This window comes from Leucoraja erinacea, chromosome 22 (genome assembly GCF_028641065.1).
Source record: "Leucoraja erinacea ecotype New England chromosome 22, Leri_hhj_1, whole genome shotgun sequence".
NCBI lineage: Eukaryota > Metazoa > Chordata > Chondrichthyes > Rajiformes > Rajidae > Leucoraja > Leucoraja erinaceus.
Genome location: NC_073398.1, coordinates 10,231,530 through 10,375,708, shown reverse-complemented (window position 1 = coordinate 10,375,708; position 144,179 = coordinate 10,231,530). Strand labels below are relative to the sequence as shown.

General features: G+C 43.9%; 3 protein-coding genes and 1 long non-coding RNA gene across 5 annotated transcripts in view; 2 read left to right on the top strand and 2 right to left on the bottom strand.

Annotated features, from left to right (window-relative positions):
- Positions 1-60,240: 60,240 nt before the first annotated feature.
- Positions 60,241-81,483, bottom strand: cwf19l1 (CWF19 like cell cycle control factor 1). 2 transcript variants are annotated; one of them, XM_055652937.1, is made up of 14 exons: positions 81,330-81,483; positions 78,870-78,954; positions 77,931-78,015; positions 76,365-76,466; positions 75,746-75,960; positions 74,075-74,193; positions 72,344-72,428; positions 71,365-71,505; positions 69,066-69,162; positions 67,065-67,144; positions 66,017-66,226; positions 65,365-65,484; positions 61,986-62,083; positions 60,241-60,849 (listed from the first exon to the last, which is right to left on the bottom strand). In XM_055652937.1, exons 1-14 carry the CDS (start codon positions 81,350-81,352, stop codon positions 60,705-60,707), a joined length of 1,605 nt encoding a protein of 534 aa, XP_055508912.1. In that variant the 5' UTR covers positions 81,353-81,483; the 3' UTR covers positions 60,241-60,704. The 2 variants fall into 2 exon arrangements, with proteins under 2 accessions (XP_055508912.1, XP_055508913.1); XM_055652938.1 differs by lacking the exons at positions 76,365-76,466; positions 77,931-78,015; positions 78,870-78,954; positions 81,330-81,483 and having other exon boundaries at positions 75,727-75,906.
- Positions 81,484-81,709: 226 nt separating this feature from the next.
- Positions 81,710-89,042, bottom strand: LOC129707710 (uncharacterized). Its single transcript, XR_008725220.1, has 3 exons — positions 87,749-89,042; positions 83,846-84,025; positions 81,710-82,199 (listed from the first exon to the last, which is right to left on the bottom strand). It is a non-coding gene; the product is annotated as an uncharacterized LOC129707710 (long non-coding RNA).
- An 8,185-nt stretch (positions 89,043-97,227) lies between these two features.
- LOC129707709 (troponin I, slow skeletal muscle-like) lies at positions 97,228-106,555 on the top strand. The gene is made up of 7 exons (XM_055652936.1): positions 97,228-97,434; positions 101,008-101,049; positions 101,154-101,285; positions 103,702-103,791; positions 103,888-104,064; positions 106,077-106,171; positions 106,278-106,555. Exons 1-7 carry the CDS (start codon positions 97,243-97,245, stop codon positions 106,279-106,281), a joined length of 732 nt encoding a protein of 243 aa, XP_055508911.1. The 5' UTR covers positions 97,228-97,242; the 3' UTR covers positions 106,282-106,555.
- Positions 106,556-131,237: 24,682 nt separating this feature from the next.
- The window catches only part of LOC129707708 (troponin I, slow skeletal muscle-like), an 18,590-nt gene continuing 5,648 nt past the window's right edge, over positions 131,238-144,179 (top strand). Inside the window, exons 1-2 of the mRNA XM_055652935.1 lie at positions 131,238-131,302; positions 144,115-144,179. The exon at positions 144,115-144,179 is cut by the window's right edge and continues 67 nt beyond it. Coding sequence (XP_055508910.1) covers positions 144,121-144,179 — 59 coding nt within the window. The 5' untranslated portion in view covers positions 131,238-131,302; positions 144,115-144,120. The remainder of the gene's footprint in view (positions 131,303-144,114) is intronic.

The window sequence follows — 144,179 nt, the reverse complement described above, 5'->3', positions numbered from 1 at the left end:
GGGGGTTAAGATGAGGGGCGGGGGAGAGGTGGGGGAGCGGGGGGGGGGGGTGGAGGGAAGGGGTTAAGGGGTGGGGGAGGGAGAGAGGGGTTTAGGGGAGGGGTGGGGAGGGGATGGAGGGGAGGAGGGGGAGAAAAAGAAGGGAGAGAGAGAGGGGGGGAGGGGAGGGGAGGGGTGGTGGAGAGAGGGGGAGGGGGAGAGGAGAGGAGGGGGGGGGGGGGGGGAGGAGGTGCCTTTTTACTTCAACCCAAACCAAAAACAACCATTTGCAGGCAGTGCTTTTTTACTTCTAACCATATTTTTTTTTTTTTTTTTTTTTTTTTTTTTTTTTTTTTTTTTTTTTTTTTTTTTTTTTTTTTTTTTTTGTTTATTTTATTAGAAGTTAATACAGCACAAAACAATACAGTGGAACCTAATTTTAGGTGCCAACTATGTAATACCGTAATCCATTCTATGTACAACCTCTAGTTTTTTATGTATAAGGAGGAGGCAGAACAAGAAAAAGAAAACAAAGAAAGGGGAAAAAGTGGAAAAATAGATGGTAGAGAGTAGAAAAGCGTGAAGTGTGTATATAAAAAATAAAAAAAGGAAGAGAGAAAGTGGAAAATAGAAATAGAAGAGAAGGCCCCTTAAAAGAGCATTTTTCAAATCTGTATTCGGAGATGTAACTCTATCCGCGTCATGAACTGAAATCGGCAATCCTTACGGCACCGCTGCATCACATGATTCCAAAAAGTCGATGAAAGGAGACCAACTCTAAGAATTGGTCATATTTATCTATTAGTCGGAGTCTCATTTCTTCAAGGCGTGCTATGTCCATCATATTCCTAATCCACATTTTAACAGTTGGTGTGGTTGTATTTTTCCAAAATTTAAGTATCAATTTCTTTCCAATTATTAACCCATAATTAAAAAAAACATTTTGATCTTTATTTAAATTGGTATCTTCTCCTATTATTCCAAATATAATCCATTCCGTTTTGGGTTCTATTCTTGACTTGAAAATCTTTGTAAATATATCAAATATATCACTCCAAAATTTATTCAACTTTGTACATCCAACAAATGAGTGTGTTATATTAGCGTTTTGAAACAAACATTTATCGCATCTGGGAGATACGTTTGGATAAAATTTATTCAACCTCGTTTTTGAATAATATAGTCTATGTAATAATTTGAATTGAATTAAATTATGTCTTCATATTTTCATTTTCAAACCAAATTAAGGGTACTAACAGTGCTGTAGACATTTGTCAGTGTCATTCAGAGCTCTGATTGAGGCACACCACTTGCAGAGACTGATTGAGGCACACCACTTCCTGGTTTTATAGTCCCTCCCCCTCCCTCCAGCAGGGGCAGCAGAGAGAATGGGGAATTTTGTAAAAACATGAATATCTCTGTCAATTTTTCATCTACGGGAAAAATCCGTGGCACACAAGCGGCGGAGGGGGGCTCTGAGCGAGGTGGCCGAAAATGACGGCCGTAGGTGGCGGCGTACTCTCGGAAATCGCAGCACAGAGAGCCAAAACAGATTTTTCGTAATATAGATAGATTGCACAATGCTACAAGAAGATTTTCAGGGAACTGATCAGATTTTTTCTACCCTTGGATATGGGACATTCAATTTTTTAAATATATTCCATGATATTCTTTTAGTCTGTTCGAAATAAATAATAAAATAAAATTTAAAAAATAAAATATGATAAGAAATGGTCCAGTGAACCCAGCAGGCCTGACAGTATGTAAACCTTTGGTAATTGTGCATAATCAGACAGGGATTATCAGAGTTTTGCTGTATATGGCCAGAACTCCAGTTGTCATTCTGCTGGTATCTTCAGGAGGAAACTATTCTGCTCAAAAACCATAAGGAACTACATGGAATCTCAGGAGAACACGGATAGGTGACGTTTTGTGTTGGGGCTCTTCTCCAAACTCCAGATAAATGAGTCTGGAGAAGGGTCCCGACACGAAACGCCACCACTCCATGGTTCTCCAGAGACATGCTAATTTACTCCAGCACTTTGTGTACTTTTGTGTAAACCAGCATCTGCAATACCTTGGTTCTACAATCTGAACATAATGAAATACCCTTCCATCAGCAAAGATATAGAATAAAAAAAAAGTGTGTGAATGTTGTCAATGTTATCGTATTAAGAATTCATACTGGGCTGAGCAGCAAGGACCCAGCTCTGGTTACTGTGAAGAGTGTGAGGGAACACAGAACTCAGAAGGCTTTAAAATTATATTATTATGATTGAGAAGTGCAGTTAAAAGAATATTTTGGAACGGCTAGGTTGTTTGGAGCAGCAGAGGTCAAGCATATTTCTATATTTACTGTATATACAATTAAAGGAAGAGATGGAGGGCTAAGGATCATGTGCAGGCAGTGGAGGCTAGTTTATTTTTAGTTTTTAGAGATACAGTGTGGAAACGGGCCATTCGGCCCATCGAGTCTAGGCTGACCAGCAATCCCCCAACTAACACTATCCTACACACACACAAGGAACAATTTACATTTATACCAAGCCAATGCATCTACAAACCTGTATGTCTTTGGAGTGTGGGAGGAATCTGGAGATCCCAGAGAAAACCTATATAGGTCAGGTGGAGAACGTAGAAACTCTATACAGACAGCATCCGTAGTCACGATCGATCCTAGGTCTGTGGCTCTTAAGCCATCTTGTCATTATGTTCGGCACGGCCATTATGAAAGGCCTGTGTTGTGCTTTTCTATGTCCTGAAAAAAGTGCCTAGTCAGACAGCATACTAAAGATCAACTCTCCCTATCAAAGGTCAATATTCAGGTTAGGAGTTAAGTAATTGGTAAAAATATGTTCCCCTAAAGGGGAGGTTGAGAAGGATTCTCTCTCTCTCTCCATTGAGGGGACCAGAATTCACTGATCATCAGAGATAGAAATCCTCACCCTGTCTTTAAAAGTACTTGGGCGTGCACATAAACATTGTGCTACAAGACTGCAGCCCATGGGTTGAGTGTTTTTAGGCTGGGTAACATTAGCCTGGCACACAGTGATGGAAAAAAATGTTTAAAATCTTTGTTTTTGCATATTTGGCAGTGGAGCAGTGGTGGTGGGGACAGTGTGGGTGTGTGGTTGGTTAGAGACATGCCAGCATAACGGTTAAAATAGCTTGCCGACTTCAGTGTCCTTGGATCTATATTCAGGGTTGTCACTGGTTCTGAAGTGCCCAATGCAGATGGTGCTCATGACATCCACTTCAACTGGTAGAGAACTGGTTCAGAAAGGTTGTCAAAAGCAGCAAAACATCCCAGTGAAGAAATACTCAGTTAAGATCAAATCTCTTTAAAACAAATTCCATTGCGCAAATCTATAATTCAGTTTAGTTTAGAGACACGGCATGGAAACAGGTCTGATGAGGGGTCTCGACCCAAAACATCGCCCATTCCGTATATCCCAAAGATGCTGCCTGGCCTGCTGAGTTATGCCAGTTTTTTGTGTCTATTAAGGAAAGAGGCCCTTTGGCCCATCGAATCCACGCCAACCTTCGATCACACATTCACACTAGTTTCACAGTGCCCTCCATAATGTTTGGGACAAAGACCCATCATTTATTTATTTGCCTCTGTACCCCACAATTTGAGATTTGTAATAGAAAAAAAATCACAGGTGGTTGAAGTGCACGTGGTCAGATTTTAATAAAGGCCATTTTTATACATTTTCGTTCCACCATGTAGAAATTACAGCCGTGTTTATACATAGTTTTCCCCCCCCCCCCCCCATTTCAGAGCACCATAATGTTTGTCATCTGTATGTTATCCCATCTTCTCATCCACTCTCTGCACACTGGGGACAATTTACATCCAATTAACCTACAATCCCCCAAGCATTTTGGGATGTGGATCCGGAGAAAACCCATGCGGTCACAGGGAGAATGTGTAAACTCCACATAGCACCCAAGGTTGGGATTGAACCGGTGTCTGGCGCTGTGAGGCAGCGGCTCTATCTGCTGCGCCACTGTGCTACTCCAGTTGGGTAATGCTGCATATTACTGCTCATTATTAATTGCGCTTGAGGGGAATAGAAACATAGAAAGTAGGTGCAGGAGTAGGCCATTCGGCCCTTCGAGCCTGCACCGCCATTCAATATGATCATGGCTGACCATCCAACTCAGTATCCCATCCCTGCCTTCTCTCCATACCCCTGATCCCTTTAGCCACAAGGCCACATCTAATTCCCTCTTAAATATAGCCAATGAACTGGCCTCAACTACCTTCTGTGGCAGAGAATTCCATAGATTCACCACTCTCGGTGTAAAAAATGATTTTCTCATCTCGGCCCTAAATAGTGGACTGTTCTCCTGAGCCCTGCAGTCTGTCTGAATGATCCCGCTGAGTCTGTTGGTGTACTAACCAGCATCTGCAGTTCGTTGTTGCTGCTGGGATCTGGGCGTGGTGTCTGACTGGTACGGGCCTGGTATGTGGCTGAAACTAAAGTTTATGGAAATGATATTTGAGCCAAATAAATGTTACCTCATGCAGAAAGTATGCTTTGATGCTGTGTGGTTTAGAAGGGCGAGCTACGTAAGGCTCCCGTTTGGTGTAGTTTCTTCCAATTTTAGGTACCTGTCCCCAGATGCTCATGGGAGGGTCATAGTCGTACAGCACGGAGACAGGCCCTTCGGCCCATCTCATGCATGCCGACCAAACTAGCCTAGTTCACCCCAGTGATCCATATCCCTCCAAACCTTGTCCTGTCTATGCAGCTATCCAAGTATCTTTTCAATGTTGTTATAGTACTGGCCTCCACTGCCTCTTGTGGCGAGGGGTTCAAGATGAATTTAGCTGACAGTGCTTTTCTTCTGAGTACAGGGTGGTTCATCCTGTCAGTGTAGCATTTTGATAGGCCTTGCTCAACCATCTCAGAAGAAGGTTGGCACGGTGGCGTAGCAGTAGAGCTACTGTCTTACGGCGCCAGAGACCCGGGTTCGATCCTGACTACGGGTGCTTGGAATTTGTACGTTCTCCCTGTGACCCCCATGGGTTTTCTCCGAGATCTTCAGATTACCCCCAAACTCCAGACCTGCATGTGTTGGCTTGGTGTAAATGTGATCCCTAGTATGTGTAGGATCACTGGTCGGTGCGGACTCGGTGGGCCAAAGGGTCTGTTTCCGCGCTGTATCTCTAAACAAAACTAAAAAGTTGACTACATGGCCTCGTGTTTGAAGTCACAATAAGGCCAGTAAAGGCAAGGATGCTGGGCTGCCATCCTGAATAGATATTAGTGACTTTAATGAATTTTAGCTTTTTTAATAAAATGTTAAGGTTACTTAACTGAATTTAGATTCTTTGGTTATTTTTCAAGTAGTAGTTGCTAATATGGTGTATAGTCTTTCCCCTATTTACTACTTCCTCTATCCTGGACTAGTCTGAGCTAGTTGAAACATGTTCGACGTTCCTATGTGTGGTGAATGTAGGCTGTAGCATCATTCATTACAGCATGAATCATGTTGTAAATCAGAGACACACACTCTAAAGAGTCCGTGACATTGTACCATAAACTTGCAAATTGAAGAATACTTTTACTAATCTCGCAGTTCCAAATGTGTGTGTGTGTGTGTGTGTGTGTGTAACTGTTTTTGTTTATTATATTGTTCACTGAATAAAATGTTAACATATTTTGTTGTGCTTCTGCAAGTAAGAATTGTATTGCTCGTTTGGGACATATGACAATAAAACACCTCATCCATAAAACGGCCGCCTCCAATGTCAGAGGGAGGCCCAGCACAAATGAGAGGAGCAGCATCTCATATTTCGCTTGGGCAGCTTACACCCCAGCGGTATGAACATTGACTTCTCTAACTTCAAGTAACCCTTGCTTTCCCCCTCTCTCCATTCCTCCCCCTTCCCAGTGCTCTGACCAGTCTCACTGTCTCTGACTACATTTTATCTCTGTTTGTTGTTGCCTTCTCCCAGCTAACAATGATCTATTCTATATTTTCCTTGATCGGCATTCCCTTTGTCCTGATTTCACACCTTACACTTCCTTATCTATGTATATCCCTCTCCCCTAACATCAGTCTAAAGAAGGGTCTCGACCCGAAATGTCACCCGTTCCTTCTCTCCAGGGATGCTGCCTGTCCTGCTGAGTTACTCCAACATTTTGTTTCTATTGTCAATAAAACACTCGTTATTCAGTTTCATTATCTGATTGGATCAATTTCTGCTGTATCAATTTTTTGCTGTATCTTTGCCCCTTCAAGGTCATGTCGACCATAGATCACCCATTCACACTAGTTCTATGTTATCCCACTTTTGCATAAACTTCCTGCACACTACGGGCAATTTACAGAGGACAATTAACGTACATTATGTGTGTAAGAACACTTAAACCAGCAACGCAACTGCTGCTGCTGTCAACTGAAGACCAAATTGGTCCAACATGCTCTCAATGGTCAGATTAATTTTCTTAGTAACACGGGAAATATCTTAACAATGCTGGAAATTAAACATTTAGACTTTGAGATACAATGTGGAATGAGCATCTTCGACCCACTGAAACCATGCCAACTAGCAATCACCCCGTACACTAGCGCTATCCTACACACTAGGGATAGTGTACAATTTTACATTAAGCCAATTAACCTACAAACCTGTACATCTTTAGAGTGTGGACGGAAACCGGAGCACTCGGCAGAAACTCACATGGTCAGAGGGAGAACGTGCAAACTCCACGCAGACAGCACCTGAGGTCAGCATCGAACCCGGGTGTCTGGTGCTGTAAGGCAGCAACTCTACCGCTGCGCCACCGCACCGCCCCAAATAATTTTGTATGCATCTGTTTGTTCGGATATGAGGCATCTCATGTGATCTCTCCAACGCAGTGAGAAGTCAGGGTTTCGGCCCGAAACGTTGCCTATTTCCTTCGCTCCATAGATGCTGCCTTACTCGTTGAGTTTCTCCAGCATTTTCGTCTACCTCCTGAAGGAACTTTTTGTTTTTCAGTGATGTCAATCCAGTCAGTTAGTTATTGACTGTTCACAGCTTGTTTATTTCACAGATCTGAGTAGCCCATAACTACATTCTCAGGTTTCAAGGACTCTGAGGAAGTGACCCAAACCGAAACGTCGACTGTCCATTCCCTCCACAGATCCTGCCTGACCCGCTGAGCTCCTCCAGCACTTTGTGTTGTGCTCAAGGAATATTTGCACCAGCTTTTAATTAACTTTATTTTATTAAAGTGATTTAGAAAAAGACAATGTTACCTACTCTGTTGTTGTGGAGAATGTTCTTGCGACTTCTTTTTAATAAGAGAGGTGTATAAATACTGAAGAGCTGCCTTTGATGGTTTTTCCAAAAACACATTAGAGAACATCCCTGACTATCTCTGTTTACTTTCTTGTCACCCTCTCCTAGCTAACAATGTTCGATTCTACATTTCCCTTGATCTACATCCCTTTTGATGCTTTGCTTTCACACCTTATCCTTCCTTATTTCTGTCTCCCTCTCCCCTGACTCTCAGTCTGAAGAAGGGTCTCGACCCGAAATGTCACCCATTCCTTCTATCCAGAGATGATTGATGCCTGTCCCGCTGAGTTACTCCAGCATTTTGTGGCTACCCCTGACTCTTAGTTTAGACAGGAGGTCCCCAGCAAGATAGCAACTTGCAATAGAAGGCAAGAAAACTCTGAGGGAAGAGCATCTTGCTGTCTCACACATGCGGCCAGAAGCACAGAGGGTTTGCAACACTTGAATTCTTTCCAGACAGGTAATTACTAATCGGCTTGAATCTGATCTTTACTCTGTCTCTGTATGTTCACGGTTAAATTATTCACTTCAACCCTTGCCCCAACATGTATTATCCCTTGGGGAATAAAGACGTACATGTACAATGATTGTATACTCTGGTGTCAAGAGAATACTCTGGTTCCTCCCTCGGGTCACCTTACTGTGTTTGTACAGACAGCCTGATTCACCTTCTTAAAAAAACAAGTTTACATTGTGCTGTCAAACCTGAAATGTCTTCAGTTTCGTTTAGTTTAGAGATACAGCGCCGAAACAGGCTCTTCGTTCTACCAAGTCCACAACAACCAGCGATCCCTGTACACTAAAGGGCCTGTCCCACGAGCATGCAACTCCATGCGGCAAGCGCGACCTCACGTGGTTGCTTGAGCCGTACGGCCTCGCGGGGCCGGTCTCACTTCGATCGCCGGTGTGCAGTTGTGCGGAGCTGGTCCCGACATCACGCAGGGCTCTGAAAAACTGACTGTTTCAAAATTCCGCACGGCAACGGCCTCACGGCCCGCAGCCGCCTCGACACCATACGCACTGCCTCGACGGGCGTGTGCAGCGTCTTGACGCCGTACGTTACGCACAAACTTCCCGCGGACTTTGCTCGAACTTCACGTCACTCACTCGACCGCCGTGCGGCCCCCGCTTCCGGTTTGGTCGCATTCGCCTCATGCAGGCGCATGTTGGTGGGACCGGCCCTGTACGGGGATCACTCGACCTCCGCGCGGCCCCCACTTCCGGTTTGGTCGCATTCGCCTCATGCAGGCGCATGTTGGTGGGACCGGCCCTGTATGGGGATCACTCGACCTCCGCGCGGCCCCCACTTCCGGTTTGGTCGCGCTTGCCGCATGCAGGTCGCATGCTGGTGGGACAGGCCCTTTACACTATCCTACACACACTAAGGACAATTCACATTTATACCAACTAATTATCCTAAAAACCTGCACGTCTTTGGAGTGTGGGAGGAAACCCACGTGGTTATGGGGGGAATGTACAGACAGCACCCGTAGTCAGGATCGAACCCAGGTCCCCGGGTCTGTGAGCACTGTAAGGCAGCAACTCTACCACTGCGCCATCGTGTCAGATTTCTGATGCAAATCAAATTCGAAACCTCAGATGTACACTTGAGTTTAATTTGATTCTATTTATGTATTTATCTGAAGAAGGGTCTTGACCCGAAACGTCACCTCTCCATGTTCTCCAGAGATGGTGCCTGACCCGCTGAGTTACTCCAGCACTTTGTGTCTTTTGGTGTATTAACCAGCATCTGCAGTTCTTTGTTTCTACGTATTATCTGATCTGATTGGATAGCATGCAAAACAAAGAGGTGAAAGGCCTGGTTAGAGTGAATGTGTAGATAGATAGATAGATAGATAGATAGATAGATAGATAGATAGCCTTTTATTGTCATTCAGACCGAAGTCTGAACGAAATTGCAGCAGTCATACATATAATACCATACAATAAAACAACAATAAACACATATTAACATCCACCACAGTGAGTCCACCCAGCATCTCCTCACTGTGATGGAGGCAAAAGTCTTAGGTCGCAGTCTCTTCCCTCCTCTTCTCCCTCTGCGCTGGGGCGATGTTAAGAACAGTCCCGCGGCTCAAACACCGCGGCCCGGGGTGGTTGAAGCTGCCGCCCACCAGTCCTGCAGAAGCAGCTGCTGGCCCGCGGCCGAACCCCGGACTCAGGCCACCGCCGCCAGAACACCGTCCCAGCCACCCTCACGTGAGTACTGTGCCGTCTTCAGCCTCGGGCTGGGCCGCCCCGACTTGGGCGCCGAACCTCCCCCGGACCGGGCCGCCCCGACTTGGGCTTTCTCCCCCGGACCGGGCCGCCCCGACTTGGGCGCCGAACCTCCCTCGGGCTGCCAGCGCCGCACCTTCCCGAGCTCGGCCGCTCCGACGGGAGCCTCGTTCCACCCTCGGGCTGGCCGTCCTCACGGGAGCGTCCCAACCTCTTCCAGCCCTGAGCCGGACCACCCTCACGGGAGCGAGCTCAGGGCGAGTCCTGACGGTGCTCTGCCTCCGGAGCCTCGAGGTCGTCAGCTCCATTAGGCCTCAGCACAGACGGAGGCAGAGAAGGGGAATACGACAAAAAGGTCGTATTAACCCCGTTTCAACCCCCCCCCCCCCCAAAAACACAAGCTAAAACCAAAAAACTAGACTAACCAAACAAAATAAACAACATACAAAACACAAAAACAACGGGACTGCCGGTGAGCCGCTGCAGCCAGAGCCGCGCCGCCACTCCGAAGGATGTTTCCACTTGTGGCAGGGTCCAGGACCAGAAGCCAATGCCTCAGAATTAAAGGATGTACCGTTAGGAGTTGAGGGGGAATTTCTTTTGTCAGAGGGTGGTGAATCTGTGGAATTCTTTATTAAAGACGGCAGTGGAGGCCAAGTCAATGGATATTTTTAAGATGAAGATTGGCAGATTCTTGTGTGGGTATCAGGGGTTATGAGAAGAAGGCAGAAGAATGGGGTTGAGAGGGAAAGATAGATCTGCCACGATTGAATGGTAGAATGGATATGATGGGCCGAAAGGCCTAATTCTGCTAGAACTTCTGAACTTATGAAAGCTTTTCACTGGACGTTAGTACGTGTGACAATAATAAAGCTAAATTTAATCCTCAACCTAAACAAGTAGTTAACATTTAATAACTAACTGACCAGATTGGTTTCCAGTCTTGTCAATGGACTTTATTGTTCTAAAGATGTAATCAGGGAGTTTACAGGCTTGGTTCCGGGTCACGTTGATTCTTCTGCCGCAGAAGTTTGTAGTTTCCATTTCCACATCAGAGATTTGACCCCAATAGTCCACATTCTCTTGCTCAGTGTGGGAGCAGTGCAATAACAGTCGCCCCTTGTATCAGATGGCAAAGCAAAGAAATGTTGGCTGCACAAAATAAACTGGTGGAAGAACTCTATGGACCATGCTGTACCGATAGAGACAGAGGGATGATCGATGTTTGGTTGGAGACCTTGCATCAGGACTGAGTGTGTGAAGGGAAGAATATCCTGACTTCGATGTAGAAGTGAGAGAGGGGAGGGGTGAGGCAGCTTAGTCTTTTTTTAGTTTTAGTTTATTGTCATTTATTTTATTGTTATATTACTGAGATACAGTAAAACGCTTTTACAATACGCGCTATCCAGTCAGCAGAAAGACAATTGGACAATGTCAAATGACAAATGATTACAATCGAGCTGTCCACAGTGTACAGATACAGGATAGAGGGAATAACATTTAGTGCCAGATAAAGTCCGGTAAAGTCAGATTAAAGATAGTCCGAGGGTTTCCCTTGAGGAAGTAGGGAGTGGTGGAAGTTGGAGGGGTTAGTGGGAGGTAGTGCTACACAGGGTAGGGGATGGGGATGGGGAAAGGTGAACAATGGTGCGGAGAATCCTAGGTAGAAGCAGGTGTGGGTGTTGGTCAGGAGGAGCGAGGTGGGATTAGGTGGGGGAGGGTGATGAGTCTGGATCGTGAGTTGGGGGCACGGATGGTAAAGGTGTAAAAGGGCAGAGACCCGGGATGGATTGATGGAAGTGGGAAAGAAAGAGGGATCTGTGAGTGGGAGGGATGCAGGAAGCAGGGAGTCACAGAGTGGGTGGTCCGTGTGGGAAGGTGAGGGGGGTTGTGGGGACAGTCGGGGGTGGTTTGGAGATGGATGGTCCAGATGAAGTGGTGGTGGATGCGGCGGCTGGTAGGGGTGAAAGTCGAGGACTGGGGGATCGCCGTCTCTGCTCTCTCTCTCTGGAGGGGGGGTGTCAGAGTAGACCTGCGGGGAATTGAGGAAGTGTTAGTGAGGACTCCATCACATGCAAGCAAGGGAAAGCCTCAGACTATGAAGAAGAAGAACTTCCAGATGAATGAAAACTGTTGCCCTACTGCAGCTTGTGAAGTGTACATAGAACGTGGAACATAGACAGAACAGCATCAGAACGGGCCTTTCAGCCCACAATGTCCGTGCCGAACATGATGCCAAGTTAAACTCATCTCATCTGCCTGCACTTGATCCATACCCTCCATTCCCTGCACATCCATGTGCCTGTGTAAAAGCCTCTTAAACACCACTATCAAATCTACCTTCTCCATTGGCAGCATGTTCCAGGCACCTTATTGTCTAAAACATATGCCCCACACATCTCATTTAAACTTTCCCCCTCTCACCTTAAAGCCATGCCTTCTACTGTTTGATATTTCCACCCTAGGACAAATATTTGGACTCTCTACCCTATCCATAATGTTATATACTTCTATTAGGTCTCGCCTCCGTCTCTGACGTTGCAGAGAAAACAATCCGTGTTTGTCCAACCTCCCCCTATAGCCAATCCCCTCTCATCTAGGCAGCGTCCAGGTACCAATGCTGTAATTCTGAGAAATGATTGCTGTAAACAAGTAATTCTTGACGTTATCATGTTGCATGCTGGAGGGTGTTTTTCACTGACAGCTTGTCGTGAAGATGGTCGAGGAGAGTGTGGATCCAAACGGGATCTGGAGCAGTGAGCAACAGCTTCCCAGCCAGCGGTGATGAGCAGAATGGGCTTCTCCGTGTAGTAAACAGCCGCGGCACAACTTTCTTCACCACCGCCTCATCCAGATGTTCCACAGAGTCACCTTGTACAGCTTGTTGGCTGTAACTTAGTCAGCGCCCGATACTCTTTGCATACTTTGTGGATGGTACACGAAACAAAGAATTCCACTGTGACGTGTCACACGTGATAATAACGTTTCACGCAAATGGGGAAGGAGGTTCAAAGGGATGTATATAAAGCACGAGGAAGAACTTTCTGTACAACTAATAGGTAAAAGTTGTTGGATGGCGATGTTGACGACTAAGCATATTATTTCCTAAAGCTGGAAGGGATTTGGACTGATAGGAAGAGACTCAATTTTCTAAAGTATACAATAGACAATAGACAATAGGTGCAGGAGTAGGCCATTCGGCCCTTCGAGCCAGCACCGCCATTCAATGTGATCGTGGCTGATCATCCACAATCAGTACCCCATTCCTGCCTTCTCCCTATGTCCCCTAACGCTGCTGTCTTTAAGAGCCCTATCTAGCTCTCTCTTGAAAGAATCCAGAGAACTTGCCTCCACCATCCTCTGAAGCAGAGAATTCCACAAACTCACAATTCTCTGTGTGAAAAGGTGTTTCCTCATCTCCGTTCTAAATGGCTTACATAACATTACACGGGAATGGTTTTAATTGGGAAGTGGGTCTGACAAAGGGTCTTGACCTAATCATAATCATACTTTATTTGCCATACAGTCATACCAATAAAAAACAAAACACACAAAATATATTTTAACATAAACATCCACCACAGTGACTCCTCTACATTCCTCACTGTGATGGAAGGCAAAAAAAGTTCAATCTCTTCCCTTCTCTGTCCTCGCTTCGAGCCTTCTGTTGATGGGATGATATTGGCCCTCCACGTCGGGGTGATCTAGCTCCCGCATCGGGGGGATCAGAGCTCCCAGCGCCAGCAGATGAGACCCCAGGTCGGGGCTGGTTGAACCTCTTGCGACTTTGAAGCTTCCCGACATCGTTCTCTACCTGAGACTGCTAGCTCCTCGATGTTGAAATCCGCAGGCCACGGTTGGAGCGTCGATCCCAGACAAGGGATCGCAGGTTCCGGTGGTAAGTCCACGGCCCCACGGTGGGGCTCAAAGTCAGTCTCGAGCAAGGCCGCCAGCTCCATGATGTTAGGCCGCAGAGCAACAGAAGATACGATCTGGAAAACAATCGCATCTTCGGCAAGGTAAGCGATTGAGAAAAAAGTTTCCCCCGACCCCCCTCCACTTAAAACACCAGAGAATATTAACACATACTTTTAAAACACACTAAAAATAACACAAAAGACCAAAAGACAGACTCGACCGTTGGCGAGGCTAATGTCACCTATTCCTTTTCTCCACAGATGCAGCCTGACTCGCTGAGTTACTGCAGGAATTGTGTTTGCCGGTGAAAGGCTGTGTGGGTTATCACATGATTTTGTTTAGCTTAATCTTGTGTGATTAACAAAGTGCCAACAGAACTTGCTCTGAAAGATCTCATGCAAGATTAAGAGGCACAATTCCTGGTGATGTTATCTGGTGATGTTGACTTCGGAGCTCCAACCATGGGATCCTGCAGACTTTAACATCATGGAGCTCGCGGTCCCTGGTTAGGGACCGACTTTTGGAGATTCAAGCCGCAGGAGCTTTGATCGTCCCAGCGCGGGGGCTTCGACCGCCGGCAGTGGGAGCTTCGATCGTTCCAATTGCGGATGGTTTGACTGCCCCGACCGCGGGAGAATAAAAGGCCTGTCCTACTTGTTGAATTTTTCGGCGACTGCCGACGTCATATCAGGGTCGCCAAAAGATTAAAAAATGTCAAAATCAGTGGCGACAAGAAAAATGTTGCAACACTTGAAAAATCATCGCTCGTCAATACGTCATCACGCTGCGTCGCACCGCATCACGTCGTATCACGCCCCAAATTTTTCGGTGACCTGATACGTTAGTCGATGATGCCGGCAGTCGCCGAAAAAATCGCTAAGTGGGACAGGCCCTTAAAGAGGGAAGAAGATTGGACTCTGTTGCCTTCCATCACAGTAAGGAATGTGGGGAATCCGCTGTGGTGGATGTTTGTGTTAACTTTTATGTAGTTGTGTCTTGTTGCTTTTTTTTGATGTGGCTATATGGTAATTCGAGTTTCACTGTATCTTAATTGGTACATGTGACAATAAAAGACTTTGAACCCTGAATCGTGAAACTTCATGTGAGGTTCGGGGACAAGTGAAGGTGTTTTTAGAAGGCATTGGCTGTACGGATAAGGTTGGGGAAGTGTTTAATCGGAATACTGCCTGGAGTAGAGGGTATTTGCAACAAGGAAAGTTGGGAGACGTTTTTTGTATCGGAATGCGGCCTGGATTAGAGGGTATTTGCTAATTAACCTACATACCTGCACGTCTTTGGAATGTGGGAGGAAACTGGGACACCTGGAGGAAACCCACTGCAGTCACAGGAAGAACATGCAAACTCCACACAGACAGCTACCGAAGTATGCATCAAACCGGGGTCTCTGGTGTTGTGAGGCAGCAGCTCTACCCACTGCACCACTGTGCTGCCCCAATAGGTCTAACTGTGTCCAATGAAGGAACCAGCCAAGTAATTAATGTCCATTTCAATGAGGTTGTTGAAGTATCTCAGTTGCTTTAATCCCGCAGCCCCAGAAAGCTTTTTGCACTATAAATTTGGCACACGCCACAAAAGGCCTGATAAAATGATCAGCAACTATGTGGTTGAGTCAAAGAAGTTGGAACAGCCCTTTAATTGTGGAATGTGCTTAAAGCAGGTGTTGAAGGATTGGCGTGTGTGTGTGTGGGCAGACAAACACACGTATTGAGGGGAAGCTTTTCCTTGTGTAGGATCTCACCTTTGATGAGGATTATAAGCACACGGTTGCTGTGGCAACTGGAAGCAGCAGCACTGTATGTAAATGCACATACAGTGTCTAAATCTATAGGAATGACAGCTGGTGCTTCAGGTTATATCTGTAGATGGCACAAAATGCTGGATTAACTCTGCGGGACAGGCAGCATCTCTGGACGGAAGGAATGGGTGACGTTTCGGGTCGAGACCCTTCTTCAAGACTGAGAGTCAGGGGAGATGGAGACACAGATATATGGACGGGTAAGGTCTCCCCTGACACTCAGCCTGAAGAAGGGTCTCGACCTGAACTGTTACCCATTCCTTCTGCCCAGAGATGCTGCCTGTCCCCACAGTTAAGGGCGTGTTCCACTTGGCCGCCATTTGCACGTCACGCAGATGGCGTGCGAGAATTTTGTACATCCCAAAATCCTGGGGAGCCGCGCGCGACAGCGCGTCACTACCTATGTCACCACGCACCGTGCGTGTGTAATGCACACCATGCCGCATCACGTGTGTGTCACGACACGGGCTTCGTGCATCATGACGCGTAAATGATGTCGCGTAAATTACGCGCAAATGACGGCAAGTAGGACAGGCCCTTTACTCCAACATTTTGTGTCTATCTTCAGTATAAAGCAGCATCTGCAGTTCCTTCCTGCATATTATATCTGTAGATAATTATCTTCATCAGTAAACTCTTATTCTCTTATCAGGCCAAATCATTCATCTCCACCGTATTCAGAAAGTTCAGCTCAGTGTTTTAACTGCAAGAGGATGGGACGTAGCATTAGCTACAGTGGGCAGCACGGTGGCGCAGCGGTGGAGATGCTGCCTTATAGCGCCAGAAACCCGGGTTCAATCCTGACTACGGGTGCTGTCTGAATGGAGTTTGTACATTCTCCCCGTGACTGCGTGAGTTTGCCCCAGATGCTCTGGTTTCCTCTCGCACTCCAAAACCGTGCAGGTTTGTAGGTTGAAGATAGACACAAAAAGCTAATTGTTAATTAAATACTTTGGGTCAGGCAGCATATCTGGAGAAAAGGAATAGGTGACGGTTCGGATCGAGACCCCCTTCAGACTTTCGGTCTGCAGTTCCTTCTTACAGGTTTGTAGGGGTTAATTGGCTTAGGCAAGAATGATAAATTGTCGCTAGTGTGTTGTGTGTGCTAATGTAACAGGGATCGCTGGTCGGCGCTGATTCGGTGGGCCGAAAGGCCTGTTTCCGCACTGTATCTCTAAACTAAACTAAACTAAAGTAATTAACCTTCAAAGACAGCCAAACTACACTGAGGCAGAGTGTGTGTTCAAGTCTCCTCTCTGGCCAAGAGGCTAAACGTTAGCAAAGCACAAGGTGCTGGAGTAACTCAGTAGGTCAGGCAGCATATGAGGAGGTCTGATGAAGGGTTTCGGCCCAAAATGTTGCCTATTTCCTTCGCTCCTTAGATGCTGCTGCACCCGCTGAGTTTCTCCAGCATTTTTGTGTACCATCTGAGGAGGGAATGGACAGGCGACTTGTCAGGTCAGGGCCCGTCTTCAGACTGTAGTGATCGTGGATTTTTCCCAGGCAACAAATCAGAAAGCAATTGCAAGCATGCACCCTACAGCTGCTTGGGGTGAACAGAGAAAACAAAGAATATACTTTAAATATGTACAGCAGACCGGAAGAGAATAGCAGAAGTGGTTTCCAGACAGTCACAACGGTGAATTTTGAAGTTAACATCAACATTTCTGCTGATTGTTCCTTTAATGGGAAAAGTGATTACAATCAGCAAAATCCCATTAAGGGGCGGTAGGGTAGTGCAGCGGGTAGAGCCGCTATCTCATAGCACTAGAGATCTATCCTATATAGGATTCTATCCTGACCTCAGGTGTTGTCTGTGTGGAGATCGCACTTTCCTCCGGGTGCTCAGGTTCCCTCCCGCATCCCACAGACGTGCGGGTTTGTAGGTTAATTGGCCCTCTGTAAATTTCCTCTAGTGTGTAGGGAGTGAATGAGAAAGTGGGATATCATAGAACTAGTGTGAACAGGTGATCGATGGTCAGCATTGACTCAGTGGGGCCGAAGGGCCTGTTTACGTGCTGTATCTTCAAACTAAACTAAATGAAACTCTCTCCATCCCCTCCCCCTTCCCAGTTCTCCCACTAGTCTGACTGTCTCCAACTACATTCTATCTTTGTCCCACCCACTCCCCTGACATTGGTCTGAAGAAGGGAAGGACCTGAAATGTCACCCATTCCTTCTCTCCTTCTCTCCAGAGATGCTGCCTGACCCGCTGAGTTACTCCAGTATTTTGTGTCTACCTTAAACTAAACTTAACATGATACTATGTATAAATACGCATGAGAAACGGAGGGCACTGAGACAGAGTGTGTGTCCAAGTCTCCACTCTGGCAAAGAGTTTTAACTACAGCAAAGCATAGAGTGCTGGAGTAACTCAGCGGGTCAGCCAGCATCTGCGGAGGGAGTGGACTGGAGACATTTCAGGTCGAGACCCTTCTTCAGGCTCTTGGACTCAGGGGGAGAAAGCTGGAAGAGAGAAGTGGAGGCGGGACAAAGCCCGGCAAGTGATAGGTGGATGCAGGTGAGGGGGTGATTGGCAGATGGATGGAGTATGTGACAAAGGCTGGAGGTGGAAAGGAGACAAAAGGGCGTTGGATGAGGAGAGAAGAGGAGGAGTGGAATGTAAAGCTAGAGGGATGGGTATATGTGGAGGAGGACAGGAGGGAGAGGAGAGGTGATAAAAGAGAAACAGAATATAGAAGAGTACAACACAAGAACAGGCCCTTCGGCCCACAACGTCTGTGCTGGACATGATACCAAGATTGTCTCTTATCTACCTGCACATAATCCATAGCCCTCCATTCCCTGTACATCCATGTGCCTATCCAAACGTCTTAAGCGTTAAGCCCCTGTCCAACTTTCACGACCGAATTGGCGACCTCTGCCGAGTTTGCCCTTGACTCGTCCTCGCAGCATGGTCGCCACGAGGTCGTAGGAGGTCATAGGTCACTCTTCCAATGCTTGTGAGTGGTCTCCGCGTACTCGTGGCCTCAAGTAGGTCGAGGCGTTTTTTCCAACCTGATAAAAAAGGTCCACAAATGCATGGACAAAATTGATACTTTTTACTCGTAGGTAGGTCGTAGTAGGTCGTGATGGTAGTCGTAGATAGTCATAGGTTGGTAACTGGCCCGAGAAAAAAAAAATCATTTTATTATGTGATCATTTCCACTCGTAGCTAGTCGTAGTTGGTCTTAGGTGTAGATGACTGAGGTCGAGGGGGGTTGTAGGAGGTTGCAGACATAGTCATAGGAGGTCGTAGACACAGTTGTAGGAGGTCGTAGACTGATCGTGGACAAGTAGGTCGTAGGAGGTCTTTTACTTTGGCGAGTCAACACGACCTTGACATATTTTTCAACTCGTCTAGGGTCTTCTAAATTGAGTCATCCAAGTGGGACAGCCCCTTTACTCTCGTATCTCCACTACCACTCTCAGCAGCACGTTCCAGACACCCTCTGTGTAAAAAAACCTTGCCCTGCACATCTCATTTAAACCTTGCCCCTCTCATCTTACAGCTGCGTCCTCTAGTATTAGATACAAGGGGAGGGGGATTGGAGTTGAACGTATAAAGATGAGGAAAGGAGCATGGTGACTGGGGGAAGGTGGGAGATGGGGAGAGAAATGATTTCAGGCTGGGATGGGGGAGGAAATGGGAAAGAGAAAGGGGGTAGGGGGTAAAAAGATATTTGTGGAGGGTCTCAAATGTAAGGTTTTACATGGTCATAGAGTATATAAAATTACCAGCAAATCAGAAAACATGGAGCTGCTTTTCTGACAATATGAAAAGGCTCGATTTAGCATCCCATATTCCAATGGGTAGTAAGGTTCAGCAGCATTTGGTGTGACAATGTAACATTTCCCCACCTCCCTTTACCCGAATTTGTTAAAAATATGCTGGGTGGAATACTGGGCATTTATAGCTGAGTGTGTTTCTCACTACTGATTCATATTAGAATCAGGGTTGTGTACTAAGAGATGGAAGTGGCTCGGTTCAATCATGAAATGTCACAGTCACATGAATGTTGGAACAAGAACAGCATTCTTAGATTGTTGCTGACAATTCAGTACAATTTAACTCATGCTTTTAATTCGTAATCGAATGGAACTGAGAACACACACCCCATTTAATAGACTTTTTGAACTTGTAACTGACTCCTGCAAGATGAATCAAGGAACAGAGACGAGAGGGATAGAGAGAGAGAAGGAGAGGGAGAGGAAGAGGGAGAGAAAGGGAGAGGAAGACAGAAAGAGGGAAAGAGAGAGACAGATAGAAACATAGAGAGAGAGAGGGGGGGGAGAGAGAGAGTGAGAGAGAGAGAGGAGAGAGAGAGGAGAGAGAGAGAGAGAGAGAAAGAGAGAGAGAAAGAGAGAAAGAGGGAGAGAGAGAAACAGAGAGAGAGAGAGAGAGAGAGAGAGAGAGAGATGTTGACATCAAAAGAGGAAAGCATTTGCGACATTGTTTAAAGACAAACATGAGCTAATGCACCGGATGTGGTTTAGGGTCTGAATATTTTATGATCCAAAAATAAATGTTCAAAATATCACTGAAGTCCTGTAATCTTGCACTTTTATCCGCTGAACTCCTTTTAGCTTTTATTTAAATAGTGTGTGAAATGCAGTCCGTGGATCAGCCTGAGGTATTTTTGCAAGATGTTTTCTGAAATCGGTCACCATTTTGTCTAGAAAACCCACAGCTCCGTGAATGTTGCCTCACGTACTTTGTGAGTGGAGTCAGTCTACCCCACGACAGAGGGGGAGGAGTTGTACTGTATTAGCAAATGGATGCTAGCTAAATAATCCATTTTGTAACTCTGGACGTGTAGTCCTTCTTACACTGAATTTTGTCAAATATTTAAAACAGAACCGAGGTACAAGAGACGGCAGATGCTGGGATTTGAGCAGCTGGAGAAACTCAATGGGACTGGAGGGAATGGACAGGAAATGTTTTGGGTCAGGACCCTTCTTCAGGCCGAAAACCTTTCATTTGATGGATTTTTAAACCTTCTGGCATTATAACTCAGCATTTTACACTTTATTCTTAGTTCTAATCTTTGGACCTTTGTGTCAATGTTGCCGTTGTATAATTTGGTGAAATATCTGGCCGTGTTTGATTTTCCATTGTCAATATGTACACATGACATGGATGTGTGGCTTCTGTGCCAGTCATCTTGTCAGACTGAGATGCAGGCAGCCAACATTGTTAAAGAGCTCCAGCCAGGGGGGCAGATTATTGCAGCGTGCAGCATTAAAGATCCTACAGAGTGTCGAGGAAACTGTAGGGGGCAAATAGTCACAGAGTCATGCGATACGGAGACAGGCCCTTCGGCCCAACTCGTCCATTCCGACCAAGATGCCCCAACTATTTCTGTCCCATTTGCCCACCTTCGGCCCAAATCCCTCGAAACCTTTCCTATCCACCTACCTGTTGAAGGGCCTTTTAAATGTAGTTCTTGTGCCTACCTCCACTACTTCCTCTGGCCTGGGTAAAACGCAGTGCTTTCACCTGATCTTCTCCCCCTTATCATAAGATCATAAGACACAGGAGCAGAATTAGGCCATTCAGCCCATCATTCGACCATGGCTGACCTATTTTTTTCCTTCTCAACTCTATTCTCCTCCCTTCATGATTTTATGCACCTCTATAGGATCATTCTTTTATGCTGGAATAAAATACTCCACCCATATTTTTTATGCTGGGAATTTTAAATAAAAATAGAAAATACTGGACAATCTCAGTAGGAGCTCAGGAGAGAGGAAAATGCAGTGAGCTGTGAGGTAAATGTCCTTTCATCAGAGGTGGTCTTGCATCCAGGGTGGTTCTTGAGGTGTTGGAGGCTCATGTTGATAACACAGAGGCTGTGAGTAACATGCTGCACCCTTGCTGATGAATCAGTGAACAGGGATTACAGTGGGTGGGACATTTGGTGGTTTTAATCAACTCCGTGTTTAGTTGGAGAAATGTATGGTTTAGTTTAGTTTAGAGATACAGTGTGGAAACAGGCCCTTCAGCGGCAGAGTCACACCCTCACAGTGCCATGACCCAAGTTTGATGCTGACTACGGGTGCTGTCTGTACGGTGTTTGCACGTTCCCCCTGTGACCGCGTGGGATTTCTCCGGGTGCTCCGGTTTCCTCCCACACACCAAAGACGTGCGGGTTTGCAGGTTAATTGGCTTTAGTAAGATAGACACTAAAGATAGACACACATGTGCTAGGGAAACTCAGCCGGACAGGCAGCATCTCTGGAGAGAAGGGATAGGTGACGTTTCGTGGCAGACCCTTCTTCGGACATAAAAAGTCGTGGGGGTTGTTTCACCAAGCTGATAGTTGGAGAAAAGTGGCTGTTTCTGCACCAGGTGGTGTGGGACTTCAGGCTTCGGTAGCTCCTGCCTGACAGTAGCAGTGAGCGGAGAAGCTGCTTCCTCCTGTAAGCTCACTCAGCCAGATCATTTCAGCCAGTGCTGGACCCGAGCCAGCTATCACCGCCTCACCTTGTAGCAACCAAGATAACAACTACTCTTTTACAACCAATAATGCTCATACAGCTCCCACTACTGTCTATCATTACAGTCCCAATGAAGTTTGAAAGTATAAATGTAATACATTTATAGCAAACTTGCACCTTTAGAACATAGAACAGAAAACATAGAACACTACAGCTCAAGAACAGGCCCTTCCGCCTACAATATCTGTGCCGAACATGACGCCAAGCCCAACATATTTGCCTGCAATTCGTAAATATTGCTCTATTTCCTAACCACGTGCCTGTCTAAAAACCTGTTAAACACCACCACCACTATCTAACTCCACCACCACCCCTGGCGTGTTTCAGGCATTCATCAGCCTCTGTGTAAAAACGTGCTCCACCCACACATCTTTAAACTTTACCCCTCTCACCTTAAAACCACGCCCTCTAGCGCGGCACGGTGATGCAGCGGTAGAGTTGCTGCCTCACAGCGCCAGGGATCCTGGTTCGATCCTGACCATGGACGCTGTCTGCACGGAGTTTGCACGTTCTCCCCTGTGACCACGTGGGTTTTCTCCGGGTGCTCCGGTTTCCTCCCATATTCCAAAGACGTGCAGGTTTGTAGGTTAATTGGCTTCGGTAAAAATTGTAAATTGTCCCTAGTGTGTAAGATAGTGTATGGGAATCCCTAGTCCGCAAGGACTCGGTGTGCTGAAGGATCTGCTTCCACACTGTATCTCTATACTAAACTAAACTAAACTAAAGTATTTGATACTTCCACCCTGGGGGAAAAAAGGTTCTGATGGTCTGTGTCTTATGTGTGAGTTTGCAGAGTACCAAGAGGAAGTTTGCTCCAAATACCATATCGATTTATGGCAGGCAGCTGCTTTGAAACAATGTATTGAATACTAGAGGCATCTTGACATCTGCAATAATACAGTTTGCAGATTGTGTGGAAGAACAATGAGCTCCTCGTTCACATTGGTGAAAAGGGTTTGCGTTGAAATTGACTGATGAATCATTTGTACTGAAAGACCATGAACAAGCGGGTGTTCAACCGTGCTTCTGCATACCTCCAGTGAATAGAAACACGATATTTACTTAGAAACAAAAATAAATATTGCCTTCTTTCGAAATCACTTCTCAATATTTAGTCATGATTTTGTCACCGCAGACGTTTTACATGCAATGTCAGGCAAATAACGGTCAATGACTCATCAAACATAACCAAGGACTAAAGGCGGAGGCTACATTCTAAACAGGGGGGAGGATTCAGAAATCGGAGGTGCAAAGTGAACTGGGAGTGCGGGTGCAGGATTGCCAAAAAGGATAATTTGCAGATTGAGTCAGGAGAAAGGAAGGCAAATGCAATGTTAGCATTCATTTTGAGGGGACAATAATATAAAAGCAAGGATGTAATGCTGAGGCTTTATAAGGCACTGGTGAGATCACATTTGGAATCATATTAGCAGTTTTGGGCACCAAAGATGTGCTTGTGTTGGAGAGGGTCCAGAATAGGTTTACCAGAATGATTGCATGGATGGTTGGGCTGTGGGCCTGTACTCGCTGGAGGTTAGATGGATCAGGGGGGAATCTAAATGATACCAACCAGATAATGAAAGACCTGGAAGAGTGGATGTGGAACGGATGTTTCCAGTGATGTGAGAGCCTTAAGGGCCTGTCCCACTGTACGAGGTAATTCAAGAGCTCTCCCGAGTTTAAAAAAAAATCAAACTCGTGGTAAGCACGTAGAATGTACGTAGCGGGTACGTCGGAGCTCGGGAGGTCTCTTAGCGGCTCGTAACGGTAACGGCAGGTACTCGGGAAATGGGGTAAGCTCGTGAAGACTTGTGAAGATTTTTCAACATGTTGAAAAATGTCCACGAGAGCACCGAGTACCTACGAGTGGTTAGTACCGTAAATCTCTGAGTTCAAATCAGGGGAAACTCGGGAGAACTCTTGAATTACCTCGTGCAATGGGATGGGAACCTTAAAGCAGCCTCAGAATAAAGGACGTACCTTCAAAATGGAGAAGAGGAGGAATCTCCTCAGCCAGATAGTGGTGAATCTGTGAAATTCATTGCCATCGATGGCGGTGGAGCCCGTCATTGGATAGTTTAAAAGCAGAGATTGGTAGGATCAGCCATGATTGAATGGCGGAATAGACCCGATGGGCTGAATGGCCTAATTCTGCTCCAGTCATTATATTATTTTATGGTAAACAGGGGCGGAAAACCCGGGGGGGGGGGGGTCAGAGGGACACGTCCCCCCCATGTTCTGAGAGGCGGGGGACATCCCCCCCAAATTTTTGTAATCCCGATTTTAAAATCTCCGCTTTTAGCGGTGGATTGAGCCTCCGAAGCCTCGTGCGTGTGTGTGAGTGTGCGCATGCGTGCTTGGCCGCCAAAAAATTGTGTCCCCCGTCCCCTCCATGTTTTGATAGCGAGTTCCGTTCTTGATGGTAAAGATACAATCAAAATAATCATCTGCACAGAGGCAGCAATCCATCTGCTTCAGCGGGTCAGGCTGCAGGTCTCTGGAGAACATTTACAGGTGACGATTACCGTAGTGACCCTTCTTCAGGCCTTCTTCTTCTTCCACCTACATTCCTTTCTCTTGCTTCACGTTTCACACAGCTTCTGTCCTTATCTCACACTTTTAGTCTTTTCATCTCTGGCCTTTGTCCACCCATCTGGTGAGGCCAATTCTGGAGTATGGTGTACAATTTTGGTCGCCTAATTATAGGAAGGATGTCAACAAAATAGAGAGAGTACAGAGGAGATTTACTAGAATGTTGCCTGGGTTTCAGCAACTAAGTTACAGAGAAAGGTTGAACAAGTTAGGGCTTTATTCTTTGGAGCGCAGAAGGTTACGGGGGGACTTGATAGAGGTTTTTAAAATGATGAGAGGGATAGACAGAGTTGACGTGGAAAAGCTTTTCCCACTGAGAGTAGGGAAGATTCAAACAAGGGGGCATGACATGAGAATTAAGGGACTGAAGTTTAGGGGTAACATGAGGGGGAACTTCTTTACTCACAGAGTGGTAGCTGTGTGGAATGAGCTTCCAGTGAAGGTGGTGGAGGCAGGTTCGTTTTTATCATTTAAAAATAAATTGGATAGTTATATGGATGGGAAGGGAATGGAGGGTTATGGTCTGAGCGCAGGTATATGGGACTAGGGGAGATTATGTGCTCGGCACGGACTAGAAGGGTCGAGATGGCCTGTTTCCGTGCTGTAATTGTTATATGGTTATATATGGTTATCTGCCTTTCCACCCCCCCACCTTGCGTTGTTTTAGTTTTGGAGATACAGCACAGAAACAGGACCTTCGGCCCACCGAGTCCACGCCGACCAATGATCCCCGCACATTAACACTATTCTACACACACACTAGGGACAATTTACACTTATACAAAGCCAATTAACCTACAAACCTGGATGTCTTTGGCACCTGTATCCACCTATCACTCACCAGGCTTTGTACTGTCTCTACCTCTCTTCTAGCTTTCGCCTTCACTACAACAATCATTCTGAACAAGGATCCTGACCCAAAACGTTACCTATCCATGTTCTCCATAGATGCTGCCTGACCCACTGAGTTACTCCAGCACTTGTCTCTATTTTGGTAAACCAGCATATGCAGCTCCTTGCGTCTGCTTCTTTTTCAGATCAGCAAAGCATTTCTTTTTGGCCAAATAGCACTGAATAACAGTTCCATGAGTATGTAATACTTTACAGTGGAATGCTGAAGACAACCTTTGTAAGACTTGCAAATTGAATTCATACAATCTCTCACTTTTTGATAGACACACGATTGAAATACATGTTAGAACCATGAACCAGCTGACAAATCAACAAGAGATCATAACGAGTCTTGCATCACAATGGCATTTTCCAGGATTAATCTCGTATCCCTTAATCCTATTAATATCTCTACATCCATTGTCCCATTCTCTGTATTGAGTTACAGCAGTATGTGTAGGAAGGAACTGCAGATGCTGGTTTAAACCGAAGATAGACACAAAAAGCTGGAGTAACTCATTGGGTCAGACAGCATTCGAGGGAAACGGTGACGTTTCAGGTTGAAACTCTATCTTTGGAGTAACTTAGCAGGTCAGGCAACATCTCTGGAGAACCTAGATCGGTCAGGACCCTTCTTCAGACCGATGGCGTGGGGGTGAGAATGCTGGAAAAGAGAGATGGGATGGGACAAAGATGGGCAAGTGATAGATGGAGAAATAACATACTGGATGCTGGAATCTTGTGCAGATTAGATACCTCTGGACAACACACATAAGTGACTCAAAGTGTTAACATTGTTTTCCCTCGGTGGATGCTGTCTAACCTGTTTCAGCATTTTCTGTTTGTGTGTTCCAGTGAGGACAGGCAGCTTGAAGCAGTGGAATGTAGACACAAGGAACTGCAAATACAGGAAACAATACAAAGTGCTGGAGGAACTCAGCAGCTCATGCAGTGGAGGGACTGGACAGATGTGTGTTGTTGTTCACAAATAAATGGTCTACTGCATCATCAATGACCAAACCACCCTGGCCACGCTCTCATTTCACTCCTACCATCAAGACGAAAGTACAGAAGTCTGAAAACCGTGACCTCCAGGTTCAGGAACAGCTTCTTCAGGCTCTTGAACATTACACAACACTAACAGCTATGAACTATGAACCACGTCTTTGGTTGCACGAAGGACTTCGGGCTTTTTTGTATGGGGATTATTAATTTATTGAATATTTTTGTTTATTATATGTTACCAATGTGTATTGTGTTTACAGACCAGTTATGCTGCTAGTTTAGAGATACAGTACGGAAAAAGGCCCTTCGGCCCACCGTCCGCAATGACCAGCGATCCCTGATGCGCGACCGTTACCGCTCCTTAGCATAAGGGGTCATACCATACTGCCATATACCATATTGCCATGTGTAAGAAAGAACTGCAGATGCTGGATTAAATCGAAGGTAGACACAAAATGCTGGAGTAACTCAGCAGGACAGCAGCATCTCTGGAGAGAAAGAATGGGTGACGTTTCAGTCGAGACCCTTCTTCAGAGTGATGTCAGGGGAGAGGGCGGGACAAAGATAGAATGTAGTCGGAGACAGTAAGGCTGGTGGGAGAACTGGCAATGGGGAGGGGATAGATTGCGAAAACAAGGGCTATTTGAAGTTATTTGAAGACCTTGCTTATCATGTATTTGGGTGGCACAATGGCGCAATGGTTGCTGCATTACAGCACCAGAGGCCCAGGTTTGATCCTGACTATGGGTGCTGTCTGTACCGAGTTTGACCTGCTTTGTGACCTGCGAGGGTTTTCACCAGGGGATCCAGTTTTCTCCCACACTCCAAAGACTCCAAAGGTTTATAGGTTAATTGGCTCTGGTAAATTGTAAATTTTACCCTAGTGTGTGTAGGGGTGATTGCTGGTCGGCACGACTCGATGGGCCGAAGGGCCTGTTTCCGCGCTAAAGTCTAGCGGCTCTTCATTGAGGAAATCCTCTGCCTTCACCCAATGTGGACAAAACATGTAGGCTTCACATCTATGTTGTTCACTCTTAATCCACCCTTGTAATGGACCAAAATGCCTCTGCGTTCAGGGATAGGCCCCCCAACTCTGGGGCGGTTGGCTGCACTCAAATCCCATGGACAAATGAGTAAAGTGAACAGGCCTTTCTGTGTCTTCATCTGGAGAGGCTGAATATAAGAGTCAGGAAGTCAGGATGCAGCTCCATAATTCTTTAGTCTGGCCACATTTGGAGTATTGTGTGGAGTTGTGGTCGTCACATTACAGGAAGGATATGGAGACCTTGGAGAGAAGGTTCACCAGAATGATGTCTGGGTTAGAAGGCATTAGCTAGAAGAGGTTGGACGGACTAGGATTGTTCTGTCTGGAGTGTCAGAGGTTGAGGAGTACTTTAACCTGACCTGACAGAAGTATATGAAATGATGAGGCGTAGATAGGTTTGACAGTCAGACCTGTCAAAAACTAGAGAGCACATCATATTTAATTGGAGTGTGGCACAGTTTAAAAAGGATTTGCGGCAGGAAGTTTTTTAAACAGAGTGGTGGGTAGCTGCTGGGGTAGTGGTGAAGGCAAATATTATAGTGGCATTTAAGTGGCTGTAGGATGCATTTGTAGGGAATGGAAGGATTTAGATCACGTGCAGGCAGAGGTGATTACGTTATCTTGGCCTCATGTTCAGCACAGACATTGTGGGCTGAAGGGCCTCTGCTGTACTGTTCTATGTTCAACGGGGGAGACCTTGTTATTACTATCTGCCCCTGCAGAACCTTTCAAGATTCCTTCCTGAATGATCGCATGCAACAAGGAATATAATCAGTTAAATGCAGAAAACTCCCAATGGAAATAACAGGCAAGCCCAATATGCTTTGAGACCCGGCCCTGAGGGCACAGCTCTGGAATTTTCAGATGATGCCACTCCACGAGGTTTAATTAATTCCTCGGGAAAGCAATGAATCTGTAAAGGAATGTGTGGGAATATAGAGTAATAAGCAGCAGATGGAATCAGATCAAAACGAGGAAAATGAGGGGAAACTATAGGCCGGATAGCCTGACATCGGTGGTTGGTAAGATTTTAGAGTCCATTGTAAAAGGATGAGGTGTCCAACTACTTTGAAGCACATGATATAATAGGCGGAAGTCAACGCGGTTTTGTGAAGGGGAGATCTTGCCTGACAAATCTGTTGGAATTCTTTGAGGAAGTAAATAGCGGGATAGATAAAGGAGGGTCAGTGGATGTTGAATACCTGGACTTTCAGGAGGCCTTTGATGAGATGCCACGCGAGCTTGCTAAACAAGACGAGAGCCCATGGTATTAGAGGGAAGATACTGGCATGGATAGAAGGTTGAAGAAGGAACTGCAGATGCTGGAAAATCAAAGGTAGACAAAATTGCTGGAGAAACTCAGCGGGTGCGGCAGCATCTATGGAGCGAAGGAAATAGGCAACGTTTCGTGCCGAAACGTTGCCTATTTCCTTCGCTCCATAGATGCTGCCGCACCCGCTGAGTTTCTCCAGCAATTTTGTCTACCTTGGATAAAAGGTTGGCTGAATGGCAGAAGGCAAAGAGCGGGAATAAAGGGGGATTTTTCTGGTTGGCGGCCAGTGACTAGTGGTGGTCTGCAGAGATCAATGTTGTGGCCGCTAGGATATGGTATGAGGGAATTGATGACTCTGTGGCCGGTAGTGTAGATGGAGCAGGGATTCTGCAGAAGGACTTGGACAGGTTGGGAAAGCAGACAAAGAAGTAGCGGATGGAATATAGTGTAGCAAAGTGTGCGGCCATGCACTTTGGTAGTAGAAAACCCGTCGACTATTTTCTAAATGGGGAGAGAATTCAGAAATCAGAGCTGCAGGGACTTGGGAGTGCTGGTGCAGGATTTCCAAAAAGTTAATATGCAAGTTGAATCGGAAGTAAAGAAGGCAAATGCAATGTCAGCTTTTATTTCCCGTGGACTCGAATGTAAAAACATGGGTTTAATGCTGAGGCTTTATAAGGCACGGGTCAAACCACATTTGGAACATTGTGAGCACTTTTGGGCCCCATATCTGAGGAAGGATATGCTGGCGTTGGAGAGGGTCCAGATTAGGCTTATGAGAATGATCCCAGGGATGATTGGGTTGGCATGCGATGAGCGTTTGATGGCACTGGGCCTGTACTCGCTGGAGTTTAGAAGGATGAGGGTGAATCTCATTGAAACTTACCGAATAGTGAAAGGCTTGGATAGAGTGAATGTGGGGAGGATGTTTCCACTAGTTGGGGGAGTCTAGGACCAGAGGGCAGAATAAAAGGATGTACCTTTAGAAAGGAGATGAGGAGGAATTTCTTTCGTCAGAGGGTGAATCTGTGGAATTCATTGCCACAGATGACGGTGGAGGCTAAGTCGTTTTATGCAGAGATTAACAGATACTTGATTAGCACAGGCGTCAAAGGTTACGGGGAGAAGGCAGGAGAATGAGGTTGAAAGGGAATGAAAGATCAGCCATGATTGAATGCTAGAGTAGACTCCATGGTCAGAATGGCCTAATTCTGCCCCTATGACATGAAAGGCTGTGAGGATACACATGTACATCTGAATGGAAGGAGATCTCCATCTCTTGATGGAAGAGCAAGGGATTTGATCTTTCCGTATTGTTGGACATCAAAACTATCATCTCAGGGCAATAGCACAATTAATAGGGGACAGAATGAAAGAAAAAAAGGCAAATAATAGCCAAGACACCCATTAAACATTGAGAGGGCTCTGTAAAATGAGTGAGGTTGTACTAGAGTGAGGTAGGACATCTCTGTCTGAAGAAGGGTCTCAACCCGAAACGTCATCCATTCTTTCTCTCGAGAGATGCTGCCGGTTCTGCTGAGTTACTCCAGCATTTTGTGTCTATCTTCAGTGTAAACATGCATCTGCGGTTCCTTCTTATATACGAGGTACACTGTGGGCTGTTCAGCATTTTTTGGGAGTGTGTGTTTTTGTTTAAGATATAAACTTTCCGCGTCAGCTGAGCCATATTTGGAGACGGGCCATCAAAGAGGACAAACTGGATGATACCAACAGATCGACTCGCTGTCTATCCACTGAGGATCCTTTATGGGAGCAGACTAATTCTATCCTTCCTTTTTGCATGTAACACTGGAGTGTGCCTTGCCTTTCCACAGGCATACACAGTGAACACACCCAGTAATTGGACTGCTACCTCATGCACCATTCCCTCTGCCAAGCTATTTACGTTGGGTTATTTTGTCGTACTTAAAGCTTCCAGCTGGATAATGATACTAAATTTAATCCTTCCAGATGGCTCTTCCACCTGGCAGGAGCCCAGGTCACAGAGAAACATTAATTGGACGGAGGGAATCACGTGCCGGTCCGCCCTGCCCGTCTCATGGTGCGCGATGCAATATATTTTCCACTCGGGTTAACCAAGTTTTGTTTCCATGCTGGTCTTTAAAATGAGCTTTATTTCTGCAGCTGGCTTGAGATTTTTATGCTACTGCAGATATTAAAATTCTGTACACAGCGATAGTTGTTTGTCTGAAGAAGGCCCCGACCCTAAACTGTTCTACATAGATGCTGCCCGACCTGCTGAGTCACTCCAGCACATTTTGTCTTTCCTTGGTAAACAAGCATCTGTAGTTCCTTATTTCTATAATTTTTTGTTGTTGTTTTGAAGTTGCCTCTCTTAAGTCTGTCATTTCATTCAAGACCTTTGCTGCCTGTCATGGAGGCTGAAATTGCAAGGGGTATCTGCAAATTTCTCTTCAACTTTATCCCACGCAGACCAATCTTACCACCATTGGGGAGACCGGTCTTTCCATCATTGACTCCATCTACACCATGGAGCCAAGGAAAAGCACCCGACATAATCAAAGACTTGTCCCACCCCGGTCATTCCTTCTTCTCCCCGCTCCCATCTGTCAGAAGATACAGAAGCTTGAAAGCGCGCACCACCAGGCACAGGAACAGCTTCTTCCCCTCTGTTATCATGGCTTCTGAACGGTCCCTCTAAAAGCTCGGGTATTGTCCGATTCACCTCTACCCCATTGCGGACATTGGACTTTGTCTCTGGAACTGGTGCGGTACAATGCTGAGAACTATATTCTGCACTCTGTATCTTCCCCTTTGTACTTGACTGTGACTTGATGTATCTATGTTTAGTATTATCTGATCTGAATGAATAGAAAACAAAACGTATCTTTATACTGTACCTCGGCACATGTGACAATAATAATCCTAAACCCAAAACTATGTCCCCAAGAAAAGTGAAACACAAAGTGCTGGAGTAACTCAGTGAGTCAGGCAGCATTTCTGGAGGACATGGTGATGTTTCGGGTTGGGACCATTCATCACGTGACCTACTGCTAACAAGCTGCTCCAGTACATGCTGAAGATAATCTTTAATACAATTGTAATAGGTAGCTAGTGGGGAGATGGACAGGTAAGGTTTTTGAGGGATATGGGCCAAATGCAGGCAAATGGGACTGGCCTGGATGGGTCATCTTGATTGGCATGAAAAAGTTGGGCCGAAGGGCCTGTTTCTGTGCTGCATGACTATGACTCCATATGCAGTTAATTTCCTGAATGTTAACAGATTGAATGTGTTGGACTTAAACTATGTTGTCATTATTTTTAGCATCTGGATTTGAGAGTGCTCTCAGTTCCTTCATTATTGTGGTTATTTTCCTTTATATTATTTTGGTAACTTGACTCAAAACCTCCGTGCTTGGGTTAATGTTGTCAGAATACACAGCCGTAAGCAGCCTTGGGACATTGTGCTGTGCAGGCATTTGACAAATATTTTCCTATTGCAGAACATTTTTTTTAAAGGCCAGTACATTTGCCGTGCATTTAATGTTGCTTTATCAAACAAATGGCTTGCTGAGATCACAGAACTTCATGAAGAATATTTCACATTGGTTGGACTGAGATGCTTAATTTAGTGTTTTTTTAGTCATAGGGTGATACAGCGGGGAAACAAGCCTTCTGATCCAACATACCCATGCCGACACCAACATAACCATTTACACCAGTCCCACCAGCCCACGTTTGGCCCTTATCCCTCTAAACCTTTCCTATCCATGTACTTGTCTGAGTGCCTTTGAAATTCTGTCATAGTGCCTGCCTCAACTACCTCTTCTGGCAGCTTGTTCCATATACCTTTTTGAGTAAAAAGGTTGCCTCTCAGGTTCCTATAAAATCTATACCCTCTCACCTTAAACCTATGTACTCCGGTTTTTAATTCCCCTACACTCCGGTCTCTTGTGATGTTTTGGGTCACTGAAGAGTCTGAAGAGGGGTCCCAACCAAAACATCACCTATCCATGTTCTCCAGAAAAGCTGCTTGACCCTCTGAGTTACTCCAGTACTTTGTATCTTGTTTTGTAAACCAGCATCTGCAGTTTCTTGTTTCTACCAAACAAAGTGCTGAGTGTTTCCAACATCAAAGATATTCTTTTCTGGTGTATTTGAGGAAGTTAAGTAAAGCTTTCAGTACTGTGAGGAAATAATTGCAACACCAGCATTGTGAACAAGGTCTCCTTGGTGAGAAAGGTCCAAAAGAACATTTAGGCGCCTTCCATCCTGATACCTTTGGTGAAAATTACAATTATATCCAACAAGAACATGGATAATTGACGTTTCAGGTTGGGGCCCTTCTTCAGACTCAATTCTTCAGACAGATTGTTCCTTCTGAAGAGAATCCCATCCCGAACATGGCCTATCCATGATCTCCAGAGATACTGCCTGACCCGCTGAGCTACTCCAGCACTTTGTGTTATTTGTTTGTCCTGAGTAACGAGTATTTAATTGTCATATGTTCCAAATGGGAAAATGACTGTGCCGAACATGATGCCACGACTACCACTTATCTGCCTGTACATGATCATATCCCTGCACTCCCAACATGTCCATGGGTTGCACAGTCGTGCAGCTGGTAGAGTTGCTGCCTCATTGTGCCAGGCCCGGTTCGAATCCTGACTATGGGTGCAGTCTGTACGGAGTTTCTCCCTAAAAAACCGTGTGGATTTTCACCAGGAGCTCGGGTTTCCTCCCACACTCCAAAGACATGCGGGTTAATTGGCTTTTGTAAGTTGTCCCTCATGTGTAGGTTAGAACTAGTGTACGGTAATCAATGGTCAGCGTGGACTCGGTGGGCCAAAGGAACTCTTTCCACAATGTATCTCTAACCAAATGCTTCTTAAACCATCTCATCTGCCTCAACCACCTGCCCTGGCGGCACTCTCCAGGCACTCACTCGTTGGGCAGGCTAGAGCTTTATTCCTTGGTGCGCAGGAAGATGAGGGGTGTCACCAGACACACCTGCATATCTCCTTTAAACTTTGCCCTGCAAATCTCTGAGTGAATGAATGAGTGAATGAGTGAATGAATACTTTATTGTCACAGTGAAATTCTTTGCTTTCATACGCAAGGTATTCAATAGTCACCACATAAAGGGTGCCCACAAAGTAACCACGTGCCAGGTCGATCTTGTTCTCAACCTCCCTCCACACTCCCCCCCCACCCCCCCACCCCCTCCTTCACAGTGCCCCCCCCCCCCCCCCCACATCGGCCCCTCCGTTGTCCTTCCCCCCCCCCCCTCCTCACAGTGCCCCCCCCCCCCCCCCCCACGCCGGGTCCATTCTTCACTGTAAATGTACAGGCACAATTCTCTGGGACATTCACTCCATTGCTGCCTGTGGTAGCCAACAAGTGAGTCACTTGCCCTTGAAATCAGTGCCTATCCCTGACGCCTGATTGCGATGTTTGTCTCTAACCCCGCTCCACCTTAGTTACTGTGGAATATTTTACAACTCCTCGCTGACACAATTGTCCCTTTGTGAATCACATTGCGGGTTTCTTTGGAATTTTCTTCTATTCCCGTCTCTAACAGGCGGAGTTCCCCCGTAACCTTGGCTACTAAAAACACACACTTAATGCGCTGCTGATAAATTAAATAGCTGGCTGCATCCTGCTTCCCCTTCATCTCACTGGCATCTGTTCGCGGGCGTTCCGCTACTTTACTCCACTCAGAGATTATGCTGACGGTATTAAACGCCTTTTCAGAGCTGCCTTCCTGTGTTCCAGATCATTCACTGAGTGCCTCCAGCACTCTGCGGTCAATGCTAATTTGCTACGACTTGTTTCGTAGAGTAGTTTTTGAAATGCAAGAGAGGAGGAAACAATTTAGCAAATTCCCTTTTCCTCTGGTCTGATTGCTCTGCCTCTCATCAAAGAATATAATCAATGCATTCCCCACCGATGCACAGGGACCTTCATCGCAAATGGCAGGCAGGTCACCAGCCGTGACCTCTGAGCCAGACAAGTCCGCCCTGATGGAAAAGGGCTTCTGTACAAAGCTGAGCTGAGCCGTACACATCTACAGCCCATTGTGAAGGCGAAACACCATTGCTGATCAACAGAGGATTGCCAGCACCCGAGGGCCTGAGCTCCAGGGAGAAGTTGGGCAGGCTAGGACTTTATTCCTTGGAGCGCAGGAACTTGAGCGGTGATCGTATAGAGGTGTAATAAATCATAAGAGGAACAGATGGGGTGGATGCACCAAGTGTTTGCCCAGAGTAGGGGAATCAAGAACCAGAGGATATAGGTTTAAGGTGATAAGGGAAAGATTTAATAGGAACCTGAGTGGCAACTTTCTCACAGAGGGTGGTGGGTGTATGGAACGAGCTGCCAGGGGATGTAGTTAGGGCAAGTACTATAACAACATTTAAAAGACATTTGGACAGGTACATGGTAGGAAAGGTTCTGCGGGATATGGGCCAAACGCAGGCAGGTGGGACTAGCGTAGAAGATGTATCCTGGTCAGCATTGGCAATTTCGCTGAAGGGTGTGTTTCTGTGCTGCGTGACTCTACGACTCAAGTAAGATTTAACCTCACTGGCCACTGAAACGTTACAAGATTGAATTTGCCAAAGTTTTGAATGTAGTTATCATTTGCCTCCTGAGTGAAATGGCCCTTTAAATCATTCATGAAGAACTTGTGGCTGTAACTGCTCCTTGCCCTGGCCTGGCCCTTGCACCAGAGAACAGACTCCAGAACTTTGCTGATCAGTGAAACTATACCTTTTAGTTCAGTGGTTGCCCACTGCTGTTTGGCCATTTAGCATAGCTGTGACAATTGCACAGAATCCTGTGCCAGCCACACTGATCACTTAGTCAACATCGCAGAGCGTGTTAGTGCAATTTGAGCTAATTAGTGTCTTTAAGGAAACATTTACAGCTCAACACATTGGTCTTGTAATTAACCCTGGGCAGCAGCACCCTGGTGGACATTAGATACTACCACCAAGGAGAGGTTCAGTCAAGTCAAGTCAAGTCAAGTTTATTTGTCACATACACATACGAGATGTGCAGTGAAATGAAAGTGGCAATGCTCGCGGAACAACAAAACAACCAAACAAATTATAAACACAATCATAACACACATATTATTTTACATAATAAATAATAGGAAAAACGTTCTGTACAGTTAGTCCCTGGTGAGAAAGGCGTTTACAGTCCGAATTGATTCAGCTGATCAGACCAAAGTCTATCTACAACCAGTTGAGCTGCCTCTCTGCTAACTCCTGTCTATTCACTCTTTTTTCGGGGACAATGATGCAGCCACCATTTGTTTCCCTTCTCTAACTCCCAACCTGAATGGAGCAGTGAGCCATCTTCTGCTGCTCAATGAGAGAGAACACATTAATGCCCCTGTCCCACTTAGGAAACCTGAACGGAAACCTCTGGAGACTTTGCGACCCACCCAAGGTTTCCGTGCGGTTCCCGGAGGTTCCCAGAGGTTTTTGTCAGTCTCCCTACCTGCTTCCACTACCTGCAACCTCCGGCAACCACCTGCAACCTCCGGGAACCGCACAGAAACCTTGGGTGGGGCGCAAAGTCTCCAGAGGTTTCCGTTCAGGTTTCCTAAGTGGGACAGGGGCATAACTCTGCAGTAGAGAGGAGAGTTCCAAGATCTTGCCCCAGCGATGGTGACGGATTGATATTTCTCCAAATATATGTGATTTGCGATGGAACCTAAAGGTAGTGGTGGAGGAACAAGGAACTGTGGATGCTGGAGAAAGCAAGGAAACGGTTTAGCAAGGAAAGTGCTGGCATCACTCAGCGGGTCAGACTGCATCTCTGGAGAACGTGGATAGGTGATGTTTCAGGTCGACCGGAAATGTCAACTATCCATGTTCTCTGGGGATGCTTTTGGACCTGTTGAGTTTCTCCAGCATTTGTTTCTTTCGACAGGTTGTTCCTGCTGCCCTTGCCCTTTGGTTGCTGATTTGGTGAGTGTCTCTGAGCAGCAAAGGCCTGTACCTGCAGGACATTTTGAAGATGATAGACACTGTGTGATGTTGGTGCAATGAATGAATATTTAGGATGGTCGGATCACGGGAGCTACATTGTTCTGAATGACATCAACTTTCCTGAGTTCTGTTGGCATTGCTCCCAGCCAGGCCACTGGAGCAGTATTCCATTGTGCCCCAGACAGGCTGTAGGTGGTGGAAAAGGATTTTCGAGTCCTGGAATGATACAGTGTGGAAACAGGCCCTTCGGCCCAACTTGCCAACACTGGCCAATATGTCGCAGCTACACTAGTCCCACCTGCCCGCATTTGGTCCATATCCTTCCAAACCTGTACCTATCTAACTGCTTCTTAAACGTTGGGATAGTCCCAGCCTCAACTCCCTCCTCTGGCAGCTTGGTCCATACCCTTTGTGTGAAAGGTTACCCCTCAGATTCCTATTAAATCTTTTCCCATTCACCTTAATCCTATATCCTCTGGTCCTCGATTCACCTACTCTGGGCGAGAGATTCTGTGCATCTACCAGATTTTGGTGACAGGAGGCGAGTCCCTCACTGCCCAGACCCTGTCCTGCCCTTGCAGTCGTTGTACTTGTGTGCCTGGTCCAGTTAGGTTTCTTCCAGTCAATGGAGAATTGCTGGCATGTTGTTGGTGGCGAACTGTGTGCCAGACCTACAACAGTTAGGGAATTGGGAATTAACTTGGCGATAGATGTGAAGGCTTTGCTGGGTCAGAAGCTCCCACCGGTGTAAACCAGCATCTGCAGTTCCTTCCCACACAAGTTTGGATTGTTTACTCTCAGCCACAGTCAGAGGTAATGAGGGGCACGGTGCCCTGAGTGTTCAGCCACAGTTATCTCTCAATCTAATGATGCTCCTTTGATGTAGAAGAGTCACGTGTTTATTTGTCATATGACCCCGAACAATGGCATTCTCACTTGCTGCAGCTTTACAGGCACATGGGTAGCAACGACAACAAATAACAAGCGGAAATATCAGTTATTGTAAAATAAACTCCGGGTTTAGTACTATTAGGTCTAGAACGGAGACGAGGAAACACTTTAGAATTAAGATGTATGGCAGAGGTGTGAGAACATAGAACAGTACACCACAGGAACTGGCCCTTCGGCCCATAATGTCTGTGTTAAACATGATGCCAAGACCAACTGTTATCTGCCTGCCTATGATCCATATCTGTCCGTTCCCTGCATATCCATGTGCCCATCCACAAGCCTCACAAATGCCACTGTTGTATCTGTCTCCACCACCACCCTGGCAGTGTGTTTCAGGCACGTTGGGGGGTGGTTCTTACCCCACACTTGCTTTTAAGTTTGCCCATCTCACCTTAAAGCTATAACCTTCTGCAAAAAGGTTCTGATTGTCTACCCTACCGAAGTAGACATAAAGAACTGCAGGTACTGATTAACTCAAAAAGACACAAAGTACTGGAGTAACTCAGTGGGTCGAGCAGCATCTCTGGAGAACACAGATAGGTGACGTTTCAGATTCTGGACCCTTCATCAGATTTTCTCCAGAGGTGCTGCCTGACCCACTGAGTTACTCCAGCACTGTCTAACCCCATCTGTGAGCTTTTGGGGGCAGAGTCTGTTTGAAAAGTCATCTCATTCTGCTCGTGTGGTTGTATTTGGGATGGGGACATTGTTGGCAAAGCTGAATGTGGGATCCCTCAACTGCGTCCCCTGGGAAGAGGATGGTTAGTCCACAATGTCCTCCAGGTGTCGGTGAAACTGGTCCCACATTGTTGCGAGGAAGAAATTCTAGATCTGCTCCACCAAGCAAGCACCGTCACCTGGGGCGGAAATCCTGGGGGGGACAGGGGGGACACGTGCCCCCCCGCCCTGCTTTGAGAGGAGGGGGCAATCCCCCCCCCCCAAGGTTTGTAATCCGGACTTTATCAGACGCTTTCTTAGGGCTGAATCGGCCTGTTCTCGGGCCTTTCAGCGCCCAGCGCGGCTTAAAATCAAACTGTTGCATCGAGGCGATCGAGGCTCCCGATGTTGAAGCCCCTGCCGGCCGATTCAAGCCCCACGATTCAGGGTGGACGAAGCTGCTGTTGCTGCCGTTCAGAGTCGGTCACCAACCTGGTCAGCTCCCGATGTTACCGTCCACAGGGCCCACGGCCGAAGCCTCGTGTGTGTGTGCGCATGCTCGCGCGTGGCCGGCAAGAAATTGGGTCCCCGCCCCCCCCCCCCGCATGTTTTGATAGCGATTTCCGTGCCTGACCATCACCCCTGACATCAGGCACCAAGGAGAGCAATTGGTGTTATTGTCTGGGGATCACATAATTGTGCTTCTATTTGCTACCCTCTACGGCTTGGCTTATTTGGACAGTTTAGATCAGTTTAAAAACAAACCTAGGTTACGCAGCAGTAGAGTTGCTGCCTTACAGCACCAGAGACCCGGGTTCGATCCTGACCACGGGTGCTGTTAGTACATTCTCCCTGTGATCGCGTGCGTTTTCTCCAGGTGCTCGGGTTTCCTCCCACATCCCAAAGATGTACAATTAATGTAGATTAATTGGCTTTGATAAAAAATTGTAAAATTGTCCCGTGTGTAAGACAGTGCTAGTGTATGGGGATCGCTGGTCGACGTGGACTCCGTGGGTTGAAAGGCCTGCTTCTGCGCTGGGTCTCTAATCTAAATTACCATTGAAACTTGACCCACTGAGCCCACACTGACCTGTTCACACTTGCTCTGCGAATTCCCACTTTTGCATCCTCTCCCCACACACTAGGGGCAATTTACAGAGGGCCAATTGACCAACAGACACGCGTGTCCTTGGGATGTGGGAGGAAGCCAGAGCACCCAGTGGAAACACGAGGTCACGGAGAACGTGCAAACTCCACACAGACAGCACCCGAGGCCGGGATCGAACCCGAGTATCTGGTACTGTGAGGCAACTGTTTGAATCTTTGAGGTTTGTCCATTGTGCTTGAAATGTGACATGATAATGCCGCTAACCTTTGCCACATGGGGGAGATGTGACTTGGAAGCCAGTAACTTCAACACTGACCAACACTGTCGGCCCTGTGGCCCCAGCCCCATCTTGTGCACCACCTGCTGGCCAGAAGGAAGATAACCTTGAAGGACGGCGCATTCTTTACACACAGCTCCCCAGGGTGAAAGGAAGGGAAAGTTAAGAATCTTTTAGTACAATTAGCTAAGAGATACATCTTTTAGTTTCGTCTAGAGACACAGCGTGGAAACGGGCTTTTTGGCCCACCGAGTCCGCACCGACCAGCAATTCCTGCACATTAACACGCTAGGGATAATTTACAAATTTACCAGATTCAGATTCAGATTCAGATTCAACTTTAATTGTCATTGTCAGTGTACAGTACAGAGACAACGAAATGCATTTAGCATCACCCTGGAAGAGCGACATAGCATATGATTTGAATAAATATCTACATTAGCATATATACAGACATAGTGTTTTTCCTGTGGGAGGAGTGTCCGGGGGGGGGGGGGGTGATTGGCAGTCACCGAGGTACGTTGTTGAGTAGAGTGACAGCCGCCGGGAAGCTGTTCCTGGACCTGCTGGTCCAGCAACGGAGAGACCTGTAGCACCTCCCGGATGGTAGGAGGGTAAACAGTCCATGGTTGGGGTGAGAGCAGTCCTTGGGAATGCTGAGCGCCCTCCGCAGACAACGCTATCTTTGGACAGACTCAATGGAGGGGAGCGAGGAACCGGTGATGCGTTGGGCAATTTTCACCACCCTCTGCAAGGCCTTCCAGTCGGAGACAGAGCAGTTGCCATACCATACTGTGATACAGTTGGTAAGGATGCTCTCGATGGTGCAGCGGTAGAATTTCACCAGGATCTGAGGAGACAGATGGACCTTCTTCAGTTTCCTCAGGAAGAAGAGATGCTGGTGAGCCTTCTTGATCAGAGTTGAGGTATTGTGGGTCAAAGAGAGGTCATCGGAGATGTTGACTCCCAGGAACCTGAAGCTAGAAACACGTGGATGTGGATGGGGGTGTGCGTGCCGCCCCTGGACTTCCTGAAGTCTACAATGAGCTCCTTGGTCTTCTTGGAGTTAAGGGCCAGGTTGTTGTCAGCGCACCATGCTGCCAAGTGCTGGACCTCCTCCCTGAAGGCCGACTCATCGTTGTTGCTGATGAGGCCAATCACCGTTGTATCATCTGCATACTTGATGATGGTGTTAGTACCATGTACAGGTGTGCAGTCATAGGTGAAGAGGGAGTAGAGGAGGGGGCTCAGCACACAGCCCTGTGGAACGCCGGTGTTCAGGGTGAGGGTTGAAGAGGTGTGCTTGTCTAACCTAACAGACTGTGGTCTGTTGGTTAGAAAGTCCAGTATCCAGTTGCAGAGGGAGGGATCAATGGTGATCAGTTTAGATGGTATAATGGTGTTGAATGCTGAGCTGTAATCGATGAACAGCTAATTAATCTACAAACCTGTATGAGTCTGCAGTGTGAGAGGAAACCGGAGCACCAGGGAGAAAACCCAAGCAAGTCACGGGGACAACGTGCAAACTCCACACAGACAGCACCCATAGTCAGTATCAATCCCGGATCTGTGGTGCTGTAAGGCAGCAACTCTACCGCTGCGTCACAGTGCCGCCCGAATGAAAGAGACGGAATGCTTGATATTGTTACTCGGTGTAGCCCTACGATTAAATGTTTATGTGAACGAGGGGCATAAATAATGGTCCAATGGTCACTTGATTGTCCATAAGCCATAAGCCAAGGCAAACATAATAGTACAAAGACAGAAGCCTGTTGTGTAACCAATGACGGCCAGGAGTTGCTGAGGTTAGTGTTGCGTCGTGTTCAAGAGCCTGATGGTTGTTGGGAAGAAGCTGTTCCTGAACCTGGTGGTTATGGTTTTCAACTCCTTTAACAGCTGATGGTAGCAGCGTGATGAGAGCTGATCAACATAGATGTTTTTGATCTTGGCTGCTTTCTTGAGGCAGTGCTGGTCTGACTGAGACCTCCCACGTTGTCAGCTGGAGCCGCTGCTGGGAAGAGAGCACTGCGTGGCTGGAATTGCACCCTCCCCTTCAGTCAAGATGGATTTACTTCCATTCTGGTTTGTGGGTTCCGATGGTATCGAATGAGGCCAGCGGGGGATCTGTCGACTTCAGCTGCCCCCTCTGCGGAAGGGGCAAATAGTTGGTGGGGTGGTCCATTCCTCCAATCCCTCCATACATTCCCCAATCACAACCTGCAGGATCTCTGTGGCATCCCAAGCTCACCACCTCCACTTTGAGTGGTCAGGGGCTAGACATGCCCAGAAGGTGGCACAGTGGCTCAGCGGGTAGAGCCACTGTCCTTCAGAGCCAGAGACTCTCGTTCAATCCTGACCTCGGGTAGGTTGTGTGTGTGTGTGGAGTTTGCACGTTCTCCCTGTGACCGCGTGGGTTTCCATCGGGTGCTCCGGTTTCGTCCCACGTTCCAAAGACGTGTGGGTTTGTAGATTAATTAACCCTCTGTAAATCGCCCCGAGTGTGTAGGGAGTGGATGTGAAAGTGGGATAACATAGAACTAGTGTGAACTATGATTGATAGTCGGCGGGGACTCGCTGGGCCGAAGGGCCTGTTTCCCTAGGTTCAGGATTCAGGACGTGGGGATGTTGCTTTTCTTCAAGGCCAGGACCAGATGGATGACGTGAGAAGGTAGGATCGTTGGATGTGTGTGTGACACCAACTGGAACAATCAACGGACCATTGGCTACAGGGTCGATGCCATGGGGAGTGGGGTCAGAGCCCCGCTGAATATCAGCAAGGGTATCGGTACGTACTGAAGGTGGAATCATCAGCCAGAGTTTGTGTGAGTGGTTTAGGAGTGAGAGGCAGGAGCTGACGGCACAAACGGAGCTACAAAGGCAGCATCCGGCAATTAGCCTCGTTAACCAGACAGGAAGAGGAAGCAATCTCATGGGTCGATAAAGGAGATGAACAATGAAGTGGGGCACTTTCTCAGACCCACACAGAAAATAGCAATACATCAACCTGGACAGATGGATTCAAACAACCAAGGCCGGGTTCCAAGCAAAACAACATGGAAAGGAACTGCAGATGCTGGTTCATACTGAAGAAAAACACAAAGTTCTGGAGTAACTCAGCGGGTCTGGCAGCATCTCTGGAGATAAAGGACGTTTCGGGTTGGGAAACCCTCTTGGGAAACACAGAGGCTGAAATTGTGTGCCTGTCTTCTGTGGAAAATGCAGCAATGACCCTGCTGCAGTGCCTCAGTGGCCAACTCCCTCACTTACATCAGCTCCTCACCCCCTCCACCCACCCACCACCCTCACAACCCATGTGGCTGGGGCCTGGTAGGTCCCAGGCATTTGATAGAAAGAAGGTCAAAGTGCTTGTGTAAGTGCTCAGTGTGTCAGTCAGCATCTCTGGGTTGGGGCTCTTCTTCAGAACATGGATTGGTGACTTTTCGGGTTGAGATCCTTCTTCAGTCTGAATCAATTAATGAAAGATATGGAAAACAACAGATCAAAGCCAGTGACAATAATCAAGGAAAGGTAGAGCCCGTCCACAATGGTCAATTGTTAGGCTGTAGGGAAGGACAAAATGGGTAATACCAACATTGAAACTCAGCAGGACAACAGTGAAACTAGGGTGGGGCAGGGATGGAGGGAGTGTGATGACTAGGTGTGTTACTCCAGCTTTGTGTGTCTATCTTTGGTGTAAGCCAGCATCATCTTGAATATAGCAGCAAGGACAGGTAGCAAACAATATGTGAATAGCCCATGACTCTACCACAGAAGGCAGCGGAGGCCAATTCACTGGATGTTTTCAAGAGAGAATTAGATATATCTCTTAGGGCTAATGGAATCGAAGGATATGGGGCGAAAGCAGGAATGGGGTACAGATTTTGGATGATCAGCCATGATCATATTGAATGGCGGTGCTGGCTCGAAGGGCCGAATGGCTTACTCTTGCACCTATTTGCCATGTTTCTATGACTACTTGAAGAGCCAGATGGATATTTTGGCTGCTGGATATGTTCATCTTTACACAGTTAAGGGAGGTTGATGGGGGCATTGTGGAGCTCCAGTCTGCTGGTGATGCTGAGTAACAGATGGCAGGCAGTTGTAAGTAGCTGCTGCAGCGTCTAAATCAGGAAACGTAAGCCAATGATTATAAATCCATATGCTGAAAATAAAATGAGGAAATGCAGGATGGGACAAAAGAGAAATGAGTTGAATAATTGAAATTATTTAACATGAATTAGTTAATATTGAATGTTAGAAAAAATGATTTGGGTAAATTAAAAAATGTAACTAGCATTATTGTTAGTTAACTAACATTAGTTCAGAGATACAAACCCTTCAGCTCACCCGAGTCCATGCCGACCATCGATCATCTGTTCACACTAGATCTATCCTATCCCACATTCTCATCCACTCCCTACACTTGGGGCAATATACAGAGACCAATCAACTTACAAATGTGCACGTCATTTGAATGTGGGAAGAAGCCCACATGGTCACACGGAGAACGTGCAAACTCCACACAGACATTTTTGGATCTATCTCCGGAGAAGGTAATTAAGGTTTAATGCGTACCAATAATAGCAAACTGTCAGTAATTCTGGTAACTGACCACTCCAAAGATATTTAATCTTCAAGGCAGCGTGATGTTAATCATTCCAAATAGCAGGAAGGCTGAGCTATCTGTCAGCTTCTGATAGTGCACAAGCAAAGGAGTGTAAACAGTTTACAGAACAGTGACATGAGCCAAATACTTTTATGTTGATGTGTGTATTTATTCAATTGGAAAGGGAGCAGCCTTGATCTAATCTTATTGAAATATATATAAGGTTCACAGTGCAATTTAAAAGATGAAGATTTAAGGAGAATTACCCATGGTGGTAAACCTGGAGCTGGGGCAGAGTTTCAGAAAGGAGTCAGCTATTTATCTGAATGGTCCCGACCAGAAACGTCACCTTTCCATGTTCCCCAGGCAGAGATGCTGCCTGACCTGCTGAGTTACTCCAGCATTTTGTGTCTTCATCAGCCATTTCAGTAGACTGCCTTTTATTGTCATTCAAACAAACAAAAGTTTGAACAAAATTTCGTTTCCCTGCAGTTATAACAGCAAAAAAACCCCCCAAAAAACACACAATTAACACAGTTTCACATAAACATCCATCACAGTGAATCTCCAAACACCTCCTCACTGTGATGGAAGGCAGGGCAACTGAGATAGGAATATGGATGTGAGACACAAAGGAGAGTGCAGGGTAGGGATGTAGAGGTTGTAATCGTGGGCTGAGGGTGTGGTTGATTAGTCTCGAGGGTGAGGGAGGACATGGTTTGGAGCCAGGTGGGGGTAGATGAGATGGTGGAGGTAGCTGTCAAAGGTCCTCACCATAGTAGGTGTTAATAGTAGACACAAGGAGCTGCAGATGCAGATGAAGAAGGGTCCTCCTGTCCCAAAACGTCAGCTACCCATGTTCTCCAGAGATGCTGCCTTGCCTGCTGTGTTGCCCGCAGTTGGAAGAGGAGGGAAGGTGAGACCCAAATGAATTCTTGTGGCAACCCCTTCCGATGCCATTGTCACAGAAGTTGCTTGGACACTGCTCAGTGACAGGTGGACCACAAAACACCATGAGTGAGTTGCCTATCTGTGTTACAGAGGATAGATACAAAGTGCTGGAGCAACTTAGCGAGTCAGGCAGCATCTCTGGAGAAAAGGTGATGGTTCGAGGCAGAACCTTTCAGACCTGGAAGAAAGGTTGCAACCCAAAACATCACCTGTTGGTACACAAAAATGCTGGAGAAACTCAGCGGGTGCAGCAGCATCTATGGGGCAAAGGAAATAGGCAACGTTTCGTGCCGAAACCCTTCTTCAGACCTTTTGTGTACCTTTTGATTTTCCAGCATCTGCAGTTCCTTCTTAAACACATCATCTGTTGTGTCTGAGGAAAGGTTCTAACCTGAAACGCCACGTGTTCCTTTTCTCCAGAGATGCTGTCTCACCCATTGAGTTGCTCCAGCACTTTGTGTCTATAGTCGGTATAAACCAGCACCTGCAGTTCCTTCCTACAAATGTCACAGCGAAACATTGAGGAGTGCTAGCCTGGTGCAGAAATTAGTCCAGAATAATTGTGCAGGAGAATCTCTGTATGCATTGTGAGGAAAAATCTGTCAGGGGTCAATATAGAATGCAAGTGTTGAGGAGGTGAAAGATGTCAATAGTGAGCATTCAGGAAAGTTGTACATGGACTGGACTGGACATCGGTTCCATTACCAGACACCCAAACACAGTAACAAAGGATGAAGCTTCTGAGAAAATCTAACTGAAGCACGAAAGACTTAGTCTTACAGTCATAGAGCTGTACAACATGGAAACAGGCCCTTCAGCCCAACCTGTCCATACCAACCCAGTTGGAAGACTGATCTTGTCCCGTTTGGCCCAGAGCTATCCCGACTCTTCCCATCCTTCCCGGTCACATCTTTTAAAAGTCGTTATTGTTTCTGCTTCTGTAGCTGCTTCCCGACAGCTCATTCCAGATACCGACTGCTCTCTTAATGAAAATGCTGCCCCTCGGGTCCCTCGTTAATTTCTCCCCAGAGATACAAGACTAAGTCTGGACTGGCTCCAAATCCATTACAATAAATGAAACAGAAGTTAAAATCAATTTTAAATGCCAATCGATACATGCTGGGAATCCCCAGTTAAATGTTACAACTGCTACTGCCAATATCCTACGATACGATACGATACGATAGAATATTATTCATCCCCGGAAGGAAATGGAAGACTTAGTCATACAGACCTTGGTGAGACAACTGGCTGTTTGACAGACCTCAGATACACAGAGGCAAGAGACCATCTACTTCCTACTCGAGGTGAATCTGATAGAAGCAAAAGTTCATGTTGCATTTAAAAAAATATATATATATATTTGTTTTTATTAGAAGTACAGTAAATTACAGTAATACACATCACATATATCTTATTACACTTGTTGTACCACTTCGTTTTTGGAGCTTTAAGAAAGGTAGAAATAAAGTAAGGAAAGTGATCAAGTGTCGTGAAGGTGCAGGAAAGTGTTGTGAAAAGAAAGCCCCTTAGAGAAGAAGTTAGAGAAGGAAGTAAAGAAAGGAAATAGACCCTAGAAAGAAAAGAAAAAAAAGGAGAAACAATCGCTCTATTATAACACAAAACTCCGCAAAAACATTTGCAGTTTAAACATGTTCCATGTCCCTTTAGCTGGAAAACACTCACCACCAGACTTGGGACCAGCCTTTTCCACTCTGTTATCAGGCTTCTGAACGGTCCTTCCATAAGCTCGGGGACTGTCTGATTCACCTCTACCCCATTGCGGACATTGGACTTTGTCTCTGGAACTGATGCGCTACAATGCTGAGAACTATATTCTGCACCCTGTATCTTCCCCTTTGCTCTACCTGTTGTACTCTAGTTTGACTACTTTATATTTATGTATAGTATTATCTGATTGGATAGCATGCAAAACTAAGCTTTTCACTGTAAGTCAACACGTGACAATAATAAACCATAAAGCCAAATTACAAATAAAGATAAGTGTAGAAAGGAGCTGCAGATGATGGTATATACTGAAGATAGACACAAACTGCTGGAGTAAAAACTCAGTGGGCCAGGCAGCATTTCTGGAGAAAAGGATGGGTGATGATTTGGGTGGTAACCCGATAATCTTCAAGCAAATTCCTGATGTCAGCAACGATTCACAAGTCTTCATTCAAACATCCCCTAACTCTGAACACCAGCTGCTTTTAACGTGATATTTCTGGGGAGTTGATTAGTCTTTTGAGACTGAAAAGCAACAATTACATTGGAATAAGGCGCAAAAACATACCACAGAAGCTTGCCTTAGTTGTGTTGTTATGGTTCATGGCTCATTCTGCGGGGGAATACGACCTTTTTGTCGTATTCCCCTTCTCTGCCTCCGTCTGTGCTGAGGCCTAATGGAGCTGATGACCTCGAGGCTCCGGAGGCAGAGCACCGTCAGGACTCGCTCTGAGCTCGCTCCCGTGAGGGTGGTCCGGCTCAGGGCTGGAAGAGGTTGGGACGCTCCCGTGAGGGCGGCCAGCCCGAGGGTGGAACGAGGCTCCCGTCGGAGCGGCCGAGCTCGGGAAGGTGCGGCGCTGGCAGCCCGAGGGAGGTTCGGCGCCCAAGTCGGGGCGGCCCGGTCCGGGGGGAGAAGCGACGCCCAAGTCGGGGCGGCCCGGTCCGGGGGAGAAGCGACGCCCAAGTCGGGGCGGCCCGGTCCGGGGGAGGTTCGGCGCCCAAGTCGGGGCGGCCCAGCCCGAGGCTGAAGACGGCACAGTACTCACGTGAGGGTGGCTGGGACGGTGTTCTGGCGGTGGTGGCCTGAGTCCGGGGTTCGGCCGCGGGCCAGCAGCTGTTTCTGCAGGACTGGTGGGCGGCAGCTTCAACCACCCCGGGCCGCGGTGTTTGAGCCGCGGGACTGTTTTAACATCGCCCGGGGGGGGGGGGGTATCGCCCCAGCGCAGAGGGAGAAGAGGAGGGAAGAGACTGCGACCTAAGACTTTTGCCTCCATCACAGTGAGGAGATGCTGGGTGGACTCACTGTGGTGGATGTTAATGTGTGTTTATTGTTGTTTTATTGTATGGTATTATATGTATGACTGCTGCAATTTCGTTCAGACTTCGGTCTGAATTACAATAAAAGGCTATCTATCTATTCTTCAATTTGACACTCTTAATCCACTTCCCTGATCCCTGTGGTCTCCAGGGTGTTGATACTAACTTATTGGCTATGTGACATTTCTCCCCATATCACTGCTTCATATTGTTCACCCACATAAAGGGGATTGAAAATACAATCAAGGACTTGCCTCACAATAATTGCCAATGTCCTTGTGCTTTTTCTTAGTTTTATATTCTACAGTGCAATGGGAGAGACTTGTTTTGTAATTCATGTCTCTTTCTGCCATTGCACTCCTCAAATGTGATTAAGTTGCAGTATAGGAATTAAATATCACGATTGTAGAGTTACAAAGCAATAGGCTTTGCATAATGCAACATTACAGATTACAGAGGATTTATTCAAAGTTTTGATGTGAAAAAGGGTGTTTAGGGGCTGTCCCACTGCGGCGACCTAATCTGTTAGTTGATAAGAGTTTGCCCTCGACTCAAACTCGCAGCATGGTCGACACGTGGTCCTAGGAGGTCCTATGAGCACTGGGACTCTCCTTCATGCTCGAGGGAAGTTCCCACATGCTCGCGGCCTCAGCTAGGTCGTGGAAAAACTTTCAGCATGTTGAAAACTTTTCCGCTGGGTAACAATTGGTCAGCATGGTTCTTTTGAACTCGTAGTTCAGTGGAGTGGGGTCGCTATGTAGTTACAGGCAGTTGAGGGCAGCCGTAGGCAATCTCCTTCGCTGACCGGGCATTTTAATTGGCTCATTGGAGTTTTCAGGACCAAGGAAAACCGACCGGTAGGTTAAATGCCCCCTAAACTTTATTAAACGTTGTCTGATTTCTCCACCCCTTCTCTCCCCCTTCTCTCCCCCTTCTCTCCCCCTTCTCTCCCCCTTCTCTCCCCCTTCTCTCCCCGCCCCCCTCCGCGCACTTCATCGCTGACGGTGGATCCAGCTCGAGGTTTTCCAGGCGAGTGCCCTTGAGCTTGAAGGTCGAAAAGACTCTTCTGAAATGACGGATTAGGTCACCGCAGTGGGACAGCCCCTTTAGAGTTTAAATGAAGTCTCCCAACTTCAGTGCTACTGACAGGAAATATAATTGTTCTGATTGTTATTTTCAATCTAATTATTCTGCAAAACAGTTTGCAATCTCGTTTCCAAAGAATGGAGTGGGATCGTGGTTAAAAATGAGCAAAAACTGTGCATTGTAACAAATGAGCCAAAGTGAAGTGACCAGCTGGAAGAGGAAATAGTGGCCTTTGAATCATTCCTATCTCAGCAAACATAGCCACAAGAAGTGAGCTTTCCAGTACTTTAATTATCAAGTTTGATACTGTTATGGTTTCAGTGATCTTAAAGGTAAACAACTTTGGACCATTAACATTATGAGTCAGTCTTGTTGTTATTTGGCCTTGACACTTAAATCAATTCTCCAATTTTCTGGTGTTCTTTAGAAACGCACGTCCTTGTAACATGAACAAAATATGACTCACAACAACAATGTCGTAAGGAACAGGGAGTTGACCATAAACACATTAAAATGTCACAACTGGTTTTATATGTTGGGAAAAACTTATCAGGCTGGAAAGTATATTCCAAAAGAAATGGTATTGGGTCTACAGACTGGAAGCTCATCACAAAACTATTCGGACAATTTTTTTGTACAGTATCAAATTAATCTGTGTAGTTGCTTCAAGAATGTCCTTGCATATCTAGAGAACACAGCTTACTGCAACACGTTGAATTCCAAGTTAGGATCATTTCCCTTTCCAAATATTTTTTGATATCTAGAATAAATCATCGTAGTCCAAGAGAAGCAGGAAATAATTGGACTAATGGGTGTGAATATTAAATAAATAAATTCAGGCAGCACAGTAGTGCAGTCAGTTAAGTCATTGCCTCACAGTTCCAGAGACTTGTGTTTACTCTGTGCTCCAAGTGTTGTCTGAGTGAAATTTCTGTGTAGTCATACAGCATGAAAACAGGCCCTACAGCCCAGGTTACCCATACTGACCAACATGCCCCATCTACACGCGCCTCACCTGCTTGTGTTTGGCCCATATCTCTCTAAACCTATCAAATCCATGTACCTGTCTAGACATCGTGATAGACCTGCCTCAACTAGCTCCTCCGACAGCTCACTCCATACACCTACTGATTAATAGGGAGCGGGAGGAAGTTGCTCCTCAGGTTCCCATTAAATCTAACTCACCTCACCTTAAACCTACAATCCTCTGGTTCCCAATTTCCCCAACTCTGGGTAAAAGACACTGTGTATTCACGTGTGGAGTTTGCACGTTCTTCCTGTGACCACGTTAGGTTCCTCCGTGCATTACTGTCGTCTTCACATCCCCAAAACACGGCGGTTGGTCGGTTAATCAGCCTCTGTAACTTGTGGTAAAATCTGGAGGGAATTGATGAGAACCCTGGAGAATTTTTTAAAACTAGGATCAATGTCGGATTAGTGTAAAGGGGTGTATGATGGTTGGCATGGACTCGTCAGGCCGAAGACCCAGTTTCCAAGCTGTATTTCACGATTACTCTAAAAATAATCTAGCCGGGTCACTTTAAGTTGGTCGCCTGGTTCATTAAAAGTGCCTTTGTGATTGTAATTGAGAACTATTTTAATGTCAGAAGAAACCATAGCCATGACACCATGTAACCTGGTTTCAGTAAGTCATTAGGAACCTCCTTCCATTCAGAACAAGTTAAAGTTTGAGTTCAAAGGAAGGAAGATTAAGAAAAAAATAATCAGGATGTTTCGATGGGGTGTGAGTGATAATCACACAGCACAGAAATAGGCCCTTCAGCCCAACTTGTCAATGCTGACCAACATGCCTCATCTACACTGGTCCCACCTGCCTGCATTTGGCCCACACACTGCGCGCTTCATTGTAATCATGTATTGTCTTTCCACTGACTGGTTAGCACGCAACAAAATCTTTTCACTGTACCTCAGTACACGTGATAATAAACATCCTTCTACACCTTTCCTATCCATGTACCTGTCCAAATGTTCTCTTAAATGTTGTTATCGTACCTCAACTACCTCCTTTGGAAGCGCATTCCGTATGCCCACCATCCTCTTTGTGAAAAAGGTTGCCCCTATGGTTCCTTATCTTTCTCCTCTCAACTTAAACCTATGTCCTCTAGTTCTCCTCTCCCCTACTCTGGGCAAAAAGACTCTGGGCATTAACCCTATCAACTCCACTCATGACTTGGAACACCTCTATAATAACACCTGAGTTCTCCCAGTGTCTGGCCCAGCATTTTTCAACCAGGCAGTAGCCCACCACAAGGTCACATTGATAATCAGAATTCCTGAACCCAAACAATAGCTCTGAGAAGAGCAATTAATAAAACTATCATAATTGAAAATAATGGTTACGTGGGTGGCAAACCTCCAGACAAATTGAACAAATATGTGGCCGCACACAAATAATACATTTCCTGTAAGTGATTAATGTTAATGTGTTTTGTAAAATGGAAAAGATGACTCAAATCTCCAATTCTGTTTGTGAGTTAGAAGCAAGTGGCATGCAGGAATGTCCACATGAATCTTTGGAACCTTGTCAGATTTATCAGGAGTATCTGTAACAAAGGAGAGATCAGAATATGTTTATTTTCCCAGGGTAGAGCATTTTATAACTAGAGGGCACAGGCTTAAGGTGAAAGGGGAGAGATTTTGAAAGGGATCTCAAGGGCAACTTTTTCACTCAGAGGCTGGTCTGTATCTGGACTGAGCTTTAGACTCTAGAGGTTACAGCATGGAAACAGGGCCTTCAGCCCACCGAGTCTGTGCCGATCAGTGATCACCCTGTACACTAGCACTATCCTACACATCAGAGACAATTTGCAATTTTATCAAAGCCAATTAACTTACAAACCTGAAAGTCTTTGGAGTGTGGGAGCAAACCAGAGCACCCAGAGGTCACTGGGCAACGTACAAACTCCAAACACAGACTGCACCTGCGGTAAGGATTGAACCAGGTTTTCCGGCGCTGCAAGGCAGCAACTCTCCCGCCGTACCACTGTGCTTCCCCATTGAAAGGTTCAGCACGGAAAAGTTGAAACATAGAAAAATAGGTGTAGGATAGGTCATTCAGCCCTCCAAGCCAGCACCGCCATTCAATGTGATCATGGCTGATCATCTAAAATCAGTACCTCGTTCCTGCTTTTTGCCCATATCCCTTGTTTCCTTTAGCCCTAAGAGCTAAATCTAACCTCTCTCTTGAAAACAGGCCCATCTGCCCACTGAGTCCACACCGGCCATCGATCACTCGTTTGCACTAGTTCCATGTTATCCCACTTTTGCATCCGCTCCCTACACACTCTGGGCAATTTAGAGAGCCAATAACCTACGCACCCTCACTACGTTTGGGAAGTGGGAAGAAACCAGAGTACTTGGAGAAAACTCATACAGTCACAGGAAGACTCCACACAGACAGCACCCGATTTCAGGATCGAGCCCGGGTCTCTGGCACCGTGAGGCAGCAGCTCTACCCGCTGTGCCACTGAACCCTCTGTATTCAATTCCACCTGACTTAAGTACAAAACCAGTAACATTCTAAATACCACAATAGTTCTTGAAGGACTTTGGTTTTGATCTTTACTGGCATCAGGTGGCGCCGAATAATGGCTGCCTCACCAACGGTCTGCCTCGTCTTTTTCCTTCTTTGGTGTTTTCAGTCTGTTGTTAAATGTATGTTTTAGTGTACCTTTAGTTTTGAGTTATGTGGGGGGTGGGGGAAATCTTTTTTTTATCTCTTTCCCCGATGGAGCTGCGACTTTTCTCCATCCGCGCTGCGGTCTAACACGGAGGAGCTGGCGGCCTATTGCTGGGGATCAACCTCGGGAGTGCCAACCGCGGGGGCCTGCAGACTTCACATCGTGGGGCTCGCGTCCCTGGTTAGGGACTGGCTTTGGGAGCTCCAAGCCACTGGAGCTTCGAACAACCCGATCGCCGGCTGCGGGGGCTTCTGTCACCCCGACTGCGGGTGGTTCAACTGCCCCAACCCCAGGAGAAAAGGAGGAAAGGAGATAAGACTTTATTGCCTTCCATCACAGTGGGGAATGTAGTGGAGCCACTGTGGTTTATGGTTTATGCTGTTACATTTTATGCTGTTGTGTGTCTTGTTGCTATTTTTGGTATGACTGTATGGCAAATCAAATTCTTTGTATATTGCAAAACATACTTGGCTAACAACATTACGATTACGAGCAGAAAGCCAGACTTGCTGCTCTCACCTTGCAAATATATCTTCAGATTTTTGTCTGTGACATCTTGCATTTGGGTATCAGTGTGTGCGTGTGAGTCTGAGTGTGTATGCATATTCATAATTGTATATGATATAAGTATGTCTGTGTGTATGGGTTGGTATGTGTGTTTCTAAGTATGGGCCTGTGCATGTGTGTAAGCGTGTGGGGGGGTGTTTGTGTGCGTGCGTGTGTGTGTGTGAGGACACGAGGGAGAGTGCAGATGCTGGAATCTACAGCAAAAACCGAGCTGCAGGAGGAACTCAACGGGTTGAGCAGCCAGCGTGGGGGCAAAGGGGACGTTGGCATTTCAGGTCAACACCCTGTGGTGGGACTGAGAGTGTGGAGGGGAGTACACAGTGTAGGGGGGAACAAGGGGAAACATATGACAATGAAACACTCTTGACTTTAAGGTCATAAGTAATAGGAGTAGAATTAGGCCATTCGGCCCATCAAGTCTACTCCATGGCTCCATTCAATGATCTATTGCTCCCTCTTAACCCCATTCGCCTGCCTTCTCCCCATAACCTCTGACAACTGTACTAATCAAGAATCTATCTATCTCTGCCTTAAACTTTACTCTTTCGTGACTTGAACTCAGCAGTCAAACAGTATCTGACGATGGGTCTTGATCTGAAACGCTGACACGCCTCTCGTCTCCACAGATGCTGCTTGACCTGCTTAGTTCTTCCAGTATTCTGTTTGTTGTTCCATATTCCAGCATATGCAGACCCTGTTGTCTTCTGCTTTACAAAGTCTTTTGTGAGCTTTGGAAGATGTGCCTTTAAAGAACTGTGCAAACTAAAGATTAAAGAAAAGATAGTAAAATATGCTTTGTTTTTAAAGAAAGCAAAAAGCATTACAGAATGTGAAAGATTAATACAAACTTTTTCCCAGTCAAGCCTTTCTATTCCTAAATATTATTTTGACTTATAGATTGCACTTTTGGCCGTTGTTATTTTTCACTGTATCCTGAATAAGAAGATAAATCAAGGTTGAAGAATGGCTTCAAGTAAAGTTATACACAAACAGGAACTAAGTGGCGGTGTCTCCCGAAGTTAAGTGGCTATAACTCATCTGAGGGAACCCATTTGTAAAAGACTCAAGGCCCTGTGCATGGGAAATGGCAGAAATGCGTGTTAACTTCATATTGGTCAAGAGTAATGTCAACTTAATTTGGGATCTTTATCTAGAATTTGGTTTCCTGAATACGATGATTTCCTGCAAAAGCTGTAGATAGCCACATTCCGGACAACTCCAAAGTTTAGATATGAAGAACTGCAGATGAGAGTCTACAAAAAAAGACACAAAGTGCTGGAGTAACTCAACGGCTCTGGCAGCATCTCTGGAGAGTATGAATAGGTGACGTTTTGGGTTGGGATCCGCCTTCAGACCCAGCTTTGCGGGCCAATTGTTAGTGTGAGTTAGTGTGGTGCTGGATGGCTTACTTGCATGTCTTGGCCATTGATTGCTATTGAGGCACTGCTGATATGTGGTGACCTGATTCGTATTGATTTCCAGCATCAAATTCAGCGTGATGCTGATACCAGATCAGGGAAGAGAAGCTGTTGGAGCCCTCAGTGTTAGACCAACCCAGTCCCCGTGTTACTGTTTACAGAATGGCCATCTTGAGAAATATAACTGTGTGAAGGAACGTGTCATCACAAATTCCTCTGATCCATATCTCGCCTTCTAATGAATGTGGAACACAGACCAGCGGAGGTCAAGAACAGGCCTTTCCACCCACAATGTCCATGCCGAACATGTTGCCAAGACCAACCCATATCTGCCTGTGCATAATCCATATCCCTCCATCTCTACATATCCATGTGCAAATCCAAAAATCTCTCAAATACCACCAACACATCGGCCTCCACCACAACCCCTGGCCACACGTTCCTGGCACCCACCACCTTCTGTATTAAACTTGGCCCCTCTCACCTTAAGCCTAGGCCCTCTAGTATTTGTTTAGTATAAGGGTTCTGTCTGTCTAATCTACCTCTGCCACTCATAATGTTATGCTTCTATCAGGTCACCCCTCCTCCTCCTCCTCCGGTGTTTCAGAGAACCAATCCAAGTCGCAAGTCTGTCCAACCGCTCCCTGTAGCTAATTTCCCGTAAACCACCTCCGTACCCTTTCTAAAGTTTCCACATCCTTCCTGTAACGGGGTGACCAGAACTGCGCACAATATTCTAAACATGGCCTAATCAAAAGAAAGGAAAGCTTAAATTTAGTGTTGTTTATTGTCACGTGTACTGAAGTACAGTGACAAGTTTTTGTTGCGTTCCAACCAGTCAGCGGAAAGACAATACATGATTATCAAAACTTCTAAAGCACATAATAGCTAGTGACATGATATAGTACGTTCTCCCCGTGACCTGCGTGGGTTTTCTCCAAGATCTTGTGTTTCCTCCCACAATCCAAAGACGTACTGGTATGTTGGCGAATTGGCTTGGTGTATGTGTAAATTGTCCCTAGTGGGTGTAGGATAGTGTTAATGTGCAGGGATCGCTGGTTGGTGCGGACTCGGTGGGCCGAAGGGCCTGTTTCCACGCTGTATTTCTAAAGTTTAAAACAACATATTGGGACGTCTTAGTTTATGTTTTTATTGTCATGTGTACCGAGGTACAGTAAAAAGCTTTTGTTTACCCGCTATCCAGTCAAAAGAAAGACTATACATGAATACAACCAAGCCACCCACAGTGTACAGATAAATGATAGAGTACAACATTTAGTGCAAGATATAACATTTAAGTTCAATAAAGTCCAGTTTAAGGATGATTCATAGGTCTCCACTGAGGTAGATGGGAGGTCAGGCCACTCTCTAGTTGATGGGAGTTCAGTTGCCTAATACCAGATTTCTGTATTTTTTTAATCTGTATTTTTATACCTTTTACTGACCGTTTTATGGTGAATCTCTGCAATTCTCTGCTTTAGAGGGCAGTGGAGGGCAGATTATTAGATATATTTAAGGTGGAGATAAATATTTAAAAGATTGAGTAGTTGAGGATTATGGGGAAGTGGAGTTCAGGCTGTGTTCATTTTGAACGGTGGGGCAGGCTTGAGAAGTCTGGTGTCTGCACCTGGTCCTACACTCGTATCTTGTGTGTTCTTACATAGAACACACTACATAGAGCTGCAAGGGTGGCATTGTGGCGCAGCGGTAGAGTTGCTGCCTTACACCGCCAGAGACCCGGGTTCAATCCTGACTAAGGGTGCTTGTCTGTATGGAGTTTGTACATTCCCCCTTTGACTGTGTGGGTTTTCTCTGGGATCTCCGATTTCCTCATCCCATTCAAATACGTAGTTTTGGAGGTTAATTGACTTTGGTCAAGATTGTAAATTGTCCCTAGTGTGTCGGATGGTGCTTGTGTAAGGAGATCGCTGGTCGGTGTGGAGTCAGTGGACCAAAGGATCTGTTTCCATGCTATATCTCTAAAATAAACAAAGAACAGCACAGCACAGGAACAGGCCCTTCGGCCCACAATGTCCATGTCAAACACGATGGCAGGTTCATCTAATTTCCCCTGGCCTGCACATGATCCAGATTCCTCCATTCCCTGCATATCCATGTGCCTATCCAAAAGTCTCTTAAATGCCACTATTGTGTCTGCTTCCAAAGCCACCATTGACAGCGCGTTCCAGGCACCCACCACCTTCTGTGTGTTTAACAAAAATCTTGCCCCGCACATAAGGTTGCCAACGTTCTCACTCCCAAATAAGGGACAAAGGGTCAAAATACGGGACAAATTCCCGACGGCAATTCGTTGACCGACTTGGCCGTGGCTGGGTGAAAGATGAGTTGGCCCGGATGTTGGACTGCACACAGAGCCCAGTTGGCGGGCCAGCTGAGGAGTTTTGGCCCGGGCCAAAGTTCGGCACCCCATCCAATTCATGAACCGATGATCGGCCATGAGAAGGAGGGGTGGTGGTTTTGGTGGTAAGCGAAGGTCTGAAGGTCGGGCAGCTGGCCGGGCTGCCGACCGATGGGGCCATGGGCGAGGCGATGCTGCTGCACTCCATGGGCTGCACTACATCAGGACGAGTGAGGCGGGGCTGGACACGGCGCTCGAGTACGACAGTCCCCTTGACACGAGTAATAGCAGTCAAATACGGGGCAAGCGCGGTCCTGTATGGGACAAACCAATTTTGCCCAATATACGGGATGTCCCAGCTAATACGGGACAGTAGGCAACCCTACCCACACATCTTCAAATTTTGCCACTCTCATCTTAATGCCCTCTGATCTTTGATGTTTCTACCCTGGGTAAAAGGTTCTGACTGTCTCCTATTCACGCCTCTCAGGGTAAACTTCTCTCAGGTCTCCCCTCAACCTCTGGCATTCCAGAGAAAGCAATCCAAGTTTATCCAACCTTGTAGCTAATGCCTTCTAATCCAGACAGCATTCTGGCAAACCTCTTCTGTAGCCTTTCCAACGCCAATTCATATTGTAAATGTGAGTCGCTTGTATAATTCAACCTGACATATAAATTAACTTCTGATGCCACCTACTGGCGTGAGTTCATCACTGACATGATTAATGCATGACGTTTACCACAAGGAAAATGTAGATTAGTGTTGTCATTTATTCCATGTCATATTACACAAATATTTAATGAAGGTGAGTTTCAATTATTATCAAGGTTAATATTTGAATACCATCTAACCAAAACATGCCTTGTTCTAAAAAAGATTCAAAGTGCTGGAGTATTATGGCAGGTCAGGCAGCATCTCTGAAATAAGGTAGACTATTTTCTAAATGGGGTGAGGATTCAGAAATCAGATGTGCAAATGGACTTTGGAGTGCTGGTGCAGGATTCCCAAAAGGCTAATTTGGGCAGCATCTGAGTCTGATGAAGGCCCCTGACGAGAAAGGTCACCTATCCTTTTTCTTCAGAGATGTTGCTCCAGGACTTTGCCTATCTTTGGTACCTGTATATACTAGCATCTGCAGTTCCTTGTTTCTAAAGATTCATTTGCAAGTTGAACTTGTAGTAAGAAAGGCAAATGCAATGTTAAGATTTATTTCAAGAAGATTAGAATATAAAAACAGGGGGCATAATGCTGAGGCTTTGTAAGGCACTGATCAGATTGAATTTGAAGTATGGTGAGTAGTTTTGGTGCCCCATATCTGTGGAGTGTTGTGCAGGTACTGGAGAGGGTCCAGAGGAGGTATACGAGAATGTTTATGACATCCCGGGGATGATTAGGTTGAGCATACGATGAGCATTTGACCGTTTTGGGCTTGTGCTCGCTGGAGTTTTGGATGAGGGGGGACCTCTTTGAAACTTACTGAATAGTAGAAGGCCTGGATAGAGAGTACGTTTCCATTAGTGGGAGAGTCAAGAACCAGAGTGTTCAGCCTCAGAATAAAAGGAAGTGCCTTTAGCAAGATGAGGAGGAATTTCTTGAGTCAGAGGGTGGTGAATCTGTGGAATTCGTTGCCACAGGCAGCTGTGGAGGCCAAGTCATTGAATATTTTTTAAAGTAGAGACTGATGGATTCTTGATTAGTAAGGGTGTCAGTTTATGGGGAGAAGAATGGACTTATCCTCAGACGTCTGGAGCAATGAATTCCAAATTCACTGCCCTGCTCTCATCAGCCCTCCATTCTCCCATTGGGACAATTTTTAACCGTTTTGCCCACTTTCTATTAGATCCCATTGAGGTTATTGTTATACACATCAGGATGCAATGGCATCCTTCACTCCATAGATGCTGCTGCACCCGCTGAGTTTCTCCAGCATTTTTGTGTACCTGCAATGGCATTCCTAGTTCTTTCGAATACAAGGCCATGGATTGCTTATTATAAAATTACCTGCGTCTCTGTGCTCTTTCAGAATCTACTGCTCGTGCAGGTGTGTTTCAGGTGAAGCTGGTGCACAAAGGGAGGTCCTTTAAACACTCAGCTTGCACAAAGGGAGGTCCTTGCAGCTGGCTGGCACCACAAAGGACAGACTGAGGTCGGTATGAGTTGCCGGTGAGAGGATTGTATTCAGTCCATGAACTCTGAAGGATGAGGGTCCAATGAACTATTTTGTACCAAGATTAAATGAGTATCAGCCAGTCTTCTGAAGATGGGCCAATGCTCCTGTCATCCAGGTGGAATATCTCTTCTGTGTGCCAGGCTGCACTAGAGCAGTCAGGTACAACGAGGTGGTTGACAGGATGGAAAGGATTCACAGCCAAAGGAGGAAGCTGCTGAGCCTGAAGGTGGTTCTGCTACACAGAATGCAGGCATGCTTGTGGGCTGCTGTTTGGAGGGGGACATGGAGGAAGGTCTCGAGGAGGAAGGTCTCGAGGACTGCGTGTGGGTGAGTGAGAGGCCACTGTGTTGTTCCTGCAGCAATGTTGCGTGCAGCAGATACTTCATCTCCCATTCTATCCTCAGCAGCTTGGTGTGACATTTCTTCATCAAACTTCATCCTAACACTATTCAAGTTATTGAACATTATGAACTGCCTCGGGTGCACTAGGGACCAGGGACTTTTTTTGCACTATACAGGTACCTTGTGTTTTACATGTGTTTAATTTATGCATTTTTGCAATAATGCACGTTTAATTAATACAAATCTAATTTATGTGCTGTATTTTTGAAATATATTGAACTTTTTTGTTGTATACTATCTATTGAGTACTGTGTTTACAACCAGTTGTACAGCTGCAAGCAAGGATTTCATTCTTCCGTTCAAGGACATATAACAGTAAAAACACTCTTGAATTGATGAGAAATCACACGCATGTTCACAGGCACAAACATACGGCATTGATTCTCGAAAGCAAATCATAGTAATGGATTTTATTACATCAAACATGGGGAAATGCACCAGTGAATCTACTGCAGTGTAAACATTCTTTTAAAAAAAAAACTAATTTGTTTCATTATAAAATTGTAAAAATACACCCAAGAACCACTGAAATAAAACTGCAATTTACAGAATCACATGAAACCAATAATTTCCAATTGCATCTTTGTAAAAAATACAAGGAGTTGTGAAATGGAACCAGTTGTAAAGCTCATGTTAGAAAAATGGGATTCATCTTTACTATGCTTTAAAAACTGACCTTGACGTATGTACACAATTACACTCAGTCCACTATAACAGCACACGTTGTTCTGCAATTGAAAAATATATCTGTATCAAAGTTATAGCACCTGGAATAATTCCTCTCAAATGGATTATTTTCAGAGAAACATTGACCAATGCTGTTGAAAGCATTCACTATAAATAAGATAATAAATTCAATTTAATCAAGCAAGGAAAAATCATATGGTTGAAAACCCTCTCTGAAGGACTTGGCAAATTCTATTTCATCTTCTCGGCTATATTTACATTCCCTCCAATTTGCTTTGTCAGGGATGTTCAGGACAGCTTCACTCGCCAACACCTCCCTGTAGGAAATTCAGAAAACATTAAATATATGAATGAAGTTTAACTAGCAACGCTTAAAGATTACACATTATTCAATACTGTCTCACAAAGTAACGCACAACATAATATGCAATTATTCATTCTCACGGACATCTATAAGGTAAAAGTCTCAGTAAAAACACAATTAATATTTACAAATCTACACAATTACCAGACAATAGCAATGCTTTGCTGCAATCCAACATTTGTGTTTTTTTTTAATTATGCCCTCTCCAGACCCAATGTACCATGATTCTTTATAGAAAATGGGCACCTTTATTTTAACTACATATTACTTATGGAACTGTTTCATACAAGAAACTAGTGCATGGATCCTGAAACTGGATACGTAAATAGATCAACTTTATCATCTGCTCTCTCGTGCAATCTGCTGTCAAATAAACTTTTAGTTTTCATTCAGAGTTCAATGATGTATTTTGACACTGCATACAGTAGGTTTCTCTTGAAAAGATGGCTCTATAGCAGACAAACATATTATTCACAATAAATATGCCAAAATTCAAAACAAAAATGGATGAGCAGCTTGCCTCCAACAGGCATTTTACAGCAATGGGGTAAAATAAAATAATTATGTTCTTTATTGAGGCCCTTTTAAACTACCAGTTCTACATGGGCACTCTAATCAAAGCAATTTATTTATATGCTTTATATATCCTGCTTGCAATTATTATTAAGATTATTATTAAGACCACCCATTCATTCTCTCCAGGGATGGTGCCTGTGCCGCTGATAAACCTATAAACCTGCATGTCTTTGTAGTGTGGAGGATACCAGAGCACCCGGAGAAAACCCATTTGGTCACAGGGAGAACGTACGAACCCCGTACAGATCACCCGTAGACGCATCAAACCCAGGTCTCTACCACTGAGCCACTGTATGCCGTGAATGTCTGGCACTCACGGTCCAGATTAGTTTGGATCATATTGAACTAGAAGTAGTTATTTTCTAAAATAAATATCACACATTACAATTTGGGGCCTAAATGCTCTCTTGCAGGATACACAATGAGAGGTGCCTACATTCAGCTAAAGGGCATTAAGCAACACAGGCCCACCAAGACTGTAGATACTTGAAACTACCTGCCTACTCTTCGTACCTTCCAAACTGCAAAGGAAATTGTTTCTTTATTCTGTGGAATAACTTCTCTTCATTGTCCAGCTCCACATAGAAATATGCCGATCCAGGTTGAATTATCTATAAAACAAAAATCAATGCACTTACAATACCGCAGAGTAATAGTTTCACAATTACTTTTAGCATTATAGTCTACATTTAAAGGCCCAAACAATGACTTCAGACAAAGAAAGTGGCAATCTGATAAATGGCAAATCAAACCTTTCATCACGAAAGCCTATCGTCAACTATTCCAGATTGATGGCGGTACCAGCCATTGAAGCCAATCCCCGGCAGTAAATAGCCCCATGTATCATCGTCACCAAGGCTGCCGTCAATAACCAGAACGACAGGAAATTATATCAATGGGAATTGCAGGCATTTCATAATCACTACTAAACAGAACATGGGCATGTTCACTTATAGATTCTAGTACAAAGACATTTCATCGGTTATGATTAATAATGTTTTTATGAACAAATTAACAAAAAATTGTTAGTCATAAGGAATGGGAGTAGAATTAGGCCATTCGGCTCATCAAGTCTACTCCACCATTCAATCATGGCTGATCTATCTCTCCCTCCTAACCCAATTCTCCTGCCTTCTCCCCATAACCTCCGACACCTGTATTAATCACAAGTCTATCGATCTCTGCCTTAAAAATATCTACTAGCTTGGCCTCTGTATCCTTCTGTGGCAGATTCACCACCCTCTGACTATTATCTCTCTACCTTTGAAACAGCACAGTAAATGACACCCCATGTTGCTAGCCTTCCTCCCCTCACTTATCCTCACATTGAACCACACAATTTGTGCTCGCACCAATACTGGTTAGGGGACATGGCCTTCAGCTATAATATTCATGGATCTTCAGGATACATTTTCTGCAAACACAAATACAGCATTAACATTCCAGAGAAGGTGGTGACAGTGAGTTTCACAAGGCCACAGTTGTGTCAGTCACAAATCACCGACTGCTATTTGCACCTTTCAGGACCAGTTATCAATATGACTGATAAGCATCACTCCCAAACAGCTGCAGTGATATTTGTTGCTGGGTTCTCAGAAAAAAATTAATGGTCATCTTCCAATAATTGTTAACTTATTCCATGACTACATGCACAAGTTGTTGGTTTAAAAAAAAGACACAGTGCTGGAGTAACTCAACAGGTCAGTCATCATCTCTGGAAAACGCGGATAGATAATGTTTCGGGGCAGGACACTTCTTCAGACTGATTGTAAAGTCCTAATTCGAAACGTCATCTATCCATGTTCTTTAGAGACGATGCCTGATCTGCTGAATTACTCTAGCACTTTTTTTGCAAAAAGATAATATTCATACCCAATTTTCAAATTTAAACTTATAAAATGTAACGGTTCAGGAATATTTACCAGTGATTATGGTTACTTAGAACCAATTACCCAAATGGCAAAGAAGTAAAAATACTAAATCACTCGTTATATACATTTAATCTTTAAACTGATAACTTTTCTATGTATTTAAAAAAAGTTACACAGAGCCATGGTCAGAGGAATAGAGATTAAGAAGAGATTCAGGTGAAGAGAAATTGATGACATGGGCTAAGTATCTTAATAGAATTTACAAAGATGCGATAGTTTAAATACAAACAGATTTAAAGAGGCTGACATTTATAAATCCAGGTTATTTTAAATCCTGAGAGACAAATGAGCATGATAGAGGCAGGAGCCATAAAGATCATGTGCAAATACATGACCACCACACCTCACCTTTAAGCTTCTCATCCCACCATAGGATCCTTTCTTATTACTTCTGTACACTCTCCCAGCCTTAAAATGCGGTCAAAAATCAATAGCCCCAGCAAACATCAACTTCCCCATTCATCTCCACTAATCCCCAAACTTCCTCGGTGATGGTGGCCCTTCAATTCCATTTCTTTATTTTTGTCCCTTTACTATTGGCAGCCATCTCTTTCCTAGATGCCAGGTGCTACATTTTATAAAACTTTAAGTTACCACAGAAACAGGCCCTTCAGCCCACTGAGTCTGTACTGACCATCAAGCACCCATGGTAACACTAAACCTACCCTAACCCATTTTATTTATGTTTTGATTAAGATGTTTTTCAGTGCTTACTGTACACAACACAATTCAATTCGAGATTTTGCAGTGGTCAATTAAATTACCAACCTTTTGCATAGAAAAACAAGCACCTGAGAAGGAAACCCAAGTGGTCACAGTGAGTTTTTGCAACATGAATCAGACCTCACCAGAGGTCAGGATTGAACTTGGGTCACTGGAGTTGGGAGAAAGCAACTCCACTAACTACCACTGCACCATTCTTTGTTTTGTTGCTAATAGGACAGGAAAGTGTTTTAGATAGACTATTTTGTACCTGGAGCCGGGCCTAGTATTGGTTTACAAGGAACGTGGGTACAAGCAAACAAGGTCGGAAAGCTGTCAGCCCAATAGCCACCTGGGATTTTGATGCTGTAGATGATTGATTGGGCTTGTTCTCCTTTGAACAGGGAAGCTAAGGGATCTCAAAGCGATATTTAATAGGTCAACAACCAGAGGACACAGGGAGAAGACAATTAGAACGAAAAAAAAGTGACATGAGAATTTTATTTTCCCCGTAGCTGCCATTGGGAAACACTACCAGCAGCAAAGTCTGAAGAAGGGTTTCGGCACGAAACGTTGCCCATTTCCTTCGCTACATAGATGCTGCTGCACCCGCTGAGTTTCTCCAGCACTTTTGTCTACCTTCGATTTTCCAACATCTGCAGTTCGTTCTTAAACACCAGCAGCAAAAGGGCAGGTAAATTGAAATTTTCTAAATCTCATTAATTTACGCATAAAGGAATTAAAGTTCTATAATGCACCACAGTGCATTTATCAACCATTTATCAGAGGTTTGTAGGTCAATTGACCTCTGTAAATTGCTCTTAGTGTGTAAGGAGTGGATGAGAAAGTGGGATAACGTAGTACTAGTGTAAATGGTTGATTGATTGTCAGCGTGGACTTGGTGGGCAGAAGGACCTGTTTCTTAGATGCTCTTTCTCTAAATTAAACCCCTCCAACCCTTGAGGAAAGACAAAGGCTTTCCTCAAGGGTTGGAGGGGTTTAATTTAGAAAATTGAAGGCTTGCTGGACCACCAGTAAAAGGACACAAATTGCTGGAGTAACTCAGTGGATCAGCCTCGTGACCCACTGAGTTACTCCAGCATTTTGTGTCCTTTTCTTGTAAACCAGCATCTGCACTTCCTTGGTTCAACACCAATTACTTAATCCTGCCTCTTAATTTCTTGTATATTCACAATGTACTCAGCTGTGAGAAATAAACAAATATTTTGGTATTTAGTGCTCAAGTTCCCCAAACTCACTTGCTTGAGATCTGAATGTTCAGGGATTTCCAAGAGCTCCATCTGTTGCTCCTCTGCTTGTACAATATAAGCCTCTTTAATGTCTTCAGTTGTACAACACTGAATAGGGACAGGAACCACCTGGATGGAAATTAAATGAAATAACATTTTTTAATGATGCTCATGACACGTACCGTAAAAAAATGTTATTTACAAACAAAAGGGTAAACTTTAGATGAAGCCACCAACTTATTAAGTGTGTCAGTGAAAAGTACATCATTGGGACAAGCGATCCCTCAGCAAATTTTGTCGTCATTAGCAGATAGTGTATATCTGGAACTATTTCAGACTTAAACTAATGTAATATAATGTCTGAGCTGAAAGTGCTAAAGGGATATGCTGACTGGGCATTCCTTTATTGTGACATTTTCACCTCAATATTATTATGTGTGGTGACTTTAGGACTGGTCTGGTACTTGCAAAACCAATCGATGTAAGAACAACCACAACAGCAGTCTAGTACATATTTATAAGTGCTTAAATATTCAAATAGCTGATTACATTTTGACACTCTACAAGTGCTGCTTTTTAAAAATTAAAGCAAGCTTGTTTTCATGTTAAACAATGACCATCTTCCAGCATTAAAGGGTTTATTCAAATGACTGGAAATTACCTGCAGCTGCAAATGCTGACTCTTGTAGTTCCTTTCAAACATCACAAACCGTTTCCCAATGCTCTTGTAAAACTTCTTCAAAGCCACCTTACACTTCTCCACTTCTTCAATGGCTTCTGACGGAAGCTCCACCATTGACTGGTAATGTCCAATGGGCAAAATAAGTACATGATCAGGAGATAAGCTGCCTTTGGCAAGGGCAATATAACACTATAAAAGAAAAGTTACATTTACCATTAGTAATGCATGTAATTGCCAGAAAATAGTTAACGATGCAGTTTTCAATGCATTCAAAATTATCCTACACAGAATGCATAACAATGCTATGACATATAATTTCATGTGCAAACATCCATGATGTAGCAGGTTTTATTTTACCATAAACAGCATCTTATTAAGAAAGAACAATTCCATCATCTCGGAGATCTTGCATCACTCGTTTATAATTAGAATGCACAATTTTATGTTAGTTTAATATTGTTAGCTTAACTTGCATCATTTCAATTTAGCTGTTTCAATGTTTTACTGTGAATTAATCTATATTAACGTGTTTAGAACATTACGAAGTACATTTACGTTTATTTTGAGAGTATATTGAGCAGGTAAAAAGAGGGCCTTAGTGGTACCTGCATTTTTAGTTATCCGTGTCTAGTCTATCTCTGCAGATAATGTGGACTGAATACCTTAGCAACTTTCTGGAGGCTCCAATTGTCATGGAATCACAGCCATTTAAACCAGCAATACTAATACAACTGCACAGCCATCCCAAAGACAACATTTTATTTTCTGCTTGCTGGTCTGTACTAATAGGTCATGTTTATATACAGCCTGAAGAGTAGATGAATACAACCAACAGCGCAAGGCAGTCACAGCAAATTAGATTGAATATTAGAGCACTACACCTTTACAGAGATCAACCCTTAGCAATACAATGCAGGAAACTCCATCGTAACAGGTACTTAATGACGATTATGATGCTTTATGTTTCAGTGGCAGCCAAACTCACAGTTTCAGACAAAAGGCATTGAACCAAATGTATAATACTTACGTGGGTACCAATGCTGATTATCAAGTGCTTTTCTACCTCAGGACTAGCAAGGCAGAACCAGCAAGGACTTGTTGGCTTAGCTAAAGAAAGAACAAAATGCTTAGTGAATTTAGCTCTGCTACATTAAGAGCTCATGAAAAAGTATACACACTAGGAACTCAGAATAGAGCATCATGGTCATACAGAATGGAAACAGGCCCATGCCAACCAAGATGCCCTATCTCCCTCTACACCTTTTAGATCCACGTACCTGTCCAAATGTCTTTTAAATGTTGTTATTGTACCTCTTCAACCACCTCCTCTGACAGCTTGTTCCATATACCCACCACCCTCTGTGTGGAAAAAACTGTCCCTAGTGTGTGTAGGATAGTGCTAATATACGTGGTGATCGCTTGTTGGCATGGACTCAGTTGGCCGAAGGGCCTGTTTCTATTCTGTATCTCTAAACTCTGAAGATTTTGAAAGGCACATATTTAGGTGCTGTTTCATGTTATCAACTTTCCATGTAGATGAAGAAGAGTGCATTTCTCCTGCTGCAACATTATGAAGTTGTACTTTAGCCAGTAGCTAGTAGTAGGAGTCTAGTACCCGAGGGTACAGCCTCAGAATAAAAGGACGTATCTTTAGAATGGAGATGAGGCGGAATTTTTTTAACAAGTGGGTAGTGAATCTGTGCAATTTATTGCCACAGACAATTTATTGCCACAATGGAGGCCAAGTCATTGGATATTTTTAAAAGAGAGATTAATAGGTTCTTGATTAGAAAGGGCATCAAAGGTTACAGAGAGAAGGCAAGAGAATGGGATTGAGGGGGGAAAATAGATCAGCCATTTCTTTTTTTCCCTTCTCGTTTACTCAAGTCAAAGAAGAATTGTGTATCCTCTTAAAACAAAAATAACAAATCAGCAATACAAATGGCAGAGCAGACTCGATGGGCCGAATGTTTTATGATCAGCACTACTGTAGGGAACGTAGTTCACAGGTCAGTTATATAATTGGAAGGGAAAAAAAAACTTCAAAACAGCTATTAAAGAACTTTTAATATTACACTTCAAAAAGCAAACAATGGGCTTGAAAAGAGAATTGATAGAACATCTGATTTCAGAAATAAATGGAACATTAAAAAGAATTCAGCACAAAATTATATTTTCAGTTTAAAAATGTACCAAGGTTTCTAATTCCAATAGAAACTACATCCTTATGGACAAAAGCTATGGCAGCAAGGGACAATGTAGATAAACCACAGTTATTACCTAAAGACAGGCCAGCACTTGGCACCGGGCAAGAGAATACTCGAAGAACTACACAAGACAAGAAAATTACTTAAACATCTCTACAGTGGCTTTGCTTCTGCCCAAGCTTTGGCTTTCGTCCTCAATGCAAACAGTATCTGAGCGCTTCTCATTGATGTCACAGAAATAATGTATTCTTTCAGATATCATGTTATGCAATAACCCTTGTTAATACTGACTGAGCAAAGTGTTTGAATTAACACCTCACCGAATGGCCTACTCCTGTACCTATTGTCTATTGTCTAACAGAGCTTTGGACTAAACTGTAAATTTAGTAAGCAATTTGACTCGGCTATTCCTCTTCAAAAAAAACACAGGAATAGCAGAACACTGACGTCTCCATCATTTAATTACAGACATCCCAGCTTACACAGAATAATTACCCAAAGCTTGATAATGGACTGAAGAAAATGTTTAAAATAAATACATGGACAGATTCCCGTCTCTGTCAATGGATGATGTAGAACAAAACGTTTACAGGCTTTGGACAAAAATTGAGATTGTCGCCATACTGTTAAAAAAAGTTGTATTTTTAAAACATTTTCCAACTTTTTATTTTTAAACTTTAGTCTCTCATCATGGGATATCATGTGACGCAAAAAAGATAGTAATATCTTACAACCTCAAATGGATTTTTCCTTGAAATTTTGCTTCCTGATCACAATATGGGTGAATGAGCACCCGCTCGGACTCCAAAGCGTACACTTACGTGGCTTACGGGCCTGTTTTGATTGATGAGGTCCTCCTTCGCCAGATAATCTTTTCTTTCCTTCTCGTTTGCTCAGGTCAAAGAAGAATTGTGTATCCTCCAAAAACAAAAATAACAAATCAGCAATACAAATGACAGATTTAAAATGCATCGACATGAAGAAATTGATATCTGCATCATTGAAGACCATCAAAAATCTTTAATCGGAACGGAGTTGATCTTGCACTAAACGTCATACCCTTTATCTTGTGCTCGGTTTGATTGTAATCATGTATAGTTTTTTCACTGACTGGATAGCACACAACAAAAGAGCTTTTCATCGTACTTCAGTACATGTGACAATATTAAACTGCACTTGTAACTGTACCTTTACCTAAAGGGTAGGCCATAACTGTGAACACTTTTTCAGTGTGGTTTCAGAAGACCCTACATGATTGCAGTAAGCCGTCCTTTCTCATATTCCCATCCTTTTGGAGTAAAGGCAGCAAACTATTTCCCATCCTTGTTGCCTGCAGCATCTCCACAATAGCTTCCAGTGAGTGTACCAGGACCCACATCACTTGAACAGCATTTCAAACACTTCTGGGTTTTTTTTCCTATCGGTGAATAACCTCACCATTTTCCATAATGTACTCCATCTGCCTTATTATATAATTTAGTTTAAAAATACAGTGTGGAAACAGGCCCTTTGGTGCACCGAGTCCACGCCGACCAACATCATAGTCGTTTTATGTCATCCCACATGCATCCACTCCCTACACACTAGGGGCAATTCGCAGAGACCATTTAACCTATAAACCCACATGTCTTTATGAAGTGGGAGGAAACCCTAATGATCACAGAGTGAACGTGCAAACTTCACACAGACAGCACCAGAGGTCAGGATTGAGCCCAGGTCTTTGGCACTGTAAGGCAGCAGCTCTACCAGCTGAGCCGTTGTGCCGCTCATTTTCTAACTCACTTAGCACATGTATATTTCATTGTGTTGTTTGTACTCACATCCCCACTTCGTTTCTTACCACCAACAAGCTTAACAACATATTTGATTCCCTCAGCCAAATCACTGATATAGATTGTGAATTGTGACTAGAAACTGCTGCTGTACCACATTAATCCCAGCTTTCCATGAAAAAAGATCCACTTATTTTTATTTTGTTTCTAATTGTCAACTAACAGTTTCTTCGATATATTACCCCCCCCACCCCCTTCCTCTCCACTTATTCCATAAACAATGTTTTCCTGTACCCCAATTTTCAAGAATTATTCCAGATCTGTGCAATTTTTGTTTCAACAAATAAATGCATTTAATAACAATTCTTTATTAATCCAAAATCCTATTTCAGAAAATAATATAATTTCCTTAATCCAAGCTTTAGGAAATATAATTCATTTAGCACAGATACATGCTCTAATCGTAAAACGTATTACCAGCACAGAATTTATGTAACATTAATTTGTTCCTCTTATCCTTCTGTCATACAGCCTACACAATTACAAGACGAGTCTTTATTTTTAGAAGTCTCTTAATAGTTTGTTAAATGTAATTGTGCCCATTACATTCCAATAGACTTTACAAATAAGCACCACATTTATTGCAACTTTCTTAATAAACAAAAATTACAGCATCATAGATTAATGTACAAGATAAATAATAGCATGTTACAAATGTTCTCCATTTATTAATTTGGCCTCATTTCAAAAATTGAGTTGTTTTTTTTTTAAACGAATTTGGTGCCAATGAAGGATTAAATTTACTAGCTATTTGCTCAAATATTTCTTTATAATAACAGGAAAAAAATCAGTATTAACACTGACAAAGAAAAATGTCAATAATCTATCAAAGAACCAACAAATGAAATCATGGAATGTAACATCTGTATGTAAATGCAAATAACACACGAGGTGGTTAAAAATAATTTCATTTCAAAGTTCACAGAAGTTTATAACCTATTATGATATTAATATACAATATGGACAACGAATATCAAGCCCTGGGGCTCTTGAGATAAAGAAAAGTATTAATTGCCTTCAAAATGTGGGATTCACATCACACTGTCAAAATATTTATTTCCAGACCACATGGAACTAAATGCTTGATGTCTTTCAGGGTCTGCTGGAGGGGGAACTAAAGCTTATAAAGCTTACATTCTGGCAAAGACAATGCATTGACTGGTTGTCTTTCCACAAATGCTGCCTGACTTGCTGAATTTTTCTACCATTTTCTGTTTTTACGTTCAAGAATCTTACAACTTTTTGTTCGAACTAATTGCCAAAAAAAGGTTTTCCCATATATACTTACTGATGCAGATTCCCCCAATTTTGATCTTTGAAATTCCTTGGCCATTTTCGCGTATGGACTTTCTGTAACGTCAAGGGGTTGTTTCACTAATTCAGTTGACTCCATGGAACTCATGGGTACAATATTAAATGCGTACAAGTACTGTGTAAGTAAAAACAAACAAGTAATATGATAGCAAGTATTAAAAAAAGAGGAATCTAGTACCAGTTCTAGAAATATTAAAAAATTAATGATAGTGGTTTCTTATTAACTAATTTTAAGATAGCTTCTGTCATCTACACCATTATTGTCTTTGATGTCACCCCTCAGTAACTTCAACTCTAATCAGATTAATTGCCTCCATGACGCTCCTTCAAGCCAACTGAAATGATCTTCCTTACACTCACTAAACCTGCCAGCATCCTTATTATTGCCAACAGGAACATTATTTTCAGCCTCAGATGGCTAAGCCAACAATTACTAGCTTGTTTACATAGAGTCATATTGTCAACGTAGCTAAAAGATTCTATGGGGAGAAAAGTTTAATTTTCCTTTGTCTTCGTGGTGGTTGTAGTGTGGAGGACACTGCCTGAAGCTGTGATGGAGACAGACACACTCAACATTTAAAAAAGCATCTGGACAAGACTCAAAGATAATAAGGACTTAATGTGGGTAAAAAGGATGGGATAGGTATGGTGGGTTGAAGAGCTTATTTCAGTGTTCAGAGTCTGACATTTGTAAAAACAAAAATGCGTTGAAAATCCATACTACCATGTGAGTTAACCAAGTTTTTAAATTGGTAAGTGACAGGCATCAAGCTTGGTTCAGTATTAATCAAAAATGAGTTATTCTAAAACAGATAATATTTTAGGGATATACATTATTAGACTTGAGTATTATACTTCCATTAAAATTAAGAAAACATTCAAAATGCAGAGTATTGCAGATATGTTCTATCAAAGTTTAATTATGTCAGTAACTCAGAATCTTGTCTACTTGCCTTTTTCTTACTGGTATTGCTGATATTTGCCAGTGCTATGAACCTGGTGACATGCTGTGCATTTTCCTGTAGTATCATATGGTTTCTAAATTTAAAATAAAGTTTAATTATAATTAAAGTGTTCATAAGTATAAGCACAGTAAGCTCCAATATCAAGTAATTCAGACCTAGATATTTCTGGTTTAAGCAATACTGTTTGCTACCAGCTTTGTTGGTTCACCTACAAGTTTCATTTGGACTAGAGGAGACATAAAAAAGCACAGCCTTTCTACAGCCTCATCTCGTGACCTTTAATGTACAAAAGCTTAAACAGACAGATGGCTTTGAAGTCCAGATTAGACATTGCTGCATTAATCCCACAGTACAAAACCACGGCAATGCTCCGACACTTCAAATAGTCATTTAGCAGAGGGACCATCTTTATCTCCAGGTCATTTATCTTTAAAGATACATGCTGTATGTCGAGACAATTTGAATAATTTGATCTACTTGTCTACAATTGTTGATTTACAAATTTTATTCAAAATGCTCAATTTAGACAAGTATATGCTCAAATTAGTTTACATAATAACAAATGTAAAACTTTCCATGATTTATTACAATCAGCTATATTTTACAATGTAACAATATTGCCCCCAACTTTATACTACAGCTCTTTCTTTAAAGTATTCTAGCATGTTAAGTTGATGTCTGAAGAAAGGTCCTGCCCGAAACGTGGCCTAATCATGTCCAGCAGAGATCTACTGAGTTACTGCAGCACTTTGTGTCTTTTCTTGTGCATTTTTCTATTGAGATTGGGTTTAATTAAAAAAAGAATCTGCTCTAATCTGCTAACCATGAGAAAGTTAATTTGAAATAACTTTAAATAATGTTTTAAACTGTATCTATTAATTCCTGCAACACCAGTGTCTAACAGCAGTTCATTCCCATTCTCAGTCTGCGGTGGCAAGTAATCAAATGAAGACAACTGCTGCTTTGAACTTTAAGGTGGATACACTTTACAAAATTTTAGTTACTTTACCAAAATTTAATAACTTCATCACCATAAAACATACTAAAATTCACATTTTCACTTTGAAACTTTCCTTCCCAAATCAGTCTCAAAAGTGGAAAGAGTATAATTTTACAAAATACTGCAAAACAGATGTTACACATATATGCACATAAAGTTCTTCCTACAAAACTGAAAAATGATAAGTGCAGGAAAGTAACCACAATTGGGATAAGAATTTACGAGAAAAGCATTTTACCGAATGAATCACAGAACAGTACAGCATGAGAACAGGCCTTTTGGCCCACAATGTCTGAGCTGGACATGATGCCAAGATCATCATCTCTTTGTGCATGATCCATATTCCTCGATTCTCTGCATATCCAAAAGCCTCTTAAATGTCACTATCATATCTGCCTCAACCACCAACCGGGCAGCAGGCTCCAGCCACTCGCCACCCTCTGTGTAAAAAGGTTGCCCTGCACATCTTCTTTAAACTTTGCCCATCTCAGCTTAAAGCTATGCCCTCTAATATTTGATTTTTCCATCCTGGGAAATAAGTTCTGGCTGTCTCACCTAGCTACACCTCTCACAATACGATGTATTTCAATCAGGACTCCCCTCAACCTCTGGCGATCAAGAGAAAACAATCCAAGTCTGCCGAACGTCTCTCTGTAGCTAATCAGGCAGAATTTTGGTAAACCTTCTCTGAACTGAATGAAATGAATAGGTGATAATACCTGTACGGTAATCTTTCATAATTAGCTCCTTCCAAAGCAGCAAAATGATATCTGGGTTTTAGGGTAGATGCAAGATCTGCTATGAGCACAGAGCCACATAGTTTTTTATCAATATCTTCCTGCAGAAGAGAATGATATGGTTAGTTATGCATTTTTCACAACACCTCTATATGGACTGTTGATGAATGAATTAATACATGAATTAATGAATGAATGATACTATATTATCACAGGTACCTAGAAATCTTTAGGGTACCTAGGTACAGTGATACGCTTTGTTTTACATACAACCTAGGTAATGTACAATTGTCTCCACGTGTTGGCGCCGGCAAAGGTTAAAAGTACCGGACAGTCGTGTCTACTGCCTGCCACCGTGTAGTTTGCAACATTTGTATTATAATGTTTAAATTATTTCTATAGTAATAAACACAACACCAAATAATGAAAATGCAAGGAATTATAAAAGTCAACACTGCACTTGCTGCAGTAGGACTATGATAATCTAACAGCCTTGGGAATTCGGCAGAAGTTCCAGACCTTCGGGTGTTATTAAAATTATGCACACTTTTAATTTACCCATTTTAAATATTGCACAACATTCTTAAAACATTTCCTAATGAGCAAAGTTTTAGTTGAGTGTGGAAAGCGTTATGTGAGCTAGATGTTGAACCATCTTTAAATACTCTAGACCAGTGCTTCTTAAACTATTTCAGTGTCATTCACCCTTGAGTTTTTAATCACAAAATTTCCATTCACCCTTGACTAAATTTTCTTATGTTTTGGTAATTTTCGTCTTATTCTCCCTTGTGTATAATTTTATATATAATTTATATTGCCACATGAGCAAAAAACATAAATTAACTCATTTCTTAAGTGTTTATTTTATTTAACTTTTTGAACTAAAAATGTAAAGAAAACTAGGAGCAAAAAAAAGTTTAATTACCATTGCAGTTGGAAAATCATTTTATTAGAATTATAAAAAAAACATTCCAATGTCTAAACACTGGGCTTCAGCCCCACCCTACCCTTTCGGGCTTTGATAACTGCAGTTTTTTTCTTGGAAAACTAGCTCAAAAAACCATGGAGTATGACATTTAATACATTAGTATCCAACTAATATAACTTTCTATAACTCTCCCTGACGAAAGCTCACAATACCACCAAATATCAACTTTGGTAGCTAAATTGCAACACAAACTAAAGTTAAAGTTCAACATTTGGGAAATATCCTGCTACTTTGAAATTAGAAAACCATAGGTAGAGAGAAAAAAACATCAAATTTCCAGCTCCACTGCTAGTAAACCAATAAGAGCTTACTAACCACTTTAAGGCAATGCCTTTTTTAAGTAAAGAAAATAAAATATATAAATATCTGAATAAATTAAGTCATTCACCCTTCATTCACCCCTTGAGTTTCATTCACCCCAAAATAATTTAATTCGCCCTTTGGTGAACCATTCACCAGTTTAAGAAGCACTGCTCTAGACCCACACTGCCTACGCTGACCATCAAGGACCCATCAATGTTAATCACATTTTTACCAACACTTGGGGCCACAAGTCTGCTATGCCTTTGCAATTCAAGTGCTTATCCAAATGGTTTTTTAAATGTTGAGAGATAAGGTGCTTCTTAAAAAGAAATATTTAAAACACCTGAAGGTAATAAACTGACCACACTGTTTCCATATTGCCATACTCCTCTTGGCCACTGTGATGTCAGGAGAAGATCCACCCCCTTGAATTTGGAGCTGTCAGCGAGTGAACTCTTCAAATTTGTCACATCCTCAGCGGTAAAGCAGAAAGCAGGAGCTGGTTCATTCCGGGCTTCTGTTCCACTCAGGTAAGCAATTTGCAAACCTGATGCTCCTGTAAAGACACCTTTCCGACCTACAGGAGTATAACATATCACACTGAAGAAACACCGTACCAATTTGGCATTAAAAGCATTCTGTATGGATTTTAAAACCAAACATCAGTTCACTGGATCTTAGAATGCTCAATCTAAGGAATACACACAACCATAATATAGATACATCAAACTACAAGAATACAGAATATACTTAAATATGTCACAAAGTGCTGCTGTAACTCAGCGGGTCAGGCAGTATCTCTGGAGATCATGGATCGGTGATGTTTCGGGTCGGGTCCCTTCTTCAGATTGGAAGAAGGGTCCCATCCCAAATCATCACCCATCTATGTTTTCGAGTGATGCTGCCTCACCTGCTGAATTACTCCAGCACTTTGTGTCTTTTTTTGTAACCCAGTATTAGCAGTGCCTTGTTTCTACATACCTAAATATGTAATGTTTTCTGTCAATTCACATCCATCTACATTGGAGTAATATTTTTTTGTTTCTTGAGCGTTGGCACCCAATATATATGTTTGCATTGGAGCTGGGAAAAAAGGATCAATGTAAAAAAAAGCACGATTAAAACAATTGTACATGGAAGAAAATTCAAATGTACCTAGTCTCTGCATTTTATTTGCACATTTCGCTCGCACTATTAGGTTTCAACTGATAGTTGAACATTTCAATCATTAAAAAGTTAAAAACAATACATTAAACATGTTACTAAAAAAAGATCAGGTAATAAAAATCAAATCAACACCTCTACTTCCTTGGAAGATTGAGGAGATTCGGAATGTCAACGAATGATCTCTTGAAGTCTACAGGTAGAGAAAAGCATATTGACTGGTTGCATCGCGGCCTGGTTTGGCAACTTGAAAGCCAAGAGAACGAAGAAGATAGTAAAATGTGGTGAACACTGCCCAATCCATCACAGGTACTGACCTCCCCATTATCGAAAGGATCCACTGAGTCGCTGCCTAAACAGCCAGCATCGTCAGCGACCCACACCATCCTTACCACACTCTCACACCACTCCTGTCATCAGGAAGGTGGTATCAAAGTCTGAAAACAGTAATATCCAGATTTAGGAGAAACTTCTTTCCTTTAACCATTAGGCTATTAAACAACTTCCAAATAAGCCTCACACTACATAGACTTGGGGCACTGTTTTTGAATTATTACTGTTTGTTTTTTCTACACATATATAAATACACACAAACTGAACTTTTTAATATTGTACTTGTGTTTACAGAGTACTCTGCTTACATATCTGTTGTGCTGCCGCAAGTGAGAATTTCATTGTTCTGTTACCAGACAAATGTCAAAATACTTGACTCTGGCGTGAGATTTCAGTAAATATTTAGTAACTTCACTAATGCGGATTAATTATGCAGCTAAGCAAACGTCACTCAATCTAAAACTATCTTATTGCACTTCTCAATAAATATTCCTTCCACCTTAGGTGATGTTACAAATGTGTTTGTTTCAGTTATATGCAGTTATCCATCCAATGAAAAGTCCAGATTTGCCCGATGCAGTCTTCAGAAGAAATATTTGGTTAAAGTGTGTTTTAACCCCCACTGAAAGGTCCTTCACTTCAACGGGAGCTTTGGCAGCTTCATGGAATCATGCACTGGGTACCCCTCCACCCTTATTAGATCTACTAACGAAAAAAGAGCTGGGAAAAAAAAGTATCTTCAAGTATCCTTGGATGGGAAAGCTGTCAAAAATCCATATTTCTGACATTTATAAACATCAAAAGTATTTGAACCTTAAAATAAATACTAGTTTAAAATTTAACAGTTAAATATGCGAATGTTTGAGGAAATGCAAATGAATAAATAGCCCAACAGCTTGCTGCTATTTTCCTTCTTTGAAGGAAAGAAGAATCTGCCTCCAAGGCCGCCTCATCCTGCTGCATAAGAATCACACCTACTGCACCCATAAATGCTCACAACATTTTACACTTGGAAACTGCCAAAGAACAACAACAATGTTACTGATTTACCTTTCTTGGCTCCAGATTTGTATTCTTCCCATTCCAATTCTGCCTCTGCTGAGGTTCCAAAGAAATTTCCTACACATAACAGTAGCTACAAGTACAAGAACGCCATAATGAAAAGTTAACATTTGGCAATATTGATTAATAAATTTATTTAAAAGCTTTATTCCAATTGTTTTCCAATTTTTGCCACTTCACAAAGTTCATCATTTCCATTCCAGATTATACATCGTCATTAGCTAGTCCACCAATAAAACAAAAATAATTTTACAATTCATCATTACTTTTTAACACAAAGAATACTAAACATTTTCAAAATTTTTATTTGTCTAGTATACCAGAGAAAAATAAAACAATCCTTATCTATCGATATATTCCCATAACCGAACATGATGTTACAATAGTCATCTTAAAGTTCATCTTCAAATGCAACCTAACCAACACGCACTTAAAAAAACTACATCTTCCATTTAGTGGCTAACCCTTTTTTAAAACAAATTATATTTTAATGTAGAATCACAAACCCAGAACTAAAGTTGTACAATACTTTCCAATCCAGGAAATGCAATCATTAGAATAGGTTTATTCAGGACAAAACTCAAGATATGGCTACAACTTATGTTTATAAAACAATGTTTTAAGAGATCAATATTGTTGCCTGAAATGTACTCGTTTTCATGTTAAAGTTATACAAGTATGTTTTCTTCTTAGTGCAACATAACAAATTATTTTTTAACTAGTACAACTAGCGACAAAAGGCAAAAATACATCCTAGACCCAAATAAAATTCATAGTTAGCCACTGCCAGCTTAACACATAAATACAATAAAAAGCACACAATGGCTAGGTAGCCAACTTGATAATACATACAATCCTTTTTATAATTATTTTTAAAGTACAATACAACACTTGACAAAACTAGTTTATAAACAAAAATGTCCTCACATCAAAATCTCCACTTTTCTTTTGAATTGACCGTACTCTGTTAAACAATACATTCAATTTCCCTTCAACATCGCCACAGGCCAGTCTGAAAGTCAAAGAAATGTACACCATTATTGAACCATATTTTAGTTTAGTTTAGAGATACAGAATGGAAACAGGCCATTCGGCCCACTCCGTTTGTGCCAACCAGCGATCCCCACTCACTTACACTATCCTACATACATTAGGGACAATTTACAATTATACCAAGCCAATTAACCTATAAACCCGTATGTCCTTGGAGTATGAGAGGAAACCGGAGATCCCGGAGAAACCCACACATTCCACGGGGAGAACCTACAAACAGCACCCGTTATCAGGATTGAACCCGGGTCTTTGGCACTGTAAGGCAGCAACTCTACCACTGCGCAACCGTTCTTTAACAAGGTAGAAATGGCTTGATTGTCCCGAGACAACAACACAAAGACTAATATGCTTGAATCAAACACTCACTCCTTCAATATTAATCTGCTAACAGAACCAGAATGAGCATAATGCTAGGGACTATCCCATGAGCAAGATCAAGTAGCTGATATTCGGTTTTCTTACAAGAGGATTTTGCTTCACACATTTTAGGAGTAAAATGCATCTGATGACTAAACAAGCTATGATTTTTTTATCCAAAAATATTTTACTCATAAAATATGCAATTATACAGCATAGAACATTCACCTCTTGTCAACTGGTGGGCAGAAGGCAATATTCTTTTGTTCTTACCATTCTCCATCCCTAGCTTATCATTGCATTCACCTACAATATTTACATTCTAGCAAATATAATTAATTTTTTCCAGTCATAATATTCAACTGGAATGAGTGTGAGGTTACACCACGAGATCCAGTCCTTAAGTACCTAGTGGCAGGACGACCTAGTGCTGTGGACTTCCTTCAGAGCTTTGTAATGGCTGCATTGTGTGCACCCTCAGCATGTATTCCCCCACCATGTGCCAGTAAGCAGCATTCACTGGCTGACAACTCTTCACATTGGAAGACCAACAAGTTTCAAACTCAAACCACATTTTTCTCATTAACAGACCATATGACAACTCCCTCCAAATTTTCCATATGGTAAAATTTAAAACAAATCAATTGATCAAAATCAAGAACATAACAAGGTTGCCACCTGATTTTTTTTCAGCTCTAAATTTAAGTTTAATTAACTTTTTAACTTGAATAGCAGCAGGCCAAGTATCTGCACACTATTCAATAAGTGACATGATAGGTTTTCATGCGTAAATTTTCACGTGACATAAAATTCTGACTGGAGGAATGCACCCTTCGTACATGTTCATGGGGAAACACGTATTTCCCATGCAGCATGGAATGGAAAAAACAGCCGATTTTTCAGTCCATTTTGACCTAGTCGGGGTTCTATGTTATCTCACGACCTTAATTTTCAGGCTGCAGATAGAAAGTGCCAACTGACAGAGGGAACCGAATTAAGCCCGGAAATGAAAACAATTGTGCATTGATGCAATGTGGTAGGAAACTGGAGCACTCAGAAAACTAAGGCATTATTAACTTACTTTTGATACAGGGCAAAGCGAGGATTCCCGGATTGAAATCTTAAAAAGACCTGCGGCTAATATCCTGTTGATTTAAGTCGTCTCTGGCGCTTCAGTTCCAGCTAGTAATTACCTCACTTTCCAGCTTTTGCGCAACATAGGAACTGACCCATCAGGGTCACCCCCACTAGCACTTGTCCATGCCAACCAAAAGTTGGTGTTTTCCATGTTTTTAACGGGTGGAAAAGAACTACAGATTCTTACATGTACCAAACTGAGACCCCCCATTTTTTGTGCATCTGACCTGACCCATAGCTCCTCAAACCCATTACTATCCATCAAATAGTATCTTTGCTATCAACATATCCATAGAAAGGTTTAGAGAGATCTAGAATAAACGTGGGCAGGAGGGATTAGTGTAATGGTCGGCATGGGCAAGTTGGGCCAAAAGGCCTGTTGCCCTGCTATATGACTCCTGTCCAAATAGATTTTTAAGCAGGTTACACAAATATATTTTTAAGCAGGTGGGATTGAAGGGAGTGGGAGAGTAGCAGGGGCACGGCCTCCTCTTGTGGAGCCCCGCAGATAGACACAACGTGCTAGAGTAACAGCGGGCCAGGCTGTAGCATCTCTGGTCAAATGGTTTAAACCTTTCGACAGTAGGTGTCCGGGCTCCGGGGCCAAGTGAACCGTGCGGGGCAGGACAGTCGGGCTTCACCCGGACATCGGCCCGGGAGCTGCAGCAGCAGCAGCAGCGGCCTGTACCCCGAGTACCGACCCTACAGGCCCAGGCCCAGGCCGCCCGGCGCAGCGACTACCCCGGCCCGAACACCGAGGCCCGGGCTCCGGTTCCCCGCATCCCCGGCCCGGCCCGGAGCTGCCCGCCCGCTCCCTCACTCACTCACTCACTCACTCACATGCGGAGCGTCCCGGCGGACATGGCGCGCGCCCCTCTCCTCACCTCCCGCGGGAGCGCGCTCCTTCGCGGGGTCGCGCTTCTCCTCCTCTGATCTCTCGCGAATGCGCTCTATCCCACTACTCCCGCGGGAGCACGCGTCTCACCCCCTAACCACTCTAAGCGCTCTTATCTCCAACCACCGGGGGCGCGCTACTCTACCCTCTCCCCTGTCCCGCGGGGGCGCGCTTCTCTATTTCCCTGTCCAGCGGGGGCGCGCTTTCCCTGTCCCGCGGGGGCGCGCTTCTCTATTTCCCTGTCCCGCGGGGGCGCGCTCCTCTATTTCCCTGACCCGCGGGGGCGCGCTTCTCTATTTCCCTGCGGGGGCGCGCTTCTCTATTTCCCTGTCCAGCGGGAGCGCGCTCCTCATCACAAACCATTCCATATTTACAAAATTCAATACAAACCAGGCCAAGTAAGGGTCCCGACCCGAAATATCACTATCCATGTTCTCCTGAAATGCTGCCTGACCCGCTGAGTTATTCCAGCAATTTGTGTTCATCTTTGGTATAAACCAGCATCTGCATTTCTTTGTTTCTACAGTGAAAGGCTTTTTTATTGCGTGCTATCCAGTTAGCGAAAAGACTTTGTTATTAAAATCAAGCCGTCCACTGTGTACAGATGCAGGATAGAGGGAATAACGTTTCATGCAAGATAAGGTCCAGTAAAGTCTGATTAAAGATAGCCCGAAGGTCTCCATTGAAGTAGATGGGAGGTCAGGACCTCTCACTAGTTGGTGAGTGAACGATTCAGTTGCCTGATAACAGCTGGGAAGAAGCCTCATAAAATTGATGCGATTTGGGATGTCAACGAATACTCATTTGAACTTCTCCTGTGGAGAACAATAACAAGGATTTGAAGATGCTGGGTTTGCAGTATACTTGTCCCACCTGTCCGCATACGGTTGCATCACGGCCTGGTTCGACAACTCAAACGCCCAGGAACAACGGAGATCACAAAAAGTGGTGGACACTGCCCCCATCCTTCACGGGTACTGACCATCGAAGGGATCTACAGGAGTCGCTGCCTCACTACATTGCAAAACAAAACTTTATTTATTGAACTTATTTTTCTGTTGTTTATCATGTTATCTATTGAGTACTATGTTTACAAATGTGTTGTGCTACTGCAATAAAGTCTTATTGTTCCAATTCAGTAAATATGACGATAAAACACTCTTGAACTAATCTGAACGGGTGATCAATTGTCTCTGGATTCAATGGGTCAAAGGACCTGTTAGATAGTTAGATGGATGGATGGATGGATGGATGGATGGATGGATGGATGGATGGATGGATGGATGGAGAGAGAGCGAGAGAGAAAAAAAATCAAAAGAAATCTGAGGAAGAACATAAAAAAACACATTAATGTCATTGGAGTCTTTCGACTAATCAAACGGGTTAGAGGGAGAGATGGCAGTGGAAATAATGCCATTCAAATCGTCCATCCTACAAATATCATAACCCTATTTAGTTTTTCTCTCATTATTCTTGTCAATAAGACCTCCAAAAACAAACTTTAAAACAGACTAAAAATAACAAAAGAATGAAAGGACAGACAACTGCAGGCGAGGCAGCCACACTTGATGGCGCCATCACTCGGCACATGGATGGATATGCAGGAAATGGAGGGATATGGATCACGAGCAGGCAGATTAGAGTCGATCTTGACATCATGTTCAGCACAGGCATTGTGGGCCAAAGGGCCTGTTCTTGTACTGCACTGTTCTATGTACTAACCAGCAAGTCCACACAGGCAGAAATATCCTCCATCTGTGTAAGATGTGACAAAATGCAACACCTTTTTATTGTATTTTATTCCCAGACACTTGATCTCTGGCATGGAAAAGCAGATGGAGAGGCTTGACTAAGGTGTGCATGGATCCAATCAGACCGGGAGTGATGGGGAGCATTTATTCAAACTGCCTGGCTATTGCTGTTCAATCTCCCAAGGCCAAGCCTGCAACTAAATTTCCACAGTGAGGATAAAGCAAATAACATTAAAAAAACACCGCAGACGCTGAAATCTGCAAAATAGAAAATGTTGGGAACACTCAGCAGGTCATGCAGCAACTTTGGAAAGAGAAACTAAAGTTAATGGTTTTTAAACAGAGTGTGGGATGCACTGCCAGGGGCAGCCATGATAGTGGGGTTCAAGCGGCTTTTGGATAAGCACGTGCCGTGATGTGCAGGGAATGGAGGGATATGGATCATGTGCAGGCAGAGGAGATTAGTTTAACTTGGTATCATGGTGGGCACGGACATTGTGGGCCAGAAGGGCCTGTTCCTGTGCTGTACTGTTCTACGTTCTAACTCTGACATTCTGTCACCTTGCCTGATTTAAGTTTCAGGTCACAGCTGCACTGTCAGAACTGCGAGCAACAAGGCAAAATTGTATCCCCTGGGAGATAATAAGATGATTGTCTGAAACACACTTAGCGTTGACCATTGGCCGTGGAAAACCATTCGAGATGTATACCTTGTGGATCAGCTCGTCACTCACTTTCATGGCCTTCCAATGAAAATCAGACTTCAGTGATAAGCTGGTGGTACCAGAGCTCCTGCCCCCCACTGGAAACGTCATTGAACTGCACTGGGATGTTCGATGAATGTTGCACCAGCCTCCACATTTTACATCTGTCTTCAGCGACCTTTTCATCTTTTATTGAAAGATAAAGTGGTATTTTTATTTATTTTTGTTTTAATTAATTTATAGACATTTAAGATATTTATAGAATCATGTAGTCACGCAACTCAGAAACAGGCTCTTTGGCTCAACTTGCCCATGCCGACTGAGATGCCCGATCTACACCATTTAGCCATCCCTCTAATCCTTTCCTATCCATGAACCTGTCCAAGTGTCGCTTAAATGCTGTTATAGTACCTCTGGCAGCTCCTTCCATAGATCCACCACGCTCTGAGCGAAAAAGTTGCCTCTCAAGTTCCTATTAAATCTTTCCCTTCTCACTTTAAACTTATGTCCTCCTTTGAAATGTTTTTGATTTCCCAACCCTGGGTAAAGGTTGGACTGTGCACATTCCACCCTCGCCCGGACCCCCACCCATCTCACATACCTGTGAGCTGCTCCCAGACAGCCACCACTCCACTAACCACAAGGTCTCAGAAAGCGTCTGGACCTGATGGTGTACCTGCGTGGTCCAATTAGATGGAGATTTTGCAGACAACTTCAACCTCTCATTACTGAGGTCTGAGAATCCCACCTTTTTAAAAGGGCCGCAATAATACCCAAGAAGAGTAAGGTGACATGCTGCAATGACCACCAATCGGTGGCACTAACATTCACATCCACTCCCTACGCAACAGGAGCAATTTTCATAGACCAATTAATCTACAAACCCTCCCGTCTTTGGAATGTGGGAGGAAACTGAAGCAGTTGGAGGAAACCCACGTGGTCGCAGGGAAAACGTGCAAACTCAATGCGGATAGTACCCGAGGTCAGGTAACAATAGACAATAGGTGCAGGAGTAGGCCATTCCGCCCTTTGAGCCAGCACCGCCATTCAATGTGATCATGGCTGATCATCCCCAATCAGAACACCGTTCCTGCCTTCTCCCCATATTCCCTGACTCTGCTATCTTTAAGACCCTCATCTAGCTCTCTCTTGAAAGTATCCAGAGAACAGGCCCCCACCGCCATCTGAGGCAGTGAATTCCACACTCACAACTCTCTGTGTGAAAAAGTGTTTCCTCATCTCCGTTCTAAATGGCTTACCCTTTATTCGTAAACAGTGCCCCCTGGTTCTGGACTTCCCCAACATCAGGAACATGTTTCTTGCCTCTAATGTGTCCAAACCCTCAATAATCTTATATGTTTCAATAAGATCCCCTCTTATCGTTCTAAACTCCAGAGTATACAACTGTGTGTATACAACAAAGTACCACTGTGCCGCCTCTTGTGTTTCAATAATCCTAAAATTTAAATTAGGTAATTTGAAATAAGCAAGCACATAATATGATTAAAATTAAGAATTTAGTATCAACGTTCATTACATTTTCTCTGAATGGAAAAGGATAGACTGTATTGCTTTCAAATCATTTGCAACGAGAAACAAAATAATATAATCCTTTCTTTACCCTTTTCCATGAGTCCTCAAGTAGATATTCTGGAATATAGACATGCAAACAGTTCATGTATGACAAATTGCATAAATGCTACGTTTTATCTTTAGATGCATTTCAAGTTCTTTAATACTATTGATCTTATGCCCCTGTCCCACTTAGGAAACCTGAATGGAAACCTCTGGAGACTTTGCGCCCCACCCAAGGTTTCCGTGCTGTTCCCGGAGGTTGCAGGTGGTTGCCGTAGGTTGCAGGTAGTGGAAGCAGGTAGGGAGACTGACAAAAATCTCCGGGAACCTCCAGGAACCGCACGGAAACCTTGGGTGGGGCACAAAGTCTCCAAAGGTTTCCGTTCAGGTTTTCTAAGTGGGACAGGGACAGTGTCTTTAATGTAATGTTCCAAGTGCTCTGCAGAAGATAAGCAGAAAAATAAATTATTACTCCCAAAGAAAAATTGGTAGATTTTTTAAAAAATAATGAAATTCATATTTATATCAAAGACTGGAGAGGAAAGTTTAAAAAATATTTAATATTTACTTTTTTATTCTTTATATTGGCTGAAAATTGTAAGGACGAGTTTAATCTGAACAAGTATGAGGGATTGCACTTTGAGAGGTTAAATGTAGGAAAGCATACAGTAAATGGCAGTACCCTAAGGAGCATTGTGTACAAGATGCAAGTCCATTGCTCTCTGAAAATGGCGAACAAGTGGAAAGGTGATCAGAAGGCCTGTTTCATTGGTCAAGGCGTTTTGAATACAAAGTTGGGAATTTATTTTGTAACGCTATAAAACTGTAGCTAGGCCACATATACAGTATGATATACAATCATCCCCATTACATGAAAGATGTGGAGGCTTTGGAGAGGATGTAGAAGAGATTCACAAGGATGTTGCCTGGATTAGAATGTTTCATCAGTAAAGAGAATTTGAACCAGTTTGGATTGTCTTCTCTGAAGCATCGGAGGTTGAGGGGAGACCTGATTTATAAAGTTTCGAATTGCATATACAGTATAGTGTAGACAGCCAGATTTTTTTTCCTAGGATGGAAACGTCAAATATAAGACGATACAAGTTTAAGGCGAGAGGAGGAAAGTTTAAAGGAAATGTGCAAGGTATGTTTTTTACACGGAGTATGGTAGGTGCTTGGAACACATTGTCAGGGGAAGTGGAAGCAGGTAATGATAGCAATGTTTAAGAGGCATATAAACAGTCAGGGACTAGGAGGTTCAGACAGGTATACAGTTTAAATTGACACTATGTTGGGCACAGACATTGCGAGTTGAAGGGCCTGTTCCTGTGCTGTACTGAACTATGTTCTGAAGAAGGGTTTCGGCCCGAAACGTTGCCTATTTCCTTCGCTCTATAGATGCTGCTGCCCCCTCTGAGTTTCTCCAGCATTTTTGTGTGCCTTCTTATGTTCTTTGTTTTATCACCTAAAGCAAGCACTGGAAAGGCAGGCTTGCATTTTAGTGTCGTACAATAATATAAATATTTTTAAAAACAATTTTAATCACTTTACTAGCTAACATACATGTAGGAAACTTTTGCAAGTTTGCTAATTCTTCACACATCACGTTGATATAATTGGCTGCCTGTTTAAGATGACTAAAACACTCGGCATTTTACAGTGAGCCAGTTCTCTTCACGCTGGGCAGAGTGCCCAGAGCTATAAGAACAGTGATCTAGATTTAGCTTCACAGGACAGAAATTTCAAAGTTAACAACAATGTCGGCACTGCAATGTGCCCTGTTCTCACTAGCACAAAGATAGTAGCTCCTAGAAGGTAGTCAAAGGTCACATTTGCAACAGCTGGTGCAGTTCAGGCATTTCGGATATTGCTGAAAGTTATTTCTCCGATGACCTTCATTTTTGCTGCTGGTGTATAAACCCATTGTATGTTTTACAGCATGCACCGTTACAAGTTCTTGGATTAAGTATGTGCCCTTAAACTGTTGCCCCATTGTGGCCACGTTTTCGGCAGCAAGGTTGGTGATTTAGTTCCATCATAAATCAAATATTCAAAGGAATCATATAACTTTAAGTCTGCTGGCATTGTACCGAATAGACAGACATCATTAAATACAGATTGATGATATTAATAACTAATATAATACACAGATAGGCACATATTCAGTAGCTAGAGGCCTCCACTCCTCACATCACCACAATTTAATGTTACTAATTTATTGTGTTTAGGTGCACAAGTGTCTGCTATTTAGACTGCTCTAAAGTTGTTAAGTCTAGATACTGAAGACTGAAGAATTGTTTAACTCAAAGATTTCCATGCAATCCAGTTACTCACAGACACATGCGCTTTGGTAGGCATTCCCTTTGGAATCCAGCATGTTTGGAGGAATGAACAATTAATTCACGGACCAGAGAGGAGAAGGAGAGGTCTGGATTGCTTGTGGCTTTCAAGGTGACTGGGGCCGTTATCTTATACAAATTGTGCTTCACCAAACTATAACTAGTGACATTAACAGCAGCTGAAGAAGGGTCTCGACCCAAAACGTCACCCATTCCTTCTCTCCAGAGATGCTGCCTGTCCCACTGAGTTACTCCGACATTTTATGTCTATCTTCAGTTTAAACCAGTATCTGCAGTTCTTACACATCATGTTGTTTGCCATCTCCTGTTGCCTGAGCAACGTAACTAACACTCTATTCCAAGGAGATGAGTACATTTGATCCTGTTTCGTCAGCCAACATCAGATGAAACCTGGCCCTAGCTCTGGCCAGGGCCCCAACAATGGTCAATGCTATGACAGATGGCATTATCTCTTCCATGGAAGTAAGGTCATTTGGCCATGTATTTCTTTCCTGGTTAGCTCCCTCTGCCACCAGTTATGTGCCACCTTTCCCTACAAGAAAGCTAGAGGTGTTTCAGTGTACTGTGTTCAAAAGTGATGTTCTTGTCACAACTGGATAGCTGGTGTTTTGTGAAATCTTTGAGATACAGTTGCAAGTTTTAATATAATGCTCGAACACCAAGTGCCAGATTTTACTCAAGATTTCAGCATTAGTTCATGTTCTAGGAGCAGAATTAATCCATTTGGTACATCAAGTCTACTCTGCCATTCAAACATGGCTCATATATTTCCCTCTCAAACCCATTCTCCTGCCTTCTCCCCATAACCCCCGACACCCTTACTAATCAAGAATCTGCCAACTTCCTCCTTAAAACTATCCATTGAGTTGGCTTCCACAGACGTCTGCGGCATTAAATTTCACAGATTCACCACCCTCGGACTAAAGAAATTCATTCTCATCTCCTTTCTAAAGGTATGTTATTTTATTCTGTGGCTATGGCCTCTGGTCCTGGACTCTCCCACTAGTGGAAACATCCTCCCCACATCCACGCTTTCCTGGCCTTTCATCTGCTGTTCCTTGTATCTCCTGTTAAAATAATGCCTAGTGTGTGGGGAAACTATGAATACTAGGTTTGAATTTTTCTTGATACACATTGTTGTAGGTTGTTGATGGGATTGCGCACTGAGTTCTGTCAAATTGAACAATGTGTGAGGCTGGAGGTGTTGATACTAAGCGAAGGTATTAGAAGATGAATTCATTGACATTACATCAGCTCTTAGGCCAGATCAGACTGGAGTTGCCCCATATCCCACTGCCATGTGGCTCTTGAGGCCTTTGCTCAAGTAACAGCATCTGTGCCCCTATCCAAGGGCAGCTCTGATAACCCCCAAATAAGTTGTAAAACCAGACTTTAGCATTATTTCTAAATGTCTCTAATTCATCACATTGGGAAACAATGACAAAGAATGAATAGTTTCAAAAATTAATAGTGTTTGTGAATAATAGATTAAAAACATAGTTAGATAAGATCACCCCTCATCCTCCTGCGCTCCAAGGCATGGCGTACCAGCCTACTCAACTTCAGCCTGTAGCTCAGGCCCTCTGGTCCTGGCAACATCCTCGTAAATGTTCTCTGTCTTTGGCGCTGTAGGGCAGCAAGTCTATTGCTGTGCCACTGTGCCACCACAAATTGACCTCAGTTATTGGCTGGCAACTATTAGCTTCCAATTATCCACGGACTTTCAGTGGGATTTTGTGCAGGGGCATCGGGAATAGCTACTGCTTATCACCTCCAGCGAACCAACCAGAGGCTTGTTATCAGCAGTGTTAAGTCTGAACCAGCAAGTGACAGTTCAAAATGATGAACTTGATGGCAAATTATGCACAGAAAAAGAAATAGAGAGAAATGAAGATTAAAGACGAAATAATCAATAGAGTGAAATGAAGACTAAAGATGACATCATAGTTTAATACAGTGGAAATATGCTATTGTCACAGTTTATGGAGAAGCAACACATTTTAAGCAGGATCCATCAGATTTAACTCCACATGCCCATTGTTATACTTTCTCATAAGTAACAGAGATGTTCTTAATCTCAACAGCATCCAGACCATTATCTGTAGAAAAACTTGTATGTATTCTGCATTGTCTAAAAAGTTTTGCATTTTGCTCTTTAAATCCACAATATGCAGTAAGAAGCCAGAAATTAAGATTAAATCAAGTTTGCTGCATAGACAATTGAGATAAATATTCTAATTATAAGAAAAGGGATTTCAGATTCCTGTTACTAAATTTGAAAACAACGTCCTGCATACCTAAATTATCAGATAGTTAAGTAAAATCTCCTAATCCCTCGTAAAACAATCTGAATGTTATTAATACATATCTTTGTAACATGAATCCAATGCATTTAAACAACAAATGAATGAAAACCATTCTGATTGTTACACATCTTAGGATAAGGAATATTATCAACCAAAGTTTTTTTTACGTACGATTTAGGAGATTTTGAATTTACTGTGTCCTTTTTGTCTGCCAAAATGAAATATTTTCTTCAATTTCTCCAGAAATGTAATTAAGATAGAGATAAAAGCTCATATTTTTGAAATGCCTTTCATTTATATTCTAGATTCCATAAGTGTTTTACAGCTAAATAAATATGTTTGTAGTCAGTATTGTTCTGTACGCACTCTGTATCTGAAGTATCTAAATCATAGCAGTGATTTTGAGAATCATGATTTTATTTCCTCAGTGTATTACCAGCCTTAAATGAATTCATATATTTAGGCAACCACAGATCAGTTAACAGATATCAAAATGTGGTTTCCCGCATGAAGAATATTCAGTAGCTTTTTATTGTATTTTGATATATGTGATAATAATAAATCTAAGCCTTATTTTGTTTCAATGTGACAAAAATGACTGGAATATCTATTCTGTATTTCCAATGCAAAACTGCACATGGTTTAATTTTGGTTCAAGTTCCTGTTTAAAACAAAAAACAAACATTTATACTGGTGATTTATAAATTGTAATAGATTGTCAGTACAAAGATAACAAAGCGTTTTCTGAGTCTGAGTGAGGATTGGGTGTCAGTTGTTGAACGACAGCTAAAAATACACTGTGACATCCTTCCACATGTTACTGCTAAATTTATTATCCAATCGGTTAATGGTTCCATTAGTTTTTTATGATAAAAACTAGCATGTGCCCTTTCACTCTTAGCTTTGTATCCCAACTAAGAGAAGTCTAAGTCCTAAGGAAGGTAAGAATGTTTCCAACATTTCTTACAAGTGAAAATTGAGTTAATAATCAACAAATCTGTGTATTTAACGCAAATGAAAGCTTTGTGATGTTAACTATCCTTCCCAGAGTTTCACAGTGGTTATTGGATAATTACAGATTATTGCTGTCAGTCAAGTACATTTTGTAGCAATACTTCAAATTGATACAATTATGTACATTAGATGTTTAAAGTAGAACATATTCATGAATCAAGACCTGAAGAGGACATTGTCATTTGCACTGATGACCAATTAAATTCTTACTTGCAGCTTTACAGCCACACTAATCATAACTAAAGAATGTCATATCGGAAGGAAATAATTTAGTGCAATGCAGCCCAATTGAATCTTGCAAATAAAATACATTAATTATTACAGGAGAATTAAGTACCCTGTATCAGCAGCTGAAAACATTGGTGTTCAGGAAAAGTATAACGGATCACAGTGACAATTAGTGTGTTAGTAATTCATTGTTAAACAATAAGTATTAACTGGTTGCTCCGGCAAAATATTGACTGATAGACTAAGGTAAAAAAGTAGATGTATTAAGTGACTGCAAAAATAGATATGAACAGACAGCATCCAAACTAACATTAAAAACATTATCTAATCTGCAGTTCCAGGTGTTTTACAAATCTGACGCAAACAGTCCTATTTTGTTATGTATTTTATATTTGCAAAGTGTACTATTAACATATCTGTGCCATGGAGTTTTGAAAATGATATATTATAGCATTAGTATGCTTAAATTCTGCTCTAAATATCAAGGGATGTGTAACGGAATATGGGTTCAATTTTTTCTTGCGGTCAAACACTGAAAAGTACGGACGGGTCAATTTTGCCATAGAGATTGGAGATGCACGATGTGGCATAACTGCACGTTTTTGGTTAATACACTGACTTCAGTACATCAATCCAGTACATAGACGAGTTACGTAGTCAGCAAGATCCCAGTCCAAACTGAACAAACTGATTTTAGCTGGGACATTGCTAGCAGACAACATATTTAGCCACAAGGTCCATGGATAAAGTAAGCTGTTGCCCTTCAAAGTTGTCCTTCTGGATTTCTATGCAGTGACCTCCATTGGAATGCTGTGGATGTCAGTCACAACAGCAAAGGGCTCTGTCTGTAACCAAAGATCCTATAGCAGAGCTCTGCTATAGGATCTTTGCCTGTAACGGTGCATATTTACAGATAGCCTAATAAGGGTAGTGGTATCTGTCGAAGCTCATGCCTGACAAATGACTATTACAATGAACAAAGGGAACCTTTGTACTGAGGGCGAAGAATAAAATGAAGGATAAAATTCATGCGAATAAAATATAACATTAAATTAAAGTATCACTTTAATTTGAGGGAGTGAGTTGTTGAACCATTGGATGAGGAAGTTCTTTTGTAGTGAATTATCCCACCTCAGTTAAGCCAGAAGTTGTGAGATTGTGGTTAGCATGAGTGCTCTACATCCCGTCGTTAGCCTATTACCTTTGCTGAAACAGTCAAAGATAGCTACTCTGGTTTGGAATCTTATGGCTAAGGCTCATGTATAGTTAGAAACAAGAAACTGCAGATGCTGATTTACAAAGTGCTGTAGTAACTCTGGGTGAGCAAATGTGGAGAGGTGACGTTTTGGGTTGGGACCCTTCGTCAAATTTAGAGAGCAACTGGGAGAGAAGAGGCAGGATAAAGCAGCAGATAATAGATGGACATCGGCGAGGATGGGTTTTGCTAGACAGATAGTTGGAACAAAGACTAGAGATTAAAACAGAAGGTGTGAGAGGATTGAAGAGTTGCAAATTGTGAAGCCAGAGGAAGGAATGTTATAGAAGGGGAGGGAGACATAGGCAGTTTCTACTGGGTGAGATATTAGTGAATTCAGCATTAGATTTGACTTGAGTCTTGATTCCCTACTTACACATTACAACACAGAAGGACATTTGGCCGGTCAGACCCATACTTTAGCCAAGAAAAGAATCCCATTATCCTCACCCCTTCATTACTTCTCCGTAAACCCTGCAATGTATTCCTTCTCACATACCCATTGCCTTGCATTCAATGCTTTTGCACCTTCTTACCCGAGGTAATTTACAGTGGCTAATTCACCTGCTAGCTCACCTTTGGGATGCGAGAAGAAACTGGAGAATCTTACACAACCCCATGCATTCATCGAGAAATTTCTGCAAACTCCATGCAGACAACACCCAAGCTGGGAGGCAGGAGTTATCACTAGTGCTCCACCATGCCAAAGACTACAGGGCACTGCTTTAGGTGAGAGAGGCACAGTTTAAAGGAGATGTGCAGGCATGTTTTTCTACATTGGGAGCCTGGAACGCGCTGCTAGGGGTGGTGGTGCAGGCAGGTATGAGAGTGGCATTTAAGTGGCTTGTAGGGAATGGAGGGATGTAGATCATGTACGGACAGGAAATTAGTATATCTCAGCATCATGTTCGGCATAGACATTATGGGCCGAACGTCCTGTTCCCGTGCTGTACTGGTCTGATCTATGCCATTCTTCAGCACTGAAGATAATTGCCTTCCAATTAAATACAAATATAAATATTCCATTCTGCATTTGGGCCCAACAACAGATTGAAGCCTGCTCACAGAAACCAAGGTAGCAATTTTTCTAAAATTCTTTGGTTTAGCTTAGAGAGACATCGCTGAAACAGGCCCTTCATCCTTACTGATCAGCGATCACCGCACATTAACCCTATCTTACACACTCGGGACAATTTACATTTATACTAACCCAATTAACCTACAAACCTGTACGTTTTTGGAGTGTGGGAGGATCTTAGAGAAAACCCACGCAGGTCACAGGGAGAATGAAAAAGCTTCGTACAGACAGTATCTGTAGTCAGGATTGAACCTGGCGCAGTAAGGCAGCAACTCTAACGTTGTGCGACAGATATGTATATTTGACCCATATGTTTGCCACTCTCAATCTTTCCACACTCATATCCTTGCGGTCTTTTTCACAACCTTCCCCCATCATCCTCTGCCCTCCCACCCCCAGCAACTGGGATTGTTTGATTTTAGTTCCCCCTCATTTCCACCCACCAATCATTTTATTGGCTAACTCATTCCTCTTTACCTCTCACATAGCCCTTGATAATTTCCCTGCCGTTGACTCTATTATAAATCGTTGCCCTCCTGATAATATTGACTATAATATTGCTGAAAGATGTACCACATCTACCGGAGTGGCTCATTGCGGAGTGAGCTCCACTAGAAGATGCATTTTCTGTAATATAATAGTGCCTCAGCTCTGTAGTGGGGACATTGCACTGGATTATGTGCTCTAGCGGTGTTTCTCAGTGATGTTACATATTGCTACAACTTAGAAGATTTGTGAGGATGTTGCCAGGACTAGAGAGTCTGAGCTATAGGGAGAGGTTGAGTAGTCTGGGTCTCTATTTCTTGGAGCACAGGAGAATGAGGGGTGATCTTCTCGAGGTGTATAAAATCATGAGAGGAATAAATGGGGTAGATGCACAGGATCTCGTGTCCAGAGTAGGGTAATCAAGGACCAGGTTCAAGGTGAAGGAGAAATGATTTAGTAGGAATTTGAGGAATAACTTTTTCACACGAAAGGTGGTGGGTGTATGGAACAAGCTTCCGAATGAAGTAGCTGAGGCTGGGACTAACCCAACGTTTAAGAAACAGTTAGGCAGGTACATGGATAGGACAAGTTTGGAGGGATATGGACCAAACATAGGCTGCTGGGACTGGTGTAGCTGGGACATGTTGGCCGGTGTGGGCAAGTTGGGACGAAGGGCCTATTTCCACACTGTATCACTCTATGACTCTGACTCCATGACATAAGTTCGAATGATGAAGAGCAGCTTCTTCCATACAACCATAGGCTATTAAACACCACAATCCCCAAAGATAACATAGAACTATTGCGAATGGGTGTTCGATGGACAGTGTGGACTTGTTGGGCCGAAGGGCCTGTTTCCATGCTGTATCTATGGAATAAGCTAAACTAACGGCACACTTTAGGTGGAAGAAGGAATAATGACAAGCAAGCGCAAAAAAAGTTCTGTGTTTGATGGAAGTGAAAAATCAGTGCATATAAACACATAAAACAAGGAATGACATGAAATAATTCGTGAAGGATGACACTGATTAGGAAACATGGATTGACGAGGAAAGTTTTACATAGACATACAGGGACTGGAAACCTGATCATTATTGCTCACTAAAGTGCTAAAATTTCTTTGCAAAGATTTGTCTTTTCAGATCACAGCAGTGTGAAATGGAAAGGTAAACTTCAACTGAACTAACGTCTCTCTTTCCTGTTCCAGGTTTAAAGACCTAACTTCAAAATGTCTGACCAGTAAGTAAAACATTTTTTTCAAATTCTGAAATTCAATTTGTTTCTTATTTTGTTATCTGGTGATCAAGAATTAAAATATTACAATTCAGTTCCATTGTCTGTGCTCTTTGCATAAGGCATCTTTCTTTCTTACCCTTTGTTCATAGAACATAGAACAGCATAGCGCTGAAACAGGATCTTCGGCCTACAATGTCCATGTCAAACATGATGCCGTTAAACTAATCTCCTCTGCCTGCTTGTGATCCATATCCCAACATTCCCTGCTCATCTGTGTGCCTATCTGAATGCCTCTTAAATGCCTCTATTATATCTGCTTCCACTGCACTCCTAGCAGCGCGTTCCAGATACTAACCCCTCTGTGTAAAGAAAACTTGCCTGCACATCTCCTTTAAACGTTACCCCAATCAACGTAAAACTCTGCCCTCTGGTCCCTTGACATTTCCACCCAGGGGAAATAGATCCTGACTGCCTACCCCATCTATGCCTCTCATAATGTTGTATATTTCAATCAGGTCTCCCCTCAACCCATTGTTCTAGAGAAAACAAGCACGTTTATTCATTTTTTAAGCCAGAAGTAGTACTGCCACAATATCCATGACTATGTTTAGATTTTATGAGATAATTGAAACAAGCTTCTTCCATTGTTTAGTGTCATTTTTTACAGAGCTGACAGAGAAATATCACAAAAGAAGCACAAGTCTGCAGTTCTTTATTGTACAATATTGTGATACAACTCCATCAACTCGCTTGTGGTGCAAGCACAGGAAGTGCTTGGAGTTGGGTATTGGAGTTGTATAACAACTGCCCTTAATCAGTGACGTTTGTTTTGTAAAATGATGATTTGGGGCATAATATCTCCTTTCACATCTTGGTGTTTGAAGAACTAAAGCACAAGGCACATTGGTGAAGATAGGGACACAAAAAAAAGATTTGATTTGTTAACTTTCATGAAGAACTGCAGGTCACCAGGACTCTGACCTAGATTTTGGGGACTTTGATGAGCCTGCATCTCAGTACCAGTACAACACGGTACCAGAACACATTAAACATATTAGAGATGTGTAAAGCACAATGGACTGTTTAGTTTAGTTTCGAGATACAGTGCGGAAGCAGGCTCTTCGGCCCACCGAGTCCGCGCCCACCAGCGATCCCCGCACACTAACACTATCCTACACACACTAGGGACAATTTACAATTTTACCAAGCCAATTAGCCTACGAGCCAGCACGTTTTTGGAGAGTGGGAGGAAACCGAAGATCCATGCATGCAGCATTCGTAGTCAGGATCAAACCCGGGTCTCTGGCAGTGTAAGGCACCAACTCTACCACTGCGCCACCGTGACTGGCCCCAGTTACTGCTCCCCTATGCATGAACTGCTGCAATTTCACCATGTCCTGAAAGTTGTAGCCTTAGTGGCTTTTATTTTATTTTAAGATTGTCATCTCATGCAGCTAAGACTGACGTCTGTAAGAACAATGGCAGTGAAAAAGGCAACTTGCAAAAGAGTAAGAACGATGACCAAACATTGTCAATAATCCGAAGCACCTTGAAAGCTATGTGACATTTGATAACTGGTAAAAGTATGGCCAACAGTAAAATAAAGTTATAAATACACATGTGAGAGAATAGGATTGCATTTATATTTGTAATACATTTAGAATACTACTGTACTATATATTTGGAATGCTACCCTTGTGATGCTTTCTCTAACACTTATTTCTCTCTCTCTCTCTATTCCTTTCCCTCTCCCTTTCTTTCAGGGAAGAGGTAAGATATATTAATAGAGCTGGGGTTAATCTCCACAGCAGTTGTACATTTAATTATCCACATTTTGTTGCTTAATATTTCCCCACGAGTCACTTATGACAGTTTACCTGCTCAATAGTTATTTGATATTTCAACAGTATGAAGAGGAAGCCATTGAGGAGGAGGAAGAGACTGAAGAAGTTGATGAGCCTGAGCCTGAACCTGAGCCCGAACCAGAGCCGCCAAAACCAGCCCCTCCTCAACATGTTGCCCCTCTCTCAAGGCCTCATCATGAGGTTATTCCTAAAGTAAGTATTCAATTTCCACATCTCCTCCATACTATTACTCATCATAGGATATCGAACAGTACAGCACAGAAACAGGCCCTATGGCCCACCTAGTCCACACCGACCAGCGATCCCCGCATATTAACACTATCCTACACACACTAGGGACAATTTACATTTCTACCAAGCCAATCAACCTTCTGTATGTCTTTGAAATGTGAGGAGGAAACTGATCTTGGGGAAAACCCACATGGTCACAGGGAGAACGTAGAAACTCCATACAGATGGTACCCGTAGCCAGGATCGAACCCAGGTCTCTGGCACTGTAAGCACTGTGAGGCAGCAATCCTACCGTTGTGCCACCTGTGTGCCAAGACCATCACTTATCTGCCAGCACATAACCCATATTCATCCAATCCCTACGTAGCCACGTGCAGATCAAAAATAATCTTCAATGCCACTATGGTATCTACGTTAGCCACCATTCCCGACAGCACGTTCCAGGCACTCACCTCCCTCTGCATAAACAAAGCTTGCCTCGCACATTTCCTTCAAAACTTTGCCCCTCTTACCTTAAAGCTAAGCCCTCTAGTCTTTGACATTTCCATCCTGGGAAAAAGGCCTATCTATGCCTCTCAAAAATACATATACTTATAGCAGGTTTCTCTTCAACCTCTGGCAATCTAGAGAAAGTAATCCAAGTCTGTCCAACATCTTCCTTTAGCTACTACCTCCTAATCAATAATCATTCTAGTAAACCTCCTCTGCACCCTTTCCAATGCCTACACATGCTTCTTGCAGTATGGTGACCAGAACTGCACGCTATACTCGAAATGCGTCCAAACCAAAGTTCTATGAAGATGCATCATGACTTCCTGACTCTACTACGCAATGCTCTGACCAATGAAGCAAACATGCCATAAGCCTTCTTTACCAATTCTATCTATTTATCTTACCACTTTCAGGGAGTTATGTGATTGAATCCCATAATTCCTCTTTACGGTCAATATTGTTAAAGGTCTTGGCATTAATTGTATATTTTAGTGGATGTAAATATTTAGCAGCTATTTGTAAAATCTCCAAATTGCAATAAAAATTCTGAAGAACAATTATTATTACATCCACTCCTGTCTCGGGATTATAAACAATACTGTGTAGGAAGGAATTGCAGATGCTGGTTTGAATGGAAGATGGACACAAAATGCTGGAGTAACTCAGTGGAACAGGCAGCATCTTTGGAGAGAAGGAATGGGTGACGTTTCGGGTCGAGACCCTTCTTCAGACTCACAAACTACAAGCTTTATTACAGTCTGCACGTTAAAGTTGTGATTGAAACAATCTTTTCTCCCACTGATAGGGGTTTGGCATGCACCTTGTGCACAGTACCACAGTGGTACCAAGAAGAATCAGTTGAAGCTTTTCCACCAATGCTTCATCACAGGAAATATTGTTAAGTCGAAGGTTAAGTTTAGAAACAGGAAATAGTGATATGTTTTAACAAATTATTCATACGTATTATGGAATGTTTTCAAGTAGGAACAAAGATAGGTGCTCTCGATAAAAGCACAATCTGAGTCTCTTACCCAGAGTAGGGGAATCGAGGACCAGAGGCCATAGGCTTAAGGGTGATGGAGGAACGATTTAATAGGAACCCGAGGGGTAAATTTTACACAAAGTATACAGGAAGAGATGTATCAGCAGCGCCATCTCCATCATCAAAGACCCCTACCACCCATTGCATCACATATTCTCCATCCTGCCATCTGGGAAGAGGTACAGGAGCATTAGCTGCAAAACCAGCAGGATGCTCCTCAGCTTCTTCCCACAGGCTATAAGACTGATAAACGGACTTTGCCCCCTGCCAAGTATCGCGCACCAACCATCAACCACCAACCTGGACACACTGCAGCAGAGCCACTGTCGTGCCGCTGCCGATCGGAACGCCTGTTGATGTTTAGTAGAGAGTAGAGTGTTTAATTTGTTCATGATAAATGTATTTTTATTTCTATTTATTTTTTACTGCACACTGAATGGACACTGATTGAGCAACGTGTTTTTGTTTCCTCTGGGTATGTGAGTACTCAGGAAAATGACAATAAAGATATACTATACTATACTATACTATACTATAGAGGGATATGTGCCGCAGGCAGGTGGGACTAGAGTAGATGAGACATATTGGTTGGTGTGGGCAAGTTGGGCTGATGGGCCTGTTTCCATGCTGGTTGATGCTATGACTGTATATGGGTTTAGCTGATGTGGAGCTCATGGGCATTGACTAACTGGTGGGCATGGAGTTGGGGGAGAGGGTTGCAGCAGTCAGTTCTATGGGAAAGGTGACCAAAGAATAATACAGTAGGTGAATATACCACTTGCCTTATTGGAAACTCGATCTGTTCCTGCATTCTCAATCCTTGTGCTCACTCATCATTGTGTCTGGAATGCCTAGCAATGGTTGCTCCCTGGACAACTGATCTCATTTCCTTCACAGTGCCCTGAAAGAAACGTTAACAAGGAATAATATTATCCCATGCATGATTGACACAGAGATCACGCAAGCACGCAAGGGTGAATTGTATCTGGATTCGCCCGGTTACATTTTCTGAGGTGGAAATAATTGCACCCCAGAGAAGATTGGTTTTAAGATGCATTGCATGTTTAAACAAAACAGCTGCAATTTGGAATTTTTTAGGCTACATTTTTGGTGACGCATTTGTCCAGCTCATAACAATGTCATTTAAAAAATGCAAGAGAATACTTTTCTGCAAATAGTGGTTAGCGTGTGTCACAGTACCATAATGGTCAAGTTAGGAAAAATAACACAGCTGCAAATCAGCGAATACTTGACAAATACATAAAGTGTGGAGTAACTCAGCGGGTCAGGCACCATTCCTGGAGAACATGGATCGGGGATGTTTCAGGAATCACAGAGGCGGCACAGTCAGAGAGGTCATAGTCAGAGAGAGGAGGAGAACTTCTTTAAGGTGAGATTTTGAAGAGATTTTGCAGTGGAGCAGTCAAAATGTTGATACTGGAGATGCTAGTCTACAATAAAAGACACAAAGTACTGGAGTACAGAGGGCAGAGAAGGGAAAGATTTAATATGAACCAGAGGAGCAATGTTTTCACATATGGATATATGGAATTATACAATAAAACAACATAGTTCTTTTGTGAACATAAAACATAAATGCTGCACTTTCTAATGATGTGATATAATGTATTAGTATAACAATCCAGAATTTGAAATGTATTTAAAAAAGGGCCATTCAGCCTTTTATGAACTTTCTCTCAGTCCATATATATGGAATGAGTTACCAGAGGAGGTAGTTGAGGCAGGTACTATACCAACACTTAAAAGACATTTGGGCAAGTACATGGATAGGAAATATGTAGAGGAATATGGGCCAAATGCAGGCAGGTGAGACAAGTTTAGGTGGTAGGACATCTTGGTCGTCATGGGGAGGTTGGGCCAAAGGGCCTCTTTCCATGCTGTATGTCTCTATGACAATAATAATAATAATAATAATAATAATAATAATAATAATAATAATAATAATAATATTGACATTTTGTTTTTATTGTCAATCACAGAAAAGTAGTAAGATCTCAGCATCTCGCAAACTCCACCTGAAGGTGAGGTCACTTCTTTTGTTTCCTGGTCTATGATTGAGAAGACATTTTGTAACGTTAGTCTAGCACTATAGCTACAATGTGACTTATTAACAATCCTTGTGCAGATACTAATGCTTTCCAGAGCCAAGGAAGATCTGGAAAGAGAAATCGATGAACGGTATGAGGAGAAGGAAAAGTTCCTGGCAGAACGAGTGCCTCCTCTCAACTTCAGCAGCCTCTCCCTCACAGACCTGCAGGTAAGGACATTTTACATTGTTGTACCAATTAGGGCAGGAACATGTAACATCAACATTAACATCATTAAAATGCAATGAACAATTAAAAGTTTATAGATTTGCCAGAAATATTTAAATGATCAAGTATTTCAGGCATAGAACATAGAACAGTACAGCACAGGAACAGGCCCTTCAGCCCACAATGTCCGTGACAAACAAAATGCCAAGTTAAACTAATCTACTCTGCCTGCACGTGATCCATATTCCTCCATTCCCTGCACATATATGTGTCAACTTGAAAGCATCTTAAAAGTCACTCTCGTATCTGCTTCCACTACCAACCCAGGCAAAGTGTTCCAGACACCCACTATTCTCTGTAAAAAAAAAAACTTGTCCCGCACATCTCCTTTAAACTTTTCCCCTCTCACCTTGAAGATATGCTCTCTAGTCTTTCACATTTCCACCATGGGAAAAATGGTTGTGACTCACTATGCCTCCTGTCATTTTATATACTTCTATCAGGTCTTGCCTCAACCTTTGGCGTTCAAGAGAAAACAATCCAAATCTAAATGGACAACCTCCCCTGATGCAAAGAGCAGGGAAGATGTGAGCTGCCCACGAGGTTCCTTCAATGGAAGGCCCAGCCCACATCAATGTTATCTTAACAGCCAAGAAAATCGTCTGGCTTTAACTCTCTTAATATTAGTATTCCATGTTCTGTCAAACTGACAATTAGCTTAGGAACGGAATGGGTACATGGATCGTAAATGGAGAGGGTTGTCAAGAGCAGTAACATATATATTTTTACATGGTGCACTCTCTCCATATAGTCTAGGAAATTTTCCAAGCATTCTTAACTGGACATTCACCCTATCTTGCAGTCGGCAATGGGTTCTCCACTTAAGAGAATACCAGTCGTAATCATGCAAAACGCTAAGCGCTGGAGGAACTCAGTATGTCAGGCAGCATCTGTGGAGGGAATGGACAGGTGATGTTTTAGGATGGACCCTTCTTCATATTGAGAGACAGTCGTTCATGTTTTGCTCAAGATTCCAACATCTGCAGTTTCTTGTAATCAAGCAAAACTACCCTGATATTCGGACAACAACACCGCTCTCTAATAAATCGATCATGCTGTTTGTTTCCCAAAGATGACCCGATTTAAATGGCTGCGGGGAAGAAAAAAGCAGCAAATACACAGCTCGGATATTTCTTTCGTTAACTTAACATTTCATTATATTTCAGAAAGAAAAAACTCTACTTTTCTTAAGATCATAAGAGATAGGAGAAGAATTACGCCATTCGGCCCATCAAGTCTGCTCGGCCATTTGATCACGGCTGTTCTTTTTTTCTTCTTTACCCCATTCTCTTGCCTTCTCCCCATAACCTTTCATGGCATATTAGTGGAAACATAAATGGTATTTTTTGTTGGATCAGAAGTATCAACTATTTGGTTATTACTTCATTAAATGTTTCATGGAAAAAGTTGGATTAAAATAATTTGCTGAGTGTCTTCAAGATTATGAAGGGTGATGAGAAGCCAAATAATGATGGTTTGTTTTTCGGCTGGTAAAAATGGGCACAATTTATGCTCATCGTGAAAAAGCAACAAAATTTGATCTTTGAAATACTTCCTAGCTGCAGGGGTAATTAGAAAATAAGATTAGTGGAATTGGTTGGAATATCGATCTATTATTAATGAATGAGGCAAGTTCTCTCAGAAACGTTATATAGAACATAGGACAGCACAGCTCCAGAGCTGACACTTTGATCCACAATGTTTGTGCCAAACATAATGCCAATTTAAACTTATTTCATCTGCCTGATCAAAAAGCCACTTAAGCATAACTCTCATATCTACCTCCACTATCACCCCAGGCAATGCCTTCTAGGTCCCACCATTTTCTGTAAAAATACTTGCCCCGCACAGCTCCATTCAACTTTCCCCCTCTCACCTTATAGCTATTTGCCCTCTAGTGTTGAACATTTCCACCCTGGGAAAAAGGTTCTGATTGTCCACTCTATCTATGCCTCTCGTCATTTTATATACCTCGATCAGGTCTCCCCTCAACCTCTCCCTCGTTGCTGAAACCCTCTAATCCAGGCATCAATTCGGTAAACTCTCTCCAAAGCCTCCACATCTTTCCTGTAATGAGGCAAATAGAACAGCACACAATACTCCAAATGCGGCCTAACTAAAGTCTTATAGAGCTGCATCATGGCTTCCTAACTCTTATACTCAATGTCCCTAGCAATGGTTAAACATGCCATATGCCTTCTTTACCACATTGATACATTAACGATATCGAAGAATATTTAAAACAATCTGAAAGGGATTATAGCTCGACTGATAAAGATAATGGGAAGAAATAATGATAGTGGGATTAAATTGGATGGCTAATGTGGAAATATTCACCATAATTTATTATTGTTACAGAATTTGTGCACAGAACTCCATCAAAAAATTGAGATTGTTGATGAAGAAAGGTACGACATTGAGTTTAAAGCTAGCAAGAACAGCTACGAGGTACGTTGCCAATTCGATGCTTCAACCTGTGTCTTTTCACCTGCATACCGCAGCTGCATCACCTTTACCTTTTCACACCTGATTTTCTGCTAACAGATTCAAGATCTGTCCCTGAAAATTCTTGATCTTCGAGGGAAGTTCAAGCGACCTCCCTTGCGTAGGGTCCGTGTCTCCGCTGATGCCATGTTGCGTGCTTTGTTGGGATCCAAGCACAAGGTGTCGATGGACCTAAGAGCCAACCTGAAGTCGGTCAAAAAGGATGATACAGAAAAGGTAATGTGGCTTCAGGGACGGCTTTGGATCGATGGTGACTACACCAACACGTGGTAGGGTGAACTCACGTGAAAAGGTTTATTTATAGTGAAGGACGATAGTGACGAGAAGGTCTCAGTCTGCTTGGAGGTGCGGTCCCTTGTCAACTGTAGGCAAACTAGGAGGTTCTGGCCCACTCAGGCTTGGCCCAGCAGCTCAGTCTTGGCCTCAAAGAGGTTGCAGTGGCTTCTCCTCTTGACTGGCTTAGAAACATAGAAAAATAGATGCAGGAGTAGGCCATTCGCCCCTTCGAGCCAGCACCGCCATTCAATATGATCATGGCTGATCATCTAAAATCAGTACCCCATTCCTGCTTTTTCCCCATATTTCTTGATTCCATTAACCCTGAGAGCTAAATCTAACTCTCTCTTCAAAACATCCAGTGAATTGGCCTCCACTGCCTAGGCAGAGAATTCCACAGATTCACAACTCTCTGGGTGAAAAAGGGTTTCCTCATCTCAGTCCTAAATGGTTTACCCCTTATTCTTAAACTGTGATCCCTGGTTCTGGACTCCCCCAACATCAGGAACATTTTTCCTGCATCTCGCCTGTCCAATCCTTTAAGAATTTTATATGTTTCTATAAGATGCCCTCTCATCCTTCTAAATTCCAATGATTACAAGCCCAGTCGACCCATTCTTTCATCATATGCCATCCCGGGAATTACCTTGGTGAACCTATGCTGCACTCCCTCAATAGGAGACCAAAATTGCACACAATACTCAAGGTGTGGTCTCACCAGGGCCCTGTACAACAGCAGTAGGACCTCCTTGCTCCTAGACTCAAATCCTCGTGCAATGAAGGCTTTTAAGGTGAAGGGTGACCAGGTGTAAATGGGTAATTCCAATTACTGCTAATATAGACACAAAATGCTGGAGTAACTCCGCAGGGCGGGCAGCATTTCTGGAGGGAAGGAATGGGTGATGTTTCGGGTCGAGACCCTTCCTCAGACCAATTGCTGCTAATTGGATGTAATTGTTGCTCCTCTGTCGTGGCCTCAGTTCTGCCAGAGCGCTCTCCATGGTGCCGGCTGATCACCGGAGGCCAGGCATTGTCCACTGTGCTGGCCTTCAGCTCCTCCTGGGCCTGTCTGCTGTTAATGGGGAACAGAGCAGTACGCGAGTGTGGAGCACGGTCACAGTAATAAATAAACAGCAGCTCTGTGTGTTCTTATTTTGGGATTTAATTCTGTTTATCATCTGCTTTAATGTTCATATTCAAATATATTCAGATGTGGAAACATCCTTCACTCTTAGTTATTCATCAGGTATAGAAATTCCATTCATATTAATGGCAAGCAGAGGTTCAATGAATACATTTATCACTGTTGAAATTCTCATGTCTTTTACAATGTTTAAACAAACAAGCAATCACACGGAATTCACTCTCACTGACAAAGAGTCCTAAGTAACTTAAAATTTTTGCCAGGTTTTAAATAGATCAGACTTGCAGGCTGGATTTTGTCACCAATCATCTTTTGTATCAGGCCATACAGCTCCAACCCAGTAAGATTTTAGAGAGCTTTAATGGTCTCATTCAATGGTAGTTGGTTCATTACGCACAACTAATGGGACTGGATAACTTGTATCATAGGTGTTCAACTTACATGGGGAGGGGAAGTTTAGTTTATTTTAGTTTAGTTTATTGTCTTCTGGATCAAGGTACAGCAAAAAAAATGTTTTGTTGCGTGCTAATCAGTCAGCAGAAAGACAATATATGATTGCAATCGAGCCATCCACAGGGTGCAGATACATGATAAAGGAAATAATGTTTAGTGCAGGATAAAGATTAAGGGCCAAATGCAAGCAAACGGGACTAGTTTATCTGGGACATCATGGATGAGTTGGGTGAAAGGGAATTTTAATCCTACCCCACATCAACAATTACAGCCCTGAACAGATTATCTCTGTGTGTAAAGATTTTCTTCAGCATGATTGCAAACACCTTCCGTTTATTCTAAACTTGCACAACAGGATCGGAATGCTGAAGTCAGTGACTGGCGTAAGAATGTGGCAGCCAAGTCGGGAATGGAGGGCAGGAAGAAGATGTTTGATGCTGCCAGCACCCAGTGAGTGATGCACCCAACCTGAAGCACCTTCATGGCTATCAATTCCACTTCGCAAATATAATGTTATTTTGACGAGGATATTTATTCATGCTTTGCTTTTCTGCAGGTAATCCACATGGGGAATATTGCACGATTTATGAAAACATTAACCAGTAGCATTACTCGTAATCCAGTCGTTTTTTTGGTTTATGAATTTTCACACACGGTAAAGTATTTTAATGAATGGTTTTCTCATTCTCAACCACCCGACTGAGTTTCAGGAGCAATATTAAACTTCTTGCCGTTTTGGAGATTATAAGTAGGAACACATACCTTTGACAAGATACAATTAAAATGACTTGCTATCCTGTAACTAAAAATAAGCAGTAAAATAATTGCTTCCAACTGGGTTTTGTCATTGTCTCATTTTCATTTATGGACTTATAATTTCTGAATCTGCTGTCAGTCAATTGCACTAAGCACTCCAATGATGTTTTGAATGGACTTTAGGCACTTTACAGGGTCCAGGCTGGGACATAATCTGGAGATATGGTCAAATCCCACAAATTAATTTTACGAATATGAAATTAAAAACCTATCTCGTAGAAGATTGAGGGGGGATCTTATAGCAACTTACAAAATTCTTAAGGGGTTGGACAGGCTCGATGCAGGAAGATTATTCCCGATGTTGGGGAAGTCCAGAACAAGGGGTCACAGCTTAAGGATAAGGGGGAAATCTTTTAGGACCGAGATGAGAAAAAAAAATTTCACACAGAGAGTGGTGAATCTCTGGAATTCTCTGCCACAGAAGGTAGTTGAGGCTAGGGTACACAAAAATGCTGGAGAAACAGCGGGTGCAGCAGCATCTATGGAACGAAGGAAATAGGTGACGTTTCGGGCCGAAACCCTTCTTCAGATTGATAGGGGGTGGCGGGGAGAGGGAAGGAAAAAGGGAGGAGGAGGTTTTTTAAAGATGGGGTGCGGGGGGGGGGGGGGTTGGGGGGGGGGGGGGGGGGGGGGGGGGGGGGGGGTGGGAGTAGACAGCTCGAGGGTTAAGGAAGGGGGAGGGGAGGAGACAGCAAGGGCTAGCAAAATTGGGAGAATTCAATGTTCATGCCCACCGGACGCAGGCTACCCAGGCGGAATATGAGGTGTTGTTCCTCCAATTTCCGGTGTTGCTCACTCGGGCAATGGAGGAGACCCAGGACAGAGAGGTCGGATTGGGAATGGGAGGGGGAGTTGAAGTGCTGAGCCACCGGGAGTTCAGGTAGGTTCTTGCGGACTGAGCGGAGGTGTTCGGCGAAACGATCGCCCAACCTCCGCTTAGTCTCACCGATGTAAATCAGCTGACATCTAGAGCAGCAGATGCAGTAGATGAGGTTGGAGGAGATACAGGTGAACCTTTGTCGCACCTGGAACGACTGCTTGGGTTCTTGAATCTCTGGAATTCTCTGCCACAGAAGGTAGTTGAGGCTAGGGTACACAAAAATGCCGAGGGGGGAGGTGAAGGGACAGGTGTTGCATTTGTTGTGGTTACAACGGAAAGTGCCTGGGGAGGGGTTGGTACGGGAGGGAAGGGAAGAATTGACAAGGGAATTGCGGAGGGAGCGGTCTTTGCGGAAGGCAGACATGGGGGGAGATGGGAAGATGTGGCGAGTGGTGGGGTCACGTTGGAGATGGCGAAAATGGCGGAGGATGATTTGTTGTATTTGCCGGCTGGTGGGGTGAAAGGTGAGGACTAGGGGGACTCTGCCCTAGTTGCGAGTGCGGGGATGGGGAGAGAGAGCAGTGTTGCGGGGTATGGAAGAGACCCTGGTGCGAGCCTCATCTATGGTGGAGGTGGAGAATCCCCGTTCCCTGAAGAGCGAGGCCATTTCCGATGCCCTAGTTGAGGCTAGTTCATTGGCTATATTTAAGAGGGTTAGATGTGGCCCTTATGGCTAAGGGGATCAGGTGGTATGTAGAGAAGGCAGGTACAGGATACTGAGTTGGATGATCAGCCATGATCATATTGAATGGCGGTGCAGGCTCGAAGGGCCGAATGGCCTACTCCTGCACTTATTTTCTATGTTTCTATGTAATGGTGACTACAGAATCTCCAGATTTTTCCACAACCTCTGAATGATAATGCAAAAGAAAACTCGATGTGATGTGTGGCTAGTTCAAGAAACCTTCCGCTGAATGCTTATAGTGTGTGAATGCCAATGGTACAGAATGATAGAAGGTTAATTTCAGAACACTGTTATACTTGTGGCAATATTGATGAGAAGGGCAAAGTTTAAAGGAGATGCGCGGGGCACGATTTTTACTGATGGGTGCCTTGAACGTGCTGCCAGGGGTGGTGGTGGAGGCAGTAACAAGAGTGGTGTTTAATAGGCTTTTAGATAGGCACATATATATGCAGGGAATGGAGAGACGTGGATCAAATGCAGGCAGGGGGGATTGTTAATTTGACATAATATGCATTATGGGCCAAAGGTCCTATACTGTTCTATGTTCAATTTTAATAGCTTTATTTATTACACAACACCTAGGAGATACAAAAATATCATGATTTTCACCGAATTGGAGAAAAATAATGCTGTGGGAAAGGAAATAGTAAACAAACAGATTCCATTCCAGATCATGTTGAACATTTTAATGAGGTATTGAATCTCAATCAACATTTGGAGCTCAGTCCCCTCATTCTACACAGACGCTGATTCCTGTACATTGCTTTCTCGCTAATATCTGCAAAGTTGCCATTGTTAGAGAGGAAGACCGGAGATGGTTGGTCTAAAATCGCATCACGTATCAAGGAAGCTTTAATGGCCAACCTTACTCTGTCTGTGAATATCAAATAACAAACCCATCACCCAACCAACTTGCCCTCCCTCCTTCACCTGTATCCACCTATCACTTTCCAGCCTTTTGTCTCACCCCCCACCTCTCTTTTCTCTCCCCCCCCCCCCCCCCCCCCCCCCCCATATCGCTACAGGCCATCTGAAGCAAGGTCCTAACCCGAAACGTCACCTACTCATGTTCTCCAGAGATGCTGCCTGACCCGTTGACTTACTCCAGTACTTTGTGTCTTTTTTGTAAACCAGCATCTGCAGTTCTTTGTGTCGGAACATAAACCTCAGTGGTAAGGTTCACAGAACATTGTCAGTTTCAGTGTGGCATTACCTATTAAGGTGTTGCAAAGTTTGGCTGTTGACACATGTAGCAAGGCAGGTGCTTTCCTTGCAGGCAGCTCTTGAAGTAACTTATCGCCATCCACAAAACACTCTCCCAACCTCCGGCAATTGTTGCTACACTCTGAATGGATTCTGCAGTTGCCAGGCGGTTTAGTTTAGTTCAGTTTAGAGATGCAGCGCTGAAACAGGCCCTTTGACCCACCGAGTCCGGGCTGACCCCCACAGCGATCCCCGCACGGTAACACTGTCCTACGCACACTAGGACAACTTAAAATTATACCAAGCCAATTAACCAATACACCTGTATGCCTTTGGAGTGTGCGAGGAAACCGGAGATACTGGAGAAAATCCACGCAGATCACGGGGAGAAGGTACAAACTCCGTACACACAGCACCCATAGTCAGCATCAAGATGGTGTTGTGGCAGGTAAGGGGACATTGCTCTCAAACAGACAATGGGATTTGGACAGGTCAGCAAAGAAGACTGCACTACATTGTAATGCCCAGTGCTCTCGGCAGCAACTTGCCAGGAAGGTATCTGTAGAGGTAAGTGTCATATGCCTATAATGGAGACACTCCACTCTGCCTGCTCCCCTTATGAGCTGAAGGGAAGGGAGATGAAGCCTTCTTCTCGTATAGAATATGGGTGACCTCGTTAGCGCAAAAGAAAGCAATACTGGTTGCGATACGGCAGAGATTAACATCTGCAGCTGGAATGTGCCTGAGACTGGGAGGCCAGGCGCCACTCTGTCCCTGGCCTCGTGGGGTGGACGTGGTGAAGTATCTGTTCATAGCGCTCGTAATGTATCTGGTGCAGTCATAGCACATGACAAATTGTATTTGAGGCCGATGTTACATTTCAGATGGTGAGGCTGCAGATTTCACTGCTGGCAAATGTTGTACTTTCCACCACAATTTACATTATCTGGGAGTTTTTAATGCTGGTATAAAAGTAAAAATCAGAATGAAAATCCCACCAAGGATTGAGATGATGAATTGGCCAACGTGTGCCAAAACACATTGAAATGCCCTAATGAGGGTTCTCCCAAACTCAATTGGTACAGGACGTTGTTGAAACAAGAGACTTCACAAAATGACAGTCTACCCTATTCCACAGCTACCAATTATTTTTCCTTGTGGCTGGTCTCATGCACATATCAATGGATAGCATTCTTGGGGTGGATTGAGAGGGACCTAGGTAACTTGGACCTAAAACACTGAAAGTTACTCTGCAGGTATGGCAAGCAATAAGAAGACAAATCCTTTGTTGTCCATTATTGGTATTGGTTTATTATGGTCACATGTACCGAGATACAGTCAAAAACTTTGTAAGCTATCCGTTCAAATCATACAACACACAAGCACAGTCAAGCCATACGCAAGTATAATAGCTAATGCAAAGGGAAAATAACCATAGTGTAGAATATAGCATTACAGCATTATAGCATTACAATTACAGAGAAAGTGTAGACAAAAAAAGTGCTATGGCCACAACGAGGTAGGTTGGAAGATCAGGTCTACACTTTAACTTAAGGGAGGTCCATTCAGTACTCTGATAACAGCGGGGAAGAAGCGGATCCTGGATCCGGTGGTTGTGCTCTCAAGCATTTCTGTGTTCTGCCCAGTGGGAGAGGGGAGCCGAGGCAATGACCGTAGGTGTGGTTGGTCCTTGCTAAGGTTGGCTGCTTTCCCATGAAAAGCAGCGAGAAGTGTAGATGGAGTCGATGGTGGGCGGAGGCTGGTTTATGTACCCATAAAATACCCATTGATTTGGCTTCCATGCCAATGAATTCCACAGATTCACCACCCTCGGTTAAATAAATTACTCTTCATCTCCATTCTAAAGGTATGTCCTTTTATTCTGTGCTCTCTGGTCCGAGACTCTCCCACTACTGGAAACATACACTCCACATCTACTCATCTACACCTTTCATTTTCCTTGAATTCTCTACATAAGAAGTACTTCTTCTTCTTGTTGCGTATTGCGTGCACAGTCTAAAGTTGTAGGACAACTTGTTCTATTTGATCTTATTTGATTGTGCACGCCAGGTTGATTTCATTCGTCGAAACAGGGCGGACCAAAGATCCTATAGCAGCTCTGCTATAGGATCTTTGGGGCGGACCACGTGAAAGTTGCACTCTCCCAGCCCCTAGGATGTACTAATTTCTTGCAGGTCTTGATTGAGTAGATGCAGAGATGGTCTGCAGAGTCTAAAGCCAAAGGTCGCAGTCACAAAAATAAAGGGCCCTCCATGGGCCACAGAGATAAGATTTCTTTTCACCCAGAGTGTGTGAATCTTTGGAATTGTGGATGTTAAATTCCTGAATATGTTTAACAAAGAGATTGATAGATTTTTAAATGTTAATCAAGTCAAGTCACAAGTTAGTGTGGAAAGAAAGTTGCTAAACTTCAAGTTCAGTCACGAGCTCAGTGAAAAGTTGAACAGATACAAGGGGCACAATGGCATATGTGTATCTTTCATTCTGTATTCCCCCTCCAGAAGTGTCTGAACAAAAGTCTTAACTGCCACAGCAGAGTAAAATGGAGGGAATGCTGTGCCTTTGCGAATGTCATCTTTTGGATGAGATGTTGAACAAATTCCCTCGGGTGGAGTGTGAAGTTTGCACGTTCTCGCTGCAATTGTGTGGGTTTCCAGGTACTCCTGTTTCCTCCCACACCCCAAAGACAGACGGGTTTGTAGGTAAATTGCCCCGAGCATGTAGGGAGTGGAATAACATAGAACTAGTGTGAATGGGTGATCGACGATCAGTGTGGACTCGATGGGCTGAAGGGCCGGTTTCCATGCTGTATCTCCAGACTAAACTTAATTCCCAAACTAGAGAATCTAGTTGTGATCACTTTACTGTAAGTGGGCAAGAAGGAACTGCAGATGCTGGAAGATCGAAGGTACACAAAATTGCTGGAGAAACCCAGAGAAACTCAGCGTGTAAGTGGGTGCTGGTTGTTTGAGCCTAATTGGCTGTCTTGTCTCCAACACAACAGCAGTGCCTACTTTTGAAAAGAATTGGTTCATTATCTATTGTAGGAAGAAACTTCAGATGCTGGTTCCAACCGAAGATAGACATAAAATGCTGGAGTAACTCAGCGGGACAGGCAGCATCACTGGATGGAAGGAATGGGTGACATTTCGGGTCGAGGCCCCTCTTCAGGTTCATTATCTATGCGAAGACACAAAAATGCTGGAGAAACTCAGCGGATGCAGCAGCATCTATGGAGCGAAGGAAATAGGCAATGTTTCAGGCCGAAACGTTGCCAATTTCCTTAGCTCCATAGATGCTGCTGCACACGCTGAGTTTCTCCAGCATTTTTGTGTACCTTCGATTTTCCAGCATCTGCAGTTCCTTCTTAAACTCATTATCTATGCGGTTGGGAATGTTGTAAACGCTGTTCTTCATCACAAGTCCTCTTTCTCTCTTGTTACAATAGAATAGGTTTGGAATGTTCTAAATATAATGATACCTTTTTAAGGGAATGACCAGACGAGGCCAATCCATTCCGTTTATTTTAAGCGTGACAGGTGTTTTACAATCAGCCACAAATGGCAGAACCTCAGGAAGTGTGTTTACATGAAATGCTTCTACACTCCAGAAATAATTGAGAGGAATGCAACATCTGTTGCGACGGCTTTATGGATAGAAACACAATAGATGCACAAAGAAGTAGCACAATTAACATCAGGGAAAAGTCATGGGTCCATTTGCTAGTTGTCTTCCTACATAGTCTCCATTTAGTTTACAGTTTATACCTGGAGGCCAGAAGTAAGATAACTTTGAAGGACAGCTCCTTCTTTACACACTACTCCCCAGGGTGAAAGGAAGGGAAATTGAGAATCTTTCAGTACAATCAGCTAAGAGATGCATCTTATAGTTTAAGTCCAGAGATACAGCGTGGAAACAGGCCTTTCGGTCCACGAGGACCAGTGATCCCTGTATACTAGCACTATCCTACACCCTTGGGACAATTTACAATCTTTACCAAAGCCAATTAGCCTACTAACAAACCTGAAGTTCTATGGAGTATGGGAGGAATCCAGAGCTCCAGGAGAAAATCCATGAGGGTCACGGGGAGAATGTACAAACTCTATACAGGCAACACCCATAGTCAGAATCGAACCTGGGCCTCTGGCATTGTAAGGAAGCAACACTGTGCCGCCCTTAAGTCTTACAGTTAGCAATAGTAGTGAAGATCATGATATCCTTCAGAATTCCGATTCAGATCATGATAGTAGAGACAACGAAATGCATTCGAAATTGGCAATTATTTCCCAATAGTCTCCTGCTGTTGCTTTGATGGTAGATCTGTAGAATGCCCAGGGGAATGAAGCCCCAGCTGTCTCCAGAACTCATGGTTATGAATCTGATGCACAGAAGCGCTCGGACAATATTCTAGCTCTCCATCCTCTGTGAACTGCATACTCTCTGCCAGTGTTCCCACTGTTGCTCCTGATGCTCATTTAATAAGATGTTAAACAGTATAAATATGTTTACCCATACATCTCAACTAATTACCCCAGGCCCACAACACACAGCAAACTTCATAACACCTTATCCCAGCCTGGCCAGGGCAGGATGGAGAATGACCCAAAAAATGTTTGACAATTTAGGTGCGGGCAGCAAAGGGTGATTAAAATAACCTCATTACGCCATTCATAAAATGGCTCAGACACAAATTATTTAAATGAATAAACAGAGGATCATTTTAAACCGAGTATTTTTTGATTCTCATTTACAATTTGATTAGAGTTAATGTTTTAAGCATGACCTTTCAGTGAAGTCAGGCAAAGCCTTCGCCCCACCCTTACACCAAATATTTCTCAATCCAGATATAGAAACAAGGAACTGCAGATGCTGGTTTACACAAAAGGACATAAAATGCTGGAGTAACAGTGGGTCAGGCAGCATCTCTGGTGACCATGAATATGCGACGTTTCGAGTCGGCATCCTGCTGCAGACTATTCAATCCAGCCTTACATACAGAAGTGATTTCAGGGTCTCACTCATGGCAACAGTATATTTGTTATGGGACTCAGCTCACCAGAAGATGTAGCAGAGACCTGGGTCCTTATTACAGTTAATTTTAAGAGTATGATCCAGATCATGAGCCTTTCATTGTGGCTATAGTGAACTCAACTCGAACACATAGAACACAAAGTGGTGGAGTAACTCAGCAGGTCGGGCAGCCTCTCCAGAGGACTTGGATGGGTGACGTATCTGGTCGGAACCCTTCTTCAGGCTCAGCTTTTGTCCGGCGAATGTTTCGATGTAAGAAACATCCAAGAATCGATGTTCTATAGGCACAACAACAACTCGGAGCATTGGAGGCTGTGATGAAGAGCTGGAGGCATCATGTCGTTTCAAGGCTGATTCCAAGGAAACACGTGATTCATCAAGCAGCAGATTATAGATACGAAAGCAAAGCCAAGCCCAGACCTTGGGAATGGTTGTCATTGCCATTGTTGACTTGTTTTATCCTGTTCACTCTTTCTCTGTGTATACCCATGAGTTGGTGTCTATCCCTTGAAAATGGAGATGAGGTGGAATTTCTTTAGTCGGAGGGTGGTGAATCTGTGGAATTCATTGCCACGGACGGCTGTGGAGGACAAGTCATTTGGTATTTTTAAAATGGAGATTGACAGGTTCGTGATTAGTAAGGGTGTCAAAGATTACTGGAGAATGGGGCTGAGAGGGAAAAATAGATCATCCATGCTCAAATGGCGGAGCATACTTCATGGGCCAAATGGCCTAATTTTGCTCCAATATCTTATGGTGTAACGTGTGAGGAGAGGAAAGAGCTAAATTAGCTATGGCAGCATCAACGTGTGATTACTGATGGATGGCTTAACTGATGTGAACTGTATGATTCCAGTTGCTGTGAGCCACACTCTACACTGATGAAGACATCAATATTGGTAGAACCAATAAACGGCCGATGATGGTTTGCCAAGGAAAGACACAAAGTGCTGGAGTGACCCTGGAGAACACAGATAGGTGACATTTTGGGTTGGGTCGCTTCTTCAGACTGATTGAAGAGTCCCAACCAGAAATGTTATCTATCCATGTTCTTTAATGCCCCTGTTCCACTTAGGAAACCTGAACGGAAACCTCTGGAGACTTTGCGCCCCACCCAAGGTTTCTGTGCGGTTCCCGGAGGTTCCCGGAGGTTTTTGTCAGTCTCCCCACCTGCTTCCACTACCTGCAACCTCCGGCAACCACCTGCAACCTCCGGGAACCGCACGGAAACCTTGGGTGGGACGCAAAGTTTCCGTTCAGGTTTCCGTTCAGGTTTCCGTTTAGGTTTCCTAAGTGGGACAGGGGCACAAGGATGCTGCCTGACCCGCTGGGCTACTCCAGCACTTTGTGTCGAACACAATGACGGTGCCACCGTAGAATTGTCCGGTAATATCCGGTAGGCGGCGCGACTCTCGTCAGCAGCGGCCTCTGCAGCCTGTCTGCGTTTTTATTATTTTTTGTCTATGTTTCTATGTAGTTTTTGTTATTTTTTGTTGGGGTGTGTGTGTGGGAGGGAGGGGGTAACTTTTAAATCTCTCCCTGCACGGGAGACCCAACCTTTTCTTTGTCGGGTCTCCGTTGTCGTTGGGGCTGCAACGAGGAGCGGCCTCCAACAGGAGAAGACCGGGGGCTCTGGTGCCGACGACTCACCTCACCGTCGCGGAGCTGGCCGAGTCCAGAGCGGGTGGAGCGGTGGTGGAGCGCTGCTGCTGCTGCGGCCCGACCTCTGGAGATTCGGAGGCTGCAACTGCGGGTCTGGCGGACGGCGGCACCGGGAGCCCGCGGGTCCCTGGAGGGAGACCGCTTTTCAGGGCTCTCGCAACGGCGACTTCTCCCGCCCGAGTTGCGGGGTCGAAGAGCTCCTGGAGCGGGGCCTGACATCACCGCCCCGCGCGGCTTGGAATGGCCGCGGGACTCTGCGAGCGCACGCCGGGGGCTCTAACAGCAAGACCCGGTGTGCGACCTCGCACCGCCCGGCGTGGCTTTAATGGCCGCGGGACAATCGCCATCGCCAGCCGGGGGCTTTGACTTTGACTCTGACATCGGGGGGGGGGGGGGGGGAGAGTGCAGTGGAGAGATACTTTTTTTTGGCCTTCCATCACAGCGATGTGATGGATGTTTATGTAAATGATGTTGTGTCTTGGGTCTATTTGTTTGTAATGTATGGCTGCAGAAACGGTATTTCGTTTGGACCTCAAGGGGTCCAAATGACAATTAAATTGAATCTTGAATCTTGTATGAGCAGTCACAGTGCCCACAACACTCTATAGTTAAACCAGTCTAGAAGCAAACTTTAAACTCTGCATTTCTTTCCTCCTGAATAATTGTGCAAGGTAATCTTATCCGATCTGGCATTGTAATTTACATTGAGTTAGACAAAGTATTTCACAGCAGTGACAAGTATCTCGAAATATAAATGTACGAAACCTTATTTAAAACCACGTAGGTGTAGCTGTTATAAAATGCAGCGTTTACAACTGGTATTCTGACTATAAACGCATGGTGCAAGAATACATAGCCTTGGAAGTCACTGTGGGAGCAGAGAGGCAATGTGTGCACGTTGATTTTCCAGTCGGCATTCAGGACATGTCCTGGCTGGACATCGTAAGGTTGGGATTAACACCTGTTGTCCTGTTATTAAAAGCTCAGCCTACATGAAAGGAGGCCACTGCTGGAGCCAGCTTGTCTTATTCAAATCAATCCGCACACTCCACACTTGTCCTGACAAATGTCAAGGTCCAAGCACAACATTAGAACGTTTGCCCAAATGCGATCCCTGGAGGTCAGGGTCCAGGAATCTATCCCCCCCTGACTCCAAAGTGAACAAGGTGAAAATTCAATCACATGTGTGTTCGGTTGACTGATCCGGACTTCGCTGCCTACAGTAGAAATGGGATCAGAGTCAGTCAGTGCCATCAAAAGGGAATGGGGAAGCACTTGGTAGAAATAATTTGGCACAGGTCTGTGGAAGGAGCACAGGAATTAACCTACCAGAAGCTGCCGTGCACTTAGAACATAGAACATGGAACATAGACATAGAAAATAGAACATACAAGAGAACAGCAGAGGAACAGGCCCATTAGATACGATAGTGGCATTCAAGTGCCTATTAGTTAGGCGTATGGACGTGCAAGGATTGAAGGGATATGCATCACATGAAGGCAGAAGACAATAGTTTAACTTGGCATCAGGTTCGGCATGGAAAATGTGGACTGCTGACAATGTTGACACTGGGCCACCAATTAAATGATTGATGATACCTAAAGCGCTGGACACCGTGCGCTGCTGGATCCTACACAAAGGTAACAACTTTATTATTTTTTTTTTTTACAATAGGTGCAGGAGTAGGACATTTGGCCCTTCGAGCCAGCACCGCCATTCACTGTGATCATGGCTGATCATCTACACTTAGTACCCCGTTCCTGCCTTCCCCCTATATTCCCTGACCCCGCTATCTTTAAGAGCTCTATCCAACTCTCTCTTGAAACCATACGGAGAATTGGCCTCCACCACCTTCTGTGGCAGAGAATTCCACAGATTCACAACCCTCTATGTGAAAAGGTTTTTCCTCGTCTCCATTCTAAATGGCTTACCCCTTATTCTTAAACTGTGGCCCCTGGTTCCCCAACTCCCCCAACATGTTGACTTCCCCAACATCGGGAACATGCTTCCTGCGTCTAGCGCATCCAAACTCTAAATAATCTTATATGTTTCAATAAGATAGCCTCTCATCCTTCTAAATTCCAGTATACAAGCCCAGCAGCTCCATTCTATCAACATATGACAGTCCCGCCATCCCGGGAATTAACTACACGAACCTACGTTGCACTCCCTCAATAGCAAGAATGTCCTTCCTCAAATTTGGAGACCAAAACTACACACCATACTCCAGGTGTGGTCTCACTAGGGCCCTGCACAACTGCAGAAGGACCTCTTTGCTCCTATAATCAACTCCGCTTGTTATGAAGGTCAACATGCCATTCGCTTTCTTCACTGCCTGCTGTACCTGTATGCTTACTGATGAGCAAGGACTTCCAGATCTTGTTATACTTCCCCTTTTCCCAACTTGACACCATTCAGATAATAATCTGCCTTCCTGTTTTTGCCACCAATGTGGATAACCTCAGATCCTGGGGCTGTGGAGATCATGTGAAGGACAACATACCTCTGTAGTGGACCTGGATCATGGGAGAAGGGAGAACAGAGTTCCAGAAAAAGGGATGTAGAAGCCATGAGGCATGGTGAGAGTCCATTGCTGGTGCTGAGTGGCTTGTTGGGGTGTTGAGGATGGCTGCAATCACAGTGATTCAGAGGTGATCATCGGGCAAGGGTTAGGGTGAGAGTTGAAGGGGTTGCTGGGTTGGCAAATTACAGAGAGGTCCGTGACTGGGGAGGAGATTTGTTGCTCCATTGGGATGTCATTGTTGTGCCATTGTGCTGAGGCCTTTGGGACCAGACAGTCACTGAATCACACCGCTGGTCGATGGGATCACCTAATCAGGGGCCGACATTTGGTGACACAGAACTGCATATGCTTGAATCTTGTGCAAAACACCAAGTGCTGGAGGAACTCAATGGGTCAGGCAGCATCTGTGGAGGGAACGTACAGAGAGTAGTGCGTTCGGCCGAACGCACTATGGGAACTTCACTCGCCCCCCTGCAGGAACTATACATCAGGAGGTGCAACTCCAGAGCCAACAAAATCATGGGAGACCCCTTCCACCCCTGCAACGGACTGTTCCAGCTGCTACGGTCAGGCAAACGCCTCCTTTGCCATGCTGTGTGAACGGAGAGGTTGAGAAGGAGTTTCTTCCCAGAGGCCATTCGGACTGTAAATCTCACCAGGGACTAACTTTACTGAACGTTTTTTTCCTTCCAATATTTAATATGTAAAAGAATATGTGTGTGTTTATGATTGTGTTTATAGTTTGTTTGGTTGTTTGTCTGTTTGTCTTTTTGCACAAAGTCCGCGAGCATTGCCACTTTTCATTTCACTGCACATCTCGTATGCGTATGTGACAAATAAACTTGACTTGACTTGAGATGACATTTCCGATTGGGACCTTTCTTCAGATCCATCTTCAGAGTTCCTCCAGCACATTGTGCTTTTCCTACACTGGGTAGTTTATAGCCAGCTCGAGTGACTGTTCACTGGGATTCAGGAAGCAGGTAACAGAGGAAACTTACAAGGTGTGGGGTGCTGACATTGATCTGCAACCTGGTGGATACAACGTGCTTCAGTAACTCAGTGGTTCAGGCAGCACCTCTGGAGAGCATGGATAGGTGACGTTTTGGGTCGGGACCCTTCTTCAGGCCTGGTGATGCTGCGTTATGTTGGTGTTCTCTGGAACAACCTGGGCTGTTTTCTCCCTGCAATTGATATCTGTTGCATGGTGACCACTGCCCTTTTACGCTCATTGTCCGATGTAGCAGATCAATCATCAACAAAAGCAGTATTCCCCATTATCATGCTGAGGTTTCCTTTCTCACCCACAACACCATAAGAACATGAGGCATTGGAGCAGACTTAGGCTATTCAGCCCATCAAGTCTTCTCTGCCGTTCAATCACGGCTGATCTATTTTTCCCCTCTCAACCCCAATCCCCATAACCTTTGATGCCCTTAATAATCAAGAACCTCTCAAAAATACCCAATGGCTTGGCCTCCACAGCCATCCATGGCAATGAGTTCCACTGAATTACCACTCTCTGGCTAAAGAAATTCCTCTTCATCTCCATTTTGAAGGTACATCCTTTTATTTTGATGTTGTGCCCTCTGGTCCCACTACTCCCACTACTGGAAACATCTTCTTCATGTTCACTATTTTGGCCTTTCATTATTTGGTAGTATTTAATAAGATTCCCCCTAATTCTCTAAACACCAGCGAATACGGGAACATAGTCTTCAAATGCTCCCTTTAAAATGCATTCAGTATGTTCCCCTTATCGCCTGACCTGTCTAAACCCATCTCCATATGCTCTTGTGTCTCAGCCCTCTCTCCTTCCCCTCGTTCTGCTTTGAAAAACTGTAAACCCTTCCCTCTCCCCCCAGCTCCAAGGAACTGGCCTGAAGTGTTGACTGATTCCATTGTCCACAGATGATGCTTGACTCTGAGTGCTTCCAACATTGTGGCGTTTGTTTCATATTCTGGCATCTCCAGAATTATAAGGTGGGACCATTAATTGCACAAACTATGGTAATTACGTTCCCCTCCAGAAAATGTCATTTCCACAAGCACATCTTTGGGGGAGGGGTGGGGGGGGGAGGGAGGGGGGGGGGGGGGGGGGGGGGGGGGGGGGGGGGGGGAGAACAGAGGAACACATATGCATTTTCTGGTCCATTTCTTTGTACTTTCTCATCAAACCTGAATCCGGCTGAAACCAGGCACTAGGAATTGCAGATGCTGGAATCTTCATCAAAAAACACAAAGTGCTGGAGTAACTCAGCAGGTCACGCAGCATCACTGGGGGATATGGATCAGAGCCTTCTTCAGAATCTCTAGGCTCCAGACCTGAAACATCACCTATCCATGTTGTCAAGAGATGCTGCTTGACCCACTGAGTTACTCCAGCACTCTGTGTCTTTTTTTTGTAAAGTAGCATCTAAAGTTCCTTGTGCCTCCATCTCCAGAGAGCCTAGAAAGACAACATTTTGGGTGAGGATCTATCTTCAGACTGAAGAAGGGTTCCGACCCAAAGCGTCACCTATCCAGCACTTTATGTTTCTTGGACTGATACCAATCTGAATTTATGTTTCTTGGACTGATACCAATCAGCTGCACTAGGTGGTGGTCAAGTCCACAGAGTAGTAGTTGACTGTAAAAGGGAATTGAAACTCTCATGGTTTACTAATACACGCCACCTCTAATGCTGACTTAAAACTTATGCAAGTTGAATCGGGTTTCAAAATGACTTATTGTATCTGACCACCGAGGACACTGAAATAATATTACATTAAATAAATATTTTGCTGAGTTGAAAATCAATTATTGTCTGAACTTTCATTTTCTTTCGTAAGTACAAAAAGGTTAAGATTTATAACACTGTGGCACCGTGGTGTTGCTGGTGGAGCTGTTGCCTCACAGCGCCAGAGACCCGGGTTTTATCCTGACCTCCGGTGCTGTCTGTGTGTCGAGTTTGCAAGTTCTCCCTTTGGATGAGGAAGTGGGATAACATAGAACTCGTGTGAACAGGTGATCAATGATCAGCATGGAAGTAGTGGCCTAACCCTGACCCTAACTCTAACCCTAACCCATGATGTGTCTCTTATTAAACTAAACTAAACTAAACTAATATGCATGAGTAAAGTCGTAAAACAGAGTCTGCATGTAACTGTGAATAAGCTGCTAATTATGATGGATTTGATAGTGTGTGAGATGCTTTGTGTACTGTGTTTATTCTATCTTCATTTCCACAAACTAATCTCCATTTACCAGTTCAATCTTCCAAGTTCTCATCTTAAATCTTGTAAGGCTTAAAATATTCTAGAACATAGAAGTCGTGGTCAGGATCGAACATGGGCCTCTGGCACTGTCAGGCAGAGTCTCCACCAGCTGTGCCACTGTGCCACCCGTAAAATGTGGCCCATTTGAATCTCGTTAAACCACACACAGATATCACAATACATATCTCACACTTGATATTAAAAGGACACAACAGAAATTGTGAATTTATTCTAGTTGAGTTTAATTTCATAATTTTACACCCAGTTTCATGTACAAGATAAACACGGTTATGCACAGGACGTAAAACGTATAGAATGATTCATCGGGCTGTAGTCAAACCAAAATACATTGGAATGATTCTGGTAGAGCCGCTGCCTCACATCGCCAAACAGCCGGGGTCAATCCTGACCTCGGGTGCTGTCTGTCAGAAGTTTGCATGTTCTCCCTGTTACCATGTTGGTGCTCCGGTTTCCCAAAGACGTGCGGATTTGTAGGTGAATTGCCTCTTGTAAACTGACCCTTCTGTGTAGGGAATGGATTGGGATTGTAATCTAATCAAACAGATGGAAATGAACATAATTGTTTAGCACGAGCTGCCTGAGACAAATGTTTGAATTCACTTTTTGTGACAAGGAAATTAAAATTACAACCATAGGATCTCCATGTACTTAATACATTTCTTTATTTTTTTCTCACGTAAATGTTTAGTTTAGTTCAGAGATTCAGCACAGAAACAGGCCCTTCAGCCCACTGGGTTATGCTGACCGGTGATCCCTGTACACTAGCACTATCCTACACACTAAGGGCAATTTACAATCTTTACTGAAGCCAATTAACCGACAAACCGACAAGTCTTTGGGGTGTGGGAGGAAACTGGAGCAGCCAGAGAAAAGTCATGTGGACATGGGGAGAACGTACACACTTTGTACAGACAGCACCCATAATCAGAATTGAACCCAGTGTTCTGGCAACTCTACTGCTGCACTGAGGTTCCGCCCTTATATTGAAATAAGTACGTTCTGTGTCCATTTGCATTATCTCTCATGCAAAGCATATATGGAAATTGTGGATGTGGCCATCTACTCCATAGAAGATGTGTTACAGGTTCCCTCTTGGACCTGTTTTGGAGTTGTTCTATTGCACATCGCAAAGATTAATATCATGAGTAGGCATTATGTCCATGGAACGGGGAGTCCTTCAGAAACAGGTTCCTTCTGGGGAATGGAAAGTGGCAGCTTTGGGAAGCTATTCAGTCAAATTCCAATGTGACGTTTACAGGATAAAGCGCTCTGTGGCATTGTTTTTGATCAATTGGATATGTTATATATGTATGCATATATATAGCATCATTGACAGGGATGGACATTTGGACAAATGGTTCCCAGTCTACCCACAACTGGAACTAAAGATGCCATTAAACTGGAAAGAGTGCAGAGAAGATTTACGTGGATGTTGCCAGGATTCCAGGGCCTGAGGTGCAGGAAGTTGTTGGACAGGCTGGGACTTTATTGCCGAGAGCGCAGGAGCCTTCAAGTTGTGGTACAAAGCCACTTCCAGTTTCCAAGCTCCAAAGAAGATGGCTTCAATCACTTTACCAGATATAGTTGCCAAAGATAGTTTTAAAAGATTTGTGCTTAGAAATTGGACCCAGTTGACCTGTAATTTATGCATGAAAGCCATCTTCTGATCACCTTTCTGGTGACCATTTGCTGCAGGCACATGGGACTAGCTTTGGGTCGGCATGGACAAATCGAACCAAAGGGGCTGTTTCTGGGCTGTATCTATCTAGAATTCTAAATAAATTGTCATTCAAAAAAGTTGTCTCACAACCATCTTCCCAAACTCAGTAGTCTTTAATAATTTTAATAACTTCAAAATGGCCCCTTGGTGGATCGTAACATTTATGTGTTGGCCAACACTGCCTATAAAAGGCAGGGGCCTGAGAAATGGTGGCAGGTATTTGCACAGGCTTGGACTACATGAGGGAAAAATCACCTCGTGCAAAGTCAGGACACGGCAATGTCAGTCATGTGCAGCTATTTTAACCAACCACTCATGGAAAGTGGAGAGTAAGAACAGCAACAATAAATGCACAAGCTGCCCTTATCACTCACTACGTTGCAATTCTTCATTAGTCTTCCCAACACAGAGAAAGGTAAGGTCTGCTTCCATGAAAGGGACGCTGCCATTTGTTCCATTTAACAACATTCACACCCTTTGCAATGTCGGCTTTTTAGTTTTAACACAAATATTACGACTAACATGCAGCGTAAAATGCCGCAGTTTCGTTTTGAAGTTTGACGTGTCGTTTAAGTAACTGGATTGTCACTGAACTGTGCTTGCACTCTTGCTCACGATATGCTTGGGCTACGACGTAATTATAGAGAACAAAATAAAATGCACCAAACTGCAGATGATGGGTTATTTTAAAAAAAGGCACAAAGTGCTGGAGTAACTCAATGGGTCAGGCAGCATCTACAAAAAAAGACACATAGTGCTGGAGTAACTCAGCGGGTCAGACAGAATCTACAAAAAAGATACAAAGTGCTGGAGTAACTCAACAGGTCAGGCAACATCTACAAATAAATACACAAAATGTTGGAGTAACTACAATTAAAAATGTTGCCTGACGCACCAAGTTACTTCAGCACTTTAAGTCATAAGATGCACCGAGACCTTTTTAGATTCTGGCAAATATTTGAACACCAGGAAAAAAACTAATACTTGGGGCTAAATATTACAGTGACATAATTTGAAAATAATTGCTCCCTCCCACCCAGCGTTTTCCTGCTTTAGTTTGCCGAGATGACAAGAGTATTTTGCACATGGTGTTCGGCTCCAAAATAAAGTGACAAGCATGGAGTATGTAGCAGGAACTCTACACTTCAAAGGCAAACTAACATCACTAATTCATCATGTGGTTAAACCATTTCTCCCGGCTTAAAGAGGCAAAGACTATTGAATAATCATAACATAACATCGACAGGCTTGAGGTTGATTTCTGCGGAATGTTCGTCATAAACATTGAAATAGCCCTGAAATATTAGTGACGTGATGGGGGAACAAGGATTCAGCAGGGGTGTGCAGTCCAGGGGGGACAGTGGTGTCGGGGTGGTGTTAAATTGAGCAGGTTCTCCACAGTATTTCTGTGTTTTGTCTCCACCACAAGTGCAGTTAGAGGGATGCAGTGGAGGAGCAAGGAGACCTTGTCGTGGACACAAAATAACTCAGTGGGTCAGGCAGCACCTCTGGACATGGACAGACGACGTTTCAGACCTTCTTCAGACCCGAAATGTCACCTATCTATGTTCACCAGAAATGCTGCTTGTCCTGCTGAGTTACTCCAGCCATTTGTGCCCTGTTTTGGTAAACCAGCATCTTCAGTTCCTTGTGTCTACATCCAATGGCCATTCTGTTAACTATTGGCTTACCATGGCTCCATCGCTTCAGATAGCTGTGATTTTAAGTGCCAACATTTTATAGGTTTTGCGACCTCCAAGGGTTATGGGGTGAAGGCAGGAAAATGGTGTTGGGAGGGAAAGATAAATCAGCCATGCTTGAATGGTGGAATAAACTTGATGGGCCGAATGGCCTAATTTTGCTCCTATCACTTCTGAACTTATGACCTGGGTTCACACTAGGTGTCGCATTTTCTGTCTGTCCTGACTCCTTATTTACCCCTCCCCCCTAGGGGTCACTTCCATGGACCTCAGCAGTAGCACAAGGTCCCCACCACAACCTCTGATGCCAGTGACGGGTAACACCCACTGTTGTAGTGAGGAGATTAGCTACTGAGTTTATCGATACGGCATTGAAGTAGGCCCTTCAGCCCATCGAGTCCACACCTACCATCGATCACAGTTTGCACTAGTTCTGTGTTATCCCACTTTCCCATCCACTCCCTACACACGAGGGACAATTTACAGAGAACAATTAACCGATAAACCCGCACGTCTTTGGAATGAGGAAACCGGAGCACCTGGAGGAAACCCACGCAATCACTGGGAGAATGTGCTAACTCCACATACAAGAAGCACTTGAGGTTAGGATTGAACCCAGGTCTCAGGCGCTGTGAGGAAGCAGCTCTACCTGCTGCATCACTGTGGCACCTATACCTTCCTGGGCCAGATGCTGCAGAGACTTTAGTGCAAGGACATCATTTACATCAGACCAAGGACTTCAGTTTACACCAGACCGAGGAACTGTTATATCAGAGCAAGAATCTCAGGAATAACAGAATAGGGAGCTCAGTCCACATCAGAGCCAGTATCTCTCAGTCTACAACAGAGCAAGGACCTCGGTCTACATAGATCGAGAACCTCAGTCTATAACAAAGCACGGACCTCAGTCCACATCACAACCAGTATCTCAGTCTACAACAGAGCAAGGACCTCCATCCACATCAGAACAAGGATCTCAATCTACATATAGCAGGAAGTTCAGTCTACATCGGAACAATGATCTCAGTCTATATCGAGCCAGTTCCTCAGTCTACATCAGAGTAAGAATCTGAGTCACAAGCTGTATGTATAATCGAGGTTGATAAATGTTAGTGAACAGCTATATATCTATGTAGACACATATTTATCAACTTTGGCGGGAAAGTCTAACAAAGCCAGCGTGTTGGAGTTATGTCCAAAGTGCCCTGAGTTGAAGTAGTGAAGCAACGATTTGCCGCTCAGTGAGAGTGATGGTAGGCCGACATTCGATACACCAGCAACCTTGAACTTCCCTACAAGTTTATCACATCATCAGAACATCACGAGTGCTTCACGGCCAATTATTTCTGACAGAGAGTTGCTGATGTTATGTTGATAAAATGCCACCATCAATGGTACGCAATGCCACAAACATTCCTTACTTCATTGCTGCTGGTCGATAAGGGAACGTTGGCCACAATAACAAGAGAAGTCCACACACGTCTTCGAATCACGCAACATCCAACTGAACGAGTTTCAGTTTAATATCAATGTTGTTCATTGCCTGGAAATCGGGAACTGTTTACGGTTCGGGCAGACACGAGCCCATGTCAGTGATCATTTCTGGGGCATGTTGAGGCCAACAGGAGCGTGGGCCTGATACTTCCAGCTGTCATTCAGCCTGCCTGCGGGTGTGAGACTGCATCCAAGAACATTGCCCAGAGCACTGGAGCCACGCCTGCACTTACCATTTAGGCCATAAGACATGGCAGGAGAATCAGACTATTTGGCCCATTTGATCATGGCTGATCTATTTTTTCCTTTCAATACCATTCTCTTGCCTTCTTCCCATAACCTTTGATGGACCTACTAATTAATAAATCTCCTTACTTGGAGATAGACACTAAAAGCTAGAGTAACATAGCGGGCCAGACAACATCTCTGGAGAAAAGGAATAGGTGATGTTTCGGGTTGAGGCCATGCTTCAGACATCAACTTACCCACAGAACCCGGCGGTTAAAACGTGACCAACAGCAAATGATTTTCAAACGTTCTCCAAACCGCACAACGATGCGGTGCGTTAATGAGTCCCCACTGGACAACAACGTTCTACATCGGGTCTTAACTGTTGTCTGAAGATCTGTCTGTACGATTACTCTACTTACTCAGTTGTATTTGAGTATCGTGAACCCTTTCTGGTTTCTTGAGGCAGCTCTGCAAGACTCATTTTCCTGCACTCCACCTCCAAGTGGTGACAGCACTGACAAAGCAACCTATGTTACGCACCTCATTGTAAGATGCGATGATCAGTGGGGCCTCAGTGAGTTTGTGGCCGTCTGTGGCCACTCAAGTGCCAGACCATTGCGTGGTGGCTGGGGTGAGCAGGAGAACAATGTTTCACCTCTGCCTGAACCCCTCCCTCTACTGCTGCCTCTACTGTAGCGGCTGGGTCAATGTTCCTTCAGAGTTGGACCCTGACAAACAGTGCATCAATGTTGTGGTAGCTGGAAGTGTGCGTGAGAGACTCCATGGGGAAACGTGTGGGTAAAGATATGGTGCATGACTCATGGTTAAAACCAACCAAAGGTGTTTTGAAAATAGACACCACGTGTTGGAGTAACTTAGCGGGTCAGGGTGCATCTCTAGAGAAAAAGGATGGGTATAGCGAGACACGTGTTGTGAAACAAAGTGATCTTTATTGAGTTAAACCAAGTACAGCTCACACACGACTGGGGAGGGTTCTCCCAAAGTTCTATATATATATCAGGGCACACCCCTAAGCCACGTTATGACTTCTTCCCGCCAAACCTAGTCACGTGACCCTGCCAGTCCTAGAGCCGAGGATTTGCCCAATAAGTGGCCTAACCACTCGGTGTCGCCACATTGGTGACATTTCGGTTCGGAACCATTCTTCAGACAATCGTATGTTCCACCAATTCCCAATACTTTGCTGGGGATCTGGTGTACCACACAGCATCCATTTAGCTCCTGAATTAAGGATGGACCACAATTCTAATCACATGGAAGGAAGGCTTGAATCCACAACTATCTTCATAGTGGGAATTCTGAGCAAAAACAACAGGTATATAATAATTAACAGAGGCATACAGAGGGGAGGCAGAACCTTTTTCCCAGGATGGAAAAATCAAAAACTTGAGAGCAAAGTTTTATTGTGAGAGGGGCAAAGTTTAAAAGAGAGATGCGGGGCAAGTTATTTTACACAGATGGTGGTGAGTGCCTGGAATGTGTTGCCAGGGGTGGTCTGAAGCAAATACATTAGTGGCATTTAAAAAAATTTTGGATAGGCACATGGATGTGCAAGGACTGAAAAGATATGGGTCATGTGCAGGTAATAGATCTTCTTGGTATCATGTTCAGCACAGACATAGTGGGCCAAAGGCTATGTAGTGGCCTGGTCAAGGTCAGGAAAAGACCGGACGCCAGGCGGATTCAAAAGAAGCTTTTTAATTCCAACAGTTCAAGACACACACCGACACTCTTATCTCTACCCCTCGGGAGTCGACCCATAAACCCCGTGGCAGACACACGCCCCTGTCCCTCAATCGGCGAGGGGGATGATCCAAGGAGTGGCCTACCCCCCAGGGACCGCCACAGGACCCCCCCCCCCCCCCCCCCCAAGTACCCGAGGCACGAAACGGACAGGACGGCGTACACGACGGCCAGACCGGGTGCACACTACGCTCGGACCCAGAACAGGCGCCTGATCAACAAGTGCGGGGTACGAAGTAACCAAAGGAGGAGGTACCCTAGACAGAGGCCGCCCTCGCTTACGGGGCAGTGCTACCAGCGCCGGCCGATCGATATCGATATGTGCTGGCTTCAACCGCGCAACTGAAACAGTCTCCCGCCGACCCCCCATGTCCAGGACGAACGTCGACCAGCCCTGTTCCCAGGGACCGCCACAGCCATGTACTTGTGGTGTACTGTTCAATGTTCTATGATCTTAGTATGTGCTTTTTTGATAAGTATGTGTAGAAACACAATCCAGATAGATCAATGAAACAATCTACTGTGCTCCACGTTTGAACGATGTGCAGATAGGACCTAGAAGTTATTAGAAGGAAATAGGACCTAAAAAATATTGGAAACACTTACTTCTGATGTAGACCATTACACCATCGACTCCATCTATCCTTGACGTTGCCTCAGGACCTTTTATCACCCAGGTCAATCCCTCGTCCCCCTTCTCCTATTGAGCAGATGATTCGAAAATTTGAAAGTACATACCACCAGATTGAGAAACAGCTTCTTCCCCACAGTTATCAGACTACTGAACAGTCCTCCCATAAGCTAGAGTGTAGTCATAAGGTCATGTGATAGTTTCAGAATTAGGTAATTCGGCCCATTAAGTCTACTCCACCATTCAATCATGGCTGATCCATCTCTCCCTCCAAACCCCATTATCCTGCCTTCTCCCTATAACCCCTGACACCGTATCTTCCCGATCTTCCAACCTACCTCATTGCGGACATTGCACATTTTCTATGTAACTGTAATGCTATAACTCTATAAAACTATAACCTGCAATCTTTAAATTTTCTCTATGCGCTACCTGGTTTACTTGTGTATAGCTTGATTGTATTAACGTATAATATGATTTGACTGTATTGCACGCAAACAATAACAAACCAATGGCAATACCCAGTGCTCTTTTGTACATGAAGAGGTGCCTTTATGTACAATTAATAAACATACATGTCATGTGGCCAGCAAACTAATGATGTTTAACGTGTTCGAAGTGCTGGTACACCATACTGTCACAACAGAGCACTGATCTGAAGCAATATGAATGGAAAATAATGCTAATGTATCTGAGATTAGTTTAACCGGCCTCTGTTTTATCATTATACAGGTCAAAATGTCAGAGGGAAAGTAAGTATAGATTTCAATTTAGGTTTTTTAAATGCCATGTGCAAATTACAAATGATATTAATGCTAAATATTTGTTTCTTTCCCTCCCAATATACAGCAATGAACAGGTCAGTTTCAATTTTCTCTAAATTTCTCTCTTTTTGAATGTTTTAACAATGAAATCACATAAGCCCAGGCGACTGTAATCTACAGCTGAAAGTAATTGGGTGTCTAGTTATGTGTAAAATCAGTATCTAGCATGCTATGCCAGGGGGCATCATTATAAGCAATGTAGTTTCCAGAGGGATGTAAGAGGAGTTTAGTTCCATAGTCATAGAGCTGTGTCCGTCAGTCCTCTGACTAAAAATCAACAATCACCAACAATAGAGGCCAGCTTATAAACTAACGGAACTAACAAGAAGCTTTAAAGATACTGCTCAAGATGTATCGCACATGCCTTATACACCATTTTCACAGAATGTCATCACACCCCATTCTAGAAGTCAAAATGCACTCTACCCATTCCTGCTCATTAATATTTCCTCCCAGATGTAAAGGCAAAGAGAGGAGATGAATGTAATAATATCTTTCAATTACAAACGCAATTATCCCCATCCCTTCCCCCTCCCCTTCCACCTACATTCCTTCTTCCAGTCTCACAATTCATGCCTCTTCTTATCCCGTCTTCTGTCCTTTCAGTTCTGGCCATTGTCCACCCATTTGCCAACCCTCCCCCCCTCACCCCACCCCCTCCCCGCCCTAACCTGTATACACCCATCATCGCCAGGCTTTGTCCAGCCGCCACCTCTAACATCACACATCCACGTTCTCTAGAGATGCTGCATGGCCCTGAAGTAGAGTTACTTCAGCACTGTGTTTTTTGCAATTCTATTTTTGAACCTGGTTCTGCAGCATGAACGATGGAGGAAGCCTGACAAAGAATCTGCTATTCACATAGAACATCGTCTGTATAGTGTCATTCATAAACCCATGTGTATTGAGTCTTCCAATTAATAAACTGCAATATTTAAGAAAATGTTGAGCTCCGTAGACTTGCAATATAGGGATCTGATCATTTCCCATCCTATTTAGTTTTGATTTATTTACTTACAATTCCTTATTTATTTTGGTCTGATTAAATAACAATTCCTTTTGTTTTTTATTGCAGAAAAGGGGCAAAGTCCCGATTGCACGTAAAATCCACCTTAAGGTAAGGCTTTGATCCATTGGCAGTGATTGTGCTGTGAATCCATTGCTGTGTCCCTTTAGTCAGTCTAACAATGACTTCACGGCACGGTGGTGCAGCGGTAGAGCTACTGCCTTACAGCGCCAGAGACCCAAGGTTCAATCCTGACTACGGGTGCTTGTCTGTACGGAGTTTTTTGCGTTCTCCCCGTGACCTGCGTGAGTTTTCTCCGAGATCTTGGTTTTCCCCCCACACTCCAAAGACGTACAGGTTTGTACGTTAATGTGTAAAATAGTCCCTAGCGTGTGTAGGATAGTGTTAATGTGCAAGGACCACTGGTCAGTGCGGACTCGGTGGGCCTGTTGCCGCGCTGTATCTCTAAACTAAACTAAATCAAATCACATTCCCAATAGAACATTCCTCACCATTGAAGTGAACTCCTGGCTTGGCAGACCTTACACAGTCTGCTGGTACTGAACGGGCAATGTGGTCCATAATAGAAATCCAGAAGCTTTTAATTAAAGAGCTTCATCATGACGCAGTATCATAGCTGATGTACGTGGAGATTCGCTGCATTACTTAAGTGAATTGTGCAGTTGTCGAGTTGTGTGCAGTCCAGGGATCCATTGATGGATAGAAGCAGCTATTAGCGAGTACAGCTTGGTCACTATGGATGCCAACATAATTCCAATATCAGGAGTCTTTTATTGTCATATGTTCCAAAATACTGGACATGTGTCCAGAAATAGAACAATTAAATTCTTACTTGCAGCAGCACCACAGGTTTGTAAATTCAGTGTTCGGTTTAGTTTAGAGAACAAACCCTTCAGATCACCGAGTCCGCACCAACCAGCGACCCCCGCACATTAACACTACCCTACACACACTAGGGACAATTTAACATTTATACATTTATACCAAGCCAATTAACCTACAAACCTGTGCGTCTTTGTAGTGTGGGAGGAAACCGAAGATCTCGGGGAAAACGTATGCAGGTCACAAGGAGAACGTACAAACTCCGTACAGACAGCACCCGTAGTCAGGATGGAAAACGCAGGTCTGGGCGCTGTACCGCTGTGCCACTGTGCCACCCTTACTCAATAGAGAACACAACAACTAAATGAAAATGCTCAATAAAGGGGTGGCACAGTGGTACAGCAGTAGAACTGCTGTCTCACAGCACCAGAGACCGGGTTCAATCCTGACTACGGGTGCTGTCTGTGTGGAGTTTGCATATTCTGCGAGAGAGAAAACAGGGAATTATAGACCAATTAGCCTGACATCGGTGGTGGGGAAGATGCTGGAGTCAATTATTAAATTGGATAGCAGTAAAAGGATTGGTCCAAGTCAGCATGGATTTATGAAGGGGAAATCCTGCTTGACTAATCTTCTGACATGTTTTTGAGTATGTGACAAGTAAAATGGATGAAGAAGAGCCAGTGGATGGAGTGTATCTGAACTTTCAGAAAGACTTTGATCAGGTCCCACACAGGAGATTAATGGGCAAAATTAGAGCACATGATATTGGGGGTAGGGTATTGACATGGATAGAGAATTGGTTGGCAGACAGGAAACAAAGAGTAGGAATAAACAGGTTCCTGTCAGAATGGAAGGCAGTGGCGAGTGGAGTGCCGCAAGGCTCGGTGCTGGGGCCGCAACTATTTACAATACATATTAATGATGGAATTATAAGTAACACTAGCATATTTGCAGATGACACCAAGCTGGGTGGCAGTGTGAACTGCGAAGAGGAAGTTGCAGGATGACCCGGACAGATGCATGGCAGATGCAGTATAATGTAGATACATGTGAGGTTATCCACTTTGGCGGTAAGAACAAGGAGGCAGATTATTACCTCAATGGTGTCAGATTAGGAAAAAGGGAAGTCCAACGAGTTCTGGGTGTCCTTGTACACCAGTGACTGTAAGTAAACATGTAGGTACCACAGGCAGTGAAGAAAGCTAATGGTATGTTGGCCTTCATGACAAGAGGATTTGAGTATAGGAGTAAAGACGTCATTCTGCAGTTGTACAGGGCCCTGGTGAGAGCACATCTGGAGTTTTGTGTGCAGTTCTGGGCAACTAATTTGAGGAAGGACATCCTTGCTATTGAGGCAGTGCAGCGTAGGTTCACGAGGTTAATCCTTTTGATGGCGGGACTGTCATATGAGGAAAGATTGGAAAGACTGGGCTTGTATTTACTGGAATTTAGAAGGATGAGAGGATATCTTATAGAAAACATGTAAAATTATAAAAGGGCTGGACAACTAGAAGCAGGAAAAATATTCCCAATGTTGGGGGAGTCCAGGACCAAGGGCCACAGTCTAAGAATAAAGAGGAGGCCATTTAAAACTGAGATGAAAAACAACTTTTTCACTCAGAGAATTGTGAATTTGTGGAATTCTCTGCCACAGAAGGCAGTAGAGGACAATTCACTGGATGAATTTAAAAGAGAGTTAGATAGAGCTCTTGGGGCTAGTGGAATCAAGGGATATGGGGAGATGACAGATATGGGTTACTGATTGTGGATGATCATCCATGATCACAATGAATGGCACTGCTGGCTCAAAGGGCTAAATGGCCTCCTCCTGTACCTGTTTTCTATGTTTCTATGTATGTTTCTAACTCCAAACGTCACCTATCCATGTTAGTTTAGTTTAGTTTAGAGATACAGCGCGGAAACAGGCCCTTCGACCCACCGGGTCCGCGACGACCAGCGATCCCTGCATATTAACACTATCCTACACATACTAGGGACAATTTTTACATTTACCAAGCCAATTAACCAACAAACCTGTACGTCTTTGGAGTGTGGGAGGAACCCGAAGATCTCGAAGAAAACCCATGCAGGTTATGGGGAGCACGTACAAACTCTGTACAGACAGCACCCGTAGTCGGGGTCGAACCCGGGTTTCCGGTGCTGCATTCGCAGTAAAGCAGCAACTCTACCGACGCTGCCTGATCCGCTGAGTTACTCCAGCACTTTGATTCTTCTACTCTGTAGACTCTTCTGACCTCATCACAACTCATCAGTGAACGGCTAAACTAAACAAACATTAATATTGATTATAAATAAGCAAGCCCACAGCTCTGACCCATGCCAACCCGACTACTTATAGCTTAGCAACCTGAAAGTGATCCATTTATCTTGACTTTTTTTCAGGTCACCTAACGAGTCCGCTATCCATAATATATTTTTACTATTCCAAAGTAGTTGTAGAGTCATCCAGCTCTACTGCCATACAGCCCAACGCGCTTACACGAACCAAGTTGCCTAATGGAACCGGTCCCACTTGTCTGCCAACCCTGAATCCCTCCAAAACTTTTCCGTTCATATACCTGTCCAGTGTCTTTTAAATGGTGTAAATTGCCACCTCCACCACTTCCTCTGGTAACTTGTTCCACGTGTACGCCACCCTCTGCTTGAAAAAGTTGCCCCTCTGGTCCCCACAAAGAAGGCTCATCAATGCCGCTATTTAGAAGTTCAAGGAGATTCGGTATATCGATGAATGCTCTATCAAACATTTATAGGTGTGTGGTGGAGAGCATATTGACTGATTTTACTTCGGAGTCACGTGAGTGACTACGTGAAGAACCCACCCAGCGCGCAGGCGTGGCATTACGTCAGCAGTGCAACAGCGGCAACAGCTGGAGCCAGGCTCTCCAGCTGCAGCATAAAGACGAGACCTCAGGTAAGTGCCTTTTTTGTTACAGAGTCGCGCTAGAGAGAATAATGGCCTCTCGCAAGCGACCAGCCAGGAGGACTGCCTGCCCTACTCCACCCGAGGACGGGTCCATAGCGGGACGGCAGCCTCTCGCAGCGGAGGAGCTTTTTCAACGCTCCCGCTCACCCGACACCGAGCCGCCCCCAGTGCTGCAGATTTCAACGCCCCGCACAGGGAGGAAGGCGACTCATAAAACCGACCGGCCGGTGTCCTCCGATGAATCGGAGGAACGGGAACACTCTCCCCCACCGAAAAGGGGAGACGCTCGGATCAGCTGCATGAGGCAGCGCCTCGAGCGTATGATAAATGAGGAGATGCGGCATCTCCCAGGAGGACGGGCTTTGGCCTCCTCCTCTCCACACCCTTCTGTACCCTCTATGTTCGAGGGCAGTAAGGGAGGCCAGGACTGGGCTGGCCTATCCCAAGGGCAGGCGGAGGATATCGTCAGCATGCCGGGCATGCCGGAAGAAGAGCTACTGGGTGTAGTGGGCCGATATGCGGCACCACCAACAACTGGGATGGTGTTGCCACCCAGAATGGCGGCAACTATAAACAGGCTGTCCAACAACCCGCTGCAGGACAAGGCTGTCCAGCAGGCCCTTGACAACTACATCGCGCCAGAAAATTGCGAGGCGCTGAGGGTCAAGACGGTCAATGGGCAGATCTGGAACCAGCTGGGGCAGCAAATAAGGGCTCAGGAGGTCAAAATGCAGCGAGTCCTGAAGCTCCACTCAGCAGCCGTCACCGCCTTTGCTCGGTCCGTTGGGGGATGAAGACCTGACCATACCCCAGCAGGATGCCCTCGCACTGATGTGCAGCACCACGTATGAGCTAAACAACCTACGGCGGGACAACATCAGGCCTGCCCTCAACCCAACATATGCCGGCCTCTGTAAAGCTCCAGCGCCCGAACGACAGGCGCTGCTATTTGGTGCGGATCTGGCCAAAAGGCTCAAGGAGTTGGAAGAGGCGGCAAAACCAGTAGGCCTCATGAGGGCAGGGCCAGGACCGAGCAGGGTGAAGACACCCAGTTGGCCGCACGCCTCGGCAGCCACCAGCAGATACCGAGCTGGTGAAAGCCTGGTGACCGCCTCCCACTACCCCCAGTGCTCTTTTTTAGAGCGGGGCCCAGGGCGGAGCCGTGGGAAGATGCGCCGCCCCACCGCAGCACCAACACGGACAACCTTGGGCCAGACCCACCGAAAACGACCCCACAAGTGAACATGGAGGTAGGTGGGTCTGGTTCCTGTCAACATACACAGACAAAGGGTGTAGTATTAACAGGGGGACGTTTGAGGTTCTTCAAGCATGTTTGGTGCTCCCTTACTAACAATCAGTTTATACTCAACAGTATTAGTGGATACAAAATTGAGTTCAAACCAGGCGTAGAACCGCCAGTTCAGCACATGCCCCAAAGGGTGTTCCTTCCCTCGGCAGTTGAGAAGGTCGAAGGACAAGCTGAACTTGATCGGCTCGTGGCTAAAGGCATCATAGAAATGACCACACACGAGCCGCAAGAATTTGTATCAAATATTTTTCTCAAAACCAAAAAAGATGGTGGATGTCGCATTATTATTGATCTGACATCACTCAATCAGTCTGTTGAGTATCAACATTTCAAAATGGAGACACTTGTCACTGCCAGACAACTGATCTCCAAGGGATACTACATGGCAAGCATAGATATCAAAGATGCTTACTATTTGGTACCCATTCATAAAGATTACTTTAAATATCTGAAATTTATCTGGAGGGGCCAGCTATGGCAGTACCGAGCTTTGCCCAATGGTTTAACGACAGCTCCCAGACTATTTACGAAAATTCTTAAAGTGGCCATGAAGAAATTGAGAGAACTAAAACATTTAGTAGTGGCCTATCTGGACGATGTTCTCATATTAGGAAGAACACGGGAACAAGCTGTCGCAGGAGTGTTAGCCACTAAACAACTCCTTGAAACTTTGGGTTTTATCCTTCACCCAGATAAATCAATATTGGAGCCTACTACTAACATGGATTACTTAGGCTTCACTATTGACACGATTCACATGACTGTCACTCTGCCCAGAAACAAAACAGTTTCACTCATTGAAGCTTGTAGCCATTTAATTGCTACACCGCAACCTAGAATACGGCATGTAGCCAGAGTTATTGGCTCTATAGTAGCAGCATTTCCGGCTGCCCAACATGGGCCCTTGCATTATCAAAATCTACAAAGAGCAAGGACTCATGCATTACGCCTTCATAGGGGGCATTATGATCGCAAAATGGATTTACCCGCTGAAGCCAAATCAGAACTTCAGTGGTGGGTTGACAATATTTGGCACAGTCACAGTCCTATCGCCGTAACCAATCCTAACATAACCATTGCAACGGATGCCAGTGCTTTAGGCTGGGGAGCTACTAACTCCATAGACAGCACAGGTGGCAGATGGACTAACTCAGAGGCATCGCTACTACAATCACTGGGCATTAACTTTTTGGAAATGCTCGCCGCCTTTTATGGGCTAAAAGCATATGCATCTGATATGCGGCACGTGCATGTTAGAATTATGATCGACAACACTACGGCAGTATCTTATATCCAGCACATGGGTGGCATTAAATCAGTATCATGCGACAAATTAACTGCTATAATCTGGCAATGGTGTGTCGAGAGACATATTTGGCTATCAGCTGCCTATTTACCAGGCAAGCTAAATTTAGTGGCGGACACCAGGTCACGAAAATTCAACGACAACATCGAATGGATGTTGGACCCAAAATTATTTGCTAAAATTGTCAAGCAATATGGTACGCCAGATATAGATTTGTTTGCGTCTAGGTTAAATCACCAACTACCCATGTATGTGGCTTGGGAACCAGACCCAGAGGCAGCAGCGGTAGATGCCTTCACGCTGGATTGGGGAAATTTCTTTTTCTATGCTTTCCCTCCCTTCTGCCTCATCAGTCGGGTACTCCAGAAAATTCAGGCAGACTCAGCCTCTGGCATTCTGGTCGTGCCCGACTGGCCTACCCAACCATGGTTCCCAATGTTCCACGACATGGTGGTAGAGACACCAATGGTCCTTCAACACCACCCCCAATTATTGACTCACCCGGTAACTGGCATTAGCCATCCATGCCACCAAAAATTGAAACTCCTGGTTTCCAGATTTTGAACAGGCCTTACCGGGGATTGGGGTTATCAGACAGAACAATCACCACCATGTCGGCATCCCTGCGAGTTTCCACCAAGAAACAGTACCTGACCTTCATCAGGAAATGGGAACAGTACTGTCTGGACGCAGGGACATCCTACAAGACGGCTTCGATCTCGGATGTGCTGGAGTTCCTGGCCCACCTGCACCATGATCTCAAGATGAGCTACAGTGCCATCAATACGGCTCGGAGCGCACTGTCCGCATACCTCATGCCGATAGAACAGCATAGTGTGGGATCCCACCCTCTGGTCATCAGACTCCTTAAGGGGATCTTTAATACCAAACCCCCTACACCTAGATACACTCACATGTGGGATGTGAGTGTAGTTCTGACACACCTTCGAGGTTGGCCTCCGGTGGGATCCCTGAGCCTGGATCAGGCCACTTATAAAACCCTCATGCTCATGGCGCTTGTCTCAGCTCAAAGGGTTCAGTCGCTCCATCAGCTAAATCTGAACTACATGGTGACCACCCCAGATACCATTACTTTCACCATGCCGGGGTTGGTAAAACAAAGTAGACCAGGTACATCAAACTCCCCGTTGATCTTCCTGGCTTACCCTCCAGAACCTAGGCTGTGTGTGGTGACCCACCTTCATCATTATCTAGACACAACCCAAACGCTTAGAGGGAGAGAGAAAGCCTTATGGGTTAGCCACAGAAAGCCTTTTGGACGGGTAACCAGCCAAACATTATCCAGATGGTTGAAACAGGTCCTCAGCATGGCAGGGATTAACACAAATGTTTTTAAATCCCATTCAACCAGGGCAGCGTCCACCTCAGCGGCGGATAGGATGCAGGTTCCCCTAGACCACATCCTCAGAGCAGCGGGATGGTCAAGGGAATCGACATTCCAACGATTTTACAAGAAACCGCTGATGGAACAGGACGTCTTTGCGGATACCATTTTAAAAACCGCAAAGTTATGATTTAAAGCCCATGGGAGCTATTTTTTTTGTTATAGTTAATAAACATTTCTTTTATAACTAAACAAACTTGTTGGTCTCTAGCTACCACTTCCTCCCTCGATGATCTTTCGGCAGTGAGTGATATAACTGTTACACGGTTTGAAATCACAGACCTTTGAAGTCTTCACGTAGTCACTCACGTGACTCCGAAGTAAAATAGTAAGATTAAACGAGTACTTACCAGTACGAAGTTTGATCTGTATTTTATGAGGAGTTACGATGAGGGATTACGTGCCCTCCGCTCCCACCCTCATTATATAGATCAAATTCGGACTAATGTCTCGTTGGTCTTTACTATCTTTACTTCAACTAGTGTCTATCTGTGATTCCACACCGCTGCTTGGAAGTATGCCGCGCCTGCGCGCTGGGTGGGTTCTTCACGTAATCCCTCATCGTAACTCCTCATAAAATACAGATCAAACTTCGTACTGGTAAGTACTCGTTTAATCTTACTATTATATCACAGCCTGGCTTGGTAACTCAAATGTGCAAGAATGAAGATTACAAAAAGATTACAAAAAGACGATAGCTAAAGTAAAACCAGTTTGTTGACCTCGAAAAGATCATCCACACATTTATCTCCTCCCGCCCAGATTACTGCAACTCCCTTTACACTGGCATCAGCCAATCTTCCCTGTCCCGCCTGCAGCGAGACTCCTGACGGGCACCCGAAAAGGGACCACATTATCCTGATCCTGTCCTCTCTCCACTGGCTCCCTGCGCGGTTCCGAATAAATTTCAAGATCCTTCTTCTACAAAGCCCTTAATGGGCTTGCCCCTACCTACATTAAAAGTCTGCTCACCTACCACACCACCTCCAGGTCCCTCAGATCGGCCGACTTGGGGTTGCTAAATATCCCGCGGTCTAGGCATAAGCTCAGGGGCGACCGCGCCTTTGCGGTTGCAGCTCCTAGACTGTGGAACAGCATCCCCCTTCCCATCAGAACTGCCCCCTCCATCGACTGCTTTAAGTCGAGACTAAAAACTCATCTGTACTCCCAAGCCTTTCTTGACGTCCTCTGAGCGAGGGCTACATGTATGTAGTTTGTTTGTTATACTATTCTTATACCAATGTAAAGCACTTTGGCCAATGCGAGTTGTTTTTTAAATGTACTATATAAATAAATGTGACTTGACTTGACTTGACTAGTGGGGACGGCCCGGTCCATCACCAGTGCTGACCTCCCCACCATCGAGGGGATCTACAGGAGGGGCTCCCTCAAAAAGGCAGCCAGCATCAACAAAGATCCACACCACCATGGCTACGCTTTCATTGCACTCCTGCCATTGGAAAGAATATTATGTGAAAGAATATGTGTGTTATGATTGCGTTTATAGTTTGTTTGGTTGCTTGGTTGTTTGTCTTTTGCACAAACGTCCACGAGCATTGCCACTTTCATTTCACTGCACATCTCGTATGTGTATGTGACAAATAAACTTGACTTGACTTGACTTGACTTGACTTGACAGGAGCCTGAAAACTGAAACGTCCAGGTTCAGGAACAGCTCCTTCCCTACAACCAACAGGCTCTTTGCACAACACTAATCTCAGCAACTATGATCTATGCATTGTGTCTTTGGTTGCACTGTGGGCTTTGGTTTTTGCACTATTATGGTTAACTAGTATTATGGCTATGAATTTATTGTATTATTGATTGTTATACATTATCAGTGTGATTGTATTTGCAGGCCTGTTAAGGTGCAGTAAGTAAGATTGCCATTGTTCTGTTACCGGTACATGTGGCAATTAAACCCTCGTGACTCTCCTGCTGTGCAACTGAGAAGCAAACAGAGGTGCAGCATTATAGAATTCAGAACCGAACAGGCTCTTCGGCCCACAATGTCTGTGCTGAACATGATGCAAGATAAACTAATCTCCTCTGCCTGCACTTGATCCATATCCCTCCATTCCCTGAATATCCATGTACCTATCCAATAGCCTCTCAACCCCTACAATCATATCCATGTACCTATCCAAAAGCTTCTCAACCCCTACAATCATATCTGCCTCCACCACCCCTGGCAACATGTTCCAGGCTTTCATGGGGTCATAAGACATAGAACAACATTAGGCCATTCGGTCCATTGAGTCTGCTCCACCATTCTATCATAGCTTGTCTATTTTTCTCTCTCAACCACATTCTCCTGCCTTCGTCCCGTAACCTTTGATGCACTTACTAATCAAGAACCTGTCAATCTCTGGTTTAAAATACCCAATGACGGCCTCACTGCCATATGTGGCAATGAATAACACAGATTCACCACCCTCTGGCTAAAGAAATGCCTTCTCCGTGTAAAAACCTTGCCCCAAACATCTCTTTTAAACTTTGCCCCTCTCACCCTTAAAGCTATTTGGACATTTCCATCCTGGGGGAATGGTTCTGACTGTCCACGTTATCCATGTCTCTCAGCATTGATCAATGGCAGATGCCTGAGAGGATTGCGGGAGAACTGGGGACAGACTTTGATCCTCGAGCTTTGAGAGAGACTGGCCCTGTCCTCCACAGGCCAGGCATGCAAGGTTGTATTTGAGATCACAGGAGGTCACCATCTCACAGGGGCAGAGAATGCAGTTTTAGTGTTAGCCCTTTAAATAGCATGGCTTCCGGAAAAAGGAAGTCAATAAAAAGCTGGTCGCCTGTGTCAACAAGAACTGTCATTCTTCAACCAGTGAGGTTGAAAATGATGTGCATGGCTTATTTTGGACATTGCATACCCATCAATATTATCTGTGGTGGTTTTACACTGGAAAAGAGTCCTAACGCACACAGGAGTTCAATTTCGTGAAACGAGTTAAGACTCCTTGAAACGATCGCAATATTGCTCTGGAATCCAAGGAGTCTGAAGAAAGGTCCCAATCCAAATGTCATCTGTCCATTCCCTCCACAGATGCTGCCTAACCCGCTGAGTTTGTCCAGTACTTTATGTTTTGCGCAATAGGCTTAAATCAAATTTCAGCTGTTGGACACCATTTTGGTACAGTTGTGAAATCTGGTCGGGATATCCCAATCTCACCAAGAAAATGAATATTTTTTTAAAAATGGATTAATTATCCTAAGCTTATTATGATGCTTGTAGTGATATTTAAAAAAGCATTATGGGTAAATACTACATAATTATGAGGTGTTGCACTTTGGGAGGTTGAATGTAAGGGGGAAACATATAGTTAATGGCAATACCCTTAACAGCATTGAGATTGCAGAGGGATCTTGAAGTCCAAGTTCATAGCTGATTGAAGGTGGCAGCACAAGGAGATAGGGGGTAAAGAAGGCATATGGTATGGGTGTCCTCAATGCCAGGGGCATTGAGTATAAGAGTCATGAAGTTATGATGCAGATCTTGAGTTTTGGTTGTGTCGCATTTGGAGTATTGCATGCAGTTCCGCTCGCCCCATCACAGGAAAGATTTAGAGGCTGTGGAGAGGGTTTAGAGGAGGTTTACCAAGATTGTTGCTTGGATTAGAGGGTTTCAGCTACAATGAGAGGTTGGATAGACTTGGATTGTTGTCAGAGGTTGAGGGGAGACGATTGAAGTATATCAAATTATGAGAGGCGTTGATAGGGTAGACAGTCAGAAGCTTTTTCCCAGGGTAGAAATGTCAAACACTAGAGGATATTATGATAAAGGGGAGAGGGGAGGGGGGGGAAGTTTAACTGGGATGTGCAGGGCAATTTTTTTTAGACAAAGGGTGATGGGAGCCTGGAACGCATTGCTGGAGTGGTGATGGAGGCCGATACGATAGGGGCATTTAAGAAGATTTTTGATAGGCACATGGATAGGCAGGATCTGGAGGGTTATGGATCACATACAGGAGATGTGATCAGTTCGGCGCATCATGTTCAGCGTGAACATTTTGGGCTGAAGTGTCTGTTTCTGTGCTGTACAGTTCCATGTTTTATAATAAATATGCCCGTTAATTATTGGCATTGTCGATGTCAAGAGTGTTAAATTGTCATATGTATCGAAATAGAACAATGAAAGTCTTGCAGCTGCATAACAGGTCTGTAAACACAGTACTCAATAGATTACTCGGTAAACAAAAAAAGTTCAATGAATAAAAAATCTATAAAATCTGTCATATGTTTGCAGTGTTCGAGCCTGAATAGAACTGAATGAAAGTCTTGCAGCTGCATGGCCAAACAGGTCTGTACAAAACACAGTATCGTGGCAATAGATTACTCGGTAAACCCATTTTTACTAGGCTGTTCCAATCGCAGATGTTCAGCCTAGTAAATCATTAACGGAGAATCGCTGCAAGACCCGGTCCCAAAAGCTATTATTAGTTTTATAGGCCTCGAAGAGTAGATATAATAAATTTAAAAGCTCTCGTTCAGTTCGCAAGCTCTGGCAGCCCCAGGGTTTTATAAAGCAAACAATTAAAGGTATGTACCTTATTTTTACATTAAATGGGGCATATATATTACCCTATAATTATAATTTTTAGTCACGTGTTTGCAGTGTTCAAGAGCCTGATGGTTGGTGGGAAGAGACTGTTCCTGAACCTGGTGGTCACTGCATTCAGATTCCTGTACCTGCTTTCCGGGTGGCAGGTATGAATGAGAGCATGGCCAAGGTGATGTTGGTCCTTGATGATGCTGGCTGCCTTTTTGAGGCAGCATCTCCTTAGATCCCTTCAATGGTGGGAAGGTCAGCACCTATTATGGACCTGACTGACTGTTCTAAATCTCTTGATTTTAGTGCATCATTTTTTAAATACATTAATGGCTACTTTAACCCTTCAATCAACTTTGGAAACCAGTGTTAATGGTTCCCAAGTAAGCAATGGGTTTCTACAACTGACTTCCTAGTGGCGAATCAGATGAAAGAATCATTTCTCTAATATTGGTAAGAATCCTTTGTTTTTCTTTGAAAGTTTATAATATGAAGTAGAGCTAAAAATTTAAATTTTTTCAATGTTAATGTTTCTGTGTGTTTCTATGTCAGAGTTTGATGCTGGCAAATGCAGCGAAGAAACTGGAAAAAGAAAAGAATGAAAGAGATATCGAAAG

Excerpts from the sequence above, each read along its gene's own strand:
- cwf19l1 (XM_055652937.1), bottom strand. The coding sequence starts at position 81,352 with ATGTCCGCCGGGACGCTCCGCAT. Across the intron at positions 74,194-75,745 it reads GGCAATATGGAAACAGTGTG|GAAGATATTGATAAAAAACT; the intron begins GTCAGTTTATTA and ends TCTCTTCTGCAG. Across the intron at positions 72,429-74,074 it reads TATGAAAGATTACCGTACAG|AAACCATATGATACTACAGG; the intron begins GTATTATCACCT and ends TTTTAAATTTAG.
- LOC129707709 (XM_055652936.1), top strand. The coding sequence starts at position 97,243 with ATGACAGTTTACCTGCTCAATAGTTATTTGATATTTCAACAGTATGAA. Across the intron at positions 101,286-103,701 it reads TCTCCCTCACAGACCTGCAG|AATTTGTGCACAGAACTCCA; the intron begins GTAAGGACATTT and ends TTATTGTTACAG. Across the intron at positions 103,792-103,887 it reads CTAGCAAGAACAGCTACGAG|ATTCAAGATCTGTCCCTGAA; the intron begins GTACGTTGCCAA and ends TTCTGCTAACAG.